The sequence below is a fragment of the Bufo gargarizans genome, chromosome 4 (genome assembly GCF_014858855.1).
Source record: "Bufo gargarizans isolate SCDJY-AF-19 chromosome 4, ASM1485885v1, whole genome shotgun sequence".
Lineage (NCBI taxonomy): Eukaryota > Metazoa > Chordata > Amphibia > Anura > Bufonidae > Bufo > Bufo gargarizans.
The window spans coordinates 37,020,017-37,140,572 of record NC_058083.1 but is presented as its reverse complement, the minus strand read 5'-3'; the positions used below and the strand labels follow the sequence as shown (position 1 = coordinate 37,140,572).

The following is a 120,556-nucleotide window of genomic DNA, read 5'->3' as shown; positions in this document are numbered from 1 at the left end:
CTCTGGGTTAGGGTGTCTTAGCCCGGAGCAGAAGCGTTATGCGACCGGCGCCATCAGCGTGCAGGCCACGCACCCCTGGCCCTATCTTATATGAAGGAAGGCCTTCTGCCTATCCCATGCATGCTTAAACTCATTCACTGTATTTGCAGCTACCACTTCTGCAGGAAGGCTATTCCATGCATCCACTACTCTCTCAGTAAAGTAATACTTCCTGATATTACTTTTAAACCTTTGCCCCTCTAATTTAAAACTATGTCCTCTTGTAGCAGTTTTTCATCTTTTAAATATTCTCTCCTCTTTTACCTTGTTGATTACCTTTATGTATTTAAAAGTTTCTATCATATCCCCTCTGTCTCGTCTTTCTTCCAAGCTATACATGTTAAGGTCCTTTAATCTTTCCTGGTAAGTTTTATCCTGCAATCCATGTACTAGTTTAGTAGCTCTTCTCTGAACTCTCTCCAAAGTATCAATATCCTTCTGGAGATATGGTCTCCAGTACTGCGCACAATACTCCAAATGAGGTCTCACTAGTGCTCTGTAGAGTGGCATGAGCACCTCCCTCTCTACTGGTAATGCCTCTCCCTATACACCCAAGCATTCTGCTAGCATTTCCTGCTGCTCTATGACATTGTCTGCCTACCTTTAAGTCTTCTGAAATAATGACCCCTAAAATCCCTTTCCTCAGATACTGAGGTTAGGACTGTATAACTGATTTTATATTCTGCTCTTGGGTTTTTACGCCCCAGGTGCATTATCTTGCACTTATCAACATTAAATTTTAGTTGCCAGATTTTTGACCATTCCTCTAGTTTTCCTAAATCCTTTTCCATTTGGTGTATCCCTCCAGGAACATCAACCCTGTTACAAATCTTTGTGTCATCAGCAAAAAGACACACCTTACCATCAAGGCCTTCTGCAATTTCGCTGATAAAGATATTAAACAATAAGGGTCCCAGAACAGATCCCTGAGGTACCCCACTGGTAACAAGACCATGGTCGGAATATACTCCATTGACTGCAACCCTCTGTTGTCTGTCCCTCAGCCTTTGCCTAATCCATTTAACAATATGGGAGTCCACACACAAAGACTCTAATTTATTGATAAGCCTTCTATGTGGGACAGTATCAAAAGCCTTACTAAAGTCCAGATAAGCGATGTCTACTGCACCTCCGCCATCTATTATTTTAGTCACCCAATCAAAAAAATCAATAAGATTAGTTTGACATGATCTCCCTGAAGTAAACCCATGCTGTTTTTCATCTTTCAATCCATGGGATTTTAGATGTTCCACATTCCTCTCCTTAAGTATGGGTTCCATTAATTTCCCCGCTATTGATGTGAGGCTTACTGGCCTATAGTTGCCCGATTCCTCCCTACTACCTTTCTTGTGAATGGACACATTTGCCAATTTCCATTCTTCTGGGACAACTCCTGTTACCAGTGATTAGTTAAAAAAATCTGTTAATGGTTTTGCTAGTAAGCCGCTGAGCTCTATTAATAGCTTTGGGTGTATTTTATCAGGCAGCTGTGACTTATTTGTATTAATTTTAGACAGCTGACTTAGAACCTCTTCCTCTGTAAAGACACATGCATCCAAAGATTCATTAGTCCTCTTTCCTAACTGAGGTCCTTTTCCTTCATTTTCCTTTGTAAAAACTGAACAGAAGTATTCATTCAGGTAGTCAGCTAGTTCTTTATCTTCTTCCATATACCTTCCTTGTTTTGTTTTTAATTTGGTAATTTTGTTTAAGTTTCCTTTTTCAGTTATGTATCTGAAGAATGTCTTATTGCCTGTTTTCACTGACTGAGCTAATTTCTCTTCTGCCTGTGCTTTAGAAGCTCTAATAACTTGTTTGGCCTCTCTCTGCCTAATCTTATAAATTTGCCTGTCATCCTCGTTTTTTTTTTTTGTTTTTTTTTGCTAGCGGGAGCACCAGGGAGACATCTCACAACAACATTTTCCTCAAACTTCACACCTCTTATAATGGAATCGCCCACTAACAGCTGCTTATTATCAGTCCTCACCTTCTCCTTTTTGTCTTTGGCTGCAGTCTTGCATACTTTAGTCATGAGAGATGATTGTTTCTCACCCACTGTGCTTGAGCCATCCTCCATGTTGCTCTTGCACTCTGAAAGTGCTGCAAATGAATTATGGAGAGCCACAGACTGTGGGACATGTCTTCTATCAACAACTCTCAGTCTACCAGAACCTGCAGTAACCCATCTTCCACTTCTAGGGGGCCTCTGTGGCAGTGGCATTGCAACGTTCTCAGCCTGAGTTTGTTTAACAATTAATTTACAAATCTCAGATTTAAAAAATTTGATTTACTGCTGCATTATGGAGAGCTGTCTACAGATCAGACAGTATCCAAACCTTTGAAGAGTGGAACCTGAAATAAAAGCACAACAATTCCTGCACAGAACCAGGACTGCCATTTTAAAGAGGGGAAAGATTATAAACAAACAAATTGTACTTGTTTAGATTGAATCCACCTCCAGATTACCTCCTGAGTATCTCCTGAATATCTCCAATGCACTTATAAAAATCAGCACTTTGAAAGAGCAGCAAGCTATATGTAGAAAAGATGTGGAAAAGATGTTAGTCTGTTTGAGAAGGGTCAAATCATTGACATGCATCAAGCAGAGAAAACATCTAAGGGGATTGCAGAAACTACAAAAATTGGGTTAAGAACTGTCCAATGCATTATTAAAAACTGGAAGGATAGTGGGGACCCATTGTATTCAAGGAAGAAATGTGGCGGGGAAAAAATCCTGAATGATTGTGATCGGCGATCACTTAAACATTTGGTGAAATCAAATCGAAGAAAAACAACAGTAGAACTCAGGGCTATGTTTAATAGTAAAAGTAAGAGCATTTCCACACACACAATGCGAAGGGAACTCAAGGGATTGGGCCTGAACAGCTGTGTAGCCATAAGAAAATAACTAATCAGTGAGGCAAACCAGAAAAAAGGCTTAAATTTGCTAGGGAGCATGAACATTGGACTCTGGAGCAATGGAAGAAGGTCATGTGGTCTGATGAGTCCAGATTTTAATGTTGGGGGTTCAGTCAGCACAACCCTGTTTGCAGGTGCACATTGCTATGGCGAAATACATATGCTGTGAAGATACGAGATGTGCAGCACCTGAAACTACGGATACTGGAAGCCCAAGCTAGCATTTCTCCTGCGGTGTTGCTATCAGTGTGTGAAGAGTGGGAGAAGAGGGTTGCATTGACAATCCAACACAATAGGCAGCACATTGAACACATTTTATAAGTGGTCAGAAACTTGTAAATAACTCATGAAAGAATAAAGTTATGTTAAAACCAAGTACACCATTGTTTTTATTGTGAAATTCCCAATATGTTTGATGTGTCACATGACCCTCTTCCTATTGAGAAAACAAAAGTTGGATTCAAAATGGCCGACTTCAAAATGGCCGCCATGGTCACTACCCATGTTGAAAAGTTTCCCCCCTCACATATACTAATGTGCCACAAACAGGAAGTTAATATCACCAACCATTCCCATTTTATTAAGGTGTATCCATATAAATGGCCCACCCTGTGTTATGCTACTGGTGGTCTCCCTGATGAGCCTTCAGTAACTTTTACCGACTAAACACGTTTGAGAGTGGTTCTCAGCATATAGGGCAACCTAGTTCAGTTCCAGGGATTAGGTTCCAGTGCCAGTTCAGACGCCTATATCTGACTGTAGGGCTTAGAAAGTCACCTGCAGCAGACAGCTAGGGATGTTGTTGTGACGCCGCTTTGGTGCTATTCAAGGACCATTATTTGACATATGAACATGGGACCAACACAGATGCCTTCAGCTGTCAAGTGTACATGAAACAGGTACCATAGGTACAAATCTGCTGACAGATGCCTTTTAAATGAAGACATTAGCTTCTGAACTTCCATCTAATACCACTGACATTGTCTATGTGAATAATATTTTTTTACTTCTGTATACAAAGGTGGCCTTGGACATTAGATGTTGGCCATCAATTCGTTAAGGATGTGTAGACCAACCAAATTGTTGATTGTTCCAGGAGTTGGAGTTCAACATGTCTGATTCTTTTGTTATCATGGGAGTTAAGCTGCCACTAAAGGTGTCTTTAGCATCTTACTCCCATCTCCTCATGAAGCCGATAGCTATCTAAGAGCTCATTCACATGACCCTATGGTCACCCGTGGCCCATGCTGCAGACCGCAAATAGCTGTGCGAATACCGTATTGCGGTGCAGTCCCTTGAATCGGTCAACGTTCTGCAAGATGTGGAAAAATATAGGTTGAGTCCTATCTTTTGGTGTGTAGAAGCACATACTTTAAAGCCCACACAAGCGCTTTGGAGTGTTTCCATGGGCTTTCGATCCGTGTCTCTGCTCCGCAGTGCGGTCCACAATACGGGCACGGAGCCTTTATGTTCATGTGAATGAGCTCTAAAGCATATGAGCAGTTTAAAAGACTTGTCTACTACTCTTCCATCGATGGCCATCTTCAGGACAGGACATTAATATCTGATCAGACCAGGACCTAAAGCAGCTAGTTCAGAGTAGCTCTGGTTCCAGAAATATACAGCTTTGTCCATTGTGTAGCAAGTCACTGCAGTGCTGCCCTTTTTAAAAGATAAGTTATAGGCAAATTTATTTGCCGGATTTGTGCGAGGGGAGGCGGGGTTACTCGCATAAAATACATGCAGGGACGCATCAGAACGACGACTCGGTGTCTCACGTCACTTCCGGTTCGTCCACGGCACTGGGGAAGCGGGAGATTAGAGCGGGCAGCATCTTTCATTTGGCAGTCAGAACACCGGCTTTTTCGGTAAGATCAAGGCTTACTGTAGGTCCAGAGTCGGACCTGGTCGGCATTGTATAGGGTGTTTTGCTTTGTAACGAGGTTGGCTTGTTTTATTGTCTAACCCGGGGGCGGCTCTGCCCTATCCGCTTTATAGTTCAGCATCATGCGATTACCTGTTCTGTCTGTGCACTGGTGCGCTGCTCGTAGCTCCGTTCCCTTCCTCTGCCTGGTGGACTAGTGTTTCGGCTGTTGTTAGGTAGGCCCGCCATCTAGCGGCTGCTTGTGGTATTGCAGGTGGAAATGTATTAATGCAGTTTGAGAATGTATTAAATCAATAGGTTCTAACTAGAATAATGAAAGGGGGAGGGGGGGGAACTTCAGGGGCCTTTATGAAATAATTAAAGAAGGTTACTTAGCGGGGAATTAAAAATAAATAATAATTGCATGATTTTCCTAACTTGTGACGTAAAGTCATGATTTTATTAAGGACACAGAGGCGAGTATTGCTATCTCTTTCTTTACTTAAATCAGAGCAGAAAAGAACAAACATTTTAATCAAAATGATAACCATGGTAACCAAACCCCTCCCCACCGGCCCAGCATAACAGTCCTGGTCTCTGTCAACTCCTCCTCTTTCTTTGATGATGACATTTTTCTGGAACTCTGAACGCGAGAACAAAAAACACTCCAGCCCCAGAATCCGAGGTATAACTATAACCGAATGACAAGTCTTCAACTGAAGAATGATGCTGGAGAATCAAACAAAATCACCACTGTAAGCAGATGGAAAAAACGGCATGTTCATCCTGTGAGAAAAGAGAAACAAGAAAAAAGGTAGAAAACGTCCTCGTAATGAAACCATTCAGAAGTCCATGGTTGAGTGCATACAGTAAAATAACAAGGCATTAGAACAACCAAAATACATAGACACCAACTGTAATCAACATCCCCAAATCTAGGGGGGGGGGGGTAGCAATAAGGGAAGGGGCAATACTCGCCTCCGTGTCCTTAATAAAATCATGACTTTGCGTCACAAGTTAGGAAAATCATGCAATTTTATTACATGACACGGAGGCTCCTATTGCGACTTTAAAGCTCACTTACTATAGAGGAAAAAACATGAACTGTAGGCCGGAAATAAAACTCCCGAAATGTAGATATGCGTGACCAATCTGCCAGTCTCATAATGTCCTCCAAACGCGCCCCTGCCACGGCCATGGAGGTCGCCGAAGCTCCTCTAGCGGAATGTGTTGTGAAAACCGAAGTATCCACTCCCGCCAAAGACATAATCCACTTCACCCAACGGGCCAGAGTGACCGTGGTGACAGGATGAAAGGGCGGGCGGTATGACAGATAAAGCTGAGGACAGGCAGGGGAGCGATAAGGATCTGTACGAACCTCATACTCTCGGATACAGGCTACTGGGCAGAGAGCCAGAAAATTCGGGAAACTAGGATAAGAGACAGACCGAATGTTGGTCTTGGTACGCCGCGTGATGTTAAACACGACACCCTCCGGAGTAAACGAGCGAGCGGCATGATCCAGAGCGCGGACATCTGAGACTCTCTTGCAAGAGATTAAGCAAAATAGAGAGACCAACTTAGCAGAAAGCTGATGAAGAGAAAGGTCTGCATTAGATGGCCACGAGGAGAATAAGGACAGTACAGAGGAGACATCCCAGGTAGAAGAGAAACGAGGTCTGGGCGGACGAGAAAGGTGGGAACCTCTGAGAAGACGGCATACCAGAGTGTGTTGACCTGCCGGGCACCCCTCAAACCCCTGGTGAGAGGCGGAAATGGCAGAACGGTATAGGTTTATCGTGCGGTACGCCTTACCCTCATCGAAGAGTGATGTAAGAAATTGGAGAATCTCAGTTACAGGAGCTGAAACGGGATCCAGGTGCCTAGCCAGGCACCAACCAGCCCAAGATTTCCAGGCTGCCCGATAAGACCGTCTGGTCCCAGGAGCCCATGCCTCGTCCAATAGGCGTCTAGTTGACTCCGAAATTCCAGCGATGTCCCAAGGTTCCCCTAAATTCTGCAAGCCAGGAGCTGTAGAGAGCCCTCGAGAACGAGAGGGTGTCCCAGACCTGACGGATCCAATAGGAGGTCCGGAAAGACTGGTAGAAGTAGAGGGCATTGGATCAGGCACTCCAGAAGCTGGGGAAACCATGATTGGGTGGTCCAGAACGGGACTATGAGGACGAGATCCGCACCCTGATGGCGGACCTGAGCCAAAACTCGAGGAATCATAGCAAATGGAGGGAAAGCGTAAGTGAGGTGGCCGGACCAGTCCTGCAGAAACGCATCGACCGCCTCCGTGTCTGGATCCGGACGCCAGCTGTAGAACCGTGGAAGTTGGGCGTTCAAACGGGACGCGAAGAGGTCCAAATGGAAAGGGCCCCAATGGGAAGATATGGATGAGAAAACTGTGCTGTCTAACCTCCAATCGCTGGAGTCTGACAGAAAACGCGAACTTTGACGTAACGAACCACCGAGATATTGTCCATCCGCAGTCTGATGCAAACTTTGGCTAAGCCGTTCGCGAAACTGCAAACTGCAAATGAACCCGCTAACAGCTCCAAGGCGTTGATGTGAAGACCGGACTCCTCCTCATACCAGCGTCCCCCAGTGGTCACACCATTGCAGTAAGCTCCCCAGCCCAATAGGCTGGCGTCTGACTCTATCGTGAAATCCGGACGAGGGCCAAAGATCGCTTTCCCGTTCCACGCCTCCAAGTTGTGGATCCACCATGTCAATTCGTCTCTGGTGTCCATGTCCAAGGTGATCAAATCCGCATAAGATGCCCCAGCCTGAAGGTGGGCAATCTTGGGGTGCTGCATGCCTCGATAGTGCAGCGGTGATGGAAAGACTGCCTGGATGGACGATGAGAGGAGCCCTATGATGCGGGCTAGGTGTCGTAAGGAGACCTGAGGAAGGGATAGGGTGTGGAGAAGCTCCTTGCGGATGGCCCGAACCTTGGAGAGCGGGAGGGTCTCCTTGGTAGAATTGATAGTGAAGCCCAAGAATTCGATGGATTGGGCAGGAGTAAGAGACAACTTCTCCAGGGTGAGGAGGAAACCTAACCGAGACAACAGATCCATGGACCACTGCAGATGAGTAAGCAGGACGGCAGGACTCTGGGCCATGATGAGGATATCGTCCAGATAAATAATCAGGCAAATCCTCCGACTGCGGAGACAGGATATGACTCGGCGCAGAAGCTTGGTGAAGCACCAAGGGGCTGAAGAGAGCCTGAAGGGTAGACATGTGAATCTCCACTCCTCCATGTTCCAGAGGAAACAAAGGAGATCCCTGGATGACTCGGCAACCAGTACTGTCAGGTAGGCATCTTTCAGGTCTAGTTTGACCATCCAATCTCCGTGGAGGAGCATATCTCTGAGGAGGTGAATGCCCTCCATCTTGAAGTGCCGATATTGCACGAAGGCGATTAGCGCCCGGAAGTTGATCACGGGTCGCATCTGGCCTCCTTTTTTGGCCACTAGGAACATACTGCTGATGATGCCCCCGGATGCAGAGGGGGCCCGCTCTATGGCGCCTTTCTGACACAGTGCTGTCAACTCCTGATGTAACAACAGGCGCTTTGGGGTCGGGAGAACCACTGGGTGTGGGGAAGGGATCTGGACCTGGGAACAAACCAGCTCTATGTGAAACCCTTGGACGGTAGAGAGGACCCACGGGTCGGTAGTGATGGTTGACCAGACATGGGAAACAAGACGGAGCCTGCCCCCCACCCAAGGAACCAAAGAAGATGACGGGATCAGACTTACTGAAAGGGCATCTTGGCGTCTGGAAGCAGATCCTCTGGCTCCACGGGATCGCCATGAAGAACCGCGGGTGGGAAAAAAGGCGGGAGGCTGGCATAATTCCTGGTTGGAGGGTCTATAAGAGAAGGAGCCTTGACCCGATCCACGGGTCTGGCAAGACGATCGGCCGGACAGGCGGTCATTAGAGCTGACGGCCCTGTTAGAGACCTGTCCTTGGAAGACTTGCCTCATGGATGTCTGCGCCTTATCAAGGGCAGTGAAGGCTCCTACAAAACGAAACAGATCCTTTATGAAGGAATCCCCAAAAAGTAATCCTAGGGCCTCTTTTTCCTACCTCCGTTAGGGCTAAATTAGAAAGCTTAGGCTAAATTTTGAAGAGGATTGCCTTATGTCTCTCAATAGAGAGCGAGGTATTTACGTTGCCCATGATACACACGACACGTTGTGCCCATCCCCAGAGCTCCTCCGGATCCACCAGAGTATTCTGGGTTCTGGCTGACTCTGCCAGTTCAAAAATCTTAGTCAGTGGGCCCAAAAGGTCCAACAATTTGTCCTGACAGGACTTTAAGGCCGATTCAAGGCTATTCCTAGGGCTCCAGCCCGATTTAGAAAGAAACTGACACATTTTTGGGTCTACTACGGGCGTCTCACAGACCTTGTTGGGAACAATAGGTCTGGGGCACTCAGCCTTAAGCTTATTACGCGCCTCCTTTGTAAGAGGCTGACGAACACGGGCCTCTAGGTATCTGGCTACATGGGAGGACGGGAGCCTCTCCGCCGACCTCGGATGATGGAGTGCATCCGGGTCAAAGAGTGGTGCACCTGAAGGATCCAAAATTGCCGCCGAGGATTCCAAAGGAACCTCAATGGAAGTAGCAAGTGGTGTAGCTGATACTGAGGATGGACCCGGCAGGTCTGCATCTAAAGGATCCTCCTCCTCCATGTTTGCAAAGTCAAAAGACTGGGACTGAGCCTCCTCATCAGAAGCAAGTTCGGAATCCGAACTATTTTCATGCTGCGCTCTGGTGCCTTTCCATTGCCTCGCCTTTTCTGCCTGGCGGGCGTAGGCTCTCTTGCACGAACGGTGCACGCCATCCTGGGTGGCTATCTCTCCACCAGTCGTATTGTTTCTGGAGGCTCGTAACACATGCTCAGATGGTTGAGACCCTAATGGTTTGGAGGAGGAAGGGCAAGCCATAAGGGCTTCAGAAATTGAATTAGATATGGCTGAGGACATGGATCCCATAGCAGCCTGAATCGCTGCAGCTACAGAGCGTTGTATCGCCAAGGACTGTGCATCACCAGACATGGCGTTTGACTCCTGGGCATGAGGCGTAACCTCCATGACCTCAGGGACAGTGTTATTCCCACGCAGGTTGTCTTTGGACATAATGCCCCTACGAGCCAGTAAAGGATATAATCGCTAAAACACCCCTCAGGGAAGATAACACAAAGGGGTAATAGAGATGAGGCTTATCTGGGGTAAAAAATGCGCAGCCGAGAGTCCGGAAGGTAGACAGTAAGCCGACCAGGGGCAGGGAAGCTCCGGTGCTTTGTGAGGCAAGGAACGTCCGAAATCTCTCAAATTCTCGCGAGATCTCGCCGAGTGCAAGTTCGGGGAGCGCAAAAACTGGCCACAGTAGGCAGAAGACGGGAGAAAATGGCGGCCGAAATCGCGAGAGATTTCGGTCGCCTCAGACGAATCGCAAAGCAGACGCAGGAATAGGTAGGAGAAAAGGTGGCCAACGGCCAGAGAAAACGCAAGGGGGGGGGGGGGGGAATGAAAGGGAAAAACGGCACCAGAGAGGGAAAGAATCCAAGGACAACCCCAAATGCCTAGGGAATAAAATATATATAGAAAATATGCCCCCCAGAGCGAAGGGGAATAACTCCCCACGCACACAAGGGTTAAATATCTATAAATATATATATATAAAACAGTATATCTCTACCCACAGATATAAGGAGAGAAAAAACAAGGTACTTATCTGTGAGAAGAGCAGCAAAGAAAGAGGAGGAGTTGACAGAGACCAGGACTGTTATGCTGGGCCAGTGGGGAGGGGTTTGGTTACCATGGTTATCATTTTAATTGAAATGTTTGTTCTTTGTTGCTATGATTTAAGTAAAGAAAGAGATAGCAATAGGAGCCTCCGTGTCATGTAATAAAATTTATGATTGTGTGTATATATACTGTATATATATTATTATTTTTTAAATACGTAGTAACAAGAGTGGTACGGTTTTGTGTATTAGATGGAGTTTTGTTGCGAATGGTCTGTGCAGTGCCATTTACCTATTCCAGGGCTACAGCATTCGGTTTGTCATTACAGGGTAGTAACGCAAGGTAATCTAGTAGCGGTACAGTATCCTGTATATGTTGATAATCAGCAGCATTTGCACTCCAGTAGGGCAAGAACGTGGGATCTTCATATAGGTGGGTGGTACTACGATAGCATCATACGTGTTTTGCTCTTGGCGGACAAGTTTATCATGACACTTTGTTTAGGGATCACCTCGGTATATTACTGAAGCTCGCCTACGTTAGGATCCCAGGGCAGGTATAGTTGTTTCTTGGTTAGTTATTGGCTTTTCACCATTTGGGGCTCGCTACATCAAGCGGCGGTAGGTCTATTGGGTGAGAGTAGGATCAACATAATCAGTTACCAATACCCTTCCATCCTGTCACGACTTACAGGATTGACATTCGATACACGTATTCATATTAACTACATTTAATTTAGGGTAATTGTACTATAGCAGATTCGACTCATAGTATATCCTGAGGCATTATCATGTCTGTCACGTCCACAGACTCGAATTTAAATCCTGTCACAATTACAGGTTGCATAATAATGACTGTCACGTCTTCAGTCTGATATAAGTCCTGTCACGTCTACAGGCCAAATTGGTCACATCTGTCATGACTACAGATTCATTTAAGTCCTATCACGTCTACAGGCATGGGTACTCCAATCTGTCACGACTACAGATACGATTTAAGTCCTGTCACAACATCAGGCTTATACTAACTAGTCCGCCAGACCAGTTTAGCCAGGGGAGGAAAAAAAAGGGGGGGGTTTCCTCCAATGTCAGGCCATGGTAGTATCCTACCGCCGCATGTCATGTGCAACACGTGTGCTGGTGGTGGGGCAGTAGTTGGTTCATCACGCATCATTTGTTGGATTACAGAAACACGGGTGCTAGGCTGGTGTTGGGCTACATGTAACCATGATCTGCACCCAACTTTTATAATTGTAATTCTTTTAGTAGGCGTGTCTTGGGAGTTCGCAGAAGACACACCATCATCCCGCGGGAGCATGGATTTGCATTCCGACAGAGGCTCTATCCCGTCACTAAGATCATGGACTGTTCCCAAGCTAACGGCCGAATTGTTGCAAAGAAGGATTCCGTTTCCAGCTTCGGCTAGGAAAACGGAACTTTTTCGTCTCCTCTGCGATAATTCGGCTGCTTCAAATCAGAAAACCCGTCGGTTTGGATATGATCCAGACTTAACCCAGTTACATGCGGTCATTAATACAATGGCATCCTCTATGGCAAATTTTCAGGCTAGGCTGGAAACAGTTGAAGCTAGCTCAGCAGTATCTGGCTTGGCATCTCAGAGACCAGTCGCATCTACCAGTACGCAGTCCAATGTTTCTGGTGGGTCGGGTTCTACTCCATCTATTGCACCTTCTCATTTTATCCCAGCAAATATTTGTCAGGATATCCTCGAAGGCAAAGACGTAAATCTAGCTGCATTGCTCATAGCAGCACATGAAGGCCCAGGTAACAAAACTATTACATGTGGGGAGGTATCAGTGGTCCTTAAAGGGGTTGTTCGAGTTATGAAAAAAAATAATATAGCACTGAAAATCTGATATATAACTGAGCTAAGCAAGTTTTATGCAAAAAAAAAAAATATTTTTCCTAATTTCCCTGGTTCTTTTCTGGCTCTTTGTTTACATGCAATAAAAACAATCTCTGCCCCTCCCCCTGCTCTGCTAAGGGAGTGAATACAAGAGCTGCCCTGAGTGACATGTCTGACTGCTGGGAGACTCAGCAGCATGTTGTTTGTGTAGGACTACAAGTCCCAGCTGTATAATGACACTGCTAAGGGAGTGGATACAAGAGCTACCCTGAGCGCTGTAAGACTCTGCAGCATGTTGTATATGTGGGACTACATGTCCCAGCTGTATAATGACACTGCTGATACACACAGGATCTTCCCCCTACCTTCTTGTGTAATGCTCTCTCTAGTATATCAGCTCCAGTGCCCAGAATTGTCCCTGCTGCAGAGCTGCTGCAGGGGTTAAGTATCCTAGCAAAGAGCAGACGGCAGTGAAGGGGGGCGTGGCCAGCACAGTGACGTTTGGTTTACAGGCTTGTAAACGAACATTATCAGAGCAGGGAGAGAAGCTGACATCATAGGTCATGTGACCCTCTGTGAAATCTGAGAAACCAGCCACTGGAGATAAAGTGAGTGAATTAGAAAGCTGTTACATTTGCTTAGTTAGGAACATAGAAGGAATAAAAAAATAACTCGGATAACCCCTTTAAGTCTAAAGACTTAAGACTTAATAGGAAACTCAGCATAGTAGAATTTGTCCTGGCATTTAGCCTTTATTGCGACGTCATTTGCACTGTGAGCCCACATAGAAGGGAGATATTGGACCTATATTTGTATAAGGTGGTAGAGTTAGGTCATAAGTATGGTGGAACAGCCTTCTATGACTACCACCGTTCATTATCAGCCAAAGCTGCAGCCGCGCTTGCGCAATTTCAACATACGATTGACTGGTCGAACCTCGATACTGAACTGTTCTGTCGACATTTTGTGGGTCTCAAAGCACTGTTATGTACAGTGTGTAATTCATATTCTCATACGGAAGAATGGTGTTCCAATATTAATAATCCCACAGAAACAACCCAACCCAGGAGTTCCCCCACCACGTCGGGATTAGACAAGTTGGGTCGGCCAATAAAATACTTAGGCAAATCACAAATTTGATATAATTTCAATTATGCGGCTTGTAATTATAGCCAATGCAGGTTGTTACATTTGTGTGCAATATGTTTTAGGGCCCATTCTCGTAACACATGCCCACAAAAAGGTAACAACCCCGCATGACTAAGCGTAGTAAACATAGATCTCTTGAGCATATTATTGGATGGCCACCCAGAGCCTGCCTGCGTCCAGTATGGACTCAACGGTCTAGCTGAAGGTTTTCACACAGGTTTGCTGGCCCTCACACAGTCAAATTATGAGTGCAAAAATTTATTATCAGCAAAGATCCCAAGGCAATATCTCAGCTGGTACAGTCAGAATTAGACCGAGGCTACCTGATTGGCCCATTTTTGCAACCTCCATGTGACAATTGGAGAGTGAACCCGGTTGGAGTGGTAATCGGCAAATTCATAAAAAAAAAAAGATTAATCTACGACTTGTCAGCCCCACATTTATTACAAATCCCAAGTTTAAATTCACTTATTCCATCTGCAGAATTTACCATGAAATATTAATCTATTGATGAAGCCATACAGGTCATACTTAGTCTTGGGCAAGGCACTTGGTTGTCAAAAGCGGACATAACAGACGCTTACAAAATACTCCTAATTCAACCTGAATTGTGGCGTGGCGTGGCATGGCATTAAGTGGCTGGGATACTATTATTTTGCAAACAAACTCACATTTGGATCAAAATCCAGCCCTTGGATCTTTGACCAATTCGCCAGCATGGGTTCTGGAAAATACTTTTTGTGTCAACCATATAATCCACTACTTAGATGACTTCCTACTAATAGAACCCCCGACAGTAGTTCCCTAGGATTTACACGTATTACAGACGGTTTTTGAAGATCTCGGTGTGCCTGTAGCTACTCATAAGTTGGGGGGGTCCTAGTACTTCGATCACATTTCTCGGGGTTCATCTCGACACTGTTAATATGCAAGACAGTCTTCCACTGGATAAACTCCACAGGATTAGGGAGGTGGTGCATAGGTTCACTCAGGTTAGAGTTGCAACCAAGGCAGTGCTACTTTCTCTCCTGGGTATGTTGAATTTTGCAATGCGCATTATTCCCCAGGGGAGATCGTTCATTTCCAGACTTCTCAATTTGCTTCCCCAAGCTCAGGAGCAGGGAAGTACGGTGCATCTAGACCAAGAGGCTTTGGCCGATCTGGAAATGTGGGATAGAGTCCTGTGTCAATGGAATGGAGTTTCCTTTTTCGTTCCGGTTCTGACTAATTGATCCCCTATAGTTCACACTGACGCCTCTTCCTCGGTGGGGTTCGTAGCCATTGGTTTGAAGGTGCATGGACAAAGGAGGTTAGGGAAGCTCCAGGGTTTACTCAGTGTTCATCGCTGTTTGAGATTTATCCTATTGTGGGGGCTGCACAAGTATGGGGAGAACAGTGGAGGGATCAGACAGTGTTATTCCTGACCGGTAATCTAGCTGTGTCGGAAATTTCGATGAAGGGGAGGTCAAGTTCCAGACAAATTATGTCATACCTCAGGAGGTTTGTCTGGCTCTCATTGCAGCACAATTTCCACTTTATCTGTTCTCATATCTGCGGGCAACGCAACATCGCAGCAGACGCTTGTTCGGGTATTTCCGGGGGCAGACCGGGTTCAGTCAGCAACTCCCCTCCATCTCCAGTTAACAATAGTCTAGATATTCATCTTGCTACAGCCAGGTCCTTGATGACGCAAGCAATGTCCAGAAATACTCTCAGAACATACAAGACTGCATGGGCCTTATTTAACAGCTTTAAACTTTCACACCCACCAGAAATAGAAGGGCCCATTACTTACCTATTAGCCTTTGCTGCTTTTTGCCACTCTAACCTTAAGTTGGCACCCAGCACCATTAAGTTGTACCTCACCGGGATACAACATCATTGGTACATGCAACACCCAGATCAACCATCATTATTTTCAGCCTATCCTATTAGAACTTTGTTAAGAGGAATTCAGAGGGCTTCTGCGGTGACTCGACCGAAGCGGCAGCCAGTATCAGGAGAATTATTTAAGTTCTTGTCGGATTCTTTGCTTAAGTACCCTTTCGGCAAGCAGATCAGCTTACTGATTAAGACGGCAATGTATTTGGTGTTCTGTGGATTCCTCCGACCGGGAGAGTTTACTTCTGCCGGTCCAGGCAAGTGCTTCCTGCGCAAGGGGCAATTGGCATGGAACGGCACTTGTTATATACTCTCATTGTATTACACCAAAACCTCGCGGCCAGGGAATACCGTAGAGGTCACATATTTTCCCACCAATACTCGGTCAAAGTTCTGCATAAGTGGATGCGATTAAACAAGTCTGTCTCTAGTGATTCTCCTTTGCTTAGACTTGGGACAGTACCTCAGAGTATACATACGTATTTTGCTAGCTAGCTCCGGTACTGACCCCCAATCAATAACTGGCCACTCGTTCCGTATTGGCGCTGCCTCAGCGGCTTTAAAGAATAATGTTCCTGTGCATGTGATTAAAAGATTAGGCCGATGGAAATCATTGTGTTATACTCTTTATATACCAGATAGATCCTCATGTGGAGATGTCAGAAGCTTTTTGGAAATTTCACAGAAAAGACCGGCACTCGGGTATTGAAGAAAACTGCTTTATTCAAGCATCAAAGGGTCAAAGCAGAGAACAAATAAGCGACACGTGTTTCGGCTCTATGAGCCTTTGTCAAGCATAGTACATATATGTGAACTCAAGATTTAAATAGTGCGCCGCATCTGACGCAAGAAACGTGGTGAGGTCATATTACCATGACTACCATTATAAACAAATCATTTAGTGCAGAAATTCTTATCATTGCTGCACCTGGATCAGATTAAAGATTAATTACAATGTCATAACATAGTTGCAAAGAATTACCACATAAATAAATACTTTGTATATATAACTGTAACCCCTTTATATGGGCATTATATATTCATGACAAAATCAAATATATCGATCCAATAGAAAGAAAAAGAAGGGACAAAAGGAAAATCAAGTAGGATGTCAGCGTGGGACTACTCCAGAAAAAAACAAAAATAGCATACATAGAAATTCATATTAAATGAAATTACATATATCCAATGATGGCTGACTGTATCTTTATTTTCTTCTATTTCATCTTCTATTATTTTTTCTGAGACTATAAAGGAAAAAATTATATAGACAAATTTTTTCTTTTTTTATATATATATATATATATATATATTTTTTATATATTTTTCAAAGGAAAACTAGTATATATACCAAAAGAGAAAATAGTGTTATTCACAAAAATGCATTTAAATCATATTCTCGATTGAGACCTTTAGGCTCAACAGTCTGCAAAGTATGTATCCAAAAACTCTCACGTTTTTTAAGCATGAGTACTCTATTGCCGCCTCTACGTGCTGGCAACACTTGCTCAATAATTTGAAATCTCAATTGAGATACATTATGGGAATCTCAATTGTATCTCAATTGAGATTTCAAATTATTGAGCAAGTGTTGCCAGCACGTATTGGATCGATATATTTGATTTTGTCATGAATATATAATGCCCATATAAAGGGGTTACAGTTATATATACAAAGTATTTATTTATGTGGTAATTCTTTGCAACTATGTTATGACATTGTAATTAATCTTTAATCTGATCCAGGTGCAGCAATGATAAGAATTCCTGCACTAAATGATTTGTTTATAATGGTAGTCATGGTAATATGACCTCACCACGTTTCTTGCGTCAGATGCGGCGCACTATTTAAATCTTGAGTTCACATATATGTACTATGCTTGACAAAGGCTCATAGAGCCGAAACACGTGTCGCTTATTTGTTCTCTGCTTTGACCCTTTGATGCTTGAATAAAGCAGTTTTCTTCAATACCCGAGTGCCGGTCTTTTCTGTGAATCAAGTGGGCTGTCTTTCCCTGACTCGAGCACCGGGACCTCTGGAAGACGAGGAGTGCCGTCCGTACTTTATTATATTGCTTTTTGGAAATTGGTGGACTAGTTTATGATAATAAATAAATTCATCTATTGTCTGTTATTTTTGGCCCCTTTTTTCAGCAGTTTCGGCACACACACTACTGCTTTAGTTAGGTTGAATAGGATAGGTACCAACGGTTAGCCGATCCGAGCACAAATAGACGTTCTGTAGTTACAAGCTCTGTCCACTCAACACACAGACAAGACCCTATCTGGGAAGGGTTTACATTATTCAACAAAACGGGGCCTACTTAGGCTAATAACCTCACTTGTCCCAGATATAAAACTTAACTTTTACTCTCTTTGTTAAAAATTGCTAAATATATGAGCTAAAGAATAAGTTAAAACTATCTAATGGCCTGTCAGTTTAAAAGCATATATATATTGTAACTGCAATGTCAGCCGGGGGTGCACTCCCCATGCCGTCACACACTTCAACTCTATATTAGCAGACCAGTACTACACTGTCCTGTATATTGCTATAGATAATTCTAAAATGATTGCTGGAACACTAAATACTTTCCCCCAAAATGTTTTGCCAGCTAATCTGGCTTCATCAGGGGTGGCGGACAAAATTGAATAAGGACGCTGCCTATAAACCATTTAATGGCTACCTCCCCCTTAGAAGCAGGCTGGAGGACCAATACGTTCAAAGAATAGAAGTGGTAAGGTATCCAAAAAACTATGATACCATTAGAGGACCTATGTGTCACAATGACACTAACCACCGTCATCCAAGGTGGGAATGTCCAGGTAATTCAGCTGCGTGCCAGGTATCTGCGCCTGGACTTAACTTATGCGAGTGCCGCTACACTACAATGCGACTGCGCAGGAACTTTAAAGTACAAGAGGCGCTTTAAATCACAGTGCACCTGCGCCTACACTTGGTCTCGGAGCGCACTGCTCTGCCTTAATGCAGACACCAGTATTAATAAATGACACAGGGTAGATGAGGTCCGTTGCAGATTTTTCATTAGGGACCTGGGAATTCAGCTGATACCATTGACTTTGGCTTGTTGTTTCTGCAGTCCACCCCGGCCCTGTATAGCAAATAACCCTCCTATATAGCTGCCCCCTTTAACACTGCCACCCTGTAGTGTCCACCAATACTATGCCCGGTGCTGCCTCATGTGCCTACATTAGTTTACTTTCAAACTGATGTATCACTACTTTTTTTTCACATTCAAATCAGTTTTAAAAAATGAAATGTACACGGCTAGATAAACCCTTCTGAACACAGAGCCCACACGAGATCCCAAAATTAATGCAGACCTCCAGACCAGATCTCAAAATTAATCCACATTCCAGATCAGCCCCTAAATTCATACAGACCCCAGAACAACCCCCAAATTCATACAGATTAGCCCACAAATTTATGCAGGCCTCAAATGTATTCAGACCCCTGTCGCCCCCTATAACCTCCACCTCACTCCTTAGTACACTAAACGCAGACTAGAGGCGCCAGTGTTGCACTATGTCCTGACATCACACAGCACAAGGTCATAGCGCAGCAGTAGTGCCGCCACAGTATCTGCCCACATACACTGAGCACCCCCATCCTCCATAGCATCTCCCCTCGTACAATGAGCACCCCCATCCTCCACAGTATCTGCCCTCATACACTGATTACCCCCATCCTCCATAGCATCTCCCATCATACACTGAGCACCCCCATCCTCCACAGTATCTCCCCTTATACACTGAGCACCCCCATCCTCCACACTATGTCCCCTCATACACTGAGCACCCCCATCCTCCACAGCATCTCCCTTCATACAATGAGCACCCCCATCCTCCACAGTATCTGCCCTCATACACTGAGCACCCCGATCCTCCACAGCATCTCCCCTCATACACTGAGCACCCCATCCTCCACAGCATCTCCCTTCATACAATGAGCACCCCCATCCTCCACAGTATCTGCCCTCATACACTGATTATCCCCATCCTCCATAGCATCTCCCCTCATACACTGAGCACCCCCATCCTCCACAGTATCTCCCCTCATACACTGAGCACCCCCATCCTCCACAGCATCTCCCCTCATACTCTGAGCACCCCCATCCTCCACAGCATCTCCCCTCATACACTGAGCACCCCCATCCTCTACTGTATCTCCCATCATACACTGAGCACCCCCATCCTCCACAGCATCTCCCCTCATACTCTGAGCACCCCCATCCTCCACAGCATCTCCCCTCATACACTGAGCACCCCCATCCTCCACTGTATCTCCCATCATACACTGAGCACCCCCATCCTCCACAGCATCTCCCCTCATACTCTGAGCACCCCCATCCTCCACAGCATCTCCCCTCATACACTGAGCACCCCCATCCTCCACTGTATCTCCCATCATACACTGAGCACCCCCATCCTCCCAGCATCTCCCCTCATACAATGAGCACCCCCATCTTCCATATCATCTCCCCTCATACACTGAGCCCCCCGTCATCCACAGTATCTCCCCTCTCACACTGAGCACACCCATCCTTCATAGCATCTCCCCTCATACACTGAGCACCACCATCCTCCATAGCATCTCCCCTCATACACTGAGCACCACCATCCTCCATAGCATCTCCCCTCATACACTGAGCACCCCCATCCTCCATAGCATCTCCCCTCATACACTGAGCACCACCATCCTCCATAGCATCTCCCCTCATACAATGAGCACCCCCATCCTCCACAGTATCTGTCCTCATACACTGATTACCCCCATTCTCCATAGCATCTCCCTTCATACACTGAGCATCCCCATCCTCCCAGCATCTCCCTTCATAGACTGAGCACCCCCATCCTCCACAGTATCTGCCCTCATACACTGAGCACCCCCATCCTCCACAGTATCTGCCCTCATACACTGAGCACCCCTATCCTCCACAGTATCTGCCCTCATACACTGATTATCCCATCCACCATTGCATCTCCCCTCATACACTGAGCACCCCCATCCTCCATAGCATCTCCCCTCATACACTAAGCACCCCTCCACAGCATCTCCCCTCATACACTGAGCACCTCCATCCTCCACAGTATCTCCCCTCATACACTGAGCACCCCCATCATCCACAGTATCTCCCCTAATACACTGAGCACCCCCATCATCCACAGTATCTCCCCTCATACACTGAGCACCCCATCCTCCACAGTATCTCCCCTAATACACTGAGCACCCCCATCCCCCATAGCATCTCCCCTTATATAATGAGCACCCTCATCCTCCACAGTATCTGCCCTCATACACTGATTACCCCCATCCTCCATAGCATCTTTCTTCAAACACTGAGCAACCCCTCTCAGCATCTCCCCTCATACACTGAGCACCCCCATCCTCCACACTATCTCCCCTCATACACTGAGCACCCCCATCCTCCACAGCATCTCCCTTCATACAATGAGCACCCCCATCCTCCATAGTATCTGCCCTCATACAATGATTACCCCATCCTCCATAGCATCTCCCCTCATACACTGAGCACCCCCATCCTCCACAGTATCTCCCCTCATACACTGAGCACCCCCATCCTCCACAGCATCTCCCCTCATACACTGAGCACCCCCATCCTCCACAGCATCTCCCCTCATACACTGAGCACCCCCATCCTCCACAGCATCTCCCCTCATACACTGAGCACCCCCATCCTCCACAGCATCTCCCCTCATACACTGAGCACCCCCATCCTCCACAGTATCTCCCCTCATACACTGAGCACCCCTATCCTCCACAGCATCTCCCCTCATACACTGAGCACCCACATCCTCCACAGCATCTCCCCTCATACACTGAGCACCCCCATCCTCCACAGTATCTGCCCTCATACACTGAGCACCCCCATCCTCCATAGCATCTCCCCTCATACACTGAGTACCCTCATCCTCCATAGCATCTCCCCTCATACACTGAGTACCCCCATCCTCCACAGTATCTCCCCTCATACACTGAGCACCCCCATCCTCCCAGCATCTCCCCTCATACACTGAGTACTCCCATCCTCCATAGCATCTCCCCTTATACACTGAGCACCCCCATCCTCCACAGTATCTCCCCTCATACACTGAGCACCCCCATCCTCCCAACATCTCCTCTCATACACTGATTACCCCCATCCTCCATAGCATCTCCCCTCATACACTGAGCACCCCCATCCTCCACAGTATCTCCCCTCATACCCTGAATACCCCCATCATCCACAGTATCTCCCCAAATACACTGAGCACCCCCATCCCCCATAGCATCTTACCTTATACAATGAGCACCCCCCATCCTCCACAGTATCTTCCCTCGTACACTGATTACCCCGATCTTCCATAGCATCTTCCATTATACACTGAGCAGCCCCTCTCAGCATCTCCCCTCATACACTGAGCACCCCATCCTCCACAGCATCTCCCCTCATACACTGAGCACCCCCATCCTCCACAGCATCTCCCCTCATACACTGAGCACCTCCATCCTCCACAGCATCTCCCCTCATACACTGAGCACCCCCATCCTCCACAGCATCTCCCCTAATACACTGAGCACCCCCATCCTCCACAGCATCTCCCCTCATACACTGAGCACCCCATCCTCCACTGTATCTCCCCTCATACACTGAGCACCCCCTCCCAGCATCTCCCCTCATACACTGAACACCCCCATCCTCCACAGCATCTCCCCTCATACACTGAGCACCCCCATCCTCCACAGCATCTCCCCTCATACACTGAGCACCCTATCCTCCACAGCATTTCCCCTCATACACTGAGCACCCCCATACTCCACAGTATCTCCCCTCATACACTGAGCACCCCCATCCTCCACAGTATCTCCCCTCATACACTGAGCACCCTATCCTCCACAGCATCTCCCCTCATACACTGAGCACCCCCAGCATCTCCCCTCATATACTGAGCACCCCTAGCATCTCCCCTCATGTACTGAGCACCCCCCTGCACCAGCATATCCCCTCATATAGTGAGCCCCCCCTCCCTACCCCCAGCATCTTCCCTCATGCACTGATCATCCCTCATGCACAGGCTCCAGCACATGTACATTATGGTTTGTACTCACTGTTAATGAAAGTTCCTCACTGGTCAGGGCTGCCTGAATCCTCCCCAGATAAGCTCCTCCTCCTCCATTATGCTGCTCCACACAGCCCTCAGTGCCTTGTCCTCTTCTCACACAGGCCCCGCCTCCTCCCTCACACACTGCACAGGCTGCTCTAGCCTCTATCCCAGGAAATACTGCAGCCATAGAGAAGAGAACCAGAGCGGTGAGTGCAGCTAGTGCTTGGAGCGCTGTACTCACTTTTCTTTCAGTCTCCTCCTGGCCCGGCTCTAGAAATGGCCCTGCTCGCAACCAATAAAAGGTACCAGGAGCCTCTCACGGGGCCAACTGTTGGCCGCGGGCCCTCGGTCCGTGCCCGAATGGTAAGTCCGCCCCTGGTCCATACATACATGCTACAGACATAGTGCTATGATGTCACAACAATACTTAGTGCACCAATCAGTAATATCTACTTAGACCAGAGTAGATATATGAAGTTGCATATATTGCACAAAAAAATATGCACATCATTAGTGCTGATTTGCACAATCGCCAAAATAATGACTGGAGATAACAAATTCCTCTACTTTATTTTGATTTTTAAGCTAAAAATTTGCTAAATATTGTGAAAACGAATATTGCCTATGCCACTCATCACTAGCCATCATCCATTTTGACGCTGCCTGCAACAAATTGCGGGACATGGCAGTTACTTCTCTAATTGTGACTGTTGATACAGTACTACAAAATTTGGGGCCCGCTTTTAATTTTGCCCAGGGCCACATTTTGTCTAAAACAGGCCCTGCGTACTCTGACTACTTTACATTGTATCAAAGTGTCAGATCTTCAAGTTTGTCCCATGAAAAGATATAAGAAAATATTTTAAAAAATGTGAGGGGTGGACTCAGTTTTGTGAGATACCGTATATAACCTGACTCGCATTCAGGACTGGAGAACATTTCCCTGAACAACTTTAATGTATTATGAAGTCCATATAGGATATTATAAGAAGTGTACAAGGAAAATATAAAGGAAAGTAACTTAACTAAAACCCCAACAGGAAGTGAAAGAAGATAAGTATTAGAGCCAGTGAATGACACACTGAAAGAGCGGCCAGAGAGATAGGAAAAAAAAAAACAAGAGATAGCACTGTCCTTAAGGTCAGTAGATTAAAGCATGGTGAGTAGGAGATGGTGGTCTACAGCCCCAAATACTGCAGAAAGATCCAGAAGAATGGGTAGAGAGTACTCACCATTGCCTATAGCTATCAAGAGATGATTTGAAACTTTAGTAAGGGCAGTTTCTGTGGAGTGTAGAGTGCATAAAAATCTAAATCTATGACATATTCTGTGACAGGCTATAGATCACTCACCTCCATTAAAGTTTGATGAAGTCCCTTTATGAGTACGGTATGCAGATTTCCAATCAGATGTAGAGTAATGGGTCCTGGAGGAACCCATAGGTCCTTTTTTCCTTCTTAGTTATCCAGGTGTTTAAATAATGTACTATATAGAAAGTGGCCACAGTTACTATTATAACAGATATGACCTCTATTTGTGTTACCGGTTCAGGACAAATTTAATCAGAGTTTTAGGTTTAAAGACATTTATAAAGTATGTTGATTAATTAATTATACAAGATAAATCTTTGAGCCACAAGAGAACATTTTGAAATCAGTTTAGAGATACAAAGTGCAGCAACTCATGCCAAAGAAACTAGTGAGATGGAAACATCAACATTGAAGGAAATGTACCCGATAAAAATAAAATAAAAAAAAGGTGTCTGCCTTTTTGTAAAAATAGTACCTCACCAGTGTATAGGTTGTGTGAGGCATTGTAGCCCAGTCCTATTAACTGTAAACCCATCTATAGCTGTGGCACTGTTTATGGAATTACGCAGTCATAGTTTATAGCTGAGAAAAATAGAGTAAAAGAGAGTAAAAAACAAAGTAGGAGCTCTAAAAATAAAGTGGATAAATTAGGTTATACTGAAAATGGGGTTCTAGGCAACAAATAAAGTAGGGATAACATCTTGCTTAGGGGCTTACATAGAAATCATTGGGCACCATAGCAAGAATCTGAATTGGGCCGCCATGCCCCATTCCTAGCCGTTCCTGCCCCCTAGCGCTTCCTGCTACTTGTCCTAACTCTTCCCCTGCCCCTGCTTATTATATAGTGTACCATACTCTCCATGAACTGTGCCTGCTGCTGCATATTATATAGTTTATCATGCCCCAATATGAACTGTTCCTACTGCTGTGTATTCTGTAGTGTGCAATACCCCCCATGAACTGTGCCTGCTGCTTATTACATAGTGTACCATACCCTCCATGACTTGTACATGCTGCTGCGTATTATATAGTGTGGCATACCCCCCCATGAACTGTGCTTTCTGCTGCATATTATATAGTGCTTCTTAACCCCCATGAACTGTGTCTGCTTCTTATTATATGTTTTACCATACCTACCATGTCCTGTGCAAGCTGCTACATATTATATAGTCGGCCATACCCCCATGACCTGTGCTTGCTACTTTGTCATATATTTCAAGGTGAGTGACACTTGCGCTGCCGTGCTGTTCTCTCTGCAGCTGATGTTTCCACCAGAATTGCGGCTGCCTGGTATTGTGGGTGAGTGTCCAGCCTGATCTCACCAATTGTGTATATCTAAATGCTACACATGCTTATAGAATACCGGCGCAGTGCTGGTATTCCATAAGCATGTGTAGTACTTTGTATAATATAGTGTGCCACCCCCTCCCTTCAACTGCTGCATATCATAATGGTCCACACCCCTCCATGATATGTGCATGCTGCTGCATATTATATAGTGTGTCATACCCCTCCATGATATGTGCATGCAGCTGCATATTATATAGCGTGCCATACCCCTAATAAACTCTAACTGCTACTGCGTATTATATAGTGTGCTATACCCCTCCATGATATGTGCATGCTGCTGCGTATTATATAGTGTGTCATACCCCTCCATGATATGTGCATGTTGCTGCGTATTATGCCTCATGCACATTTCCTCATTTTTTTCAGATCAGTTGTGAACTCATTCATTTTCATGGGACTATAAAAAACTCGCACCCGCACCACTGTTCTGCGGCTCCACGCAAAAGATAGAACATGTCCTATTATTGTCTGTTTTACGGGCAAGTATATGATATTTTTACAGAAGGAAGAGATAAGATGGTGGCATACACATTGCCGGTATCTGCATTTTGAGGATATACGGTCTGCAGACTGCAAAATGCTTACACCCCTCCATGACATGTATATGCTGCTGATTATTATCTAGTACACCATACACCCCCATAAACGATGCCAGTTTCTTATTTTATAATTGTCCATACCCTCCTGTGCATTCTGCTGATTATTATCTAGTATGCCATACCCCCCATAAACTATGCCAGTTTCTTATTATATAGTTGGTAATACCCTCCTGTGCATTCTGCTGGTTGATAGTTAGTGCACCATACCCCTCCATACCCTCCTGTGCCTGTTGCAGCTTTTTATATAGTGTTTCACCCTCCGTTGCAATGAAGGGTCTAAAGTCCGTCCTTCACCATCCACTGCCTCACGGACATGAGCTCCTATAAACTATTGTTTTCAAACAAAATAGGCTGTGTCCGTGTGGTCTTACCTATGTAGGCGAGACCACCCTACACATTTGCGATTGTATCAGTAAACACAAATCTACGATTGGACTGGGATACACATTGCTGCTTGTACCACAACATTTTGCGGAAAAGAAACATGGTGTCACAGTTGAGATTTCAGATATTGGAACAGGTAGCTCAAGCAAGACAAGGAGATAACAGGATATTACTCCTCAAAACAGCGGGAATCCACAAACTTGGAACATTAACACCTAATGGACCTAATCGAGAACGCTATTTCTTCATTAATATACACTGATTTGTAACATCTTTCCATTTTTTTCACAGACCTGTGGATTCTTCTTTCTTCTGGTGAGATCCCTCCTTTTTTTACCCCCCCCCCCTTCCTTACCCTATCCATACTTACCATTCGCTAACATAACGATTATGTGACAATTGTATTAACATTATTAACTCATTTACTTATCAGTTCTTATTTATCAATTTCCATGTAGCATGTGCTATCATATCTGTTATGTTTTTCCAATTCATTACCATAGCGGGGAAACACTGTGGCTTGGGGAATACTGCCATATAAACACTCACACACCCGTAGCCTAATACAAACACTGCAGGATTACCTCCCAGAGCTCTTTGATGTATTGCACTACCATGACAAGGATGAGGTGTAAATGCGCGCCTCTAAATGTATCAGTACCTGCCAACACTACTCAATGGATACACAATGGAGTCACACCTTATAGCTGGGATGGCCAACCTGCTGCTCTCCAGCTGTTGTAAAACTACAATTTCCACAATGCCCTGCTGTAGTCTGATTGCTGTAGGCAGTCTGATCATGCTGGGAGTTGTAGTTTTGCAACAGCTGGAGAGGCAAAGGTTGGCCATTACTGCCTTATAGTGTATCTGCTCCTTCCTAGATGATTATGTGTAACACAGCACTGCTTGGTGATCACGAGACCGGCGCTCACAAGGGCTCGTACATTTTAAATAGACACCGATCATAGCCTTAGTGTGGATCCAGCCTCCAAGAATGCATCAACCGGGCCACAGGTAAGCAGATTCATCCCCCCACACTCTAATACTGTAAGTATTCTTTCAATACCTTAACATACGCACAAGGGGTCTTCAATACTAACTGCTATCTGGCGATTCTTGGCTTTAGAACTGTGATGTTTTGCTGACTAGTATTCATTAGATTACCCAGACTCCCTATGGTCCACCATAATTTTTTTTTTATTGTTCATGTTTCTCAGTGGGTTAATTTTCTGAACATGTTATTCTATATCCATTCTTCTCATACCCTCTGACAAGCTTATCTTTTTTACTTGGATACCTTATACTTTTGGCCATAGATAGGAATGAGCGAACCCAAACTTTACAGGTTCGGGTTTGGCGTTCTGGTGGTGTAGGAAATCGTTTATGGATTCCATTATAACGGAATATAACAGAATTGGTAGACATAATGCAAAATGGAAGCCTATAAGACGCATTCCGGTTTAATCCGTCATAGTTGAAGTGTATGGCCAGGCATAACGGATCCGTCTGGTTTCTGCTAGGCAGGATTTTGTTTTCAGTCCTGCATAAAGGACTTATATTCCATTATAAGGCAATTCATAACAGACTTTCTACACTGCCCGAGTAAAGTTTGTGTTCGCTCATCCCTTGCCATAGATAAGAAAACCGCCGAAGAAGGTCCTAATTGAAATGAATGAAAAGGTGAAGATTACAACTTAAAACCTAGTTCAAAGTGAGCTAAAAATCCTTGTTTATGTTTAAAAAAGACAAATGTATATATAGAGGTGATACTTTTATTGGCTCACCAGAAAAATTACAAGTGGGATCTTTCAGAGCACTAAGGCCCCTTCCTTAGACAAATTTGCAAAGATCTCACACAAGTAAATAGGTTAATACAGTACCTGATTAAGGAAAGCAAGAGTGATGGTTGTGGCAGCTTTATTGCTCTGGCTTATCTTAATCTTATATCACACTATGTACCATGTCAAAGGGAAGGTTGGTGCTTTTTTTTATTCCATATGGGGATGAATGATCGCTACTGCGATCTTTTATCCTATAGAGAATCATTGTTTGTCAGCAGCACATCCCTACTAACAGAAGGTGATATAGTGCCCACAGATGGGGATTTTAGGTGCCACGTGAACATACAATCATTGGGAATGAGCATTAATCGGAATGTCTTTGACAATTGTCTCGATCACGTTAAAGGGTTCTTTAAAGATGGTAGGGCAGGAGGAACATTACAACTGATGACATTAGAGTGTAGAGATTTGGAGTCAGTCTGCTGCAGTGAAGAGATCAGAAAGTTATGTAATGATTAATAAACACAGATGTTACATTGAGTCCATATGTAAAGTAAGACCAATAGGAAAAATGGTGCATAAATATCTCTATCAATTTGATTTTACTGGCTAACACAGGATCACATTTTGTTGGACAACTATCCTTAAGCTGAAAATTACAGAATAGTGCAGCTCTTTTAGATATTATATCATTCACAAAGAGTTCCATGCAGTTTTGTACTATGCATCTTCTTGGAGTCGTGGAATAGCACAAATCTTTTGAGAAACCGGAGCCAGAGTAAATCCAGCACTTAAGGTTAGATCTACTTCTTTGACACCAGGTGGGAGGCGAAATGTGAATTTCTGTAATAGGCTGGTAAAAAAGATAAAAAGCTCCATTCTTGCCAAATTTTCTCCTGCACATACTCTACGACCTGCAAAATAAGGTAGAGGTACTATAATGAATGCAAAGAACATTGAAAACTTGACAGCTAGAGCAAAATAATACTTCTGAACGGTCCTTTATAAAACCAAACCAAGCATTTTATATAGTGGTCTATTAGGTATTACTGATCGGGGAACAAATCACTCTGCCCCTCTCTGCCCCTGCTTTCCCAAATCACTCTTTGTATACCTTGCATCCCCGGGTCACTCTGTCTGTTTCCATATATTTTGAACGTATTGTATTCTTTTATATCATTAATTCTCAGAGTATGTAGCATGCATGGGATGAAGTAATCAGAGGAAGGCGATAGGGTTAGGTTCTCCATTAAACATATGGGCCAAACCATATTAAAGGGGAACTAAAGCCAGAATCCAAACATAAAAAAAGAACAAACAACAAAACGTTATTTAATCTCATTATGTGCCTTTGTTGCTTGTTCTTGTTTCAATAGATATCACAATTGCAAATCATGAAAAGTACAATAGAAAAGCAGAACATTGTTCTCTCAGGCTGCAGCCATGTCATCTCCATCTTCCCCTCTCATGCTAATCCACATGAGCCAGGAGGTGTAGGAGCAGGAAGCTTGGTTTAGCCTGGATAACTTTTGTCTACACAGAGCGAGTGGCCACTGTGTTGGAAGGAATCTCTTAGTTAGTAACAGTATAAAATAGATTTGGTTACAACCATGTGGAACTGCAGACTACTAAATGTACCAAGATACACCCCACTCCCCATTCCTAAACAGTTCCACAGATAGGCAGATTTGCATTTCTGGATCATATGAAAGCTGGGTTAAAACCATTTGGAGCTGTAATAGACTGCAGTATACGACACTCACCAACAAAAATATCCCTCCCCATTCTTAAATAGTGCCATGGATAGGCAGATTAGCATTTTAGGATCTTGGGAGTTACAACCATTTGGAGCTGTAACTGATGGCAGAATGTTAAATCTAGTAAGAAAAATCCTGTTCCCCATTACTACATAGCTTGCTACCTTAGCTAGGCAAATTTCTGTTTCATGATCCTCGAGCTGTAATAGACTGCAGAACACTAAATATAACAAAAAAATCCCCCTCCTCACTCATAAGTAGCACCATGGCTAGTAAGTTTGGCTTTCAGGTTCCTGGAAAAGCTGAGTTGCAACCATATGGATCTGTGATGGAGTCTGAAGAATACTAAATCTACCAGGAAAATCCCCTCCCGAGTCCTAAATAGTGTCACAACTTGGCATTTTTGCCCTTCAGGTCCCTAGGAAACCTGGGTGACAACCATGTGAAACTGTAATAGACTGCACATTTCCCTAGCCATTCTGTACCCAAAATGGAGTACAGTAGGGGAAAAAAACAACAACATTATTTGTCTGCAAGATCTCTCATAGACTGCTTATGACAGCAGTCTGGGAACTATATTGTAGACATAGCTGTGTGGGCACTATGGATTAAATGTATTTGTGTTATTGATGTTTCCCCTTTAATCATGGCTGTGATGCTCTCCACCAGATTTCTATATGAATTATGAGATGGAATTGTGACTTAAACTAAGGAGATATATGTAGTAGATACCTGCTGAAAATACAATGAAAGCTTCATTTTTCACAAATTGTCCCTCTGAGTCAAGGAAATTAATTGGATTAAATTCCTCTGGGGCTTTAAATTGTTTCTTGTCTTGCAGAACGGAGGTGAACAGAGGAATTATCTGTGTACCCTGTAAAAGAGGCACAACCAGTACAGGTATAAATGACATATTGATCATATTTTCCAACATCTACATAGAGCGATACATAAATACATTTTCCACATATACATTTTGAACATTATCACTGGAGTAATACCCAGCCAGATATGCACTCTCAAAACTTCAAAGGCTTCCATGAGATGAGACAAAGACAAGACCTAAAAATGAGCTTAAGCCTGTACGGTATATCTACACATCTACCTTCTTGAAGGTTTGCAAAATGCATATCACTGCCAATGAGATGTCAAACATAGATGTCATAACTGAAAAAAAAGCACCCAATGAGTCCTAATGATTACTGTTGAGTAATGTTGATCGAGCATTCTCAGCCGAACACCAGTTCTGCTCGAGCATCTCGATGCTCGGCACATGGCGGTATTTGGCTGAATACTGCATGTGCTCGAGCGCAATGCTCGAGTCTCCTCCCCGCACGTTTGTTGGCTGCTATGCAGCCAATAAATGTGCTGGTAAGTACTGCCCTTCACTGTAATGCCGTAGCCATGTTGTTTACTGGCATTACAGTGATTGGCTGGCCGGAACTCGTCATCGGGTGCTATAAAGCACCCGATGACACGTGTTCGGCTCAGTGTTAGTCAGGGAGAGCTGTGCTGAAGAAGGGAAAGATAGTGTAGGTAGTGAAAAAAAAAATTTTTTAAGTTGAAAAACTTGGCAGAGACCCAAAAGTCCTTTTAAGAACTATTGTTGTGTGTGGCAGCAGCAATATATATTTTTAGCGCAACCTGCACTAAATTGCTAAAACTTTACAGACCCAAAAGTCCTTTTAAGGACTATTGTATGTGGCAGCAATATTTATTTTTAGCGCTATCCTGAGCTATGTAGCGTTCAATAGTTGGGCCGCTGCAGACAGCAACATTATCTGCACTACATCTCTTGTGTAACGTGTGCACATCCCAAAAATATCTGTGACATCCAGTATACTTTTTCCGTAGATGGTGTCCGCTGCGGACAGTGACATTAGCTGCGCTACATCTCCTGTGTAATGTGTGCACATCCAAAAAATATCAGTGACATCCAGCATACTTTTTCCGTAGACGGTGTTCGCTGCAGACAGTGACATTACCTGGGGTTCATCTCCTGTGTAACATTTCCACATCCCAAATACCTGTGACATTCCTTGTAATTTTTTATTAGTTGCTGGTGACATTAGCGACATTATCTGCGGTATTTCTCCTGTGTAACATTTCCAAATCCCAAATACCTGTGACATTCACTGTAATTTTATATTAGCCACTGCTGACATCAGCGACATTATCTTTGGTACATCTCCTGTGTAACGTTTCCACATCCAAAATACCTGTGACATCCCAATTACCTTTTTTAATAGTTTTGCGCACACACTTACAAATCCTCCGCTATTGTACGTGTGACATACTTTCATGCAGTAGTGTTTTCAGGTCGGCACTGCTGCTGAGATCGACCAGTCTGATGAAGGTGTGATAGCACCGAAACGCATCACTACTTACTGTATATGTGACAATAAAGCAGAAGAATAATCATCTACAGCGAGTGCCGGTCTTTTCTTCAATACTTTTAAGCATATATAACATTTAATATAAAGAAGGCGAGCAGTAAGGGACAGGGAAGTGGCTGTGATGCTGAAGGTGCATGCAGAGCCGGGGCACGGGCGCGTTGAAGCTCTGCCTGCTGCCAGAGCACAAGAAAAACAATCATCCACGATACCTAACTTCGTGTCCCAGTTTGCAAAGTGGCGCAGGACAACTCTCTTGAAGTCAGACCAGTGCGATCAGGTGGTCTGTTGGATTGCAGCAGATAATGCTTCCAGTCAGTTAAGCACCACCCTGTCTTCCACCAAGTCCAGTCTCAGTAGTTAAGAGTCTGGTCAACACAATCCTCACCCTGATCCTCCTTCCTCCCACCATGGAGAATCTGGGCAATCAAGTGATCCCACACTCAGATATTCCGAGGAGCTATTTTCAGCTTCATTCCTTCATTTGGGCCTCTCGACAAGCCTGCTTGAAGAGGGACATGAGATCTTTTGCCCTGATTCCCAAACTCTTGAGCATCCACAGTCACAAGAAGTTGACGGTGGGGAACGGCAAATAGTGTTTCACGAGGTGGATGATGATGATGATAAGACACAGTTGCCAATAAGTCAACGGCAATTAGTGTCTCAAGAGGTTGATGATGAGGATGCGACACAGTTGTGAATAACCGAGGTTGTTGTTAGGTTAACAAGTCAGGAGGATGAGCAGAGTGAGGAAGTGGAAGAGGAGGTGGTGGACGATGAAGTCACTAACCCAACCTGGGAAGGTTGAAAGCCGAGCGAGGACAGCAGTACAGAGGGGGAGGGATTTGCAGCACCGCAACACGCTGAAAGAGGCAGTGGGGTGGCAAAAGAGAGAAGGCGGGCCACACCAAACAGCCCTGCAACTGTTCCCCGGAGCACACCCTTGCAGAAATCTCCATTGCCAAGGTGTATGTTTTCCGCAGTCTGGTGCTTTTTTGAAGAAAGTGCGGACGACAAAAGAATTATAATTTGCAACCTCTGCCATGCAAAAATGAGCAGGGGCATGAACACAAGGAACTTCACCACCACCAGCATGATCCGCCACATGGCATCAAAGCACTGTAATATGTGGGCCGAACGCTTGGGTCCACAATCAGTGTCTGCGGGTCACACCACTGCCTCCTCTTCCCCTGTGTTACGTGCTGGCCAATCCCCTGTCGAAGGCGCAGGCCCGGTTTCTTCCTGCCCTGCACCTGGACCTTCGCAAGCACCATCAGCGACCACATCCACTTCTGTGTCCCAGCGCATAGTACAAATGTCCTTACCCCAGGCATTTAAACGCAAGTGCAAATACCCAGCCACCCACCGACAGGCCATAGCACTAAATGCACAACTTTCCAAATGACTGGCCCTGGAAATGTTGTCATTTAGGCTTGTGGACACTGAGGCCTTCCGCACCCATATTTCGGCAGCCGTCCCTCGTTCCGCAGTCCCCAGCTGCCACTATTTTTCACGGTATGCTGTGCCCGCCTTACACCAGCATGTGTCCCATAACATCACCCGTGCCCTGACCAAAGATGTTACTGGGAAGGGACACTTAACCACTGACACATGGACAAGTGCTTTTGGCCAGGGACGCTACATTACCCTGACAGCACACTGGGTGAGCGTTGTGGAGGCCAGAAGCGAGTCGTACCCTGGGATGGCACAGGTGCTACCGACGCCAAGGATTGCGGGCCCTAATTCCATCAGGGTTTTCGCCACCACCTACGTTAGTGGCTCCAACCCCCACTTCTCCTCCTCTGCCTCCTCCTCGACTTCCCCCTCAGAATTATCCTCTTGCAGCACCAGTCAGCCATCAGTTGGAAGCTGGAAGCAGTGTAGCACTGCAGTGGGGAAGCGTCAACAGGCAGTGCTTAAGCTGATTTGGTTAGGAGACAAACAGCACACTGCCGCAGAGCTGTGGCAGGGAATAAGAGACCAGCCTGAGCTGTGACTCTCGCCACTCAACCTACAACCAGGCATGGTTGTGTCTGATAATGGCTGTAACTTGGTGGCGGCTTTGGAGCTCACAGACATCCCATGCCTAGCCCATGTCTTCAACTTAGTTGTTCAGCGGTTTCTCAAAACCTACCACAATTTGCCTGAGCTACTGGTGAAGGTGTGCAGCGTGAGTGCCCATTTCCGCAAGTCATAGATAGTTTCCGCCGGTCTGTCAACGCTGCAGCAGCGCTTACAATTGCCAGCTCAACGACTGTTGTGCGATGTGAGCACGCACTGGAACTTGACATCCCACATGTTGGGCAGGCTTTGTGAGCAGCAGAGGGCAGTAGTGGAATACCAGCTGTAACATGGTCATCACCTTTCCAGTCAGCTTTCGCTCTTCACAAGCGAGGAGTGGGCATGGATGTCTGACCTCTGTGAGGTTTCAAGAAACTTTGAGGAATCAACACAAATGGTGAGCGGCGATAACGCTATTATCAGCGTCGCCATCCCATCCCACTTCTGTGTCTACTCAAACGCTCGCTTCTCACAATTAAGGCGGACACATTGCATGTGGAAGAAGTGGAAATGGGGGAAGACATTACACAGGGTGATAGCCAGACCACCCTCAGTTCGTCTTCTCAGCGCAAATTGGATGATGATGAGGAGGCGCAGGAGACAGTTGCCTCCGCTACAGAGGGTAGTACCCATGAAAGTTTAATTCCATCTGTTAAGCGTGGATGGGCAGAAAATGAGGAAGAGGATTAGGAGATTGATAGTCATCCTCCTGATGATGACAGTGAAGTCTTGCCTGTTGGGACTCTGGCACACATGGCTGACTTTATGTTAGGCTGCCTTTCACATGACCCACGTGTTTAGCGCATTTTGGACAACACCGATTACTGGTTGTTCACCCTTTTTGACCCCCACTACAAAGAGAACTTCTCATCTCTCATTCCTGTGGTGGAGAGGAAAAGCAAAATGGTGCAATACCAGAAGGTCCTTCTGGAAAAATTGCTCCAAAAATTTCCATCTGACAACGCTGGCGGCAGAGTACGTAGTTCCTTGGCCAACCGAGGAGGGGAGACGAGGGAACACACAGCAGTTCCAAAAGAGGCAGGGAAACACTCTCCAAAGCCTGGGACAGTTTCATGACACCCTGCCAGCACCCTTACCCTGATGCACGGCCTAGTGTCACAAGGAGGTAGAAATTTTGAAAGATGGTGGAGTACGTAGCAGACCGTGTCAGCGTCCTTAATGATCCCTCAGTGCCTTACAACTACTGGGTGTCCAAGCTGGACATGTGGCACGAACTGGCGCTCTACGCCTTGGAGGTACTGGCCCGTCCTGCCGCCAGCGTTTTGTCAGAGCAGGTATTTAGTGCTGCTGGGGGCATAATAACTGATAAGCCCATCCGCCTGTCAACTGAAAATGCTGACAGGTTGACTCTTATTAAAAATGAACAAGGCCTGGATTGTCCCTGACTTCTCTACTCCACCAGAGGAAAGCGGCTGAACATAAAGGCACTTTAAATGTGTTTTTTATAATGCACTGAATACACTGTATTCCCATGCACCCCATTCACCACAAAAAAGGGTATATGGTTCAATCTTACTTTTCTCGTCCTCCTCCTCCTCTTCCATCATATCAACATGCTTATTAGTCTGCCCTCGCTCCTAATGTTGTAGAGGGTCAGCTCACCTACAGGCCCACGCATGTAATGTTTTAGAGGGTCAGCTCACCAGCAGGCCCTCACCTACAATCTTTTAGAGGATCAGCTCACCTGCAGGCCCTCGCATATAATGTATTAAAGGGTCAACTCACCAGCAGGCCTTCACCTACAATCTTTTAGAGGGTCAGCTTACCTGCAGGCCCTTGCATATAATGTTTTAGAGGGTTAGCTCACCAGCAGGCCCTCACTTACAATCTTTTAGAGGGTCAGCTTAACTGCAGGCTCTTGCATATAATGTTTTTGAGGGCCAGCTCACCAGTAGGCCCTCAACCATAATGTTTTACAGTGTCATCATACCAACAGGCCCTCACCTACAATCTTTTAGAGGGTCATCTCACCTGCAGGCTCTCACATGTAATGTTTTAGAGGGTCAGCTCACCAGTAGGCCCTCAACCATAATGTTTTACAGTGTCAGCTCACCAGCAGGCCCTCACCTACTATCTTTTAGAAGGTCAGCCCGAGCACCCGAGCACTATGGTGCTCGATCAACACTAGTAGTGACAGACGAATTATCACCATTCGGCAGAGGGATGACTACTGGCTCTCCACAATGTTAGATCTTTTCTACCAGTCCAAAATGGGAGGGTTTTTTAAGCCTTCTGAGAGAGAGAATAAACTCAACTACTATCAAGACATCTTATGTAGTCAGTTGGCCGCTGCCTATGTGCGCCATCGCCCATCCTCTCCCAGGTCTGACCAGGGGGCTCACGCTCCACTACCATGACTGCTGGAGGGAAGGGGGCAGGAGCAGCACAAGTTCCATCAGCAGCAACATAAGTCTGGAGTCTCTACTGTGCACTTTTCTTTACCGTCTACTGAAGAAAAAACCCACCAGCAGTAGGACATGAAGCAGAACTTGAACAAGTAGGTGCTGGCATACTTGGACTCCAGTCTGTCCAAAACAAAGAAGAAACGGATGCAAATGAGCTCTTAACAAGCGCTGCCTCTAATGCTACCAGATGTAAGGCAGCTATCCTATAAGTCATTGTTCATCCCTTTAAATGTTCACCCAGTTAAGCCAGTACTCTCTGCTCTGCACTGAGGAGATGCAATCACCCCAAAACAGTGATCAGCAAATTAGGTGCTGGCTTATTTAATATCCGAGTCATGTCTTAAAGCCTATTTAAAGGGTCTAACATTGACTTATCGGATAGCTGCATTACATCTGGTGGCATTAGAGGCAGAGCTTGTTATAAGCTCATTTGCGAGAAATCCCACTTGATTAAGGTGCTCTCTCCACCAGGAGAGATAGTACCCCCTAACTCAAAACAAAGAAGACTTGCAAATATTTTCATCACATGTTATCTCTGTTTTGGACCCACTCCTGTGCTTGCCTTACTAATGAAATTCTGATGCCGTGTGATAGAGGCCATTAAAGGCCTGCATGCAGAACTTCTTTTCCATCTTAATAAAGCAGATTTCAGGCAAATTGCCAAAACTCATGCAAATTGAGCATGAGGTCTCTATTAAATGGACAGTATTTTGCATCAGGATTTTATCATGATTTGTAACCAATAAGGAGGATTTGTTCCAAAACACAGAAGACATGCAAATATTTCCATCACATGTTATCTCTGTTTTGGACAGACTCCTGTTTTTGCCTTACCAATACTGATCAAATGCTGACCAAATATTTTTAGGCTGTTCTTCTGACGGATCAGAGGAACGGAAAAAAACAAAACAGTAATGTGAACACAGCCTTACTGCTGACACCCTCCCCACTGTAATGGGGCCACTACTTGAATTTTGAGCCCAAACATCTGTTATTTGGTAAGATATTTCCATCACTTACTATGAGGCAAATTCAAGAGCCAAGCCTACTCTCTGATTAGGTATCAAGAATAGACCTGCACCTGCTTTGGGGCTGAGAATAACTGACCAAATTAGTGAATTGTGAACTAAGCCTAATTGTGATGCACAGTCATTCTACATGTAATAGAACTACTTTATTGGTGCTGCATCTATGTTTTTTTGCTTTACTGAAGGATACTGTATGATCTTTTTTTTTTTTTTTTGCTAAGAGTTAGCTAGGAATGTTGGTGGCCTGCACAATGATGCACACGTCCGTATATGTTACCTGCCTGTAATTTTGACGCACAGTTACTGTTTCGCTACCAGAAAGAACTAGCTATGCATGTTGCTGCACTGCACAGTGATGTACACCATGATACATTCTCCCTGAAGTTGATCTGCAGGCCAGGATAGACCTGATTTAGCGTGCTTTGAGACAAATTAATTCTGATCGAAGAAAATTATTGGAAAAATTTGGCAAAGGAACTAAATCGAATTTTTGAAAACTTCACTCATCTCTACTAACGATCCACGCAAAGATTTGCTGTGTGTGAATGTTGTGTTCATATAAGTCTACTGTCTCTACAGTATTTCACGACACTGGCCTATTTTTATTCACCTTTAACTAAGGTTAATCTATTGATTCAACTTTGCCAAGAATTTTGAACCTTTATCCATTATGTATAAATTCTTGTGATTAATAGATTGTATAGAATAAAAGAGTTAAATTAATTGATGATTTTATAGATCGTTCACTTACTTTTGGAATATGGTATCCTCTAAAGTTGACATCTCTTGTTGATTCACGTGGCAAACTCATTGGTACAACATCTGAGAATCTCTGGGTCTCGTGTACAACTGCATTGGTGAAGGGCATTTGTAGACGATGGCTATATTTGGGTTGAGCCATACCAATTACTTTAGAAATTTCTTCTTGAACTTTTTCTGAGAAAGGAATCAGTAGTTATTATTACTTAAGCATGTAAGGATGTTATTATGGGACATAACATGGACATAACATGTAGAGGGCTAGAAGAGAGAACTACAACTACCAGCATGACATTATCTATGTAAATAGTAATCAGTTCTCCAGGAAAACCTCTTTATCTGTACACATGCTCTCCCGATGAAGGTTCTGTTGACACAGGCTTTTAATTCCACTACATACCATGTATATTAAACTCTTCTTTGACCCCACCAGAAGACCATTTTTGACTATAATTTAGGCTGCTCGTCTCATTGAGGTTCCAAAACATATTCCATTCTGCACAAATATTTACACTGATCATAATTTTAAACTGAATTACCTTGATAATGAGGATATTTAATCATCATTAGCAGACACCAGCGGAGAGTGGTGGACAAGGTCTCTGTCCCAGCATTTAACAAAGATCTTATTAAACTAGTCAAGTTGCCATTGTGAAAATAGGATTGGGGATTTGCTTTCTCCTAAAATATCCAGAAATATCATTTTACAAAAAATACATAAGTAAATGCTAGTAAATTTTAATTTGACAATATCTAATGTGTTTACTGAGTTCTTATGTTTTGCTTTTAAACAGGTATTCAAGTTATTTTTTATTTTTATTGATATATTTATTTTAATAGTCAATCATACAATTTCTAATATATATATATATATATATATATATATATATATATATAAACACACAGTGTGTATATATACAGTACAGACCAAAAGTTTGGACACACCTTCTCATTCAGTTTTCTTTATTTTCATGACTATGAAAATTGTAGATTCACACTGAAGGCATCAAAACTATGAATTAACACATGTGGAATTATATACATAACAAACAAGTGTGAAACAACTGAAAATATGTCATATTCTAGGTTCTTCAAAGTAGCCACCTTTTGCTTTGATTACTGCTTTGCACACTCTAGGCATTCTCTTGATAAGCTTCAAGAGGTAGTCACTTGAAATGGTTTTCCCTTCACAGGTGTGCCCTATCAGTTTTAATAAGTGTGATTTCTTGCCTTATAAACGGGGTTGGGACCACTAGTTGTGTTGTGGAGAAGTCAGGTGGATACACAGCTGATAGTCCTACTGATTAGACTGTTAGAATTTGTATTATGGCAAGAAAAAAGCAGCTAAGTAAAGAAAAACGAGTGGCCATCATTACTTTAAGAAATGAAGGTCAGTCAGTCCGAAAAATTGGGAAAACTTTGAAAGTGTCCCCAAGTGCAGTCACAAAAACCATCAAGCGCTACAAAGAAACTGGCTCACTTGCGGACCGCTCCCGGAAAGGAAGACCAAGAGTCACCTCTGCTGCGGATGATAAGTTCATCCGAGTCACCAGCCTCAGAAATCGCAGGTTAACAGCAGCTCAGATTAGAGACCAGGTCAATTCCACACAGAGTTCTAGCAGCAGACACATCTCTAGAACAACTGTTAAGAGGAGACTGTGTGAATCAGGCCTTCATTGTAGAATATCTGCTAGGAAACCACTGCAAAGGACAGGCAACAAGCAGAAGAGACTTGTATGGGCTAAAGAACACAAGGAAGCAAAAGCACAGTGGAAATCTGTGCTTTAGTCGGATGAGTCCAAATTTGAGATCTTTGGTTCCAACCACCGTGTCTTTGTGCAACGCAGAAAAGGTGAACGGATGGACTCTATATGCCTGGTTTCCACCGTGAAGCATGGAGGAGGAGGTTCGATGGTGTGGGGGTGCTTTGCTGGTGACACAGCATCTTGCAGCGGCATGCTATTCCATCCAGTTTGCGTTTAGTTGGACCATCATTTATTTTTCAACAGGTCAATGACCCCAAACACACCTCCAGGCTGTGTAAGGGCTATTTGACCATGAAGTAGAGTGATGGGGTGCTGCGCCAGGTGACCTGGCCTCCACAGTCACTGGACCTGAACCCAATCGAGATGGATTGGGGTGAGCTGGACCGCAGAGTGAAGGCAAAAGGGCCAACAAGTGCTAAGCATCTCTGGGAACTCCTTCAAGACTGTTGGAAGACCATTTCAGGTGACTACCTCTTGAAGCTCATCAAGAGAATGCCAAGAGTGCGCAAAGCAGTAATCAAATCAAAAGGTGGCTACTTTGAAGAACCTAGAATATGACATATTTTCAGTTGTTTCACACTTTTTTGTTATGTATATAATTCCACATGTGTTAATTCATAGTTTTGATGCCTTCAGTGTGAATCTACAATTTTTATAGTCATGAAAATAAAGAAAACTCTTTGAATGAGAAGGTGTGTCCAAACTTTTGGTCTGTACTGTCTGTGTATATATATATATATATAAATTTGTATGTTTTTTGTAAGTCTTACAAAGAATACAGACAATCAAATGCAAAGGCGGAAAGGTCGACCAATAGAACATGAACAGCATGGAAGAAGCATTAACATCTAGGAGTTACCACTAAGAGTAAAATGCAAATATAATCTGCTGAAAATCGCAAATTCTGTATGACCACTATATGCAGTAGAAAGGTATAGCCCAAATTTCAGTCCTATGTCATGCATCTATGGCCTAATGGAAACATGGGATTAGTCATGTGGCACTCCTCACATGAGATCATCCCTAACATTTAGCAAGCATCAGTGTTACATGACATATGTGCTGGGTCAGCACACAGAACACATCCATGTAAATAGGACTAGTGGTGGAATTTTTTTTTTTTTTTATGGTGTTATTACAGTAACTACATCATTGTATGACTGCTTGTCTTTAGGTGATGGTCCTTTGTTTCTAGGTGATTTGTAAAATGGTAGTCTGTCTTTTGGTGATGTTATCTTGTTGTTAATAAAGTTTAGTGTAAAACAAACAAAAAAACACAAGACACACAGATATCTGCTTCTACACTGACAGTGAACTGCCGCTGCTACAGGTAGTAATACTGTATATACTGCATATGTTCTGCTTCCCAGTACACTACTATTCACCTGTTAGATACCTGGCTACTTAGCTGAAAGCCAGAGGTCACACAATGCATGAGAGTCACATGACTGATGCCATGTTTAGTACCATTCAGATTTCCTATGATACATTTTACAGGACTAAAATCGTTCGTACCATTTATTTTTCTTTAGAGAGAGCATACTATGTGGATATAATAAAGATCTGCGAGTAAAATCTTAAATAGATGTATATCAGAAAATATAGTATTCCCCAAACAAAAGTAATCATTAAAATTAGAATAAGTATTTATATAGCTTTGTAACAGGGGTTGTCCGGGTCCTCTACTAAGAAAAGTTTAAAAAGCCAAAAATGTAGTTAACCAAATTTCTTAAAGCCTATGGACACATCATCTGCTCGTAATGACCGTGATCACCAATATATCAAGGTGATTGCCACTTGTCTTATCCAACCACAGATTGTTAAGCTTCAACCATTAGTTGTATAGTATGATTACGTTTTAAAACATTTACAGACATGTCCTTCTCATGTTGGGCATGAGATAACCAACTTGGAAAAAATAAATAAAAATAACAGGATTGTGAAACTTTATCAGGAATTGTTTATGCTTTATGTGTCTAATGACTGAAGTTTCCCATTCTTTTAGGTCAAGGTATACCCATTGTAAGAAGTCAGAGCAACTCTACTTGTATTTTATTTTTTCTAAGATGTTTTGCTGGCTTTCTCAGTTAGGCTACTTTCACATCTGCATTTTTGTTTGATCCGGCAGGGATGAGCAAAACGCTTACATTAGGATAATACAATGGGCTGCATCCGTTATGAACGGATCTGGTTATATTATCACTAAAATAGCCATGACGGATTCGGCACGATTGACTTAGGCCCCTTTCAGACGTCCGTGGAACACGGTCTGTAAGATACTGGACCGGCATCCTGCTGAGTGCAGGAGCGCACTGCGTCATTGGTTGCTATTATGCCGTGCGCTTCGTGCCGCCGCTGCGGTACATTAATGCACTCCTATAGATCATACGAAGCGCACAGCGTCATAGCAACCAATGATGCCGTGCGCTCCTGCACTCAGCAGGTAGCCAGTCCGGTATCTCACAGACCGTGTTCCACGGACGTGTAAAAGGGGCCTTATTGTGTTTCATGCCAAATCAGTCTTGATCAGTGTCCCAGGACCCACTCAAAAACACTGCTTGCAGCCAAACGGAATGGAATGAATTCTGGTGTGCCTCAATCTGCGTAAGAAATACGTCTAATACAGTTGCAAGAAAAAGTATGTGAACCCTTTGGAATGATATGGATTTCTGCACAAATTGGTTATAAAATGTGATCTGATCTTCATCTAAGTCACAACAATAGACAATCACAGTCTGCTTAAACTAATAACACACAAAGAATTAAATGTCACCATGTTTTTATTGAACAACCCATGTAAACATTCACAGTGCAGGTGGAAAAAGTATGTGAACCCTTGGATTTAATAACTGGTTGAACCTCCTTTGGTAGCAATAACTTCAACCAAACGTTTCTTGTAGTTGCAGATCAGACGTGCACAACGGTCAGGAGTAATTCTTGACCATTCCTCTTTACAGAACTGTTTCAGTTCAGCAATATTCTTGGGATGTCTGGTGTGAATCGCTTTCTTGAGGTCATGCCAGAGCATCTTAATCGGGTTGAGGTCAGGACAATCTAAATACCTCCTTGTATTCTAACATGAATCTACGCGTAACCCTTTGACATACCCACAAAGGAACATTCCTATAGAGGGCTGTCTATATTTATTATTCTTATTTTTACTTTTATGTTTATTCTTATTTCCATATGGACCTGTATGTGTGGTCTTCTTACCTTTTATTTATATATATACACATATTTTTTTATTTTATTTTTTTCAGTTTTATTTTTATTTTTTATGTTTTTATTTTTATGTTTATTTTTTTTATATTTATATGTCCAAAGGGTTCACATACTTTTTCTTGCAACTGTATAGGCATATTTTTGGTTAGCAAATGACATAGAGCATACAGTGTGTCACAGTCTGTTGAGAATTTTGCTAGCAATGTGAAATAATGTTTTCAGTTTGTATTGTGAGAAATTGACGTCCTTAATTAAATGGATTTTTAGAGCTCTGCAGTCCCCTGAATGACCACCCTAAAATGACTTATTAATGCCAACAATGCTTCATTACAATTGTCCCATTAATACGTTTACTATTTAATCCAATACATAATGAATTTTCTGCTGACCTCTTCATGCATTGAGAAGCTATTTGGGTAGAAGCTTCATCTCATACTGACCCTTTTCTCTGTCCTATGCAGCATAATATAGCAACCCTCTAATATAATAATGGCTTAGCAGGTTTATCAGCAGTCCTATGCAAAATAAATTACGTACCAGGTTTTGCCTGATAAGGAATGCATCAATGAAGCTTCGCTGATCATTCATGTCCAACTCTTTGAGATGCTTCACAAATGTGCACTGAATGAATGCAAAAAGTTCATTGATGTTCTTTTGAAACCGTCTGTGGCTTCCTGGTAGGATTCCCAAAATCGGATAGGCATTATATAACTGTAAAGATACAATGTACAGAAAATATTCAATGGAAGTTATGTGTGACAGTATTAAAGCTGATGTGTCACATACAAATTACCTGCCATCTGATTCATAACTCACTAAATCGTTGCCATGCCCCAGGACGTAACATCAGCACAACAACTGTAGTCAAACAGAAGAACACAAGTCTACGATCTTCAAGTACAATTTCAAGCATTGGGTGGGGTGGTGTAAATCATGTCGTCTCTGCATTCTGGAGCAGTAGAGACATGTTCTCTAAAGTGATCAGTCACCTTTCAATATCTGGGGGTCTGTTGGTTGGCTTTGGGTTTGACAGATTCCTGAAGAACACAACCTAACTGAATGTTTAGTGCCTACTGTAATATGTGGTGGAGGATGGCTAATGGTGTGGGACTTTTTCAGAGTTTGGCCCCTTATTTCCAGTAAAGGGTAATGTTAATACTGCAACATACAAACACATTTTACAGAATTTTTGGTTCCAACTTTATGGTAAAAGTTTCAGAAAGACCCCTTCCTGCTAGTTTGGTGTGGAAGAACTGATGTGGTTGCACAGAGCTTTCAACCCTAATGAATTGCCAACAGTGTGCAATAAAGGTCCAACTGGCAACACCCAGTTGGACCTTTAATGCAGACCTCTGACAATTCATTCATAAACTTGCAGCAGGAATGATAGAGAAATGGCAAAACATAGTTTTATTGTAAAAATAGATTCTCCATAATTGTCATTACATGGGAAATGCAAGTAGTTGTCAAAACAGACATGCCAGTAGAGGTGAAAGGTCCATCATGTATCCATGCAGCACAGTACGCGAATGTCCTGTGCTTCCTGGTCTAGGGATGAAATGCAGAAATTGGCTGCAGCAGTCACATGCATCAGTGACAAGATCATCGTTGGATCAGAAAGCAGAAAATAAAGGGAAACTGGGAAGATTTGGTATATGTATAGCAACATATATGTACAGAATTTTAAAAATATTTTTGATCTAGTTTTTTTATCCACTTTTGCAAACAATTTTTCAATGTTTAAATGTATCTAAAACAAAAATATATAGAAAAATAAAGAAGCAACTGCGAATAACCTCGGTAAAAAAAAAAAAAATCTAATTTATGTTATGCCTACATCTCCTTTGCAAACCTATCTGTTACCCAAGGTTAAAGACTTCAAACAAATTCCCTTTTACTACTCCAATGTCTCGACCACTTCTTGCTAGCCCTGCTGTCTGGTTACTTCCATGGCGTGAGCAATATAACCTGACTCTAGCATTTAGGACTGGCTAACATTTCCCTAAATAACTATCCACAGGCACCCATTTATGAAACCTATATAGGATATTATAAGAAACATACAATGAAAATATAAAGGAAAGTAACCTAACTAAAACAGTTTTCTCCACCAGCAATCTAATGTTCTCAATCATTAAATCCAAGAGTTTCTTGAACTGTGGATCTTCATAATCCATACGATTCCCAAGCAATATGGAGACAATGATATTGGAAACTGCAGAGTATATGATCCTGGTGTTATCAAACGGCTGCCCTGGAATTACAGAAACTCAGGTTATCAACTATCTTCATCCTTACAATATTAAGACCTGGGTATTTTCCCCGATATAGATGATGTGTCACCAGGCTTATGTTGCCCTATCTCAGGGCATCATACATTGGTGACAAAGATCTTGATTCAAAAGCAGGGTCACTATTTCTGGTTTGTAGTTTTCTTAAAATTGGTATTAAGCAGCTCCAGCTGGACCCAAGCTCTGAAGTTCTTATATTCATGAACCCTCCTTTGGATGATGTATAGCTTTCTACCTACTATTGTGTATAGGAAGAAAACTGTCAGTCAGCGGTAGGAGCGGGGGGAGAGCTGGGAGCTTACAACTACGAGGACTGCTGAGTGCATGCATTACATTGAGCTAGCTCCATCACTTGGACCAAGCTGGAGCTCCTCAATTCTGAACATAAGAAAGCGACTGAACAGAAAAAAGTAAGTGACCCTGCGTTACAAGGCTCTCTGTCACCAGTTTATGCCACCATCAGATAGAACAACATAAAACTGGTGACACTAGTACATGTGGGATTTACTGTAAAGGGCATCTGTCAGCAGATGATTTTGTAATTTTGTTATTCAAATAATTGTACATATTTTTTTTCCTTGATACATGGATTTATGCCATTTTTGAAAATATCTATGTAATCAGTGGTAAATGTAAAAAACACTGTGCCTTGCAGTAACAAGCACAGGGAGTCTGCTGTGGTAGTGAAATAATACCGTGAGTCGGTATGACATGCAGATGACAGGTGTCGCTCTTAGAATCACTGCACACTTCACTTATTTGGGCAGTCACGGGGCCAAAACTGACCAAATAACTCAAGTGTGAACTCAGCCTTACAGGTCAATGTTAGCGTCAAGAAGAAGCGCACTCCTTTTACAACATCGGCAGCTGATTCAACATAGATGTCGACAGAACCTGTTCTATTAAACGCTTATACAAGTAGAGCCCCCCAACAGAGTGGAGAGGGTGTCAGCAGTAAGTTTGTGTTGACATCACTGATTATTTTGCCCTTCCGCTGACCCATCAGAACAATAACCCCAAAACACCATATCCTGCCTGTGGAGCATCCGCCGTCACTTGGTCAGCATTTGGTCAGTAATCCATCAGTATTGCTAAAGCCAAAAAAAACAGGAGTGGATCCAAAACAGAGATGACACGTGAATGGAATATTTGCATGTCTTCCGTGTTTTGTACCCACTCCTGCTTTTGGCTATCAAATAATAAGCCAATTCTGATGCAAAAAAGGGACCATGTCATGCAGGCCTTACAGCTGCTACATAGACGGGATCCGTTGTGCGTCTAATTTTTCCTTCCTTCTGACAGAGCAGAAGAAGGGTCAAATAAATGATGATGAAAGCCAGGCCAAAAGACAAATCAGTGGTCCAGTCATGAAGTGGGGAGGGTGGGAACAGCATGAGAAGTCCACAGAGTGGCCCTTTGACATAGTGGCGAGGTGGAAGCAGCATCAGGACACCACGGAGTGGCCCTTTGACATAATGGTGAGGTGGAAGCAGCATCAGGACACCACAGAGTGGCCCAATGACAGAGTCTGGAGGTGGCAGCAGCAGCATCAGGAGGAGGCCACAGGGTGGCACAATTTTAGATGCTTAGGCATGCAATAGCTAAAATAGCATATAAAAGAAATCGCACCATAGGGTAGTATGTTCCAGATTATTAGACTGGATAAAACAAAAAGTGGAGGCTCACCTTAAATGGTTGTGCTTGATATAGGCACAACATTATTCCAAACGTGAGAAATAAATATCCAGTCGCCGGGTGTGCAACCGTAGTGTCCGAATCTTCAGGAGAAGAAGCCCAATCTCTCCAGAGGCGATTTAGTATAAATGTAGCAGGATCACAATGGGGTGCAAATACGCCGGCCAGAACACTTGTAGTAAAGATGAATGAATTCTTCTTTACTGAATGGTGCTCATCAAGTAAAACAACGCGATTCGGGGAAACTTAGGTCCCCTTCATCAGGTTAAGAGACTTAATGTTTACATAGTACATATTGGGGAATTTAAAGGGGTATTCCCATCACAATGATCACTGTTAAATCTGTAAATGATTTGACAGTGATAATTTTTGTAAATACATTTTATTACCCAATTCCCACCCTTTTTTTAGAAAATAAGTACCCTCTTACCTGATTGTTGTCTTTAGTATCCCCTGGTTACGGCCACCTCTCGCCTGTCGAATCCGGCCTGGCCGCGCTTGCGCAGAAGACTGCAGATTTTCTCCCGGCCGGGCCGCGCAATGTCCTGAATGCGCCATGATGATTTCTTCCTGGCCAGTATAGTACAGAGCCGCAAACGCGCACGCCGGCTCTGTACTATACAGGCCAGGAATAAGTCACCACAGGCATGCGCGTTCAGGACATTGAGCGGCCCGGCCGGGAGAAAATCTTCAGTCTTTTACGCAAGCGCGGCCCAGCCGGTAGAAAACGTCAATCAAGCCCAGCCGAATCCAGGAAGTGAACGTAGCGCTCGCCGCAGGTAAATATGAAAACTGATGATGGGAATACCCCTTTAAGCCCTAAAAAAAACACCAAAAAACACATGGGGGTAGCCTTAGTGGAGTGGCACCATCCCCTAGGTGTTTCATAATTTACATATTGGGGTGCAAACATTTAGTGTTATAAAAACATAAGTACAATAAAATGTTAGGTTGGTAAATCATTAGTCCAATATGAAAAAATAAATAAATAGAAGTAAATTTAAAATGATGCGGGAGTTTTGGTTGCTTGGGTCACGTGATTTCAACACCAGCTATCACAGGACCCGTTGTCATAGTGCGGAGATGCTTTAGATGTATTCCGCTGGTGGGGAGAAGCATACCAGTGTTCTATAAAATTTCCCTACCCTCGTCACTTCCGGCCGCACCGGACATGACATTACCAGCTTTGTAAGGAGGTGTGCTGCGCTGCGCAGATGCACAACGACGGGGTAGGGACATTTCATAGCAGAGTTGTTGAGAAGCAATGCGCTTGCGCCGTACTTCTCAGCAGGACACCGGCGGACACTAGGCATGCGCCAGGAGCCCTTAGCAGCGTTACAGGGTAGGTAGATCTACCTGTCCGCTGCTCACGAGCAGCGGACAGGTAGATCTCTCATACCGAACATCCATCCGATCATCACCTAAAGATCGGATGGATTTTCGGTATGAGAGATCTCGCTGTCTGTCGCGCATGCCCACTGGCCCATAATTTTTCCCTACCATGTAACGCTGCTGAGGCTCCCAGCACATGCGCAGTGTCGGACGGTGTTCTGCTGTAAAATATCCCTACCCCGTCGTTGTGCGCCGGCGCGGCGCGGCACACCTCCTAACAAAGCTGGGAACGTCATGTCCGGTGCGGCCGGAAGTGACGAGGGTAGGGAAATTTCATAGGTAGGGGAAGTTTTATAGAAAACTGGCACTTCATGGATCGTCACGTGATCGATGCGTCACGTGATCGCCGCTCGAGACGGCCGTGCCATGTTGATGATAGAGTGGAGTGAGTTAAGCCACTGACTTATTACCTAGGTGATTAAATGCTAGGAGGAGAAAAGAGTGGCTAAGAATAATACTGCCCCAAAATAGTAATGACAAATGATAAAAGAGGTAGTAATTTGGATATAATGAGAATTTATAAAAGATGTTATCTGGACTAAAGGAGGAAAATAAATATAAATGAAAATATTAATGCCTTCAATAAAAATTATGTAAAATATGTAAATTACCAATATTGGAACAGTGAAAATTGCAATTAAATTAAAATATTAGGACAGTAGATATTTGTCATAATAGTGTAAGTAATTTAGTCACATAGAGGTCATGAAATGGTCATAAATAATAAATTCATTCTTTGTATATAAAAAAAACTTTGAAATATATATATATATTGTAGGAAGGTGCAAGGGTCCGTCATTGACGGAAGGTACGTGTCACCGAGGTTCCTGGCCTCGGTGAGATAAGAACCGGTTATTTTATGTGTCAGCAGCAGCTAGTGCTCGCTGACACTGTTTATTCTTAGTGTGGCTGAAAAGCCGATCCGGGCCGGTTCTTATTGGGAGCAGCCAAAGAGCAGGGTGGGTGGCTGTTCCCCTCGTCCAGGCCAGGTTTTGGGCTGGGGTTTAAAAACCCAGCCAGCAGCTCAGCTGGGTGTGGTATGTTCCTCCAAGTAAAAGTGGTGCTGTGAAGGCTCTGTGTTTTTGGGGAGCTGCATGAGAGCCACCAGCCGGAAGCCAGGCACCCTAAAAGCCGGCTGTGGATATTCAGGTGACGTGTTCGTCTTGAGTTCTGTGGACTTTGGCCATGTGAAATAACATGGGGATTTTCTGTGGTGTGCATTAACACCAGGACTCTGCCAAGTGTTTATGTTATTTTTTCCTTGTTGTGTGAATAAACACTGACTTTTCCGTTACTACCGTGTTCTTGCCTCTGTACTGCGTTCGCTTACCCTGCCTACCAGAGCGAATCCCCACAATTGGTGGCTTGGAGCGGGCAAGCGCAGTGAGGCTGGCGTGGAAGCCGAATTTTTTTTTCTCTCTCTCACGGTTGTATGTCATTTATCAAGCCGGCTAGATTTAAACCGGTGTCAAGAGACGAAATGGAGGCTGTTATGAAGGCCCTCGTGGAAGCTAACCTGCAGCAACGCGAGGCTAATAAGCAGCAGCAGGAGACCAACCAGTTGCTGCTACAACATGTAATGGCATTACAGTCAGCAGGAGCAACCCCAAGCGTACATGATGTCCGGAAAGCAGTACGTGCAGCGATCACTAAAATGACCCCTGCAGACGACGTCGAGACCTACCTGGCGATGTATGAAAAAGTGGCCACCAGGGAAAAGCTGCCCCAAGACCAGTGGGCTGAGGTCGTCGCTCCGTTTCTGACGTCAGAGTCCCAGCGGGTGTTTTTTGACTTGCCTGACGATCAAGCAGCCGACTACCCAAAGGTAAAGGGGGAGATCTTGGCAAGACTGGGGGTGAATGTACTGGTCCGGGCCCAGCGGGTGCATCAGTGGGGGTTCAACCCGGCGGAGCCCGTGAGACCCCAGTATTATGACTTGCTTAACCTGTTACAAAAGTGGCTACAACCTGATGTGTTGAGCCCCACTGCTATGTTGGACCGGTTATTAGCAGACAGGTTCTGGAGGGCTCTGCCACCCCCTCTCCAGCAATGGATTGGCCAGGTCTCCCCAGGGAATGCGCTGGAGATGGTCGACCTGGTGGAGCGCTATGAGGCTACCCGAAACTTACAGGGGGGTTCTGTTGGGAGGGGGGCAGTCAGATCCCGTAACTCTCCACCCCGGACCCAACAACCGGTGCCCATCAAACCTGCCCGAGATATAACCCCTGTGGACCCCGCTCCAATAATCTGCTGGCGGTGTCGGGAGCCAGGTCATGTTCGAGCGGACTGTCCACGTCAGGGGGAACCCATGGACACAAACTGTGGCTTCCGTCAATCGTTATATGCCAGGAAACTGTGTGCAGTGGGTGCTTCGGAGCCTCTGAACCACCTGTGCCAGGTTGAGGTGGGAGACACTCCAGCGGAGGCTCTGTTGGACTCAGGAAGTCTGGTGACCCTGGTAAGGGCTTCCCTGGTACGCTCCGCTGAGTACACCGGCCGTAAGGTTGGAGTCATGTGCATCCATGGGGACTTAAAAGACTATCCTACTGCTATGGTGTCTCTGTCTACGGTTTCCGGCCGGTGGATCCACGAGGTGGCTGTTGCAACCCACCTCCACTATGAACTTATAGTAGGGAGAGACTTCCCGGGTTTCACGGCACTGTGGCCGGTTCCGAGAGTGACTGATATGCATGATACAGGGGTAACCCTAGCAGAATGGCCTGGCTCAGGGGGGACACCAGAACCCTGGGAACCTGAGTCTAAAGGTCCCGCGGTAGGGGTGACCGCCACTTCGGTGGAAGAGGAGGAGACATCCCCTCTGAGTGTAATGGTGGGAGACATGGAGGACTTGCCGCCGGGGCCTGAGCTGGCAGACCTCAATGTCTCTGGGGGTAATTTTGGTACCGCGCAACACCGGGATCCGACCTTATCCCGGGCCTGGGAAAATGTGCTAATAATAGATGGTGAACCACAACAACCAGGGGCAGAGTCGGTGTTCCCCCGTTTTGTGGTCCATCAGGATATGTTGTATCGGGTAAACCAGCTGCGAGGTGAATCCATTGAACAGTTAGTGGTGCCTCAGGCTTATCGCAAACTCGTGTTAGAGTTAGCGCACCAGCATGTTCTCGGGGGTCATCTGGGAGTGCAGAAAACCCAGGACCGGATATTACAACGGTTTTACTGGCCCAGTGTGTTTAAAGAGGTGGATGAGTTCTGTAAGTCTTGCCCGACCTGCCAGGCAACTAGCCCCCAGCACCTTTTTCGCAGTCCCTTGGTACCCCTCCCGATCATTGAGGTACCGTTTGAGCGAATCGCTATGGACCTGGTAGGTCCTGTACCAAAGTCCGCCCGGGGACACCAGCACATCTTGGTTGTCCTGGATTACGCTACTCGGTACCCGGAGGCAGTGCCACTGCGACATACTTCTGCGAAACTTATAGCTAAAGAGCTAATGGAGATGTTCTCCCGAGTGGGGCTACCTAAAGAGGTCCTGACTGACCAGGGGACCCCTTTTATGTCCAAGGTCATGAGGGAACTCTGCAAGTTGCTGCGTATAAAACAGTTACGGACGTCCGTGTACCATCCACAAACGGACGGACTGGTGGAAAGGTTTAATAAAACTCTAAAAACCATGTTAAAAAGGGTGGTGACCAAAGATGGAAAGGATTGGGACCTTCTTCTGCCCTATCTCATGTTCGCAGTGCGAGAGGTGCCCCAGGCCTCTACTGGGTTCTCGCCCTTCGAATTGCTATATGGCAGACATCCTCGTGGCTTGTTGGACGTAGCCAAGGAGGCATGGGAACAACAACCCACTCCACATAAAAGCGTCCTGGAATATGTTACCAAGATGCAACAGCGGATAGAGACCGTTTTGCCTCTTGTCAGGGAACATATGGAGGCCGCTCAGCGAGCCCAGAGTCGGATCTATAATCGGCCGGCTCGGGTCCGGAACTTTAACCCGGGTGATCGGGTTTTGGTTCTCGTGCCGACAGTGGACAGTAAGTTCCTAGCCAGGTGGCAGGGGCCCTACGAGGTGCGTGAAAAAATAGGAGAGGTAAATTACAGGGTACACCAGCCGGGGAGGCGAAAGCCGGAGCAGGTTTACCATGTTAATTTGCTAAAACCTTGGAAGGATAGGGAAACCTGTACGGAAGACAGCCCGCGACCGGGTTTTCTTGGACAAGAGGGTCCGGCTCCTAAGTCTGATGCAAGGGAAGCGGTTGCCACAGTAAAAATTGCTGACAGCCTCTCCTCTAAACAGGCTCAGGAAACCAGGGAGTTTGTTAGTCGGAACACGGATGTGTTCTCAGACCTCCCTGGACGTACTTCCGTAATCCAACATGACATTGTCACCGAGCCTCAGGCAAAAGTCCGGTTAAAAGCATATCGAGTACCCGAGGCTCGGCGAAAAGCCATCTCGGAGGAAGTGCAACTTATGTTGCGGTTGGATGTCATTGAGGAGTCTAAAAGTGAGTGGGCCAGTCCGATAGTGTTAATACCCAAGCCAGATGGGACACTGAGGTTCTGTAATGACTTCCGCAAGCTTAATGAGGTGTCCAAGTTTGACGCGTATCCCATGCCCCGAGTGGATGAGCTTATTGAAAGGTTGGGCCAAGCCCGGTATTTTTCTGTGTTAGACCTCACCAAAGGGTACTGGCAGGTACCCTTGACAGAGGCTGCCAAAGAAAAAACGGCTTTTGTCACGCCAGAGGGGCTTTATCAGTACAAGGTACTACCCTTTGGTCTACATGGCGCCCCCGCCACGTTTCAAAGGCTAATGGATATTATACTCCGTCCACATCGTCGATACGCTTCGGCGTACCTGGACGATATCGTTATCCACAGCACCGACTGGGAAAGTCACCTACCTAAAGTACAGGCGGTAGTGGACTCCCTTAGAAAGGCGGGACTAACAGCTAACCCAAAGAAATGTGCAATAGGGTTAGAGGAGACTAAATACCTTGGGTATGTCATTGGACGTGGAGTCATTAAACCTCAAGTGAGCAAAATGGAGGCGATACGGAATTGGCCCCGACCTGCTACCTCTAGACAAGTCAGGTCATTCCTGGGAATGGTGGGCTATTACATGAGGTTCGTTCCCCATTTTGCCACTTTAGCGGCTCCATTGACAGGGCTTTTAAAGGGACGGAAGTCCGTGATAGTCCGCTGGAATGACCAGGCGGAAGAGGCTTTCTCCGCTTTGAAGTCGGCCCTGTGTGGGTCCCCGGTTTTGGTGACGCCCGACTTCAAGAGGGAATTTGTGGTCCAGACTGATGCCTCCGAAGTAGGCCTCGGTGCTGTACTGTCTCAGGAAGTCAACGGGGAGGAGCATCCCGTTGTCTTCCTCAGCCGTAAGCTCACTCCAGCGGAGACCCGGTACAGTATAGTGGAGAGAGAGTGCCTGGCCATCAAGTGGGCACTCGAGTCTCTCCGCTATTATCTGTTGGGGAGGAAATTCCGTCTGGTGACCGACCACTCCCCTCTCAAGTGGATGAGCCAGGCCAAAGAGAGGAATGCTCGGGTCACCAGGTGGTTCTTATCGCTACAAAACTTCAAATTCACAGTAGAACACAGGGCAGGCCGGTTACAGGGAAACGCGGATGCCCTGTCCCGAGTACACTGTCTGGCGTGTGTTCACCCCCTCAGGGTTGAACAAAGGGGGGAGGTATGTAGGAAGGTGCAAGGGTCCGTCATTGACGGAAGGTACGTGTCACCGAGGTTCCTGGCCTCGGTGAGATAAGAACCGGTTATTTTATGTGTCAGCAGCAGCTAGTGCTCGCTGACACTGTTTATTCTTAGTGTGGCTGAAAAGCCGATCCGGGCCGGTTCTTATTGGGAGCAGCCAAAGAGCAGGGTGGGTGGCTGTTCCCCGCGTCCAGGCCAGGTTTTGGGCTGGGGTTTAAAAACCCAGCCAGCAGCTCAGCTGGGTGTGGTATGTTCCTCCAAGTAAAAGTGGTGCTGTGAAGGCTCTGTGTTTTTGGGGAGCTGCATGAGAGCCACCAGCCGGAAGCCAGGCACCCTAAAAGCCGGCTGTGGATATTCAGGTGACGTGTTCGTCTTGAGTTCTGTGGACTTTGGCCATGTGAAATAACATGGGGATTTTCTGTGGTGTGCATTAACACCAGGACTCTGCCAAGTGTTTATGTTATTTTTTCCTTGTTGTGTGAATAAACACTGACTTTTCCGTTACTACCGTGTTCTTGCCTCTGTACTGCGTTCGCTTACCCTGCCTACCAGAGCGAATCCCCACAATATACACACACACACACAGTTGCAAGAAAAAGTAAGTAAACCCTTTAAATGATTAGTGTTGAGCGCGAATATTCGAAATTCGAATTTTTATCTCGAATATCGCAACTTCGAGATTTCGCAAATATTTCGAATATAGTTCCATATATTCGCGAAATACGAATATTACAACAGAAAAATCGTAATGGTTAATACGTGTGCCCGAGCGCATGACAAAATCGTTATTTAATCAACTTCAGCATACAACATCCCGACAAGCGTCCCAGTCACCATGGGAACGCCTGTGGGTTAGAAAATACCATCAGATCTGAGTTTTCCCTGAGATCGTAAAACCTCAGATCCGATGGTATATTCTAACCCACAGGCGTTCCCATGGTGGTGGGGACGCTTGTCGGGGAGCAGTATGCCAAAGTGGAATATTATTGCTCTAACTTCGTTTTTTAGAATATTCTTAATATTGCTCTAACTTCGTTTTTTAGAATATTCGTAATATTGCTCTAACTTCGTCTTTTAGAATATTACGAATATTCTAAAAGACGAAGTTAGAGCAATATTAAGAATATTCGTAAAATACACATATATATTGTAATTTAGCTAATATAGTGCTATAATCCTTTTTTTTTTTGTCAATTTTTTTTTGCCTCTTCTGAACTTCAGTTTTGGAAAATATGTACACTATTAAAAAAATTACTTTAGCAGTATATTAGCTAAATTACAATCTATATGTGTATTTTACGAATATTCTTAATATTGCTCTAACTTCGTCTTTTAGAATATTCGTAATATTCTAAAAGACGAAGTTAAAGCAATATTACGAATATTCTAAAAGACGAAGTTAGAGCAATATTACGAATATTCTAAAACACGAAGTTAGAGCAATATTACGAATATTCATAAAATACACATATAGATTGTAATTTAGCTAATATACTGCTATAGTTATTTTTTTAATAGTGTACATATTTTCCAAAACTGAAGTTCAGAAGAGGCAAAAAAAATTGGAGAAAAAAAAAGGATTATAGCACTATATTAGCTAAATTACAATCTATATGTGTGATTTACGAAAATTCGGAATATTGCTCTAACTTCATCTTTTAGAATATTATGAATATTCTAAAAGACGAAGTTAGAGCAATATTAAGAATATTCGTAAAATACACATATTAGCCTAGCTATAGTCATTTAGTCATAGGAACGTTGCCTTATACTATCAAAAGAAATATCGCAATACGCGATTAATTAAATCGCATATTATTCGCTATAAATTGAATAATTACCAATATTCGATTTCAACGAATATAACACGAATATTCAATCGAATATTCGCGAAATATCGCAAAATCGAATATGGCACCACCCGCTCATCACTATAAATGATATGGATTTCTGCACAAATTGGTCATAAAATGTGATCTGATCTTCATCTAAGTCACAACAATAGACAATCACAGTCTGCTTAAACTAATAACACACAAAAATATTAATGTTACCATGTTTTTATTGAACACACCATGTAAACATTCACAGTGCAGGTGGAAAAAGTATGTGAACCCCTAGACTAATAACCTCTCCAAGAGCTAATTGGAGTGAGGTGTCAGCCAACTGGAGTCCAATCAATGAAATGAGATTGGAGGTGCCCTGCCCTATAAAAAAGAAAAACACACCAGTTCTGGGTTTGCTTTTCACAAGAAGCATTGCTTGATGTGAATGATGCCTCGCACAAAAAAGCTCTCAGAAGACCTACGATTAAGAATTGTTGACTTGCATAAAGCTGGAAAGGGTTATAAAAGTATCTCCAAAAGCCTCGCCGTTCATCAGTCCACGGTAAGACAAATTGTCTATAAATGGAGAAAGTTCAGCACTGCTGCTACTCTCCCTTGGAGTGGTCGCCATGTAACGAGGACTGCAAGAACATTAAGCAGAACACTTAACTTCTGAGGCTGATCGATGATGGATGAACAGGACTTCACCATGAACCACACTCCAGCTCTTTCAAAAACCAAATGAAGCTATCCAGAGCAAGGACTGATGGGTAAAGTCAGACTAAATAGGGGGAGGTGAAGGTCACATGATCCACACCTGAACGGGGGGGTGGACATACCAGCAACACACAGACAAAGTGAAACCAAAAGAGGCTGTCAGATAACTAATGTGCAGATATTCTTTCGGACCTTCTCAAACCTGTCATCGGCGTGACACCATGGTTCTGAGTTGTCGGAGAGAAAGCCAGGATTCGATTTCTTGATGAAGAACACAGAGCAGTTCCTCCCCTGTGTGACTCCCTTTGCCCAGGCAAACGAGGTGCAGAACAACATGACACCTCCATGCCCTGCACATGTAGTATGCTAGAGGGGCACTTTGAATTGTCCCTGAAGTGGAGGCTGAGGACACGATGCAGGATGAGGAGGCAGAGGCGGACATTGTCGCAGGACCAACGGCGTGAAAATGTGGAGGGGAAAGTGGCCTCACCTGGAGAAGTTGCTGCTGTGGCTGTACAGGAACCACATTCACCCAGTGGGCCGTAAAGGACTTGTATTGTCCCTGACCATAGTTACAGCTCCACACGTCGGCGCTGCCGTACACTTTGGCACACACCGACAGGCTCAAGGACTGTCCCACCTACTGCTCTACGTGAATGTGCACGGCTGGTATTGCTTTTTTGGCAAAGAAATGACGGCTTGGGACTCTCTACTTTGGCTCGGCACAAGCCATCAGCTCTCTGAAAGGGAGGAACTGCAGCACCAGCAACCTGGCCACGAGCACATTCAGCTTCTGCGCCGTTGGATGAGTGCACGCATACTGTTTTCTCTTGGCAATCGCTTCGGTGATCGATTGCTGACTGAATGACTGATGAGGAGTAGAAGGAGGAGCAGGAGCATCAGGACCAGCAGATGATGGTGAGGACAGACAGCTCCCTTCGGCTGAGGTGGTGGAGCCTTGACTGCCTGAAAATGGGTGCATGCCACTGGATGACGTAGCGGCTGCTTCGGCAGGCTGGACCACCACATCGGATCCACGGTTCTCCCAGGCCACTTTATGGTGAAGCTGCATATGTTGATGCAGGGCCGTGGTGCCAAAATTGGCACCCTGTCCACGCTTCACCTTCTGCCCCCAGATTATACAAATTACCATGTTCACCTTCTCCGGCGGCTTAACAAAAAACTGCCACATCGCCGAGTAGGTGATTTTACCCCAACCCTCTGCACTGACTGACTGCTACCACCGCTGCTTCTTTGAAGCCCTGCACCACTACTTTGCAGGCAGGTAGGCTCCTGCTGACTCCCGGCCACGCTAGCGACTTGCTGGCTCCACCGCTGCCTCACGGGCAAGTTGCCACCCTCTTCTCCCAATGATGATGAAGCCCCTAATTCACCCGGCTCCGAAGTGCGGTCAGCTACATCATCATCATCATCATCATCGAGTACTGTCTGCATGTCCTCCTCAACGGTCTCTGGGTCAGGAGCCTCATCGCTTTCAAAACCAGCTCCCACGCCACTCTCCTCACTACTTGCCCGTCTAGTGGAGGAAGAGGCGGTGCTTAGCCCACAGCATATAATACTTCTCTGGCTTAGAGAACAGAAAAGGACAGCGGCAGGTTGTGGACAGTTAAAAGTACAGGGCCTGCTTCCGGGCCATGCCAACTAAGGGTTGTATCTGATGAACCAACTGACTCTTGGCTGGGGTGTCTGATGTCACTTGGGATGAAGTGGATGACCGAGTCAACCAGCCATTCAAGAACCGCTTGGTTGCTGGTCAAGACACGACCACTAGATGACACTGGAAGTTCAGGCCTCTCGCTGCGACTCCTGCTGCCATGCTACCTTACTCTGCTGCGACTTGTGCCTGCGCCAGAAACATTTAGGCCTCTGCCACTCCTCTGTGCAGGGCCTGGCACTTCTATGTCTGACATACTGTTAGATCAAATAAATAAATAAAAAGTAAATTAAAACACCCCAAAAAAGTCTGCAATTTTCTCACTTCACCACACAATGGCTAATAAGCTCTTTTTCCCCCACTAATATCTGCCAAAACAGGCTTTAGAACACATAATACACGGAGAGAAAATGCACCAAACAGATATAACACTGACTATGCTGGCAAGACATAAGTAAAGGTATTAAACAGAGGATCTGGCTTCATGTCAGCAGAGAATTAGTCTGCATGTCATAGCAGAAAATCAGGCTTCACGTCAGCCACCACTGCAACAGTCCATTGTCAGATATTTAGGCCCAGCACCCAGGCAGAGGAGAGAGGTCCCGTAACAGAGAATCTGGCTTCATGTCAGCAGAGAATTAGTCTGCAAGTCATAGCAGAGAATCAGGCTTCACGTCACCCAACATTGGAACAGTCCATTGGCATATATTTAGGCCCCGGCACCCAGACAGAGGACAATTTAGAGACCCAGAAGTTAAATGGGGCCGAACCATCAGTCAGTACGTGGAGGGGTGTGCACACGTACTGTTCCACCATGTTAGTGAAATGTTGCCTCCTGCTAACACGTTGCGTATCAGGTGGTGGTGCAGTTAGCTGTGGCGTGTTGACAAAACTTTTCCACATCTCTGCCATGCTAACCCTGCCCTCAGAGGAGCTGGCCGTGACACAGCTGCCTTGGCGACCTCTTGCTCCTCCTCTGCCTTGGCCTTGGGCTTCCACTTGTTCCCCTGTGACATTTGGGAATGCTCTCAGTAGCGCGTCTACCAACGTGTGCTTGTACTTGCGCATCTTCCTATCACGCTCCAGTGCAGGAAGTAAGGTGGGCACATTGTCTTTGTACCGTGGATCCAGCAGGGTGGCAACCCAGTAGTCCGCACACGTTAAAATGTGGGCAACTCTGCTGTCGTTGCACAGGCACTGCAGCATGTAGTCGCTCATGTGTGCCAGGCTGCCCAGGGGTAAGGACAAGCTGTCCTCTGTGGGAGGCGTATCGTCATCGTCCTGCCTTTCCCCTCAGCCACGCTCCAGTGATTGGCCCGAGCTGCGTTGGGTGCCACCCCGCTGTGACCATGCTTCATCCTCATCCTCCTCCACCTCCTCCTCATCCTCGTCCTCCTCGTCCTCCAGTAGTGGGCCCTGGCTGGCCACATTTGTACCTGGCCTCTGCTGTTGCAAAAAAACTCCCTCTGAGTCACTTCGAAGAGACTGGCCTGAAAGTGCTAAAAATGACCCCTCTTCCTCCTCCTCTTCCTCCTGGGCCACCTCCTCTTCCATCATCGCCCTAAGTGTTTTCTCAAGGAGACATAGAAGTGGTATTGTAACGCTGATAACGGCGTCATCGCCACTGGCCATGTTGGTGGAGTACTCAAAACAGCGCAACAGGGCACACAGGTCTCGCATGGAGGCCCAGTCATTGGTGGTGAAGTGGTGCTGTTCTGTAGTGCGACTGACCCGTGCGTGCTGCAGCTGAAACTCCACTATGGCCTGCTGCTGCTCGCACAGTCTATCCAGCATGTGCAAGGTGGAGTTCCACCTGGTGGGCACGTCGCATATGAGGCGGTGAGCGGGAAGGCCGAAGTTACGCTGTAGCGCAGACAGGCGAGCAGCGGCAGGATGTGAACGCCGGAAGCGCGAACAGACGGCCTGCACTTTATGCAGCAGCTCTGACATGTCGGGGTAGTTGTGAATGAACTTCTGCACCACCAAATTCAGCACATGCGCCAAGCAAGGGATGTGCGTCAAACCGGCTAGTCCCAGAGCTGCAACGAGATTTCGCCCATTATCACACACCACCAGGCCGGGCTTGAGGCTCACCGGCAGCAACCACTCGTCGGTCTGTTGTTCTATACCCCGCCACAACTCCTGTGCGGTGTGGGGCCTGTCCCCCAAACATATGAGTTTCAGAATGGCCTGCTGACGTTTACCCCGGGCTGTGCTGAAGTTGGTGGTGAAGGTGTGTGGCTGACTGGATGAGCAGGTGGAAGAAGAGGAGGAGGAAGCCGAGAAGGAGGAGGTGGCAACAGGAGGCAAAGAATGTTGCCCTGCGATCCTTGGCGGCGGAAGGACGTGCGCCAAACAGCTCTCCGCCTGGGGCCCAGCTGCCACTACATTTACCCAGTGTGCAGTTAGGGAGATATAGCGTCCCTGGCCGTGCTTACTGGTCCACGTATCTGTGGTTAGGTGGACCTTGCCACAGATAGCGTTGCGCAGTGCACACTTGATTTTATCGGATACTTGGTTGTGCAGGGAAGGCACGGCTCTCTTGGAGAAGTAGTGCCGGCTAGGAACAACATACTGTGGAACAGCAAGCGACATGAGCTGTTTGAAGCTGTCTGTGTCAATCAGCCTAAATGACAGCATTTCATAGGCCAGTAGTTTAGAAATGCTGGCATTCAGGGCCAGGGATCGAGGGTGGCTAGGTGGGAATTTACGCTTTCTCTCAAATGTTTGTGAGATGGAGAGCTGAACGCTGCCGTGTGACATGGTTGAGATGCTTGGTGACGGAGGTGGTGGTGGTACATCCCCTGTTTGCTGGGCGGCAGGTGCCAACGTTCCTCCAGAGGCGGAGGAAGAAGCCGAGGCGGCAGCAGCAGAAGAGGTAGCAGGGGGAGCCTGAGTGACTTCCTTGTTTTTAAGGTGTTTACTCCACTGCAGTTCATGCTTTGCATGCAGGTGCCTGGTCATGCAGGTTGTGCTAAGGTTCATGCCTCGCTTCAGGCTCTGATGGCACAGCGTGCAAACCACTCGGGTCTTGTCGTCAGCACATTGTTTGAAGAAGTGCCATGCCAGGGAACTCCTTGAAGCTGCCTTTGGGGTGCTCGGTCCCAGATGGCGGAGGTCAGTAGCAGGCGGAGTCTCTTGGCGGCGGGTGTTCTGCTTTTGCCCACTGCTCCCTCTTTTGCTACGCTGTTGGCTCGGTCTCACCACTGCCTCTTCCTCCGAACTGTGAAAGTCAGTGGCACGACCTTCATTCCATGTGAGGTCTAGGACCTCATCGTCCCCTGCATCGTCTTCCACCCAGTCTTGATCCCTGACCTCCTGTTCAGTCTGCACACTGCAGAAAGACGCAGCAGTTGGCACCTGTGTTTCGTCATCATCAGAGACATGCTGAGGTGGTATTCCCATGTCCTCATCATCAGGAAACATAAGTGGTTGTGCGTCAGTGCATTCTATGTCTTTCACCGCTGGGGAAGGGCTAGGTGGATGCCCTTGGGAAACCCTGCCAGCGGAGTCTTCAAACAGCATAAGAGACTGCTGCATAACTTGAGGCTGAGACAGTTTCCCTGGTATGCATGGGGGTGATGTGACAGACTGATGGGGTTGGTTTTCAGGCGCCATCTGTGCGCTTTCTGCAGAAGACTGGGTGGGAGATAATGTGAACGTGCTGGATCCACTGTCGACCACCCAATTGACTAATGCCTGTACCTGCTCAGGCCTTACCATCCTTAGAACGGCATTGGGCCCCACCATATATCGCTGTAAATTCTGGCGGCTACTGGGACCTGAGGTAGTTGGTACACTAGGACGTGTGGATGTGGCAGAACGGCAACGTCCTCTCCCAGCACCAGAGGGTCCACTAACACCACCACGACCATGCCCACGTCCGCGTCCCTTACTAGATGTTTTCCTCATTGTTATCGTTCACCACAACAACAAAAATATTATTTGGCCCAATGTATTGTATTCAAATTCAGCTGAATATAAATTTGAGGCCTAGTATTTAGGCGCTGGGTGACAGGTATGGGTTTACTGACAGAATTAGACTTGGAAATGCACAGTAGCGTGTGTGTGAAGTTATTCAGAATGACCCTATCAGCACCTTGATTCTGATATACCCTTTTAGGGATGTATTTAAAGTAGGCCTGATACAGCAGAAACCACTAAATTAGGATATTGCTAAATTGGGAATTGTATTTCAACCCAGAACAAAAAATGTGCTTTGACGGACACTAAATAACTTGCCCAGCCAGAACAGTACACCAGTAACGACAGATTTAGCGGGATATAAATTTGAGGCCTAGTATTTAGGCGCTGGGTGACAGGTATAGATTTACTGACAGAATTAGACTTGGAAATGCACAGTAGCGTGTGTGTGAAGTTATTCTGAATGACCCTATGTGCACCTTGAATATTATATACCCTTTTAGGGATGTATTTAAAGTAGGCCTGATACAGCAGAAACCACTAAATTAGGAAATTGCTAAATTGGGAATTGTATTTCAACCCAGAACAAAAAATGTGCTTTGACGGACACTAAATAACTTGCCCAGCCTGAACAGTACACCAGTAACGACAGATTTAGCGGGATATAAATTTGAGGCCTAGTATTTAGGCGCTGGGTGACAGGTATAGATTTACTGACGGAATTAGACTTGGAAATGCACAGTAGCGTGTGTGTAAAGTTATTCTGAATGACCCTATGTGCACCTTGAATATTATATACCATTTTAGGGATAGATTTCAAATAGTTCTGATACAGCAGAAACCACTAAATTAGGAAATTGCTAAATTGGGAATTGTATTTCAACCCAGAACAAAAAATGTGCTTTGACGGACACTAAATAACTTGCCCAGCCAGAACAGTACAGCAGTAACGACAGATTTAGCGGGATATAAATTTGAGGCCTAGTATTTAGGCGCTGGGTGACAGGTATAGATTTACTGACAGAATTAGACTTGGAAATGCACAGTAGCGTGTGTGTGAAGTTATTCTGAATGACCCTATGTGCACCTTGAATATTATATACACTTTTAGGGATAGATTTCAAATAGCTCTGATACAGCAGAAACCACTAAATTAGGAAATTGCTAAATTGGGAATTGTATTTCAACCCAGAACAAAAAATGTGCTTTGACGGACACTAAATAACTTGCCCAGCCAGAACAGTACAGCGGTAACGACAGATTTAGCGGGATATAAATTTGAGGCCTAGTATTTAGGCGCTGGGTGACAGGTATAGATTTACTGACAGAATTAGACTGGGATATGGCCAAAAAATAAACACACTATTGCTGGTTAAATGCACTTGGTGTGACAGCTTGACCATCCACACTACTGAGGGTTAAATGCACTTGGTGACGGGCGCAGCTTGCCCCTGATGTAGTATATGGCCAAAAAATGAACAGACTATTGCTGATTAAATGCACCTGGTGTGACAGCTTGACCAACCACACTACTGAGGGTTAAATGCACTTGGTGACGGGCGCAGCTTGCCCCTGATGTAGTATATGGCCAAAAAATAAACAGACTATTGCTGGTTAAATGCACTTGGTGTGACAGCTTCACCCTGATGTAGGCTTTAGCCAAAAAACAACCACACCATTGAGGGTTAAATGCACTTGGTGACAGGTGCAGCTTGCCCCTGATGTAATATATGGCCAAAAAATAAACAGACTATTGCTGGTTAAATGCACTTGGTGTGACAGCTTCACCCTGATAGAGGCTTTAGCCAAAAAACAACCACACCATTGAGGGTTAAATGCACTTGGTGACAGGCGCAGCTTGCCCCTGATGTAGTATATGGCCAAAAAATAAACAGACTATTGCTGGTTAAATGCACTTGGTGTGACAGCTTCACCCTGATGTAGGCTTTAGCCAAAAAACAACCACACCATTGAGGGTTAAATGCACTTGGGCGCAGCTTGTGCTGGCGCACCACAAGACGCAAAATGGCCGCCGACAGAAAAAAGTGACTGACAAACGGTCTGGGCAGCCTAAAAACAGTGAGCAATTGAGTATCAGCAGCTCAATGACCCACAGCTGCAGATCAATCAATAATCAAGTCCTTTGGAGGAGTTAATCTGCCTAATCTCGCCCTACTGTCGCAGCCGCAACCTCTCCCTACACTAATCAGAGCAGAGTGACGGGCGGCGCTATGTGACTCCAGCTTAAATAGAGGCTGGGTCACATGGTGCTCTGGCCAATCACAGCCATGCCAATAGTAGGCATGGCTGTGATGGCCTCTTGGGGCAAGTAGTATGACGCTTGTTGATTGGCTGCTTTGCAGCCTTTCAAAAAGCGCCAAGAAAGCGTCAAAAAGCGCCAAGAAAGCGACGAACACCGAACCCGAACCCGGACTTTTACGAAAATGTCCGGGTTCGGGTCCGTGTCACGGACACCCCAAAATTCGGTACGAACCCGAACTATACAGTTCGAGTTCGCTCATCCCTAGTTACCACAAAGCATGAGGAAATTTGGATTCAGTGCGAATCGAACTTTCCCTGAAATTCGGATTCACTTTGTCAACTTCGATTCGCTTATCTCTAATATGTATATTATCAGTGATAAATGTGAAAAGCTAAACCAAATACAGTAATTTTTTTACATTTATTTGTATTTGCGGGGTATTTTCACTAATGAACAATATTTTTTTTATGTGTAGGTGTATAGTTTTGGGTCATACCTACAGGGGCTACAGCTATGTCTTTTAGCTAGTGGTGGCATTCTTTTTCCATAGATTTTTTCCTGTTTGTTTTTTTGATTTTATTCATTTATGTATTTACAGGATACGCAGACTGCAGAGCTGAGCTGGTTCTACCAAGGCTCTATTCACATTTTCATCATTTTTTCCCTATTTTTCTTTTGCATCAGAAAAGCGGAAACACAGAAGAAAACAGAGTGCCAGATGCATCATAAGATGGATACCAGCTATGCCCAACGGACGTATAATAGGGTCCATCAGACCCGTATAATGGGGCCACCATTTTGACAGGAAGCTGCAGAAATCTCCCAACGGATTGACTTCTAATGGGTTCTGTCAGGTTCTGATTTGGACAGGAAGCTAAACTGTTCTTACCATCAAATATGATGGAAGTCCCTGATGAAGGCTCTGAAGGGAAATGACACAACAGCTCCTGAAACAAATGGGCAAATAGAATATGTGCCATGGAAGGTATGAATGCTCTAGAGCAGGGATGCCTAACCTGCGGCCCTCCAGATGTTGCAAAACTCCCCAAATGCCCTGATCGCTGTAGGCTGTCTGAGCATACTGAGAGTTGTAGTTTTGCAACAGCTGGAGGTTCACAGGTTGGGCATCCCTGCTCTAGAAGTTGGAAACACACATGCAGATTTTGATGCCGTTTTTTTTTTTTTTAGATAAAACCAGAGGTGAATCGAGCAGAAAGGAGCAATTTAAAGGGCTTCTCCAGGCTTTTAATATTAATGACCTATCCTCAGATCAGCAGGGGTCCAACATCCAGCACCCCCGCCTATCAGCTGTATGAAGGGAAGGCATGCACAGTGTGCACATGCCGCCTCTCGTCTCTTTTCCTGCGGCTGTTGTATGTCTATGGCAAAGCAGCAGCGAGCAGGAAGAGAGACGGGAGACGGCATGTGCGCACTGCATGCACCTTCCCTTCATACAGCTGATTGGCAGTGGTGCTGGGTGTTGGAACGGCTGATCTGATATTGATGACCAATCCTGAGAACTCAGTTTAACTGGGAAAGAGAGAATACCCTCAAAATAGTCCCAAATGGGGCACTATGCAAAAAGCTTGGTAAGATAATATGTCATTTGGGGATTTCTAAAGGACTGAGAATAACATTTCTTAATTATCCTAAAGGGGAGTTTATGGTTGAGATGATTAAAATAGGGTTGTTTTTGCCCCCAAATGATACCACTCTTGTCCTGTAGCTATGTCTCGTATTACAACTCAGGCCCATGCATTATGAGCAGAGATGAGTGAATTGAAGTTGACGAAGTGGAATTTGATCAGAATTTCAGGAAAAATTCGAGTTACACCGAATCCTAATTTCCTCGCGATTCTTGGTAACAAATTATAATTTTTTCCCTAAAATGGCTGCTGCATGTGTGAGGACTAGTGATGAGCGGCAGGTGCCATATTCGATTTCGACGAAATTCGCGAATATTCGATAGAATATTCGTTTTATATTCGTCGAAATCGAATATTCGTCATTATGCTAGTTATCGCGAATAATATGCGATTAAAAAAATCGCATATGCGATTTTTTTAAAATTTTTTTTTTTTTTTTTTTTTAAACTTAAAGGCTACTCTCCTATTGAAATCGCAAATGCGATTAATATAACACGAAATAATCGCATTTGCGATTTCAACGTAATTCTCAAATCCGACAGTACATTCTAGTATATGGAGACGTTACCATGGTGATGGGGACGCTCCATGAGCATGGCATATAGCAGGGATCAGCAACCTTCTGCACTCCAGCTGTGGTGCAACTACAACTCCCAGCATGCACACCTCCATGGCTGTTCTCAGGACTCCCAAAGAAGTGAATGGAGCATGCTGGGAGTCGTAGTTTGACAACAGCTGGAGTGCCGGAGGTTGCTGATCCCTGGAATATAGCATTACTAAGTTTTTTTTTTTTTTTGTTTTTTTTTACTATGGTTGGCTTCAATGGTAGAATTAGCGAATATGACGAATATATTCGTTATATTCCACAAAACGAATATACGAATGTATTCGTCATATTCCACAAAACGAAGATAACGAAGTATTCTGCATCTCAGTTATATCTACCTATTCATCAACTTCGCTAATTCTAGCAATCATATAGGACAGTTGACTATAGAGACAGATAAGTATAATTCGCTATGCGATTATATGACTGCTTTTTTTTTTAAATAAATAGAATAATTATAATACCTGATAATTATTATAATCTATTTATATAAAAAAGCAGTCATATAATCGCATAGCGAATTATACTTATCTGTCTTTATAGTAAACTGTCCTATATGATTGCTAGAATTAGCGAAGTTGATGAATAGGTAGATATAACTGAGATGCAGAATACTTCGTTATCTTCGTTTTGTGGAATATAACGAATATATTCGTATATTCGTTTTGTGGAATATAACGAATATATTCGTCATATTCGCTAATTCTACCATTGAAGCCAACCATAGTAAAAAAAAAACAAAAAAAAAAAAACGCAAATGCGATTAATATAACCCGAAATAATCGCATTTGCGATTTTTACTTAGTAATGCTATATTCCAGGGATCCGGCACTCCAGCTGTTGTCAAACTACGACTCCCAGCATGCTCCATTCACTTCTTTGGGAGTCCTGAGAACAGCCATGGAGGTGTGCATGCTGGGAGTTGTAGTTGCACCACAGCTGGAGTGCCGAAGGTTGCTGATCCCTGCTATATTCCATGCTCATGGAGCGTCCCCATCTCCATGGGAACGTCTCCATATACTAGAATGTACTGTCGGATTTTAGAATTACGTTGAAATCGCAATTGCGATTAATATAACACGAAATAATCGCATTTGCGATTTCAACGTAATTCTCAAATCCGACAGTACATTCTAGTATATGGAGACGTTCCCATGAGCATGGAATATAGCATTACTAAGTTAAAATCGCAAATGCGATTATTTCGTGTTATATTAATCGCATTTGCGATTTATTTATTTATTTTTTTTTTTTTTTTTTTTTACTATGGTTGGCTTTAATGGTAGAATTAGCGAATATGACGAATATATTCGTTATATTCCACAAAACGAATATACGAATATATTCGTTATATTCCACAAAACGAAGATAACGAAGTATTCTGCATCTCAGTTATATCTACCTATTCATCAACTTCGCTAATTCTAGCAATCATATAGGAAAGTTTACTATAAAGACAGATAAGTATAATTCGCTATGCGATTATATTACTTTGCTTTTTTATATAAATAGATTATAATAATTATCAGGTATTATAATTATTCTATTTATATAAAAAAAAAGCAGTCATATAATCACATAGCGAATTATACTTAGCTGTCTCTATAGTAAACTGTCCTATATGATTGCTAGAATTAGCGAAGTTGATGAATAGGTAGATATAACTGAGATGCAGAATACTTCGTTATCTTCGTTTTGTGGAATATGACGAATACATTCGTATATTCGTTTTGTGGAATATAACGAATATATTCGTCATATTCGCTAATTCTACCATTGAAGCCAACCATAGTAAAAAAAAAAATAAAAATAAAATAATCGCAAATGCGATTAATATAACACGAAATAATCGCATTTGCGATTTTAACTTAGTAATGCTATATTCCATGCTCATGGGAACGTCTCCATATACTAGAATGTACTGTCGGATTTGAGAATTACGTTGAAATCGCAAATGCGATTATTTCGTGTTATATTAATCGCAATTGCGATTTCAACGTAATTCTCAAATCCGACAGTACATTCTAGTATATGGAGACGTTCCCATGGAGATGGGGACGCTCCATGAGCACGGAAGGCGGCAGAAGCGGCAACGGGCACTGACTGGAGCAGCCAGGAAGCCAGGAATCCAAAGGACAGGTAAGAACAACTTTAGGGAAGTGGGAAAGGAAAAAATATAACAATTAAAAAAATAAATAAAAAAAAAAACAAAAAAATGAATATTCGAAATAGCGAATTTATAGCACTATATTCGAAATATTCGCGAATTAGCGAAGTGCCGATATTCGCGAAAAAAATTCGCGATTCGAATATTCCCGCTCAACACTAGTGAGGACATGGAGAAAGGAACTCTGGTTAGGCAGGATCATCCATAATGCCATGCATGCAGCCAATCAGCAGCCAGACAGCCCTGTGATGTCACAGCCCTATAAATAAGGTCAGCCATCTTAAATTCTGCCATTTACCAGTGTACTTAGTGCAGGGAGGGACATCAGCAGGCGCTAGGGACAGTGCTAGGAAAGACTTTAAAACTTTTATTTTTCTGTATAGAAGTTCAGGGAAAAAATAGGGAGGAATCATTCCACAGTATTGAAACAAAACAGGGTAAAATAGGGAAGTTTACAGCCTGGGTAATAGGAACAATCCTATTACACCTTGCTGCACTGACTGTGGATCCAAATGGCCATTATACAGCTCTGTAATTCCAGAAAACCGTTCTTGTTATTGTAGTGCAAGTGCTATTTGATACAGCCATTCATTAACAGGGATTATCACGTCTTATTTGCCCTTATATTGTGCAGTTATATGTTCTAAAGCCCTTTTTGGCGTGTATTAGTGGAAACAATATATATATTATTTGCCGTTTAACAGTGCAGTTATGTTCTAAAGCCCTTTTTAGCGTTTATCAGTGGCACAAAATAAAAGGATTTGCCGTTGTGTGATGAAGTGAGAAAATTACAGCCCTTTTTGGCGTGTATTAGTGGCAAAAAAATATATATTTGTCGTTCAGCGGTGCAGTTATATGTTCTAAAGCACTTTTTTTGTGTGTATTAGTGGCACAAACATTAGTGGGCTACCAATAATATGTTACATATGATGGAGACAAAGGTCAGTGTGAGCTGAAGCATCTAGCCAATTAGCTTCTCAATTTATGGAGAGGTCAGCGGAAGATTTATTATTAGAGATGAGCAGGCAGGTGCTAGGGACAGTGTTAGAAAAAACTTTATTGTGCTAAAAAAAGATTTACAAGTGCAGGGCAAGATTATTCAAGGTGTAGGGAAAGGATAGGGAGGAATCACTCCACAGCATTTACGTTGAACATGGTTCAGTAGGGGAGGTTACAGCTTGGGTAATAGGAACAATCCTATTACACCTTGCTGCACTGACTGGGGATCCAAATTCCCATTATACAGCTCTGTAATTCCAGCAAACCGTTCTTACAGGGTTTATTACAAGTAAATATTTCTACATCTTATTTGCGCTAGTGCGGTGCAGATATATTTTCTAAAGCATTTTTTGGGCTTGTATTAGTAGGAACAAAGTGTTTATTAGCCATTGTGTGGTGAAGTGCTAAAATGACAGCCCTTTTTGTCGTGTATTAGTTGAAAAAGAAAAAAATATATTTGCCGTTCAGCGGTGCAGTATTATGTTCTAAAGCCTTTTGTTGCGTGTATTAGTGGAAAAAGAAAAAATATGTTTGCCGTTCAGCGGTGCAGATACCTGTTCAAAAGCCTTTTGTGGAGCGTATTAGTGGCAAAATAAAAATATATTTGCTGTTCAGCAGTGCAGTTATATGTTCTAAAGCCTTTTTTTGCTTGTATTAGTTTCACAAACAAAATATTTGCTGTTGTGTGGTGAAGTGAGAAAATTACAGCCCTTTTTGGCATGTATTGCTGGAATAAAAAAAGCTTATTAGCCGTTGTATAGTGAGAAAATTGCAGACTTTTTTGGGGTATTTTAATTTCCTTTTTATTTATTTAATCTAACAGTATGTCAGACAAAGAAGTGCCAGGCCCTGCACAGGGGAGTGGCAGAAGCCTAAATGTTTCTGACGCAGACACAGGTTGCAGCAGAATAAGGGGGCGTGACACCAGGAGTCGCAGCGAGAGGCCTGAACTCCCAGTGTCATCTAGCGGTCGTATCTTGACCAGCAACCAAGCGTTTCTTGAATGGTTGACTCGGTCATCCACTTCGTCCCAAGTGACATCAGACACAACCCTTGTTGTCGGTGGGTTCCTCAGACACAACCCTTAGTTGGCATGTCCCGGGAGCAGGCCCTGTACTTTCACCTGTCCTCAACCTGCCTCTCTCCTTTTCTGCTCTTTAAGCCAGAGAAGTATTATATGCTGTGGGCTCAGCCCCTCTATACAGCGAGGACGAGCTACTAGAGAAGTCGGCAGCTACTGGCAAGCCAAGATGTGGAGGAGACCGGGAGTCAGCCAGGTGGCAGCAGTGGGAGGTCGGTAGCCAAACATGCCCGGTGTAGACCACCCGCATCGCAGGAGCCTACCTGCCCAGGAAGTAGCGGTGCACGGGTTCATGGAGGCAGCAGCGGTAGCAGTCAGTCAGTGCGTAGTGTTGGGTGCGTTTTTATAGGGTTACTGTTCTGACAATCCGTTTTTGGGGGATTATTGTTCTGACGGATCAGAGGGAGGGCAAAATAATCAGTGACGTCAACACAAACTTAACGGTGACACCCTCTCCACTTTGTTCGGGGGCTCTACTTGTACAAATGTAGCAGGAGTAACACACACTCTTAACTCAAATTTCTTAATTCATTGCGTTATCTTGAAGCAAATGCTACTGAAAAGCAATTGCTTAACGCATTTAGTTGCATTTAGTTTAGATAACATGCCTCAGAAAACATTTGTGTAAACCCTGCTACATCCGTATAAACTTTTAATAGAACAGGTTCTATAGACATCTATGTCAAATCAGTTGACGATGGTGTAAAAGGAGTGCACTATTGGCGCTAACATCGACCTGTAAGGCTCAGTTCAAACTTGAGTTTTTTGGTCAGTTTTGGTCCCGTGACTGCCCAAATAAGTGAAGTGTGCCGTGATTCTAAGAGCGACACCTGTCATCTGCATGTCATATTGACTCACAGTATTATTTCACTACCACAGCAGACTCCCTAAGTGTGTTACTGCAAGGCACAGTGTTCTACACCACTATTAAGGCTCTCTGCAGCCTGGAAATAGCAGTTTGTAACGCGATTTGCTGCTAATAAATTCGGATCGAACCAATTTTTTTTTTTTTAGCTCATCTTGAATTATTAGTAACACATTAAATGATCACTATAAGAGAAGATTCTAGGATTCATTCTCATCTAGCATCCAGCATGTTGTCCTACCACAAACCTTTTAAGGATTTAATTTTCTGTATCATATGTGAACACTCCTCGGCTATCCTCTCCTCTAGGCTAGACTTGCCCATTCCAAAGTCTCGTAGGGTGGAGATGGTAAATCTTCTCATGATCTTCCAGTTTTCACCATGAGCAAAAGGTAGACCTGGAGCAGAAAAAGGAGACATCAAATGTTAATGATCATGGGTGAACATATAAATCACTGGACCCCATAGCAAGAATCTAAATTTGGCCCCCATGCCCCATTTATAGGACATCCCAATACCTATTTCTGGCCTCTCCCTTTGCTGCATGAACTGTGCTTGCCGCTGAGTATTATATTTAGTTAGAGATGAGCAAATTTTTCAAAAACTCGATTCAGACGATTCAGCGAATTTTCCAAAAATATACTATTTGATCCGAATTAATTTGTGACAAATCACGTTAAAGATCATCTATTTCCCAGCTGTATAGAGCCTGTATATTGGTGTATAAAGATGGCCTTGTGGTTCGCCTGGCGGTCGTTTCGCAACGTACTTTTCTAGTTTGCGATTCGCCGAACATGCGAACATATGGCAATGTTCGCTTGCGCCATATTCTTTTGCATTGAGCCGAACTTTGACCCATGACACATCAATAAGGTGGGACAGGACAGCCAATTGAGACTTTTCAGCACATGGACACACCCCCACCCTATAACAGAACCCGATCTGGCAGCTATTTTACATTCTGTATTTTGCCAGTTTAGGGAGAGGTTGCTTTGTGGAGCAGGGACAGACTGTTAGGGACACCAAAAGCTAGCTAATAAGTCCACAAAAGTCCTTTGAAGGAATGGTATAGGTGTGCTATCGATAGGTGTGATATAATGACGGGTGTGATATACTTATACTTTCTAACATATAAAGTATATTATAATGCATTTGTATTGTGCAGCAGTTGTGTGCGGTCCTGCTGCGATACCGCAGCTATATAGAGGGACAAGTGCTATTGGAACAACTATTTGCAATGGGTGTGATATACCTGCTTCCACAAAATACTGATTTAGGTGTTTGATATACCTGTTCCACAAAATACTGATTTAGGTGTTTGATATACCTGAAACCCATAAAATACTGAATGAGGGGTGCAATATACCTGCTTCCACCAAATATTGATTGAAGCCTGCGATATACCTGCATCCACAAAATACTGATTGAGGGGTGCAACATACCTACTTCCAAAAAATATTGATTAAGGGGTTCTATATCTCTGCTTCCACAAAATACAGATTGAGGACTGCAATATACTTATTTCCACAAACATACTGATTAAGGGGATTGATATACTTGCTTCCACCAAATATTGATTGAGTCCTGTGATACACCTGCTTCCACAAAATACTAATTAAGGGGTTTGATAAACTTGCTTCCACAAAATATTGATTGAGGGGTGCGATATACCTGCTTCCGCAAAATACTGATTAAGGGGTTTGATATACCTGCTTCCACAACATACAGACTGGGGGGTGCAATATACCTGCTTCCACCAAATATTGATTGAGGCCTGCGATATACCTGCTTCCACAAAATACTGATTGAGGGGTGCAATATACCTGCTTCCACCAAATATTGATTAAGGGGTTTGAAATACCTGCTTCCACAAAACACTGATTAAGGGGATGTCCCGGCCATGCCCATGACCGTGACTCCTTTACCGCATGCGGTCGCCTGCGGTTTTGTATGGGTGTTCAACCACGGGTGAGGGCCGCTGTGTGTGGCCTCACTTGTGGTTGCCGCGGGCAACTCGTTTTGTATTTAGCAGCAGAGCAGCCTGAGCGTTGCTAGGCAGCTTGCTGCTCTGGCATGCGGTCTCACCTGACTTCCTTTATGTTAGGTGTATGTATTGTGTGCACTTCCCCCTTATGTGTGTTTTCCCTTCTGTGGTGATGGAAGGGTTAACTCCCTTCCCAGTGTGTGTGTGATTTCACTGGGTGTGTCCAACCCTGGGGTGTGGCCACTTGGGCCTATATAGCCTCTCTCTTTGGCATGGCTCAGTAGGTTGCTTCAGCCATGCTAGCTGGAGCAGCCTCCTGTGTTTTCTTATCTGCCAGTGAGAGCCACCACTGTGGTCATAAGTTTAAGTTAAGTCTGAGTGATGTTCTGTTTATGTTTTCCTGTATAATTCTGTGCTGCCATGTATCTGGGTTCCGGTGTGTGGATGAGTTTGTGCTGAGTTCTGTTTGTTTATTTGTGGACTTCAGTTTGCCTGCACACGGATCCAGTCAGCAAGGCTGTGGCAGGTGGCTGGAACTAGTGCAGCACCTGCCATATACATAGGCTTGCATTTGTTCCCTTTTCCCAACAGCTTGGCCATTGAGACTCCTGCTCCTCCGTTCCTAGGAGGAGTAGGTCGTCTTACCCAGCTCCTAGCTCAGGGATCTGCGGAGGGTAAGTCAGGGCTCCGAGGTTCCTGCGCATGGGTCCTCCTACCTTCAAGGTCGGCCCATGCAGGTTAGGAGTTAGGGTCAGGTTAGGGATGCGTGAGGAGGTGACCTGCTCCCTATCCTGTTCTCATGGCCGAGTTGCCACTATATCACCTGGCATCACACGGCTGAGGGTTTTCCCCATCCTCAGCCGTGACAGGGGATTGATATACAGGCAGGTCCATAAATATTGGGACATGGATACAATTCTAAGATTTTTGGCTCTATACACCACCACAGTGGATTTGAAATGAAACAAACAAGATGTGCTTTAACTGCAGACTGTCAGATTTATTTTGAGGGTATTTACATCCAAATCAGGTGAACGGTGTAGGAATTACAACAGTTTGCATATGTGCCTCCCACTTGTTAAGGGACCAAAAGTATTGGGACAATTGGCTTCTCAGCTGTTCCATGGCCAGGTGTGTGTTATTCCCTCAATATGCCAAGTACAATGAGCAGATAAAAGGTCCAGAGATCATTTCAAGTGTGCTATTTGCATTTGAAATCTGTTGCTGTCAACTCTCAAGATGAGATCCAAAGAGCTGTCACTATCAGTGGAGCAAGCCATCATTAGGCTGAAAAAAAACAAAACAAACCCATCAGAGAGATAGCAAAAACATTAGGCATGGCCAAAACAACAGTTTGGAACATTCTTAAAAAAAAGGAACGCACAGGTGAGCTCAGCAACACCAAAAGACCCGGAAGACCACAGAAAACAACTGTGGTGGATGACCGAAGAATTCTTTCCCTGGTGAAGAAAACACCCTTCACAACAATTGGCCAGATCAAGAACACTCTCCAGGAGGTAGGTGTATGTGTGTTAAAGTCAACAATCAAGAGAAGACTTCAGCAGAGTGAATACAGAGGGTTCACCACAAGATGTAAACCATTGGTGAGCCTCAAAAACAGGAAGGCCAGATTAGAGTTTGCCAAACGACATCTAAAAAAGCCTTCACAGTTCTGGAACAACATCCTATGGACAGATGAGACCAATATCAACTTGTACCAGAGTGATGGAAAGAGAAGAGTATGGATAAGGAAAGGAACTACTCATGATCCTAAGCATACCACCTCATCAGTCAAGCATGGTGGTGGTAGTGTCATGGCGTGGGCATGTATGGCTGCCAATGGAACTGGTTCTCTTGTATTTATTGATGATGTAACTGCTGACAAAAGCAGCAGAATGAATTCTGAAGTGTTTCGGGTAATATTATCTGCTCATATTCAGCCAAATGCTTTAGAACTCATTGGGCGGCACTTCACAGTGCAGATGGACAATGACCCAAAGCATACTGCAAAAGCAACTAAAGAGTTTTTTAAGGGTAAGAAGTGGAATGTTATGCAATGGCCAAGTCAATCACCTGACCTGAATTCGATTGAGCATGCATTTCACTTGCTGAAGACAAGACTGAAGGGAAAATGCCCCAAGAAGAAGCAGGAACTGAAGACAGTTGCAGTAGAGGCCTGGCAGAGCATTACCAGGGATGAAACCTAGCGGCTGGTGATGTGACGTCTATGCGTTCCAGACTTCAGGCTGTAATTGACTGCAAAGGATTTGCAACCAAGTATTAAAAAGTGAAAGTTTGATTTATGATTATTATTCTGTCCCATTACTTTTGGTCCCTTAACAAGTGGGAGGCACATATGCATACTGTTGTAATTCCTACACCGTTCACCTGATTTGGATGTAAATACCCTCAAATTAAAGCTGGCTGTCTGCAGTTAAAGCACATCTTGTTTGTTTCATTTCAAATCCATTGTGGTGGTGTATAGAGCCAAAAATGTTAGAATTGTGTCGATGTCCCAATATTTATGGACCTGACTGTACCAGCTTCCACAAAATACTGATTCAGGGGTGTGATATACCTGCTTCTACAAAATACTTTTTGAGGCCTGCGATACACCTACTTCCACAAAATATTGATTAAGGGGTTCTATATACCTGTTTCCACTAAATATTGATTGAAGGTTGCGATATACCTGCTTCCACCAAATACTGATTGAGGCCTGCGATACACCTGCTTTCACTAAATACTTATTGATGGGTGCGATATACCTGCTTCCGCAAAATACTGATTAAGGGTTTTGATATACCTGCTACCACAAAGTAAAGATTGAGGGGAGCAATATAGCTGCTTCCACCAAATATTGATTAAGGGGTTCTATATACCTGCTTCCACAAAATACTGATTGAGGGGTGCGATATATTTGTTTCCACCAAATACTGATTGAGGCCTGCGATACACCTGCTTCCACAAAATACTGATTGAGGGGTGTGATATACCTGCTTCCACAAAATACTGATTGAGGGTATTGATATACCTGCTCCCAACAAATATTGATTGAGGCCTGCAATACACCTGCCTCCACAAAATACTGATTAAGAGGTTTGATATACCAGCTTCTACCAAATACTGATTGAGGCCTGCGATATACCTGCTTCCACAAATACTTCTCTTTTCTAAGTACTTTGGCACAAGGTCATTTTGAAAATGACAGGCAGAGGAAGAGGCAGGCCATTCCGTAGGGGTGGTAGGGGTCGGGCAGGTGCACCAGGCCGGAGCCTAAGTGGGAAGTTGGAGAAGGTGCGTGCAATTAGGTCAAAGGACGCACCAGAGTTGGTTGAGTGGCTCACTCAGCCTTTTGCTTCTGCACCCTCCTCACTCTCTGCTGTGTGCACCCCCAAAGACACCACCACCATAGCCCCTCCACTCGAGTCAGAGGAATTATTTTCCCATCCATTCCCAAACCTTACCAATGCGCAGCCATTCTTGGCATCGGATGAGGAAGAGCAGGTAGCAACGAGAGGAAGAGGAGGGGAGTTCAGAGGGAGAGACGGAACAGCAGAAAGGGAGAAGCAGGCAGAACTCGCAGTGCGCCAGAGGCAAAAAGCAGACTGCAAATGTATCTGGAGCAAGCCATCCACCATGCACGGTCACATCTTGCGCTCCCAGGAGCACATGGCTCCGCAGTGTGGGCTTTTTATCGTGTCAGCTGCTGACAATAGTGTTGCCATCTGCAGCCTGTGCTGCCAACGTATAAGTCGCAGTAAGCCCAACACTCACCTAGGTATGACCGCCTTAAGAAGGCACCTGGCCTCACATCACCGAGCCCAGTGGGAGCAACGCCGTCAGAACCCACAAAACCACACTCCCAGTGCTCCATGACCTGCCTCTTCTCCTTCTTCTCTCTCCCCCCATTTGTCCTCCACTCCACCTTACACTGTGCCATTGTCACGGTCATCTGGCAGAAGGCAGGCTTTCATGGCCCAAATGTTCGAGTGTAAAAAGTTGATGATGCCGGATAACCCTCTTGCCCAATGGCTGACATCCGGCTTGTCGGAACTGCTAGTCTGCCAACTACTGCCATATAAACTGGTGGACTAGGAGGCCTTTAGAAAATTTGTGGCCATTGGCACACCACAATGTCCACGGAAGGAAATATTTCTCTCAGAAGGGCATCCCTGAGATATATGGCCACGTTCAGCGGTAAGTAAATAAAGCTCTGGCACACAGTGTCGGTGCCAAGATACATCTTCCCACAGACACGTGGTCTAGCAAACACGGGCAGGGAAGGTACATAAATTTTACTGACCACTGGGTCAACCTTCTGACGGCTGTCAAGCATGTAACCAGTGGCACCCGTGTGGGTTTGGTGTTATCGTCACGGCCTGCCTCTTCTTCTCCTCCTAGCCCATCCTCAGTCTCCTCCTCCTCTTCCACTGCACCCCCCAAGCTCCCCAGAACCAATTTAATGTGCCAGGTAAGACGTTTCCATGCTGTGCTGCGGCTGTTGTGCCTGGAAGCCAAGAGCCACACTGGTCCTGCACTGCTTTCAGCTTTGCAGTCATAGGCTAATCAGTGGCTAACCCCACTCAATTAGACAGATGGTAAAGTGGTGTGCGACAACGGTGCCAATCTGCTGAGCGCACTGAAACAGGGCAAAATGACACAAGTGCCGTGCATGGCACACATCCTGAAGTTAGTTGTGCAGCGATTCGTTGCCAAATAACCCGGGGTCCAGGATGTCTTGCGGTAGGACAGGAAAATCTCTGGCCATTTTAGAAGATCTTACGCGGCCATGGCTCGCCTTGCTGACTTTCAGTGGCGACACCACCTGCCTGTCAGACGTCTGATTTGTAAAAGCCTGACGCGCTGGTATTCCACCTTGTATATACTTGATAGGCTTCTACAGCAGCAACGTGCCGTTAATGACTACCTGTACGAACTCTGCAGCAGGACAGCTTCTGGGGAGCTTGGTTTCTTTTCACTGCGGCAGTGGCTGCTCATGCGCGACACATGCAGACTTCTGCAGCTATTTGATGAGATCATCAAACTGGTCAGTGGCAGCCAGGGCACCATCAGTGACATCGTACCTTACGCCTTCTTTCTGGTGCGTGCATTGTGTCGTGTCACTGATTAAGCCGTGGAGGAGCAGGAGCTGAAAGATGAGGAAGTCGCAATGCTGAATGAATTCCCAGTCAGGGCTACTCCATCTGAGACAAGTCAGCAGGAGTGTGAAGAGGAGTCAGACGAGGATGGTGGCTGGGGGGAGGAGGAGAAGCAAGAAGAGCAGGCTTTGAGGGGGATTTTAAGATTTTTGGGGCTTTCCCTGGTGTTGTCCGTCGCTGGGGGGAAGGAGACCGAGGACAACATTCTCCTGGGCGATGAGCAGGAGCCAGGAAGCTCCACCGCTTCCAATTTAGTGCAAATAGGGCCCGTCATGCTCCAGTGTTTGAAGAGGGACCCCCATATAAAAAGCATAAAGGGCAAGGACTAGTACTTGGTGGAAACGTAATTAGACCCCCGGTACAAACACAAAATGGTGGACATGTTACCAGCATCACAGAGGGCTGTCAGAATGCAGCATTTCCAGGCCTTGCTGTGAGAGATGCTGCATTCTGCTGTTGCGGGCGCTGGCAGAGGAATTTACACCTACAGCACAGAGAAACTGTTGCAAGTACCAATCCTACAGCACATGCAAGAAGAGGGCGGTTTGAAGATGTGTTGGTCACCTCAGATATGAGATAATTTTTGCAGCCAACCCATCGAAAGCCGCCCTCCAGCTCCAGCCTCAGGGAACGCCTAGACCGACAGGTGTCTGACTACATCGGGTTAACGGCTGATGTGGATGCTCTGAGAAGCGAGGAACCCCTGGACTACTGGGTGTGCAGGCTTGACCTGTGGCCAGAGCTGGCACAATGGAACTCTTGGCTTACCCCTCGTCGAGTGTCCTGTCAGAAATGACGTTCAGCGCAGCAGCAGGGGAGATTGTGACCAATAAGCGCACTCGCCTAGCTCATGACAGCGTGGACTACCTCACATTTCTAAAAATGAATGAGGCATGGATCTCGGAGGAATTCAACACCTGTGACGACCACGTGTAATTGAATTTCCTCATGCCAGCCCACACGTATCCGCCACTACCCAGAACAAAGAATGGTCCTTGTCTTATGTATATACAGCAGCATAAAAGACCTTTCCTGTCATGTGAATGCCTAATTTTTGGGGCCTCTACTCCAGTAACCTACAGCAAAATGTTTATCCTGTGACCGCCTAATGTACCTCCAGACACATAATCACAAGTTTTTTCTGTCAGGTGAATGCCTAATTTGTGGGGCCTGTACTCCTGTTGCCTAAAATAAAAAATTTCTAGGCTCCAGCAGGGCCCATTTTTGAGATTTTCTTTTTAAGATGCATAAAAATGGTCCCTGATTAAAATACATATTATTGTGGGCATTATTGCCATTGATCCCCCTCTGGTATGTCACTGTCCATGTTGTGGGACTATTTGTGCACTTCTAGGAAGTATTTGGTGGCTGCAAATATGAGCTGAAGATTTTTCAGGTTTGCCTGCCATTAAAGTGAATGGAACCTGCCGTGAACGCGTGGTTCGCGAACATTTGAATGCGAACGCGCATTCGCGAAACATCCTGGCCGATGTTCGTCCATCACTAGTTACTAGCAGGAGTCCATATTCCTTCCCTAGTTCTCAGGCCTGATTCCCTTTTCCCCCCTTCCCTTTTATGCTCGGTATGGTGTCTCCTTCCCACACCGAAGCATGACATATAGTCATCAATGAACACAATGGGCAATCTAATGATTGGCAGTTATTGTCACCCAATGGGACTTAAAAAAAGTTAAAAAAAAAAGAAAAAAAAAAGTTTTTACAAATATATATACATATAAAAAAAAAAAAAAAGTTCAAATCACCCCCCTTTCCTTAAAATAAAAAAACGTAATAACAATATTAATGGCATTCGGAAAATGGCGTAAAGAAAAAAAAAATGCTGATTTTCCAATTTTTTTCACTTCAACTACCCAATAATTTTTTTTATAAAAAGTTATCAAAAAGTCGCACACACTTCAAATTGGTATCACTGAAAATTACAGATTGTCATGCAAAGATTGAGCCCTCACACAGCCCCATACAAATAACTACAAAAAAGTTACAAGGGTCAGAATATGATTATACTTTTTTCTCAAAGGTTTTAATTTTTTTCAGTATTAAAACGCAATGGTGTGAAAAAATAAAAATAAAAACCTTTATCAGAATTGCATTTTTTCAAAATTCTACTCCATTTGGAATTATTTTTTTTGCTTCCTACTACATGGTATGCAACCATAAATGGTGCCATTCGAAAGTACAACTTGTCCCGCAAAAAATAAGCCCTCATAAGGCTATGTGAATGGAAAAATAAAAAAGTTAGGACTATAGGAACTCGGGGAGTGAAAAACAAAAAAAAGGAAAATCTCAGGGTCCTTAAGGGGTTAACATTGACCTCCACAGAGCTCAGTTCCCTTAAAATGTGACCTCCACAACACCCCACCCCCTTAATAGTGACCTCTACAGCACCCTGTCTCTTAACACTGACCTCCATAGCGGACCATCCCCTTAACTGTGACCTCCACCATTCCCTGCCCCCTTAACAGAGACTTCCACAGTGCCCTACCCCTTAACAGTGACCTCCACAGCAGCCGACCCTTTAACAGTGACCTCCACAGCAGCAGCCCCTTTATTAGTGACCTCCACAGTACCCCATCTCCTTAACAATGATTTCCACAACACCCATCCCCTTAACAGTGGCCTCTACAGCAATCTGCCCCTTAACACTGAACTCCATAGCAGACCGTCCCCTTAACTATGACCTCCACAGCAGCCTGCCCCTAGGGTGGCCAGAGGTCCGGTTTTAGGCCGGACAGTCCGGATTTCAGACTCCGTGTCCTCTGTCCTGTGCAGGGTCTGGACGGACACAGGGATGCCCTTTTGAACAGCTCACTCTCAGACAGCAGCACAGTACTGTGTTAGCGTGAGCACAGTGAGAAAGTCACCCTCCCTCCCACCCCTGCAGCTGACAGAAGTTGATTTTTTACGTTTATTTTTTCAATCCCCATTGCCGGCAGAGTGGAAGGTGGCGTGGCTTAGTGGGATCTGTGGGCTGGGTTTTTAAGTCCGTCTTTTGAGTGTGGCCTGAATGGCCAACCTACCTGCCCCCCTAACTGTGACCTCCACAGCACTCCGCTCCCTTAACAGTGTCATCCACAGCGCCCTGCTCCTTTTAAAGCTGATTGACAGCAGTGAAAAAAAATGGCTGGTTTGTTATAGAAACCTGGTGTAAAACTGTGTGTATGTGGAGACTAAGTGCCTGCAAACTGTCTGATAAGGGTCATGTGACCAGACTTCTATTGGCTATGGATTTTTTGGGAATATCTCAGGAATGGTACGTGCTAGAGAGTTGAGACACCTTTGTGATTGTAAATGCGACGGTGTGGATTCCTTTAGCGGACGTACACACATACACTAAGATTTATATATTAGATTAATATACCCCGTAAATGGCTGTAGTGCAATGTAACTCCACCGCAGAATGGCAAATAAGTCATATTTTTTTTCCCTATTAATACACCTCCCAAACAATATATAACAATGTAAAATCACAGCAGAACAGCTAATAGGACGTACGTATATTTCCTATTAATACACCCTATAAATAGCTGTATCACACAGAACTTGCGCCCCAATAACAAGCAAGGTTTTCTGGAATCAGGGTTGGCCTTAGGTGTTCAAGCGCCCTGTGCGAGCTAATCTTGTAATCTTGTGGTGCCCCCCCGGTTCACCTAAACATACGCAAAGAGGAAAACAATTTTTGTAACAAATAGTTTTTCACACAATCTCGGGCAGGCCTGCTGTAAGAGACAGACTGCGAGCTGTGTCCAGTGGCGGATCCAGAGCCTGGTCTCGGGAGGGGCACTTCCAGATTATTTTCTGTCAGCCGCCACAAAACAATGGTGCTTATAGAACAGACTACACAGTGTAGCGGTATACTGTATATTGTGGGGCACAGTGTAGAGGTATACTGTATATTGTGGGCACAGTGTAGGCTATATGTGTATAACAAACATATTTCACATGAAAACTTACAATTACTTGGCTTGGTCCTTGGGGATCTCGGACATCACTTCAACACTTTGGCTGGGTGGATCTGATGTTGTGTTTTATCCTAATGAGAAAGATTTCATAATAAGGATTTGGAGGGGCAGAGGGATAGCAGAGCAGGGAGAGGCTGGTGCTGCTACTAGGGGGTCATATCATGGGGGAGTAATAAAGCCCACCATAATGTCCCCCCCAGTAGAAATAGTTCTCCTTATAATGTGACAGTGCAAAAAATACCCCCTTGTAATGCCCCCAGTTGAGCTAATGTCCCCATAGTGCCCCCATAATGTGCTAGTATAAAATACCCCTATAAAGCGCCCCCATAGTGCTCCTCTCCCCCCTTCCTTCTAATGCCCCTCATAATGTACCAGTATAAAATGCCCCAGTAGGTGCCCTCAGTGTCCCCTCTAATTTGCAAGTATAAAATACCCCTCCTTAGTGCCCCCTGTAGATGAGCCCATAGTACTCCTCTCCCCCCTTCCCCATAGTGCCCACCATAATGTGTCCCAGTATAAAATTATACTGTACAGAGCCCCCATATAAAATACCCCTTCTTTGTGGCCTCAGTAGATGCCCCTATAGTGACCCCAATAATGTGCCAGTAGCAAGAGCAACCCCCCAATCATGTGCCAGTAATAACGGCCCCCCATCATGTGCCAGTAATAACAGCCCCCCCATCATGTGCCAGTAATAACAGCCCCCATCATGTGACAGTAATAACAGCCCCCCCATCATGTTCCAGTAATAACAGCCCCCGCCATCATGTGCCAGTAATATTAGCCCCCCAATGTGCCAGTAATAACAGCCCCCCAATGTGCCAGTAATAACAGCCCCCCAATGTGCCAGTAAAAGTATTACATATATAAAAATAAATAAAAAAAACACTTATACTTACCTCAGTGTCAGCGATGCGATGCAGGCCTCTTCCGTTTTGTCTCCCGCGCTGTACGGCTCAGGTGCGATGACATCATTGCTCCGCCTGCGCCGGCCTAGGGAAAGGGAAGGGGACACACCTCTCCCTCCCCTGCCTCAGCACAGCCATCTGTATCGCTGTCCTGAGGATGGCGATACAGATGACTATGGAGATGAACGCTTCCACAATCGAAGCGTTCATCTCCCTGTGCCCCCCCCCGCCGCCGCAGCACCCTACCGCGCCCCTGGATCCGCCAGGCGCCCCAGTTGCCATGGCGCCCTGTGCGGCCGCAGTATAACTGCAATTGGGATCCCCAGTCAGTGCAGCAAGGTGTGATAGAAGAGCTCCTATTACCCAAGCTGTACACTCTCCAATTACACCCTGTTCTCCTTTTATAATGTGGATGATGCCTCCCTATCCTTTCCCTACACTTTGAACAATCTTTCCCTGAACTTGAAAATCTATTTTTCTGCACAATCAAGTCTTCCCTAGCACTGTCCCTAGTGCCTGCTGACGTCTCTCCCTGCACTAAGCACACTGGAAAATGGCAGAATCCAAGATGGCTGAGGCTATTTATAGGGCTGTGACATCACAGGGCTGGCTGGCTGCTGATTGGCTGCATGCATGGCATTGTGGGTAATCCCTCGTTCCCAGGGTTCTTTGCTCCATGTCCTAACATGTGCAACAGCCATTTTAGGAAAAAATGTGATTCGTTACCATGAAGTCTGAGGAAATTCGACTTCGGTGCGAATTAAATTTTTCCTGAAATTCGGATCTAATTCCACTTCATCAACTTCGATTCACTCATCTCTAATGGTAGTTTTAAGTACAATGAGTGTAGAAATTGTTTTTTTTTTTTTTGCTTATTAATACATTACCCAATCCTTTATCCATCTTCTCAAATATCGGGACTCTAGCTCGTTCTTCAAACTCTTCTGCATGGTTTACCAAGGCATCTTTGACAGCATCATATCCAGCTAACACCACTATCTTCTTCAGGCCCATCTGAATGCTAAACACTGGACCATAGGTCTCTGACAACTGAAAAAAGATGAAACAGTTACTATAGAGAACTAACAATGTGCTATAATTATGTCCTGCAATCCAAACAGTAGCAATATTAATAATCTGTATAATTGGAGATGGGAGTGGGAGGTTTGGATTATAGTAGATGTAAATCATTGGCAGAACAGAGAACACGGGTAGGGTGGTAGACAGATGAGGGAGCAGATGTTGGGAGGTGCAGCACTGCGAAGAGCTTTGCCGATGAAAGTGAGAAATGTAATTTAAATACTGTCGGGACTCGCTTTGGAAGACAGGATTAGCGGATGCAGTATAGAGGGAACAACAAGTTCTTTGAATCAAACAGTTAAGTGTTTTATTCACACGTTAGGCAAGTGACAAAACAAACAGTCATATTCATACAAAAAGTCACCTTGCAGTGTTGGTGGTAATTCACACCATGCGGCAATTGTGCCTCAAAGAGTCCTTGCTGATAGCAGCACCAACCTGTTTTCACCCCAGACAGGTAGCAAGCTGTCATCCAGACACAAGGCTCCCAGATCCCAACACAGAGACATGGCTTCTGAGCCCAGCTGCCTATTTAAGGACAGCCAGGTGCTGCCAAATCCCGGACCGGCATTTAAAATCTGGTCCGGTATTTGACCTCACCTGGCTGTAAATCAGCCCAGCAGCACATGCTGGGAGAAAAATACCTGTTTTCCCAGACGAAACCTCTCACTATGTCACAATACTCAGGAACTTCAATTTTTCAAAGGTTAAGTTTCAGATAGAGAACATGATGTTAAAGACAGCAGATATACAAACTCTGGTGTTTTATAATTCTACTGTGGTTATGTCACAAAATGAGATATAAAGTTGAGTGTCATCATCATATAGATGGTACTGAATACAAAATCTACTGATAGTCTCTCCAACAGGGGCTGGGTAGAGAGACAAGACGAGAGGACCTAGGACTGAACTCTAATGAATTCCAACAGTAAAGGAAAGTTGAAAAGTAGTAAAGCCTGCAAATGATACACTGAAAGAACAACCAAAAATCTTGGAAGAAAACCGAGAAAGGGCTGTATCCTTAAAGGGGTTGTCTCATATCAGCAAATTGAATTTATCATGTACATAAAGATAATATAAGCTACTTACTAATGTATTGTGATTGTCTATATTGCTTCCTTTGCTGGCTGGATTCATTTTCCATCACATTATACAATGCACATTTCCATGGTTATTAGCACCCTGCAATCCAGCAGTGGTGGCCGTGCTTCCACACTATAGAAAAAGGCATGGGCCTCCCTGGTGGTTAAGACCGAAGGTGTGTGCATAGTCATGCACTTTTTCCTTTAGTGTGCAAGCACGACCATCGCTGCTGGATTGCATGGTGGTCGTAACCATGGAAACAAGCAAGGTATAATGTGATGGAAAAATGAATCCAGCCAGCAAAGGAGGCAATATGGACAATAACAATACATTAGTAAGTGCCTTGTAATAACATTTTCTACATGATAAAAGTCATTTGCTGAAGAAAGACACCCCCTTTAAGGCCGATATATTGAAGCATGGTGGGGAGGATTTGGTGGTCTATGTTATCCAATGCTGCAGAGAGATATAGAAGAATGAGTAGAGACCGAGTAGTTACTGTTGCATATAGCCATCAGGAGATATTTTGCTAAGGGCAGTTTGTGTGGAGTCTGGAGTGTATACACATATAAATCTATGACATACAATTCTGTGACAGGCTATAGATCACTCACCTCCATCAAAGTTTGATGAAGTCCCTTTACAAGCACGGTATGGAGATTTCCAATCAGTGGCAGTTTAAGGGGTCCCGGGGGGAAATTTTTATGCTTCTTATTCATCCAGGTGTTTAAATAATGTATAATATAGAAAGTAACCACAGTTACTAATATTACAGATACGACCTCCATTTGTGTCACTGGTTCAGGACAACTTTAATCACTTTTAAGTCTAAAGCCATTTATAAACTACAGTAGGTTAAATAATTAATTGTAGAAGATAAATATTTGAGCAACGACAGAACATTTTGAAATCAGTTTTGAGATGCAAAGTACAAAAACTCATGCCAATGAAACCAGTGAGATGGAAACAAAGTTAAAGGAATTGTAGAAGATAAAAAAGGTGTCTGCACCTCACCAGTGCACAGATTGTGTGAGGTATTGTAACCCAGTTCTGTTTACTTGTTTGACCCCTTCTACCCCAGGCCTGTTTTCACCTTCCTGCCCCAGGCCATATTTTGCAAATTTGACACGTCACTGTCAGATTCTAGCGAGGGTTCTACCGACCACTAGAACATCTCAGAAAAACACACCAAAGCAAAGAGAGACAAAGACATGACAGTAACCAAAACAAATACTTTATTAACAAGATAATGACTTGGCAAAAAACAGGATCAGCAGGTAAGGGACTAGTTGCGGGAAATTCCACTGGACCAAGTGCACCGGTTTTACTTGGCACCAAACCCAGAGGGCCTCAGTGAGTCCTGTTCTTCACAGAGCACCAGATGGTGGGCATGAACTTTGCTGAGGCTCACTGGTCGCAACTCCAGGATGGTCCCAGTGTACTTGGCCACTTACAAGCACCAGCAGTCCACACAAACAAGGACTGGAACCCAGGCACACATACTGGAACCCGTAAAAACTGCACAGGACACAGTACAGACAGGACAAACCAGAAACAGCACACAAGAAGGTGCCTAGGCCCCATGTGGAAGGGATGCATGGTAGTCTTCAGCAGAACTGCCCAAACAGTCAGACAAGCAGATGCTTGGAACCCATAAGGAACGACAAAGGCAAAGCTGTAAGAGCTGTACACAGACTACATGTCCTTCCTCCGTAGAACCCAGGAGCCCTCTCACCGAAAACAGAACATATAAGACAGGAAAAGAAGCAGTTAAGCACTACCAGGCTAACATAGACCTAGACACAGAACAAATACAGATAAGACAGATGTCCTCCCTCCGGAGAACCCAGAAGCCCTCTCACCAAAGGCATAGAAAGGACTAGCAGATGCCTGTTCCCCAATGCGGAGTTAGTCCATGGGCAACCAGACAGAGCTGCACACAAGGCATAAACAGGCAGAAGTCTGGACCCCATACAGGACTTCACATGGCGGTCACAGACAGGGCCGGTGCAAGGATTTTTGCCGCCCTAGGCAAAATAAAAATTGCCGCCCCCCTTATCAGATGATCTGCCCTTATCATGACATCACATATGTTCCACCCCTTTCTCAGCATTTAAATTAAAAGAACTGCTATGTTTCCCTGAGGGTTAATCAAGCTTCTTGTAGCTTTCTCCCTGACAGCCGCTAGAGGTGCTTCAGCGATTCTCACTGTGAAAATTACAGTGGGAAGACGCGGAACATAGTTTTGAATGTGTGAATCACTCCTCTGGGTGAGATACACCATTTTAATGGCCCTCTGGCAGCTCCACTGCCACAATAGTAAAATACATTTTTGATACAAATATAAAAATCATTTTTTTTTTTTTGCCATTTTCTGAAAGCCATATTTTTATTTATTTTTTGGACGATTGTCTTAGGTAGGAGCTATATTTTTGGTACTATTTTGGGGTACATACAACTTTTTGATTGCTTGGTATTGCACCTTTTATGAGGCAAGGTGACCAAAAATTGATGTTTTGGCACTGTTTTTATTTATTATTTGAGCAATGACAGAACATTTTGAAATCAGTTTTGAGATACAAAGTACAAAAACTCATGCCAAAGAAACCAGTGAGATGGAAACAAAGTTAACCCCTTAGTGACAAGCCTGTTTGGGCCTTAAAGGAAACCTGTCATCACTTTCTAAGCTTATTTATCCACTCACTTTTCTAAAAATACTTTTTAATACGTTAAGGCTCCATTCAGACGTCTGTAGTGCATTGCGGATCTGCAAATTGCGGATCTGCAATTGCACCCGGCCGGCACCCCCATAGAAATGCCTATTCTTGTCCTCAATTGCGGACAAGAATAGGATATGTTCTTTTTTTTTCCGGAGCCGCGTAACGGAAGATCGGGGGCACGCTCCGGAAATGCGGAGAGCACATAGTGTGCTCTCCGCATCCATTCTGTCTCCATAGAGAATGAATGGGTCCGCACCCGTTCCACAATTTGCGGAATGGATGCGGACGTGTGAATGGAGGCTAATGATGATATTAAAATCAATTCTGAACGAACTATCGGTTCAGAGAAAAACTTAAAATAAATGTTCCTGCCATGTATGTAAATTAACCTTTGATAAGTCCTGTCTCCTCCATGCTTCAGAGATGAGTCCAGCATTCTCTGACTCTCAAAGTGATGCCACATCCACTGTAAAGGAGCCCAACACCTCCCCGCATCCTCCGAATCTCCACCTTGCTCCCCGAAGTCACAAAGCTAGAGCGCCATAATCTCGTGATGTGCGAGCTAGCACATGCGCAGTTCGTTCCCTGAGGCTGATGCTAGCACAGGGAAGGAACATTATGCCAACGCTGCGCATGCGCTGGCTCGTGCATCGCGAGATTATGGCTCTCTAGCTTGGTGACGTCGGGGAGCAAGGTGGAGATTCGGAGGATGCGGGGCAGTGCTGGGCTCCTTCATTGTGGGCGTGGCTGGGCCCCAGAAGTCTTGCTCGCCATGTGTCCTGGCGGTACCCCCGGGACCTCCGGCACGTGACATTGTGATTATTTGTCTGGAGGTACAGTACAGACCAAAAGTTTGGACACACCTTCTCATTCAAAGAGTTTTCTTTATTTTCATGACTATGAAAATTGTAGATCCACACTGAAGGCATCAAAACTATGAATTAACACATGTGGAATTATATACATAACAAAAAAGTGTGAAACAACAGAAAATATGTCATATTCTAGGTTCTTCAAAGTAGCCACCTTTTGCTTTGATTACTGCTTTGCACACTCTTGGCATTCTCTTGATGAGCTTCAAGAACTAGTCACCTGAAATGGTCTTCACTTCACAGGTGTGCCCTGTCAGGTTTAATAAGTGGGATTTCTTGCCTTATAAATGGGGTTGGGACCAGCAGTTGCGTTGTGGAGAAGTCAGGTGGATACACAGCTGAGGGTCCTACTGAATAGACTGTTAGAATTTGTAATATGGCAAGAAAAAAGCAGCTAAGTAAAGAAAAACGAGTGGCCATCATTACTTTAAGAAATGAAGGTCAGTCAGTCTGAAAAATTGGGAAAACTTTGAAAGTGTCCCCAAGTGCAGTCACAAAAACCATCAAGCGCTACAAAGAAACTGGCTCACATGCGGACCTCCCCAGGAAAGGAAGACCAAGAGTCACCTCTGCTGTGGAGGATAAGTTCCTCCGAGTCACCAGCCTCAGAAATCGCAGGTTAACAGCAGCTCAGATTAGAGACCAGGTCAATGCCACACAGAGTTCTAGCACCAGACACATCTCTAGAACAACTGTTAAGAGGAGACTGTGTGAATCAGGCCTTTATGGTAGAATATCTGCTAGGAAACCACTGCTAAGGACAGGCAACAAGCAGAAGAGACGTGCTTGGGATAAAGAACACAAGGAATGAACATTAGACCAGTGGAAATCTGTGCTTTGGTCTGATGAGTCCAAATTTGAGATCTTTGGTTCCAACCACCGTGTCTTTGTGCAACGCAGAAAAGGTGAACAGATGGACTCTACATGCCTGGTTCCCACCGTGAAGAATGGAGGAGAAGGTGTGATGGTGTGGGGGTGCTTTGCTGGTGAAACTGTTGGGAATTTATTCAAAATTGAAGGCATACTGAACCAGCATGGCTACCACAGCATCTTGCAGCGGCATGCTATTCCATCCGGTTTATTTTTCAACAAGACAATGACCCCAAACACACCTCCAGGCTGTGTAAGGGCTATTTGACCATGAAGGAGAGTGATGGGTGCTGCACCAGATGACCTGGCCTCCACAGTCACCGGACCTGAACCCAATCGAGATGGTTTGGGGTGAGCTGGACCGCAGAGTGAAGGCAAAAGGGCCAACAAGTGCTAAGCATCTCTGGGAACTCCTTCAAGACTGTTGGAAGACCATTTTAGGTGACTACCTCTTGAAGCTCATCAAGAGAATGCCAAGAGTGTGCAAAGCAGTAATCAAAGCAAAAGGTGGCTACTTTGAAGAACATAGAATATGACATGTTTTCTGTTGTTTCACACTTTTTTGTTATGTATATAATTCCACATGTGTTAATTCATAGTTTTCATGCCTTCGGTGTGAATCTACAATTTTCATAGTCATGAAAATAAAGAAAACTCTTAGAATGAGAAGGTGTGTCCAAACTTTTGCTCTGTACTGTACATTAAGCGGTCACTGGATAAAAATGTTACTGTAGGCCACTGGAGTACAGCCCCCCAAAATTAGGCATTTAAATGACAGAAGAAAATGTATGATGATGTGGCTGGAGGTACATTAGACGGTCACTGGATAAAAATTTTACTGTAGGCCAGTACAGGCCCCAAAAATTAGACATTCACCTGACATAAAAGAACTTGTGATTAGGTGGCTGGAGGTACACTAGACGTTCACTGGATAAAATTTTTTACTGTAGGCCAGTACAGGTCCCAAAAATTAGGCATTTACCAGACAGAAAAGAACTTGTGATCATGTGTCTGGAGGTACATAAGGCAGTCAATGGATAACAATTTAACTGTAGGACACTGGAGTACAGGCCCCAAAAATTAGGCATTCAACTGACAGAAAATAACTTGTGATCATGTGTCTGGAAGTACATTAGGTGGTCACTGGATAAAAATGTTACTGTAGGCCACTGGAGTAGAGGCCTCAAAAATTAGGCATTCATCTGACAGAAAAGGCCTTTTTTGGCACTGTATATACATAAGACAAGGACAATTCTTTGATCTGGGTGGTGGCAGATATGTGTGGGCTGGCATGAGGATATTTAATTACACGTGGTCCTCACAGGTGTTGAATCCCTCCGAGATCCAAGCCTCATTCCTTTTTAGAAATGGGAGGTAGTAAACACTGTCATGAGCTAGGCAAGTGCGCTTATCGGTTGCAATCCAATTCCCCCTTTTGGCAAGCCTTTCGGATAGGACACTTGACGAGGGTCAAGCCAAGAGTTCCATGTCAAATTGTGCCAGCTCTGGCCACAGGTCAAGCCTGCACACCCAGTAGACCAAGGTTTCCTCACTTCTCAGAGCGTCCACATCGGCTGTTACCCCGATGCAGTCAGACACCTGTCGGTCTATGAGTTCCCTGAGGCTGAATCCGGAGGACGGCTGTCGATGGGTTGGCTGCAAGAACGATCTCAAGTGACCAACACATATTCAAACCGCCCTCTTCTTGCAAGCACTGTAGGATTGATGCCCGCACCTGTTTCGCTGTGGGTGGAAATTCCTCTGCCAGTGCCCGTAACAGTAGAATGCAGCATCTCTCGCAGTAAGGCCTGGAAATGCTGCCCTCTGTGATGCTGGTAACATGTCCGCCATTTTGTGTTTGTATCGGGGGTCTAAGTACGTTGCCACCCAGTACTGGTCCTTGCCCTTTATGCTTTTTATACGGGGGTACCTCTTCAAACACTGGAGCATAAAGGGCCCCATTTGCACTAAATTTGAAGCGGTGGAGCTCCCTGGCTCCTGTTTATTGCCCAGGAGAATGTCATCCTCGGTCTCCGCTCACCAGCCACGGACAACACCAGGGATTCCCAAAAAGCTTGAAGTCCCCCTCAAAGCCTGCTCTTCTTGCTCCTCCTCCTCCTTCTCCCCACATCTACCATCATCCTCTGACTCCTCTTCAGACTCCTGCTGTATTGTCTGAAATGGAGTAGCCCACCCTGGAAATTCATTCAGCATTGCGACTTCCTCATCTTCCAGCTCCTGCTCCTCGACGGCTTGATCAATGATATGATGCAATGCACGCTCTAGAAAGAAGTCATAAGGTACAATGTCACTGATGGCGCCTTGGCTGTGACTGACCAGTTTGGTGATCTCATCAAATGGCCGCAGAAGTCTGCATGCATCGCACTTGAGCAGCCTCTGGTGTGGTGAAAAGAAACCAAGCTCCGCAAAACTTGTCCTGCTGCAGAGTTTGTACAGGTAGTCATTAATGGCACGTTGCTGCTGGAGCAGCCTATCAAGCATATACAAGGTGGAGTTCTAGCTCGTTGGGCTGTCACAAATCAGACGTCTGACGGGCAGGTGGTGTCACCGCTTAACTTCACAAAGGTGAGCCTTGGCCGTGTAAGATCTTCTAAAATGGCCAGAGATTTTTCTGGCCTGCTGCAAGATGTCCTGGACCCCGGGGTATTTGGCAACGAATCGCTGCACGACTAAGTTCAGGAGGTGTGCCATGCATTTTGCCCTGTTTCAGCATGCTCAGCATGTAGCACACCACTTTACCAACTGTCAAATTGAGCGGGGTTAGCCACTGATCGGCCTGTGACCGCAGAGCTGGACCGGTGTGGCTTTTGGCTTCCAGCCACAACAGCTGCAGCACAGCATGGCATCTTCTCAACTGGGGCATTGAATAGGTTCTGGGGAGCTTGGGGGCACAGCAGAAGAGGCGGTAGCAGTGGAAAAGGAGGAGTCAGCCGAGGAGGAGACAGAGGATGGAGTAGGAGGAGGAGAAGAAGAGGCAGGCCTGCATGCAATCCGTGGCGGTAACACCAAATCCACATGGTAGCCACGGGTTACATGCTTGACGGCCATCAGAAGGTTCACCCAGTGGGCAGTAAAAGTTATGTACCTTCCCTGTCCATGCCCTTCTGGGAGAAATATTTCCTTCCGGGGACCTTCCATTTTGGTCTGCCAATGGCCGCAAATTTTCTAAAGGCCTCCGAGTCCACCAATTTATATGGCAATAGCTGGTGGGCTAGCAGTTCTGACAAGCCAGCGGTCAGCTGTTGGGCAAGAGGGTTATCCAGGGTCATCAACTTTTATGCTCGAACGTTCCGGCCACGGAAGGCCTGCCTTCTGCCAGATGAAATACAAGACGGCAAGGTGGAATGTGGAGTGGAGGACAAATGGGAGGAGAGAGGAGAACGAGAAGGAGAAGAGGCAGGATGTGGAGTGCCGGGCGTGTGGCTTTGTAGGTTCTGACAACGTTGCTCCCACTGGGCTCTGTGATGGGAGGCCAGGTGCCTTCTTAAGGTGGTCGTCCCTAGGTAAGTGTTGGGCTTACCGCGACTTATGCGTTAACAGCATAGGCTACAGATGGCCACACTATTGTCATCAGTTGACACGTTAAAAAAGGCCCACAATGCGGAACCATGTGACGGCGTCCTGGGAGCACAAGATGTGACTGTGCATGGTGGATGGCCCACTCCAGATACATTTTCAGTCTGCTTTTTGCCTCCTGTGCCCTGCGAGCTCTGTCTGCTTCTCCTCCTTCTCCTCCCTCTCTGCTGCTCCGTCTCTCCCTCTGAACTCCCCTCCTCTTCCTCTCTTGTGGGCACCCACGTGATGTCCATCGACACGTCATCATCGTCACCTTAACCACCACTGACATTTCAGATCTCGGAGAAGGCAGCAACAGTGGGGACTTTCCTCCTTGGGCATATTTGGGTGCTGTCGTCATACCGCTGGGTGGCGGCCATTGCTACCTCCTCTTCCTCATCCGATGTCAAGAATGGCTGCAAGCCAGTAAGGTCTGGGAATGGATGGGAAAATAATTCCTCTAACTCGAGTGGAGGGGCTATGGTGATGGTGGTGGTGGTAATGGTGTCTTTGTGGGTGCACACAGCAGAGAGTGAGGAAGGTGCAGATACAGAGGATGAGGAGGGTGCATAAGCGGAAGGCTGAGTGAGCAACTCAACCAACTCTGCTGTGCCCTTTGAAGTTATCGCACGTGTCTTCTCCAACTTCTCACTTAGGCTCCAGCCTGGTGCACCTGCCTGACCCCTACCATCCCTGCAAAATGGTCTTCCTCTTCCTCTGCCTATCATTTTCTAATTGATCCTCTGCCTAAGTCTTTAGAGAAGAGCAGTATTTGTGGAAGAAGGTAAATCGCAGCCCTCAATCAGTATTTGGTAGAAAAAAGACCTCAACACTATGTCACTGGGCCACTATGTGGCCTCCTCATGCTGTTTCTGCCACCTCCACATTTTGTCATTGTGACACTCTGTAGCCTCCTTATGCTGCTGCCACCTCAACACTATGTCACTGGGCCACTCTGTTGTCTCCTCATGCTGCTGCCACCTCAACACTATGTCCCTGGGCAACTCTGTGGTCTCCTCATGCTGCTGCTGTCACTTCCACACTCTGTAATTGTGCCACTCTGTGCCCTCCTCATGGTGCTGCTGCTGCCACCTCCACACTATGTCATTGTGCCACTCTGTGGCCTCCTCATGTTGCTGCCACCTCAACACTAGGTCACAGGGCCACTCTGTGGTCTCCTCATGCTGCTGCTACCTCAACACTACGACACAGGGCCACTCTGTGGCCTCCTTGTGCTGCTTCCACCTCACCACTATGTGACTGTGCCACTCTGTGGACTTCTCAAGCTGTTCTCCCACCTTCCCCAATCCATGACTGGGCCACTATTTTGCTTTTTTGGCCTAGTTGACATCACCATTTATTTGACCCTTCTTCTGATTTGTCAGAAGGATAGAAAAATGAGATGCACAACGGATCCTGTCTGTGTGTGTAGCAGCTATAAGTTCCAAGTATTTGCTAAGAAGCATTTAAACTAGGAAAGGGGGGGCAAAAGAGTGATAATCCAGCAGTCCGACTGCCCCCCGGAACAATGCCAGAAGAGGCCAGTAGCACAAAGGTTAAGAAATGACAAGCTCAGAGTCTTGTCTACAAATGCTCGCAGTCTAGTGAATAAGATCAACGAACTTGAGGCTATAATGGCATCTGAGAATATAGATGTAGTGGCTGTTATTGAGACGTGGTTCAAGGGGAGTAATGACTGGGATATATCAATACCAGGGTTCTCTCTATACAGGAAAGACAGAGAAGGCAAAAAGGGGGAGGGGTGGCCCTGTATGTGAAAGATAGCATAAAATCAAATTTGATACAAGTTAGCGTGAACAATTTAGAGTCAGTTTGGGTTACCTTGCAGCTTGATAATAATAAGGTAACACGTATAGGTGTGATATATAGACCACCTAGCCAAGTCAAAGAATTAGATGATCTACTAGTTGAGAAAATAGCTAAAATGACATTGAAGGGGGAAGTTATCACTATGGGAGACTTCAATCTTCCAGATGTAAACTGGAAAACCAAAATAGCTAGTTCTGCCAGGAGTACAGATATTTTAAATTCCCTACTGGGATTATCTCTACAGCAAGTAGTGAAGGAGCCAACCCGGAAGGAGGCCACTTTAGATTTAGTATTCACAAATGGGAATTTGGTATCTGATATTACTGTAGAGGAAAGCTTGGGATCTAGTGATCACCAGGCAGTGTGGTTTATTATAAGTACAGTGACTGAGTCACACCACACAAAAACAAAGGTTTTAGATTTTAGAAAAACTGACTTTTCTAAAATTAGATTAGTGGTATACGAGTCCCTATCAGACTGGAACAGTTTCATTGGAGTCCAGGAGAAATGGGACTACTTAAAAGTGGCACTATTGAAGGCAACAGAAAATTGCATTAGGCTTGTCAGTAAAAGCAAAATAAAGGAAGAGACCACTGTGGTACTCAGCAGAAGTGGCCAAAACAATTAAAAACTAAAAGATAGCATTTAGGAATTATAAAAAAAAAAAAAAAAAGAGGATGACAGGCAAATTTATAAGATTAGGCAGAGAGAGGCCAAACAAGTTATAAGAGCTTCTAAAGCACAGGCAGAAGAGAAATTAGCTCAGTCAGGGAAAAAAGGTGATAAGGCATTCTTCAGATACATAAATGAAAAAAGGAAACTAAAACAAGGAATTACCAAAACAAAAAGAAGGAAGGTATATGGAAGAAGATAAAGAACTAGCTGACTGCCTCAATGAATACTTCTGTTCAGTTTTTACAAAGGAAAATGAAGGAGAAGGACCTCAGTTAGGAAAAAAGACTAATGAATCTTTTGATGCATGTGTCTTTACAGGGGAAGAGGTTCTAAGTCAACTGTCTAAAAATAATACAAATACGTCACAGGGGCCTGATGGGGTACACCCAAAGCTATTAAAAGAGCTCAGCAGTGAACTAGCAAAACCATTAACAGATTTATTTAACCAATCACTGGCAACAGGGGAGTCATCCCAGAAGATTGGAAATTAGCAAATGTTGTGCCCATTCACAAGAAAGGTAGTATGGAAGAATCGGGCAACTATAGGCCAGTAAGCCTGACATCAATAGTCGTGAAATTAATGGAAACCATACTTAAGGAGAGGATTGTGGAGCATCTAAAATCCCATGAATTGAAAGATGAAAAACAGCATGGGTTTACTTCAGGGAGATCATGTCAAACAAATCTTATTGATTTTTTGATTGGGTGCCTAAAATAATAGATGGAGGAGGTGCAGTAGACATTGCTTATCTAGACTTTAGTAAAGCTTTTGATACTGTCCCACATAGAAGGCTTATCAATAAAGTGCAGTCTTTGGGCTTTGACTCCAATATTGTTGAATGGATTAGGCAGTGGCTGAGGGACAGGCAACAGAGGGTTGTAGTCAATGGAGTATATTCAGACCAAGGTCTTGTTACCAGTGGGGTACCTCAGGGATCTGTTCTGGGACCCATATTGTTTAATATCTTTATCAGCGAAATTGCAGAAGGCCTCAATGGTAAGGTGTGTCTTTTTGCTGATGACACAAAGATTTGTAACAGGGTTGATGTTCCTAGAGGGCTACACCAAATGGAAAAGGACTTAGGAAAACTAAAGGAATGGTCAAAAATCTGGCAACTAAAATTGAATGTTGAAAAGTGCAAGATAATGCACCTGGGATGTAAAAACCCAAGAGCAGAATATAAAATCAGTGATGCAGTCCTAACCTTAGTATCTGAGGAAAGGGATTCAGGGATCATTATTTCAGAAGACTTAAAGGTAGGCAGACAATGTCATACAGCAGCAGGAAATGCTAGCAGAATGCTTGGGTGTATAGGGAGAGGCATTACCAGTAGAAAGAGGGAGGTGCTCATGCCGCTCTACAGAGCACTAGTGAGACCTCATTTGGGGTATTGTGCTCAGTACTGGAGACCATATCTCCAGAAGGATATTGATACTTTGGAGAGAGTTCAGAGAAGAGCTACTAAACTGGTACATGGATTGCAGGATCAAACTTACCAGGAAAGATTAAAGGACCTTAACATATATAGCTTGGAAGAAAGACGAGACAGAGGGGATATGATAGAAACTTTTAAATACATAAAAGGAATCAACAAGGTAAAAGAGGAGAGAATATTTAAAAGAAGAAAAACTGCTACAAAAGGACATAGTTTTAAATTAGAGGGGCAAAGGTTTAAAAGTAATATCAGGAAGTATTACTTTACTGAGAGAGTAGTGGATGCATGGAATAGCCTTCCTGCAGAAGTGGTAGCTGCAAATACAGTGGAGGAGTTTAAGCATGCATGGGATAGGCATAAGGCCATACTTCATATAAGATAGGGCCAGGGGCTATCCATAGTATTTAGTATATTGGGCAGACTAGATGGGCCTATAAGGCCTGTATGGTCCCATCAGAGTCGGGTTATAATTTGGTAGCCAAAAGCAGGAGTGGATACAAACCACAGAAGACATGCAAATATTCCATTCATATGTCATCTCTGTTTTGGATCCACTCCATTTTATTTTATTTTTTTACATTAGCAATATTAATGGGTTTCTGACCAAATGCTGACCGAGTGAAGGCGGATGCTCAACATACAGGATCCGTTTTTTGGAAGAACAATGATTTCAAGCATCACCCTCCTTTTAACAGGTCAAGTCTGCCATTTTAACCCAATTAGCCTGACATAATGATCTCCAGCCTTGTGCTCGTCAACATTCTCACCTGAGTTAACAAGGCGATTACTGAAATGATCTCAGCAGGTCCTTTAACCCCTTAAGGACACAGCCTTTTTACACCTTAGGACCAGGCCATTTTTTGCAAATCTGACCAGAGTCACTTTAAGTGCTGATAACTTTAAAACGCTTTGACTTATCCAGGCCGTTCTGAGATTGTTTTTTTGTCACATATTGTACTTCATGACACTGGTAAAATGAAGTAAAAAAAAATATTTTTTTTGCACCAAAAAATACCAAATTTAACAAAAATGTTGAAAAATTTATAAATTTCTAAGTTTCAGTTTCTCTACTTCTGTAATACATAGTAATACCCCTAAAAATTGTGATGCCTTTACATTCCCCATATGTCTACTTCATGTTTGAATTATTTTGGGAATGATATTAAATTTTTTGGGGATGTTACAAGGCTTAGAAGTTTAGAAGCAAATCTTGAAATTTTTCAGAAATTTACAAAAACCCAATTTTTAGGGACCACTACAGCTCTGAAGTCACTTTGCGAGGCTTACATAATAGAAACCACCCAAAAATGACCCCATTCTATAAACTAAACCCCTCAAGGTATTCAAAACTGATTTTACAAACTTCGTTAACCCTTTAGGTGTTGCACAAGAGTTATTGGCAAATGGGGATGAAATTTGAGAATTTCATTTTTTTGGCTAATTTTCCATTTTAACCCATTTTTTCCACTAACAAAGCAAGGGTTAATAGCCAAACAAGACTGTATCTTTATTGCCCTGACTCTGCCGTTTACAGAAACACCCCATATGTGGCCGTAAACTACTGTACGGCCACACAGCGGGGCGTAGAGTGAAAGGTGCGCCATATGGTTTTTGGAAGGCAGGTTTTGCTGGACTGTTTTTTTGACACCATGTCCCATTTGAAGCCCCCTGATGCACCCCTAGAGTAGAAACTCCATAAAAGTGACCCCATCTAAGAAACTACACCCCTCAAGGTATTCAAAACTGATTTTACAAACTTCATTAACCCTTTAGGTGTTGCACAAGAGTTATTGGCAAATGGGGATGAAATTTGAGAATTTCATTTTTTTGCCTAATTTTCCATTTTAACCCATTTTTTCCACTAACAAAGCAAGAGTTAACAGCCAAACAAGACTGTATCTTTATTGCCCTGACTCTGCCGTTTACAGAAACACCCCATATGTGGCCGTAAACTACTGTACGGCCACACAGCTGGGCGTAGAGTGAAAGGTGCGCCATATGGTTTTTGGAAGGCAGATTTTGCTGGACTGGTTTTATTGACACCATGTCCCATTTGAAGCCCCCCTGATGCACCCCTAGAGTAGAAACTCCAAAAAGTTACCCCATTTTAGAAACTACGGGATAAGGTGGCAGTTTTGTTGGTACTAGTTTAGGGTACATATGATTTTTGGTTGCTCTATATTACACTTTTTGTGCGGCAAGGTAACAAGAAATAGCTTTTTTGGCACCGTTTTTTTTTTTTTTATTTACAACATTCATCTGACCGGTTAGATCATGTGGTAATTTTATAGAGCAGGTTGTCACGGACGCGGCGATACCTAATATGTATACAATTTTTTTTATTTATGAAAGTTTTACACAATGAATTAATTTTTAAAACAAAAAAAAGTTTTAGTGTCTCCATAGTCTAAGAGCCATAGTTTTTTCAGTTTTTGGGCGATTATCTCAAGTAGGGTCTCATTTTTTGCGGGATGAGATTACGGTTTTATTGGCACTATTTTGGGGTGCATATGACTTTTTGATCGCTTGCTGTTACACTTTTTGTGAAGTAAGATGACCAAAAATGGCTTTTTTTACACCGTTTTTTTTTTTTTTTTTTTACGGTGGTCACCTGAGGGGTTAGGTCATGTGATATTTTTATAGAGCCAGTCGATACGGACGCGGCGATACCTAATATGTATACTTTTTTTTATTTATGTAAGTTTTACACAATGATTTCATTTTTGAAACAAAAAAAATCATGTTTTAGTGTTTCCATAGTCTAAGAGCCATAGTTTTTTCAGTTTTGGGGCGATTATCTTGGGTAGGGTATGATTTTTGCAGGATGAGATGACGGTTTGATTGTTACAATTTTGGAGTACATACAACTTTTTTGATCACTTTTATTAACTTTTTGGGGAAGTAAGGTGGGCAAAATTTCAATTTCATCATAGTTTTTAATTTTTTTTTTTTATGGCGTTCACCGTTCGGGTAAAGTAACATGACCGTTTTATAGATCAGGTCGTTACGGACGCGGCGATACCAAACATGTGTAGGGAATTTCATTTTTTTTATTTTTAATCAGTGATAAATGTGTTTTTTGATTTTTACTTTATTTTCACTTTTTTTCACTTTCTTTTTGACCCAGACCCACTTGGTTCTTGAAGATCCAGTGGGTCTGATGTCTGTATAATACAGTACAGTACAATATATAGTACTGTACTGTATTTTACACTTTGTCTGAACAGATCTATGCCTTTCAACACATATCTGTTCAGCACCATGGACAGCAGGACACCTGAGAAGGCGTCCTGTTGCCATGGGAACCTTCCCCGTCTGCTCAGTTATGGTCAGAACTGCGCAGACGGGGAAGGGTAAGGACGGGGCTTGGGGGGCTGCCTGGGAGCTCTCTCCCTCTCTATTCGGGGAGCTGCAAAGGCACAGCAGCCCCCCGATGGGAGAGGGAGGGAGCTCCCTGCGCTGTTAACCTTTTCCATACAGCGGTCCGTACGGACCGCGGTATGGAAAGGGTTAAACGGCTGACATCGCAGCACAGATGTCAGCCGTTTATACCAGGGTGCCAGCAATGTGCTGGCACCCTGGTATACCCACTAGAAACCAACGATTATTCAAGGGGAGGCGGGCGAGGGATCGCGATCCCGCCTACCGCACCGCCCGCCTCCCGCACCGCCCGCACCGCCCGCAACCCTCCCCCTGCACCTCCCACCGTGCTCAAATAACTCAGGGGTGCAGGGGGGGAGGGATGCAGGAACATTTTTGGAATCCTAAAGTTTCTGATCCCCACGGTCAGGGACCGCGGGGATCAGAAACTGCAGAAATCGCAGCAAACCGCAAGTCTGAATTGACCTGCGGTTTGCCGCGATCGCCGACATGGGGGGTTCACGGGACCCCCCCGCGCATTTAGCCTAGGTGCCTGCTAGGTGCCTGCTCTATGCAGCCAAGAAATAGCTGTTTTTTTAACGTGATTAGCCACAAATAATTCTGATCAAATAGAAATTTTTCGGAAAATTTGGCAAACCGGCCAAATTAAATTTTTGAGAAATTTGCTTATCTTTACTGCCAATCAATGCTTGGATTGTGCTTGCTTAACCATGGTAAACCCAGAACTACTGGAGTGGGGAGACCCTCCATCATAAAGCACAAGATAAATTCCTGATAAAAGTCACCCACTCTTAATCTGATATCATGCACAACTTGAGACAAACACTTCTGAGCTAAAGGTGCAGAATCAGTAGCAAAAATGGAAATGTTTTTCTCTTTTGCACTTGGTGACAAACCGTGCATACGAACAAACTGAGCATCAATCAGGTTCACCCCTGCCCCGCTGTTGATAAACAACTCAATCCCAATAGTCTTTTACTCTAGCACCACCTTGGCAGTCAGGAGAAATCGGGTACTACCAGTCAAAGACAAATGCACGTTCTCTGACACTCCTTTCACCCCTCCAAGAGTCAGATGGGAATTAGATGTCCCCTTTTTTTTTTCTTTTTGATGCTGAATGCATGGACATAAATCGATTAAATGTCCCTTTTAGTCCACAGAAAAAACAAACTCCCTTCCTATGACTAATACGCTTAAAAGCAGATCCAGGAGTAGCTCCCCCTAATTGCATGGGTTCGTCCCCAGACATAAACCCAGAAGTATCTTCATCCAAAGTGTGAGAGAAGGACAGTACATCATGTGATAGAATGTTCCAAGAGTGGGGGCCCAGCTCTCTCTCAGGCGTCTATCCATGCGTATAGCAAGAGACATAGCAGCCTCCAGATACCCAGGAGTTTCATGAAAGGCCAAAGCGTCCTTTAGCCTCTCAGATAACCCCTGACAAATTTGGCTACGGAGAGCCGGATTGTTCCACTCAGTATCCGTAGCCCACCTCTTAAACTCCGAGCAATACATTTCCGCAGAACGATCCCTGAAGAAGGCCACGCAGCTTGGTTTCGGCCAGGGAGGTCCAATCTGGGTCATCGTAGATCAGGCCCAAGGCTTTGAAAAATTTGTTCACCAACCGGAGAGACTGCGATCCGGTCGGCAGAGAAGAAGCCCATGACTGCGCATCCTCCTTAAGCAAAGAAATCACCACACCAACTCGCTGTTCCTCATTACCAGATGAGTGTGGACATAGCCTAAAATATAGTTTACACACCTCTTTAAATAAAATGAAATTATCACATACTCAAGAGAATCTGTCTGGGAGAGCAACTGTAGGCTCCAGACAGGTCTGGTAACCACCACCACCAGGACAAACAGCCTGTGGTCTCTGGATCTGATAGACGGTCATGCAGAGATCAGCTGCTTCCAAAGATAGACCGTGTAGCTGTTCTGCCAGTGCAGCAATTGGGTCCATGGCTGCACTCGAATTAACAAGCAATGATGGTTTGGCGGTTTATAATGTCACACCCGTGTGTGGGAGGGAGACACCACACACAGGACGATGAAGAAGAGGGAAAAAGAAACAAGGCCTGAAAGCAAAGAAAGAAAGAAGGACCCCTCCTAGTCAAATCCCTAGTCACAGTCCTGACTGGCTATCAGTATGAACAGACCCCAAAGGTAGGTGAGTTCATACGCAGAAGTACCTAGAGTCCTAACTCACCCTATAAGGCCCTGGCGATAGTGACAGGACTAAGACTACCTGTTCCTCCAGAAAGGAAGGACGACCAGGAATCTCCCTCAGGCCTACAACAATGGGCAGGGAAAAAAACAACACACATAAAAACCAAAACTAAATGCAAAAGGAAAAGGAAATACTTAACTTTCCAGTAGCTATGGCAGCAACAGGAACTCAAAACAAGCAGACCACAGATACCACTGAAGCTAAAAAATGCACAGCATTGTGGGAGAGGCAACTATAAATAGAGAAAGTTAAATGACCACAATAGCAACACCTGGAAGTTAGAGATGTGGAAGGTATCAGAAACAACACAGACATCTATTGATCCACGAGGAAACCTGTCAGATAAAAGCACATGTTGCCAGTCTCACAGATCTTCTGTTACACACTGTCGCGTGAACGTCCAAAAGTCCCTTTCAGAGTAATGGACTTTGCACCATTCGAGAACTGATGGCTTGTGCCGAGCCAAGGTGGAGGGTCCCAAGCCATCATTTCTTTGCCAAAAAGGCAGTACCAGCACTGCACACATATGTAGAACAGAAGGGGGGCCAGTCCTTGTGCCTGTCGGTGTCTGCAAAAGTGCAACGCAACGCCAACTTGTGGAGCTGTAACAATAGTCAAGGACAATATATGTACTTTACGGCCCACTGGGTAAATGTGGTTCCTGCTCAACTACACCAGCAACCTGGACAGGTTACGCTTCTACCGCCTCCACGTTCTCACGCCGTTGGTCCTGCGACAATTTCTGCCTCTGCATCCTCATCCTCCACCTTGTCCTCAGCCTCCACTGCAGGAACAATTCTCAGTGCTCCACCAGCATACCACATGTGCATGGCATGGCGGTGTCACGCTGTTCTGCACCTAGTTTGCCTGGGTGAACGGAGTCACACAGGGGAGGAACTGCTCCGCCTCCTTTATCAAGAAATCGAATCCTAGCTTTCTCCTCGACAAATCAAAATCATAACCATGTTGACGGACAATGGGAAGAACATGGTGTCGGCGCTACGTCAAGGAGGGCTGAGCCAAGCACCCTGCATGGCGCATGTGTTCAATCTGGTTGTAAAGCGGTTCCTCAAGTCTTCTGCCAATCTGCAAAACATCCTGAAAATGGCCAGGAAACTTTGCATGCACTTCAGCCACTCGTATACCGCAAAACACACCCTACTTGAGCTGCAGCGGCAGAACGGCGTCCCCCAACATAGGCTGATATGCGACATTTCCGCCTGTTGGAATTCCAACCTCTATATGTTGGACCGATTATATGAACAGAGAAAGGCCATAAATGATTTCTTCATGACACAGGCAGACAGAGGTACTTCCCTGTGTAACTTCCATGTTAGCCAGTGGCAGCTCATGCGGGACACCTGCCTTTTGCTCGAGCCCTTTGAGGAGGCCACTTTATTAGTCGCCGTGACTACGGGATAAACAATGTCATTCCACTGATTCATGTCTTGGAGCACATGCTGCTAAATCTGGTTGGCCAGGGGACAGGAGACATGGCGACTACTAGGGTTGAGCGAACCGTACCAAACTTTAGGATTTTTGGACCCCGAAACCGAACATTTCCGTAAAAGTTTGGGTTCAGGTTCGGTGTTCGGCGCTTTCTTGGTGCTTTTTGAAAGGCTGCAGAGCAGCCAATCAACAGGCAGTTAACTGTCTGACCTTAGAAGCCATCACAGCCATGCCTACTAATGGCATGGCTTTGATTGGCCACAGCAGCATGTGACCCAGGCTCTATATAAGCTTGAGTCACATAGCGCTGCACGTCACTCTGCTGTTAGAAGTGTAGGGAGAGGATGCTGCTGGACTTTCAGGGAGAGAATAGGGGAGAATCTAACTCCGCTATCTACAGAGAAATAGTTGTGTAGGTGCAGGGCACAATCGTTTTTCCCTGCCCTGAGCTCATTGACCAAAAAAAAAAAAACTTTTATAATTCTGTTAGGTGGGCGGCGGCGGCGGCCATTTTATGCAAGCTAAGTGCACCAGCACTGCATCTGAGCTTTTGGGACATTGCAAATCACCATTTTTTGGGGCAAACTACAACATCTGGATTAGTCAGTGTGCAATTTAAGGTAGAAATACACCCATCATTTTCTGGGATTTTGAAAACACTATTTTTGCCAAAAAACAATAATTTCCTGATCTGCAGGTGTTAAATTCAAGTTTAATATATACAGCTTTCATATTCTGTTACCAAAAAAAGACTTTTTGGCAATGTACAACATCTGGATTAGTCAGTGTGCAATTTAAGCTAGAAATACACCCATTATGTTCTGGAGTTTTAAAAACACACTTTTTTGACCAAAAAAACTATTTTCAGACCTTGTAGCATCAGCACGTGTGAAATTACAGGCTTATATACTGGTGTCAAATTCATTTGTTAAACAAACACTCGTTTGGGCCCAAAAAATTAAGTTAGCAGCCTTTGATGCAGATGTCATTGTGAACTAATGAGTCATCATTAATTCATTTGGGTTAGATTCAAAGATTTAAAATACCGCCATTTGGTGCACCAATATTGAATTCAGCCCTACACTGGTTCAGGCCCTGTGAGATACACCCTCTACATACAGGGGTTTGATTCAGGCATTTGAAATACAACCATTTTGGGCAAAAAAATATTTAATTCAGGCCTACACTGGTTCAGGCTCTGTGAGATACACCCTCTACATACAGGGGTTTGATTCAGGCATTTGAAATACAGCCATTTGAAATACAGCCATTTTGGGCAAAAAAATATTTAATTCAGGCATACACTGGTTCAGGCTCTGTGAGATACACCCTCTACATACAGGGGTTTTATTCAGGCATTTGAAATACAGCCATTTGAAATACAGCCATTTTGTGCAAATACAGTTGCAAGAAAAAGTATGTGAACCCTGTGGAATGATATGGATTTCTGCACAAATTGGTCCCAAAATGTGATCTGATCTTCATCTAAGTCACAACAATAGACAATCACAGTCTGCTCAAACTAATAACACACAAAGAATTAAATGTTACCATGTTTTTATTGAACACACCATGTAAACATTCACAGTGCAGGTGGAAAAAGTATGTGAACCCCTAGGCTAATGACATCTCCAAGAGCTAATTGGAGTGAGGTGTCAGCCAACTGGAGTCCAATCAATGAGATGAGATTGGAGGTGTTGGGTACAGCTGCCCTGCCCTATAAAAAACACACACCAGTTCTGGGTTTGCGTTTCGCAAGAAGCATTGCCTGATGTGAATGGTGCCTCGCACAAAAGAGCTCTCAGAAGACCTACGATTAAGAATTGTTGACTTGCATAATGCTGGAAAGGGTTATAAAAGTATCTCCAAAAGCCTTGCTGTTCATCAGTACAAGGTAAGACAAATTGTCTATAAATGGAGAAAGTTCAGCACTGCTGCTACTCTCCCTAGGAGTGGCCGTCCTGTAAAGATTACTGCAAGAGCACAGTGCAGACTGCTCAATGAGATGAAGAGTCCTAGAGTGTCAGCTAAAGACTTACAAAAGTCTCTGGCATATGCTAACATCCCTGTTAGTTAATCTTCGATACGTAAAACACTAAACAAGAATGGATTTCATTGGAGGATACCACAGAGGAAGCCACTGCTGTCCGAAAAAAACATTGCTGCATGTTTACAGTTTGCACAAGAGCACCTGGATGTTCCACAGCAGTACTGGCAAAATATTCTATGGACAGATGAAACCAATGTCAAGTTGTTTGGAAGAAACACACAACACTATGTGTGGAGAAAAAGAGGCACAGCACACCAACATCAAAACCTCATCCCAACTGTAAAGTATGGTGGTTGGGGCATCATGGTTTGGGGCTGCTTTGCTGCGTCAGGGCCTGGACAGATTGCTATCATCAAAGGAAAAATGAATTCCCAAGTTTATCAAGACATTTTGCAGGAAAACGTAAGGCCATCTGTCCACCAGCTGAAGCTCAACAGAAGATGGTTGTTGCAACAGGATAACGACCCAAAGCATAGAAGTAAATCAACAACAGAATGGCTTAAACAGATGAAAATACGCTGTCTGGAGTGGCCCAGTCAGAGTCCTGACCTCAACCCGATTGAGATGCTGTGGCATGACCTCAAGAAAGCGAATCACACCAGACATCCCAAGAATATTGCTGAACTGAAACAGTTCTGTAAAGAGGAATGGTCAAGAATTACTCCTGACCGTTGTGCACGTCTGATCTGCAACTACAAGAAACATTTGGTTCAAGTTATTGCTGCCAAAGGAGGTTCAACCAGTTATTAAATCCAAGGGTTCACATACTTTTTCCACCTGCACTGTGAATGTTTACATGGTGTGTTCAATAAAAATATGGTAACATTTAATTCTTTGTGTGTTATTAGTTTAAGCAGACTGTGATTGTCTATTGTTGTGACTTAGATGAAGATCAGATCACATTTTATGACCAATTTGTGCAGAAATCTATATAATTCCAAAGGGTTCACATACTTTTTCTTGCAACTGTAAATCTTTAATTCAGGCCTATACTGGTTCAGGCCCTGTGATATACACCCTCTACATACAGGGGTTTGATTCAGGCATTTGAAACACAGCCATTTGAAATACATCCATTTTGGGCAAATAAATATTTCATTCAGGCCTACACTGGTTCAGACCGTGTGAGATGCACCCTCTACATACAGGGGTTTGATTCAGGCATTTGAAATACAGCCATTTAAAATACAGCCATTTTGAGCAAAGACATATTTTATTTAGGCCTACAATGGTTCAGAACATATGAGATACACCCTCTACATACAGGGTTTTGATTCAGGCATTTGAAATACAGCCATTTGAAATAAAGCCATATAGAATACAGCCATTTTGAGCAAAGAAACATTTCATTCAGGCCTGCACTGGTTCAGACAGTGTGAGATACACCCTCTACATACAGGGGTTTGATTCAGGCATTTGAATAACCACCATTTGGTGCAACAATATTGAATTCAGGCCTATACTGGTTCAGGCCCTGTGAGATACACCCTCTACATACAGGGGTTTGATTCAGGCATTTGAAAAACAGCCATTTGAAATACAGCCATTTTGTGCAAAGAAATCTTTAATTCAGGCCTATACTGGTTCAGGCCCTGTGAGACTACACTAGTTCAGACAGTGTGAGATGCACACTCTACATACAGGGGTTTGATTCAGGCATTTGAAATACAGCCATTTTGGGCAAAGAAATATTCAATTTAGGCCTACAATGGTTCAGAACATATGTAATACACCCTCTACATACATGGTTTTGATTCAGGCATTTGAAATACCGCCATTTTGAGAAAATAAATATTTCATTCAGGCCTGCACTGGTTCAGACTGTGTGTGATACACCCTCTTCATACAGGGGTTTGATTCAGGCAATTGAAATACAGCCATTTGAAATACAGACATTTTGTGCAAAGAAATATTTCATTCAGGCCTTGTCACGGATGGTGTTGCAGAAAACTAGAAGACACAAATGAAGATCCGACTAAATTGATCCAAATCTAAGGAACAAGAGGGTAAGCACTGTAACAGCCCTAGCACTCTCCCTTACTGCTCAGCCTATGCAAAAATCTCTATGGTAGATAATTGCATACCCTCGTTCCTCAAATGTATGACACCTGAACACCCTTTAATAGTGAGGGGACACTACCACCGGCTCCCTACACTAAATACGGAGGGAGTCAGGGTCACCTAGGATCAAGACCAAAGGAAAACAGAAATAAAGGAACAGACTTATCTTGTGGATGCAGCAGTAGCAGCTTCTAGGCATCAGCATAGTCCAGGAAGTTGTATAAACCGCAAGGTGAGGCAGTATGGGGAGGAGATATATAGGGAGGCAATCTGTCACGGAAGGTGTACAGGAAACAAGACAACACAAAATGAATATACAACTCACTGGATCCAAAACTAAGGAACAAAAAGGGAGACCCCTGCATAAGACCAGGCACTCTCCCTGACTGCTCAGCCTATGCGAAAATCTCAATGGTAGATGATCGCATATCCTCGTACCTCGACTGTATAACACCTGAACACCCTATAATAGTGAGGGGACACGACCACCGGCTCCCTACACTAGATACGGAGGGAGTCAGGGTCACCTGGGATCCAGCAAACAGAAAAACACAAATGAATGCACAACACTTATCTTGTAGAAGACTGGGAAGTAGGATCAGCATGGACACACACTCCAGGAAGTAATATAAACCGCAAACTGATGCACTATGGGGAGGGATTTAAAAGGTATGCAATCAGTACAACTACATGACAGCTGAGAGAGGCTAACGAGATGAGGAACTGAAAGCAAAACAAAGGAAGCTCAAGGAGGAGCTTCTGAAAGGCATCTGTCAGAGCTTCTCAGATGTCTGGTGGTGACAGTACCCCTCCTTCTACGAGTGGACTCCGGACACTCAGAGCCCACCTTCTCAGGATGGGACCTCTGGAAAGCCCTGATGAGACGAGTGGCCTTAATGTCCGTCACTGGGACCCACATCCTCCACTCAGGACCATAACCCTCCCAATGAACGAGGCACTGGAGAGAACCACGGACAACACGAGAATCCACAATCCTAGAGATCTGAAATTCAAGATTACCATCAACCATAATCGGAGGAGGAGGCAACGACGAGGGTACAATGGGTTGGACATAAGGTTTTAATAAGGACTTATGAAAAACATTATGGATCTTCCAAGTCTGAGGAAGATCAAGACGGTAGGCAACAGGATTGATGACGGACAAGATTTTGTAAGGCCCAATAAACTTAGGACCCAACTTCCAGGAGGGAACCTTCAATTTGATATTCTTAGTAGACAACCACACCAGATCACCAACATTCAGGTCCGGACCAGGCGCATGTCTCTTATCCGCCACACGCTTATATCTCTCACTCATGCTCTTTAGATTATCCTGAATCTTTTGCCAAATGGATGACAAAGACGAGGAGAATCTGTCCTCATCAGGTAAACCAGAAGACCCCTCTCCTGAGAATGTCCCAAACTGCAGATGAAACCCATATGCACCAAAAAATGGTGACTTATCAGAGGACTCTTGACGACGGTTATTTAAAGCAAACTCAGCAAGGGACAAAAAAGAACACCAATCCTCCTGATTCTCCGCCACAAAACAGCGCAGATATGTCTCCAGATTCTGATTGACGCACTCTGTCTGGCCATTCGACTGCGGGTGGAAAGCAGATGAGAATGACAACCGAACCCCCAAGCGTGAACAGAAAGCCTTCCAGAATCTGGAAACAAACTGCGTGCCCCTATCAGAGACTATGTCTGAAGGAATACCATGCAATTTGACAATGTGATCAATAAATGCCTGCGCCAGCGTCTTAGCATTGGGCAAGCCAGGAAAAGGGATGAAATGCACCATTTTGCTAAAACGGTCCACCACCACCAGAATCACAGTCTTCCCCGAGGAACGAGGCAGGTCCGTAATGAAGTCCATGGACAGATGTGTCCATGGACAGGAAGGAATGGGTAAGGGAAGGAGAGGACCTGATGGCTGTGAATGAGGGACTTTGGCACAAGCGCAGGTCTCGCAGGCTGCCACAAAACCCTCTTGCCCCCGGGTGCCCAGCAAGGACCGTATTGTGGTTTTCCTTAAAAATCTTGTGTCTTAAAGCGAGAGGCACAAACAACCTCCCAGGAGGACAAAGATCAGGAGCCTCTGACTGGGCTACCTGCACCTCTGCTTCCAATTCAGAAAAAAGAGCAGAGACCACCACACCTTCAGCCAAAATGGGACTCGGGTCTTCAAAATTCCCACCTCCCGGAAAACAACGTGACAGGGCATCTGCCTTCACATTCTTAACCCCAGGGCGGAACGTGACAACAAAATTAAACCTTGAAAAGAACAAAGACCATCTGGCCTGTCTCGGGTTCAGACGCTTGGCTGACTCCAAGTAGGCTAGATGTTTATGGTCAGTAAACACGGTAATAAGGTGTCTGGCTCCCTCTATCCAATGTCGCCATTCCTCAAAAGCCAACTTGATGGCCAACAACTCCCTATCTCCCACATCGTAATTTCTCTCTGCGGAGGAGAGTTTCTTCGAGAAAAAGGCACACGGTCGCCATTTGGCAGGAGAGGAACCTTGAGACAAGACTGCACCCACACCCACCAAAGAAGCATCAACCTCAACTATGAAGGGTAGAGAAATATCAGGTTGTACTAAGATGGGAGCGGAAGCAAAACTCTCCTTGATATTAGAAAAAGCCTTACGCGCCTCTACCGACCAGGAGGAAAAATCTACCCCCTTTCTAGTCATATCAGTGAGTGGTTTAACAACAGAGGAATAATTCAAAATAAACTTCCTGTAATAATTGGCAAAGCCCAAAAAACGCATCAGCGCCTTCTGATTCTCAGGAAGCTCCCACTTAAGCACAGCGCGGACCTTCTCGGAGTCCATGCAAAAACCAGAAGCGGAGAGAAGAAACCCCAGAAATTGAATTTCTGGAACCGCAAACACACATTTTTCCAGTTTCGTGTACAATTTATTCTCCCGCAGGACCATCTTTTTTCTTAACAAAGAAAAAACCAGCGGCAACAGGTGACTTCGAGGGTCGTATGTGTCCTTTTCTCAGACTCTCAGAGATATAAGCACGCATAGCGACCCTTTCAGGTTGGGAGAGATTGTATAAACGAGATTTAGGCAGCTTGCCGCCTGGGATGAGATTAATAGGGCAATCGTACTCCCTGTGCGGGGTCAAATCCTGAACTCCACTCTCAGAGAAGACATCCGAAAATTCTGAGAGAAAAGATGTTACAGTCTTAGTAGAAACCTCAGAAACAGATGTCGTAGGCAATTCTCTCTGCAAAAGTCACTCCAACCAATTATTTGCCTCGCTTGCCAGTCAATGGTGGGGTTATGTTTAGTGAGCCAGGGTAGCCCCAACACTAGAGGAGTAGGCAATCCGCTAAGGACGAAACATGACACATCCTCAACATGAGCATCACTCACAATTAAACGGATATTGTGAACTATGCCCTTTAATGATTTCTGAGAAAGTGGAGCGGAATCAATAGCAAAAACAGGAATATCCTTTCCCAAAGAGCATACCTGGAAACCATGAGTTATCGCAAATTGATTATCAATTGACAGCTGCTCCACTATCTACAAAAATTGTTCTTGCTGTCTAGCGCCACCCTGGCAGGCAGGACAAAACGGGAACTACAAGCAAACGGAAAACCTTCCATTTCTGCCTCAACCCTGCCAATGTTAACAGATGGAACATTTTTAAAGGATTTTTTCCTTTTTGTTTCTTTATTACTCCCAAAAAACGGCCTGAATCTCCTAGAGGGACAAACATTTGCCAAATGATTTCTACCTCCACAACAAAAACAAACCTTCCCATGCGGGCTGAATCTTCTATTGTCAGAGGCAATCAACCCCAGATGCATGGGCTCAGAAGGGGTTGACAGCAACTGAGACCCCTGCGCACAGAATGAGACCGCTGCACTGTCCTGGGATTGAGTATGACAGGAAGAAGTGATCTCTCCTCTCTTTTTAAGACGTCTGTCAATACGAACGGCCCGAGACATGGCAGAGTTCAAGGAGGTAGGCCTCTCATGAAAGGCAAATGCATCTTTCAATCCCTCTGAAAGACCATGGCAAAATTGACTTCGGAATGCAGCATCATTCCAAACAGTATCAGCTGCCCATCTCCGAAAATCAGAGCAGTATATCTCTGCGGATTGTTTACCCTGGCATAACAGACGTAGTCTAGACTCAGCCAGAGCAATACGATCCGGATCATCATATATCTGACCCAGGGCTAAAAGAATTCATCCACTGAACGGAGGGGCCGTGCCCCCACCGGCAGCGAAAAGGCCCACGACTGAGCGTTATCGCTGAGCAGCGAGATGATGATCCCCACCCTCTGCTCCTCATCACCAGAGGAATGGGGAAGTAGGCGAAAATGGAGTTTGCAAGCCTCTCTAAAACGAACAAAATTCTCACTACCCCCGGAGAACGTATCCGGGAGCGAGATCTTAGGCTCAGAACAAACTCCATGAACGTAAGCTGAACCGGTCACCTGAAACTGAGATACAGTTTTACGGAGATCTGCTACATCCAATGAAAGACCCTGCATGCGTTCAGTCAAAAGTGAAACCCGATCCTTGCTTGAGACGGTTTTGGCGGTTTATAATGTCACGGATGGTGTTGCAGAAAACTAGAAGACACAAATGAAGATCCGACTGACTTGATCCAAAACTAAGGAACAAGAGGGTAAGCCCTGTAACAGCCCTAGCACTCTCCCTTACTGCTCAGCCTATGCAAAAATCTCTATGGTAGATAATTGCATACCCTCGTTCCTCAAATGTATGACACCTGAACACCCTATAATAGTGAGGGGACACTACCACCGGCTCCCTACACTAAATACGGAGGGAGTCAAGGTCACCTAGGATCAAGACCACAGGAAAACAGAAATAAAGGAACAGACTTATCTTGTGGACGCAGCAGTAGCAGCTTTTAGCATCAGCACAGTCCAGGAAGTTGTATAAACCGCAAGGTGAGGCAGTATGGAGAGGAGATATATAGGGAGGCAATCACTGCTAATAGATGACAGCTGGGAGAGGGAGGAGAGATGTCAAAACGAAAGCAAAACAAAAGAAGAAGGTCATGCAGGAAGTACTGAAGAACGTCTATCAGAACTTCTCAAAGATCTGGTGGTGACAGGCCTACACTGGTTCACCGTGTGAGATACTCCCTCTACATACAGGGGTTTGATTCAGGCATTTGAAATACCGCCATTTGGTGCACCAATATTGAATTCAGGCCTATACTCGTTCATGCCCTGTGAGATACACCCTCTACATGCAGGGGTCTGATTCAGGCATTTGAAATACAGCTATTTAGAGCAAAGAAATATTTAATTTAGGCCTACACTGGTTCAGGCCCTGTGAGATACACCCTCTACATACAGGGGTTTGATTCAGCCATTTAAAATACAGCCATTTTGGGCAAAGAAATCTTGAATTCAGGCCTACAGTGGTTCAGGCCCTGTGAGATACACCCTCTACATACATGGGTTTGATTCAGGCATTTGAAATACAGCTATTTAGAGCAAAGAAATATTTAATTTAGGCCTACACTGGTTCAGGCCCTGTGAGATACACCCTCTACATACATGAGTTTGATTCAGGCATTTGAAATACAGACATTTTGAGCAAAGAAATATTTAATTTAGGCCTACACTAGTCAGGCCCTGTGAGATACACCCTCTACATACAGGGGTTTGATTCAGCCATTTAAAATACAGCTATTTTGGGCAAAAAAATCTTGAATTCAGGCCTACACTGGTTCAGGCCATGTGGGGTACACCCTTTATATACAGGGGTTTGATTTAGGCATTTGAAATACAGCCATTTTGGGCAAACAAATCATAAATTGAGGCCTAGTCTCATTCAGGCCGTGTGAGATACACCCTTTACATACTGTCGTTCTATTCTACTATTAATTAAACACCCATTTAGGGCAAGATCCTAAATTTGAAAAATATGAGGAGAGCGTCAAATAAGGGACGGGCCCCCAGGTCGTAGTGCTGCTGGTGGAGCTCCTGTTGCAGGTAGAGGACGTGGTCGATCTGTTCCAGCTACACGCACAAGAGAAACCCCTTCCTCAGGTGCGAGTAGGCAACAAAACCTGCAGCGGTATTTGGTCGGGCCTAATGCTGCTCTATGAATGGTGAGGCCTGAACAAGTACAGGCGATATTAGATTGGGTTGCTGACAGTGGATCCAGTTCCTTCACATTGTCTCCCACCCAGTCTCCTGCTGAAAGACCACATTTGACACCTGCAGCCCATGCCCATCAGTCTTTCACCTCACCCCCTTGCAAATCAGCCAAGCAGTCTGAGCCCTGAGTCATGCAGCAGTCTCTTCTTCTTTTTGATGACTCTGTTAGCAGGGTTTCCCAGGGCCATCCACCTAGCCCTGCTTTAGAAGTGGATGCCCAACCACTTATCTTTTAAGATGAGTACATGGGAGGATCATCGCAGCATGTCTCGGATGATGACGAAACACTGGGGCTTTCGAAAGTGTGCAGATTGACAAGAAAGGCAGGGGTGAAGACTGGGTGGAAGATGATGTGGAGAATGATGAGGTCCTCGACTCCACATGGAATCAAGGTCATGCGAGTGACCTATGACCTATGTAGTTCGGAGGAAGAGGCGGTGGTCGCACAGAGCCACTAGCACAGCAGAAGAGGGAGCAGGGTGCAAAAGCTGAGCAGCCATCCTCTAGACAGTACGCCTGCTACTGCCCACCGCAGCAAGGTACCAAGCACACCAAAGCCAGCTCCAAGGAGTTCCCTGGTGTGGCAGTTCTTCAGACAATGTGCTGACGACAAGACACAAGTGGTTTGCACGCTGTGCAATCAGAGCCTGAAGCGAGGCATAAGCGTTCTCAACCTGAGCGCAACCTGCATGACCAGGCATTTAAGTGCAAAGCTCGAGCTGCAGTGGATTAGACACCTCAAAAAACAAGAAAGGTCTCTGGCTCCTCCTGCTTCCTCTTCTGCTGCAGTCGCGGCCTCTTCATCCACCTCTGGAGTGACAGTAGCAGCTGCCATCCCGCAAACAGAGGATCTGCCAGCAACACCAACACCTGGGTCACCAAGCATCTCCACAATGTCCCACGTAAGCATTCAGCTCTCCATCTCCCAAACGCTGGAGAGGATAGGAAGTACTAATAGGATTCCTAGCCCTGAATGCCAGCATTTCTAAATTACTGGCATTTGAAATGCTGTCATTCTGTGTGGTGGAGACGGATAGTTTTAAAGGCCTTATGGCGGTGGCTGTCCCACAGTACGTCGTGCCCAGCCGCCACTACCTTTTAGGCGACCCATCCCTTCCCTGCACAACCAAGTAGGGGTCAAAATCAGGTGTGCACTGCGCAACGCAATCTGTGGCAAGGTGCACCTGACTACGGATACGTGGACCAGTAAGCACGGTCAGGAACATTATATCTCCATAACAGCACACTGGGTAAATGCATTGGCGACTGGGCTTGAGGCAGATAGCAGTTTGGCGCATGTCCTTCCACCACCGAGGATTCCAGGGCGCTTCAGTTTGCCTCCTGTTGCTTCCTCCTCCTACTCTGCTTCCTCATCCTCTACCAGCTCCTCTCCTGGTCAGCGTAACACCTTCACCACCAACTTCAGCACAGCCAGGGGTAAACGACAGCAGACAGCACACTGGGTAAATGCATTGGCGACTGGGCCTGAGGCAGATAGCAGTTTGGCGCATGTCCTTCCACCACCGAGGATTGCAGGGCGCTTCAGTTTGCCTCCTGTTGCTTCCTCCTCCTACTCTGCTTCCTCATCCTCTACCAGCTCCTCTCCTGGTTAGCGTAACACCTTTACCACCAACTTCAGCACAGCCATGGGTAAACGACAGCAGGCAGTTTTAAAACTTATCTGTTTGGGGGACAAACCCCACACCGCGCAGAAGCTGTGGACGGGCCTTGAACAACAGACTGATGAGTGGTTTGTGCCAGTGAGCCTCAAGCCCGGCCTGGTGGTGTGCGATAATGGGTGAAATCTCGTAGCAGCTCTGGGACTAGCCGATTTGACGCACATCCCTTGCCTGGCGCATGTGCTGAATTTGGTGGTGCAGAGATTCCTTAAAAATTACTCTGATATGTCAGAGCTGCTGCATAAAGTGCATGCCGTCTGTGCGCGCTTTATCACCCTGCTGCTGCTCGCCTGTCAGTGCTGCAGCGTAACTTCGGCCTTCCCGCTCATCGCCTCATATGCGACGTGCCCACAAGCAATTCCACCTTGCACATGCTGGCCAGACTGTGCGAGCAACAGCAGGCGATAGTGGAGTTGCAGCACGCATGGGTGATTCGCTCTACGTTTTTAACCCCGGGCGAAAAGTAACCATAAAATTGAACCTAGTAAAGAACAATGACCATCTAGCCTGTGGATCCTGCTCCGATTTTGGCTGATGGAGTGGGGTGGTGGTCTCAGCTCTGTACCCCGAGTTAGAGATGGAGGTGTTGGGAGCCCAGAAGGGGGCTCCTGATTCTTGTCCCCCAGGGAGTAGTGTTGATCACGAATATTCGAATTTCAAATTTTTATCGCGAATCTAGGTATTTTGAAAATTTGCGAATATTTCCAATATAGTTATATAAATTCGTAATTTTGAATATTCCAATTTTTTCCTGATTTTTTATTTTATTTTTATCAGTACAAATGATCCCTTCCTGCTTCTAGCTTGTGGGCTAATAAGAAGGCTGCAATATACTTGACTTTAGGGGTAGTAGTGTTTGCAAATTTTGCTCTATATTAGTTTTTTCGAATATTTGCTATATTGCTATATATTCTTGTTTTAGAATATTATATTTAGAAAGAAAATTCGAAAAAACAAAGTTATAGCAATATAGCGAATATTCGAAAAAAAATCTAATATAGAGCAATTTAGCTAATATAGTAAAAAAAAAAATCGCTAATTTTCGAATTCTGAAAAATATTCGCGAAATATTGCAAATTCGAATAAGACCCCTGCCGCTCGTCACTACCAGGGAGGTTGTTTGTTCCTGCTGGACTGCGATACAAGGTATTCAAGAAACATCATGGTGGCAAGTCCACCTTTGATCTTATTTCCCGGAGGTTCTGGTGGCCCGGGTTACGTAAGAATGTTGAGGATTTCGTAGCAGCTTGTGAGACCTGTGCACGGTCAAAGGTTGCTCACGCTCAACCTTCTGGTTCACTTCTTTCTTTGTCTATTCCATCTCGTCTTTGGACGCACTTGTCTATGGACTTTATTACTGACCTGCCAAGTTCCTCTGGGAAAATGTGATTTTGGTGGTTGTGGACCGTTTTAGTAAAATGGCTCACTTTGTATCGTTAGCTAGTCTGCCCAATGCTAAGACTCTTGCTCAGGTTTTTGTTGATAATATTGTGAAATTACATGGCATTCCCTCGGATGTGGTTTCTGATAGGGGCACACAGTTTGTTTCCAGGTATTGGAGGGCATTCTGCTCTCGTCTTGGTATTCAACTTTCGTTCTCTTCAGCTTTTCATCCGCAGTCGAATGGGCAGACAGAGCGTACTAACCAAAACCTGGAGACCTACTTGAGGTGCTTTGTGGCTGAGAACCAGGAGGACTGGTCCTCATTCTTATCTCTATCAGAGTTTGCTTTAAATAACCGTAGGCAGGAGTCCATGGGTAAGTCGCCATTTTTTGGCGCATACAGTTTTCATCCTCAGTTTGGTACCTTTTCTGGGACTGGTTCCTCTGGGATGCCAGAGGAGGAGAGATTTTCTTCTGCCTTGTCTTCTATCTGGCGGAGGATCCAAGTGAATTTGGAGAAGATGGGTGAGAGGTATAAGCGACTGGCTGACAGGAGACATATGACTGATCCGGACCTGTGTGTGGGTGATCTGGTGTGGTTATCTACTAAAAATATTAAACTGAGAGTACCATCTTGGAAACTGGGTCCAAGATTTATTGGACCTTACAAAATATCTGCGGTTGTCAATCCAGTGGTGTTTCGTCTCGATCTTCCGCAGATCTGAAGGATCCATGATGTGTTTCACAGGTCTTTACTGAAGAAATATGTGAAACTGGTGGAACCATCACCATTGCCTCCTCCCCCTGTTCTGGTTGATGGCAATTTAGAGTTCAAGATCTTTAGGGTTCTTGACGCACGTGTTCTTCGGGGTTCCCTTCAGTACCTGGTACACTGGAGGGGATACAGCCCTGAGGAGAGGATGTGGGTTCCGGCTATGGATGTTAGTGCCAGCCGACTGGTGAGGGCATTTCACAAGCCCCACCCGGATAAAGTTGGGCTGGGGTGTCCGGAGGTCACCCCTAGAAGGGGGGGGGGGTACTGTCATGCCCTACTCAGGTTATTTGCGGAGGTCTGCCAGGTTAGCAGCACATGTGTAGTTTTTTGTTTGTTTTGGATTTGGAGTTGAGCTGTCTCCCTTCAGGTTCACTGGGTGGGGTCGTTTGTATGAGTTTAAATTACCCCTTCCCAGTGTCCTGTGTGGGTTATAGCTTCAATCTTGCTCTGAGGAAAGGAGGGTTTGTTGTTTCTGCTCAGCTACAAGATAAGTTGGTTTTGATTTCCTTTTTGTGTTCTGTCTAGACACCTGCCTCCTCCAGGTCTTGAGGAAGCAGGCTGCCTCTTTTCCCCTTTCCACCATCTTAGGGACTTTAGGGAATCTTCAGCCTTAGGCACGGGGGCATGTTGATTCCCACCTTTAGGGTCTGAATGTGGGCACAGAAGTCCAGGGAGAGCTGGTAGGGATTTGTCAGGAGGTGACCTTTATCCCCAGCTTCTGGCCTAGACACTTGTTTTGTGGTTTTCTGTGTGTTTATTGTATCTTGTATCCTACCCAGCGTGACAGTACCATGCTGCCCTTTTTCCCCCTTCCCAGGCGAGATATAGAGGCCATTTTCAATTGCTGTTGCTATTGCCCCTGCCTGGTTCTGGAGTGCACCAAGCAGCCACCTTACTCCCTTCATAGGTAGACTACCTT

The 120,556-nt window shown here is 44.8% G+C and overlaps 1 protein-coding gene across 1 annotated transcript; it reads right to left on the bottom strand.

The window, feature by feature from the left end:
- Window positions 1-28,013: 28,013 nt before the first annotated feature.
- On the bottom strand, window positions 28,014-87,304 carry LOC122935952 (cytochrome P450 2K1-like). Its single transcript, XM_044291917.1, has 9 exons — window positions 87,094-87,304; window positions 85,204-85,366; window positions 72,532-72,681; window positions 45,544-45,704; window positions 43,988-44,161; window positions 39,002-39,143; window positions 38,455-38,639; window positions 30,528-30,669; window positions 28,014-28,952 (listed from the first exon to the last, which is right to left on the bottom strand). Exons 1-9 carry the CDS (start codon window positions 87,265-87,267, stop codon window positions 28,759-28,761), a joined length of 1,485 nt encoding a protein of 494 aa, XP_044147852.1. The 5' UTR covers window positions 87,268-87,304; the 3' UTR covers window positions 28,014-28,758.
- Window positions 87,305-120,556: the final 33,252 nt, after the last annotated feature.

Excerpts from the sequence above, each read along its gene's own strand:
- LOC122935952 (XM_044291917.1), bottom strand. The coding sequence starts at position 87,267 with ATGGAGGTCGTATCTGTAATATTAGTAACTGTGGTTACTTTCTATATT. Across the intron at positions 38,640-39,001 it reads TAAATATCCTCATTATCAAG|AAAAAGTTCAAGAAGAAATT; the intron begins GTAATTCAGTTT and ends TTCCTTTCTCAG. Across the intron at positions 30,670-38,454 it reads GAGGATACCATATTCCAAAA|GGTACACAGATAATTCCTCT; the intron begins GTAAGTGAACGA and ends CCTCTTTTACAG.